Below are 115,926 nucleotides of genomic sequence, written 5' to 3' on the forward strand. Positions count from 1 at the left end.
CCTTTCTATAGCCTTGATCGTCCCAATTTCCCCCTCTTTGTATCCCCCCATTATACAACTCTGTCTTGCCCTCCACAACTTAAGTTTAACAATTGATAACAACATGCAACGTATTTTATATCTCTCTTTTTCTGTACCTTTAGTCCCAAAGAAGGTGATCTCTTCATAAGTCACCGTCCCCAAACCTTTATACTTCCCCTTTACCCCTTCCCATACCTTTTTTGCGTATTCGCATCCCCATAGTACATGTTCAATTGTTTCTTCTTTTACACAATTGTCCCTCGGACACTTTTTCTGTTTTCCCAAATTATGTGCGTACATAGTAACCCTCACGGGTAGCCTTTTATGTAAATGCATCCAATTAAAATCCTTTATGACATTTTTAAAACTCTTATCCTGTGTGAGTTTCCACACTTCTGGACTCACCGGTACCTGATTTTGGTTGGCTTTCCGTACCATTTTCTTGTATAGAAGTTTATGGTTTAATACTGTATCCACCTCTTTGCATTCCGGATGTTTCTTTCCCCATCCCACCATCCTCTGAAAATATTTTGGTCTAAACTCCGCCTTAGGTCCCTTATTTTCCCACCCTATCAAAAAACGGTATGGTATCGCCAACCAAAACCATAGCAATATTTGACATTTATGCACATAAGTCTGTTTCAATAATGTACACACATTTGTATAAAACATTGTATCTAACTTCAACGGGACATTTGGTACCCCTTTCCCACCATCTTCTATTTCTTGATACATTTGTAGTCTTTTTACATACTCGTAACCCCCCCATATGAATTTAAATATCCCCCTCATTATTTGTGCTCTATATATCTGTGGCATCGGGAACACGTAGGCCAAATGTAGTAATTTCGGCACTACCTCACTCTTTATAACCAAAACTTTCCCCGAGATTGATAATTTTCTTACTTTCCAAAGACCCAACTTCTTTTCCACCGCGTTCATCTTTTCTCTCCAATTACAAAGCTCATCGCCTTCCTTGTTTCCAAAGGAGATTCCTAAAATATCCATTGGACCTTCACACAAAGTAAAATCACAGATGTTATCTCTTCTTCCCTCCCATATCCCCAAATATTTATACTTTGTCTTCTCTTTATTTATCCTAGATCCCGTCGCTTTTTCATAAGCATTTAAAATTTCTATCACATCCCTTAGACTATCATCATCTGCCAAATATAATATCGTGTCGTCCGCATATTGTGATATTTTTAAACATTCCCCCCGTGGCATCATTATCCCTTTCACTCTTTGGCTTTCCCTTATTGCACAGGCCAAAGGTTCAACATAAAGTACATAAAGCACAACAGATAATGGACATCCTTGTCTCAAACCCCTTGTTTGATACACCTTTTCTGTAAGAAATCCATTTAATTTTATTTTCGAGTTTATGCCCTTATATAAATTCTTTACCCATTTTATAAAGGTCCCTCCCAGCCCCATATACTCCATTGCCCTCCACAAAAATTCGTGATCTACCCTATCAAAGGCCTTTTGCTGATCCAAGCTCACACATATTGCTGCCAAGTTTCTATCCCTCACATATGTAAGTATATCTCTGTGTAATTGCACATTCCAGGTAATTTGCCTCCCCCGTACCCCACACGTTTGATCCTTCTCCACTATGTGCGACATTACTCCTGCAAGTCTATTTGCAAATATCTTACTCAAGATCTTATAATCCACACTTCTGATAAGAACAGATTTTTTTTTTTTTTTTTTTTTAACAGATTTTTTTTCTTTTTTATTTTTACTTACAACACCATCTTACATTTCCATTTGCTCAACATTCCATTGAATACTTTTCATATTTCACAAAAACATCTTTTACATCATTCATAATAATCCTTCCACCTGTCCTTAATCGTGTCTATTCCCCATCTTTGTAATTCATGCCGATATATCCCCTCAAATTCCCTCTCTATATCCTTTATTGTTCCCATCTCTTTCCATTCATACCCCCCCCTTATATACCCCTGTCTTGCCCTCCATATCTTAAGTTTTGTAATTGATAACAACATACAACGTATTTTATTTTCCTCCTTCTTTTTATCCTTAGGCCTAAGATAAGTTATTTCCTCATATGTCAAAGCCTCTAGTCCCTTATACCTCCTCTTCATTCCAGCCCATACCTTTTTTGCATATTTGCACCCCCATAGGACGTGTTCAATCGTTTCTTCCTCTGTGCAATTATCCCTCGGACATTCTTTTAACTTCCCCAAATTATGTGCATACATCGTAGTCCTTACAGGTAATTTCCTATGTAGGTGCATCCAATTAAAATCTTTCAAAACATTCTTATAACTCTTATCCTGTGCGTATTCCCAAACTTCCGAACTCACTATCCCCTGGTTGTAGTTAGCATTCCTCACCAGTTTTTTATACAGAAGTTTATGATTTTGTATTGTATCCACCTCCCTGCACTCTATATGTCTCTTTCCCCACTTAACCATCCTCTGAAAGTATTCTGGTCTTGTCTCTGCCTTCGGCCCCTGATTTTCCCACCCAATTAAAAACCGGTATGGAATAGCTAACCAGAACCATAACAATATCTGACATTTATGAATATATGGCTTCTTTAACAGCGTACACACATTTGCATAAAAAATCGTATCTAACTTTAACGGAATGTTCGGTACCCCTTTTCCCCCATCGGCAACCTCCTGATACATTTGTACTCTCTTTACGTACTCGTAACCTCCCCATATAAAGTTAAATATTCCCCTCATTATTTGTGCTCTAAATACTTGTGGCATCGGGAACACATAGCCTAGATACAATAATTTCGGCACCACCTCACTCTTTATCACTAACACCTTCCCAGTAATTGTAAGCTTCCTCATTTTCCATAGTCGTAATTTCCTTTCCACCTCTGCCATCTTCCCCTTCCAGTTCCAAATAGCATCGCCCTCCTTATTCCCAAAAAAAATTCCTAGAATGTCCATAGGACCTTCACACAAAGTATAATCACAAATATTTTCCCTTCTACCTTCCCACGTCCCCAAATACTTATATTTTGTCTTTTCCTTATTTATTTTTGATCCTGTAACTTCTTCATATATTTTTAATATTTCCACTACTTCTCTTAAACTGTCGTCGTCCGCTAAATATAGTATAGTATCATCCGCATATTGAGATATTTTCAAACATTCCCCCCCCGGCATCATTATCCCCCTCACTCTTTTATTCTCCCGAATCGCACAAGCCAATGGTTCAACATATAATACATAGAGTACCACCGATAACGGGCACCCTTGTCTCAACCCCCTCGCTTGATGAACTTTTTCCGTGAGGAACCCGTTCAATTTGATTTTTGAATATATCTCTTTGTAAAGGATCCTCACCCACCTTATAAATTGTTTTCCCAAGCCCATCTTAGTCATTACCTCCCACAAAATTTCGTAATCTAGCCTATCAAATGCCTTTTGTTGGTCTAAACTTACACAGATTGCCGCCATTTTTCTATCCTTTACATATGCAAGTATGTCTCTATGTAATTGTATTTTCCATGAAATTTGTCTCCCCTTCACCCCACACGTTTGATCACTTCCCACTATATCCGACATTACCCCTACCAATCTATTTGCAATTATCTTACTTAAAATCTTATAATCTACACATAACATAGTGAGCGGTCTATAATTATCAAGTAAATGAGGATTCCCTTTCTTAAATAATAACGAAATCACACCCGTCCTCATACTCTCCGCCATCTCTTCCCCCTCTAATATTTCTTTAAAGACCTCCAATAAGAACAGATACTACACTTGATCTTAGCCAAAAGGCCGAGAAGCGATGGCCTCCCGCAGGTTCCTGGCTGAGCCGCCTTCTCGGGACACTTCTCGCTTGTGACGGTGCGCTCTTTCACTTGGCTCACAGGGAGGGAGCTGCTTCAAATCTCCGCCCACCTACAGTACCTCAGAGGCCTGCGGAGCTCCCTGGAACTGCGCGTGTAGCTGAGATATAATATACTGAGTGTGAACATTCTCAAAACTGTATTGTATATACTGTAGTTTATTTTTTATTGTGTAAATTTAATTTATGTAAAACTAAGGTTCCACATGTCACTGTTGAAGTGGGGCATTAATCAGTGTGACGCCACTTGTAAACATGTTGCGTGTGTGGGGTTTCCCAGCCAGAGCTGTACGGACTCCACACTGGTGAGGCACACTTTCTGTAGCTCCTCTCCCTGTACTAAATTATACATTTAAATTTGGTGTATTTTTCTTTGCTAAGTATTAGTTCTTCTGGCTAAAAGCTCCCAAAGTGTTTTTGATTGCTTTGAACGAGAAAAATAGTAATTGGAACTGCGTTTTATCTGTTAAACCATCGGTTTATGTGGTCCTTACTTGTGCTAAACAGGGATGAGGAGAGGCCTGCTGTTGCTGTGTGACACTGATTTTGCTGCTGCACTTTGTCTTTTAGGTATGTGTAAATGTATAGGTTATGTTTTATGTGTATAATGAGTTCATCACCTGAGGCTGCACACTGCATAGTATTTCCAGCCATGTTGAGAAAAGTTAGTTGTTTGAATATGTATTGTGTAATTGATCCATCTTAGTGGGGATTTAAATATTACAAGTTATTATTAGTGGCTTCATATTTGTCTCTGTTTTACCCCACTATAACATTTAACTTTAAAGTGGCTGTTGGGAGAATCGTTGTTTTGATAGATTGTATTTTCTTTTATATATTGTAAGCAGAGCTGCATGGACTCCACACTGGGATGAGGAGAGGCATGCTGTTGCTGTGTGACACTGATTTTGCTGCTGCACTTTGTCTTTTAGAAATAAATCAAATCCTTGTTTGAGGTGACCAAATACTTATTTTCCACCCTGATTTACGGATAAATTCTTTACAAATCCTACCATGTGGATTCATGGATTTTTTTTTTTTTCACATTCTGTCTCTCACAGTTGAAGTGTACCTCTGGTGCAAATTACTGACCTCTGTCATCATTTTAGGTGGGGGAACTTGCACAATCGGTGGCTGACTAAATACTTTTTTGCCCCACTGTACCTCTATCTTACCGAGCTTTGCTGCCAGTTTTAGAGGAGTCATGCCATCATTATTTTCAATCTCTACAAACTGGACTTTTTTGTCAAGCTTGTTCTGTTGAACAAGTATTTCATCATACATCTTTGCAATCATATCTGTGTTTTCTTTCGTGTTGTCTGCTATGACCACCAAGGTGTGCAAAACAGTGTTTCCTTGTGAGTCTCTGTCAGTCACGTCAGCTCTTCTGTAAGGGTTTTCCATGAGAAAGGACACAATATCAGGCTGGTTGGTGCAGGCAGCCAATGACAGAGGGAGCTCCCCTAATGGAAACACAAACAGATGAGCTTAGAGATAACACTCAGCCATAAACAACTGAGACAGAAAGTGTAGCTTGTTAACACCAATATGACATTACCCACCAGAATAAAAGCCCATTTCAGCATGACGCTGGAAAAACTTTCCATTTGCTTTGGCTTGCACATCAGCTCCTTTCTGGACTAGCAGCTTCACATGCTCAAAGCTCCGCCTCTCAATGGCAACATGCAAGGCTGTCTGACCTGTTACACGTAGGACTTTTGTTATAAGAAACAAGCTGAGGTTAGTCATCACAATTTTGTATGATCCATAATTTATCTTGAAAGGCTTGCCAGTACAACACAGAAACATCGATAGGTCTATTTTAAGATTGGCAGTTTTCCTTCACCCTACCTTTGTAGTAAGGATCTGTATACGATGCATTGATCAAATTTTCTAAATCTCCAGTTTTCTCTGCTATGTCAAGGATAACTTCAATTGTGTTGTTATTTCCACCTTTCAGGTTCAGCAAAGCCTTCAGTAGTGCCGTTTTCCCATTAGTTTCATCTGAGAGCGAAAATGATCACACACACACACAACCAAATCACCTCATTATATGTTCTCAGTTTGTTTTGCTTTTTACTTCAGCAACTAACAGGGTCTTTCACTGCACACCAGGTATTTCTGAGGACTCCCTGCAGACAAGTATGTTCACAGAGAACATTAGGACATAGTCAGTCATAAATAAGACAACAGCTTCCATGCTACTTGCCTGTGAATTCTGGGCTTGTAAGTCTTTTATCATGACATCGCAGGTAGTCAAGCAGGCCGTGAAGTTCTGTCGCGTCTCCCTTTAAATACTTTGTCCCTTTTGAATGTTTCACTGCAAGCGTGGTCAACACTGACACTAAACTGCCTGGAGAGCAGAAAAAAAAACAAAGTCCCAAAATACATTCTGTAGTATCAAATACAGTCATTTTTAAAAATCTCTGCATCATAGTCATTGTCAATTGTTGATTTGTTTCTGTTCTCATTGTATGACGTATTATGATGGCTGTTTGGTAGCCGTTCGCATACTGTGCATACTCTCTCTCTTCATATATGTGTGTGTGTACAACAGCTTTATGTTAATGTACAATCCTTAATATGTTTTGTCTGTGTGTGTGTGTGTGTGTGTGTGTGTGTGTGAGGGGGGGGGGGCGCCAGAGGGAGTGCTCGCCCAGGGCGCCAAACAGGCTAGGACCGCCACTGCCTGGGACACACCAACCCCTTCATCTCGATAAGGTAGCGATGCATGGAGGGGGAACAATATGGGGCGCCGTTTGTAAAGTGAACCATACTGAAATTAACGGCAAGTTTTTTCCTCAAAACCTTACAAAAACATGTTTTTTCGAGTCATTTTTTCACAACATTTAGTAAAATATTTGTAACTTTACATATTTAAAACACAATTTTAAATGTTAAATCTAAATATTAAACATTAAATCTAAATGGTAAACGAGCATGTCCAGCTATTTAGCTGTGCTGGGTCATACCGAGTTTAAAGCTTCTACCACAGCGAAATTTGATTGGTTAAAAGAGAGAGAGCGATATCAAAACAGCCACGAAAAGTCCCGCATATGTTGCATTGTTAACTTGTTTTTCACCGGAGCTAATAAAACACAATGGAATACAATTTTTGATTCTTTCTTGTAAGATTCTATTGTGACACCATCACTGATGATGTTTTGTGCTTGCTTGAGTATCCTCCAGTTTTCGTTTTGCCATGTTTTTCTTTTCTGCTGTTCTCACCACTCCTCGCAGTGCCTGTTTGTCTGTTACAGCAGCGGTCCCCAACCCCCGGGCCTCGGACCGGTACCGGTCCGTGAGTCGTTTGGTACTGGGCCAGGAGAGTTGAGCCTCAGGTGTGAAATGTATGGTTTTCAGGGTTTTTAATCGGTTTTCAGCGTTATTTTGTTATCGTTTTGATCGTTAACTCTGTTTTCCTGGGTCTTTTCACGTGTGTTATGAATAAATCGTATTTTTTTCGGTACCGGTACTAGTTTTATTTTATTGTATTTATCTGCGACACTTTAAAGGCCGGTCCGTGAAAATATTGTCCGTGGCACAAAAAAGGTTGGAGACCGCTGTGCTACAGAACAGCCTTGATACCACACTGGTAAGCAGTGCATTACAACAGACTCAACTGCAGCACGTTAGAAAGAGCTGAGCAGTTGTTCCTCCTAAATCTCCTCTGATGTGCCCTCTTTATTCTACCAAGACTGGAAATTTAAAATCACTTTCACACAAGTGTCTTTAATGAGGAAACATTCAGAAGGTCATTTACAGATGAACAAAATGTTTCTCCGCTCAGTCAGTTAAGATTTGCCTTAGTTAAATATTAGAGCAGGAGAAATATGAACCTGAATGAATTATTAAACACATAATGACATTAAAATACTGTCTAGTGTGGATACAGATATCAAGCTAGTAAATGTAATTTTGATTTATAAAATTGCTGTAAGAAAGGCCAGAGTGGAGGAGGAAAGAGGCACTTTCTGTATCTGAGCTTTGCCTCACTGGTGTTCAGAGTTTAGAGTATGTCTTAGTTTTGGGACTCTTCTTCTCGAGGGCTGCCTGAGCTGATTTCATCAGATCTTCAGTCTGAAGCATGCTCATGTTCCACGTGGCCTGGAGAAGGAGAAATTATGAATTTAAGTCAGTACTTTAAAAAGGGAACTTTATAAGTTCATATGCATTTAAGTGAGCATGCCACATCCCCTTTATGCTATCAAGTGTCATATAAAGGACACCAGGAAACTGAAATGGAGGGAATGAGGTAGCAATGCCAGATTCCTTCCGTAGAACTCTGAACACAAACCTTAAGAGTGACGTTGTGAAGCTGACAAAAATATGCACAGAAAACTTTGTCATATTATATTCATCCTTACAATGTAATCCAGTCCATCTGCTACGCTGTGGTTTCTGGCATAGATGAGGTTTATTTTGGTGCCCTGCACAGCAACTGGGCTGCGACCAGCAATCTCTCCAGCAATCTCCAGAGCTCCAGCCATCATCGCCTCCTTATCTGCAAACACTCGGCTGAAGAAGAAGGGAAGGGTTTCAAACTGTTAGAATGAATAAGTGCTTTTAATTTGGAAAAAGAGTGATGAGGGAACATTGTTTACCTGACCAGTCCGCTGCTCTTAGCTTCATCAGCATACATCTTTCTCGCTGTCAGAGCCAGTTCATTAACAAGACTGTTGAAAATAGAAATAGATTTTTTTTTAACCTACAAGCATTCAGTCACTTAACAGTGTCATGTCATAAATTTCTTTGAAACTTGTCCCAATTGTAAATCATGCTGCTGGCTCACCTTTGGCTGCCGATGACCTTCGGGAGTCTCTGGAGTGTTCCAACATCTGCTGCAAGTCCAATATCAACCTCCTATGGAGCCAAAGCAGAGGGCATCATCAATGCTACATTTAGCAAACAGAATCTCAAGATCTAGTGTGTAATCTCTGCTCAAAACCTTGCTGTAGGATATGACAGGTCAAAGAGATCAAGATCTGTGAAATTGTTTAACACAAATCTTCATAAGTTGGTCTTAATTGAATCAGCTATCTATTCCATGCTTTCCCAATTGTCCTCACCACAGTGATAAAATCAGATGATTATACCTTAACTTGGAACCAGGCGTCCTGGGTGCACAGGCGAATGTCACAGGCTGTAATCATGTCAACACCTGCCAGAGAAAACACCACCTACGGTTAACTCACCGAAGCTCCTTTCTCCACCAAACTCAATGCGTCAAACACCTCCACAACCAAGAAGCCTGTATCACAGCCTGTGGGTTTCCCTGGCTCCTGCTAGCATCATGTCCATGCAGTAAACTAACCAGTTATATATCAAAGCTTGAAAACATAGTATTTTCAAATGTCTTGTTGTCTTCTAGGGTCAAGTCGAAAGCAGCCATGGGGAAGAGGGGCATATGTATAGTTTCAGCCACCGCCTTCAGAACACAGCAAATCTCCTTGGGGAGATATTTCAATTCAAATTCATCCATACCACAAACACGTTGGACTGGTCCAGCTGAATGACTCAATTAGGAATTTTAGGGGATTTGAAGCTTTTCACACAGTGGCTACAGCTTCTTATATCTGCACACTTCTCAAAGCATCATCCTCCTAACTTCAAGTGTTAAAATGCATAAAACAAAGGCTTAAAAAACAAACGAACATTCATTTATTTCTTCTTGGCTGTAAATGCGTTTATTTCTGCTGTAAAGTTGGACATTTTAACACGAGACTCTTTGGGAATTCACTCCCTTTTGCAGCCAGACTCAAGCAGACATTCGAGGAACTTTAGTGTTTTTCTAACTCCTGTACCTTAAGATGATTCACTACAGCACTGTAATCTTTACAATGTCCTACCTGCTCCTACACAGGCTCCATGGATGGCCACCACAACAGGCTTCGGGCACTGCGAGAACACAATTCAAGAGGAAACGTACTTTAATGATAGTGAGGGAGAATTTGTAAGGAAGGGAAGCTTGGTGCACGCTGGGTCCTACTGCTCTTACACTACAGACATTAACAGTGTGACAGTGTATCTTGTATTGAGTTCTTACTGTTGTTTCATGCAGGTCACACAGATGAGCAATGCCAATGGAAAAAAATATAATTTCATTACAAAAACTGGAATTTTAAAGACAAAATAACCATAAAATAAATCCTATGTTTGTAACTTCTAATCTGTCCTAAGGCTTTCTTTGGCTGAAGTAAGATTTCCACCATTCATCATTTATCCAATTCATAGCCAGGGTTGGTGGGGGGATTAAGTCTATCCCAGCTGACCCATGGTAAAAACTGATGACTGAATTTTAAAAGATAGCAATACAACAGTGGACATGAATGCAAAATGAGCTTTCATGAACCCTAATATTGTTAATATAACTTATCTTGATTTAGAGAGGCAACATCTGAGCAAGAAGCACAGTTCAGGAACCTTCCTGATAAAATCTGATAATTCAGTCACACCTCATGTTTGTGACTGGTTCAGTCTTCTCACTCTTTACATTAATAATGCGCTCTGACCTTCTCTATGACGGAGAAGGTCTCTTGGAATTTCCTAATCTTTTTTTTTAACCCCCAGGAGATTCTGGCTGTGTCGTCTCCTTCTGGTTGAAGTACATTGTTCATCATGTCCATGAGATCGATACCTGCGCATTAACACAGATGAGATTTTACACACTGATTATACTCCACTGAGAGAAGAGAACAGAGGTTTTAATATTCTGTATACCCACCAGCTGTGAAGAGCTTCCCTGCTCCAGAAACTACCACTGCTCTGCACTCGGGGTCCTCAGAGAGCTCATTAAAGCAGGTCACCATCTCACTGGCAGAGAAACACAAGTTCAGATCAGTGTTCACCCAAATAATAATTTAGCTTTTAATTCCAGTGATTAGTTTGACTTTTTGAGCTCTTTTATGTCTGATAATTTAACACTTTTAGAGTTCCATGTATTAGCATTATATTTTTTATTCACACTAAATGATGCAATATTGATTCTCAACGATTCACGAAATAGTAATAGTCTGAATATTGTGTTCACTTGTTTGTAGGGAATGACTGTATTTATTTAAACTCTTGTATGTGCTTCTCTCCTGATCAGAGGACTGAATACGTTTGGGAGCTAGCCTACTTGCTGGTCTGTGCTGTTACACAACGAGGGTTGCAGGATGAATGAAAACAAAAACAAACTTATACAAGTGCTTTTCCCCCCCTCACACACTATACTCCCAGCATAAGTAAGAGAAGCCAGCTGAGGTAAATACATGCTGGGTATGATGAACCTTCTCTTTATTTTCACCAAGATAAATAAGGAATATGGACAATATGGACTTTCTAACTGAATATAAACTGTGAGACAGGTTCCAGCATCCAGGTATAATATATAGCATTTGTCATGCCTCTGACACTGTGTAAAATATGTATATATGTAATTCTGATTCCTGCCTCCAGAAAGCACTGTTCATGGCATTGCGTTTCTCAGGCCGGTGAAGTTCAACATGCGTGATGGACTCTGTAGGACGACTGATGGCCAGGGTTGTGTACGGAGGGGTGGCACCACCTGAAGATGACATGGCTCTGGCCACAGTTTGACTAGGAAACCGCAACCCCTTATCTAAGAAGAAAAAACAGAACAACATTAGACTGTGGCCGAGAAGCAAGAGTCGTGAAAGCTACAAGGCTACAATGGACTATTCATAGGCCTTTTCTCATCTTTACCATTTTGTATCTTACTTACATTCAAGGCCTCAACTCACCTGTACACCTCAGTATTGGTTCAGTCTACAGTGTTCTCAAGCCAGTATTATAGAACAGAGACACACACCGAATAAACAACAAATAAACAAAACAAGGGTATGCACAACATTGTCATCAGTGCCACAATTCCACAACTGACTGAAGTTGGCATGGATGTCCAGCCTTGGATGTCAATGAGATGACCACTGGTGATCTGAGTCGACATAGTGACACCCTGTGACTGTTTCAGCACAACAATGTCTGCACAGTCCAGCCAAGCATTTAGTCCCAGTACACCTCGCTGTGAAAATGTCTGGGACATGCTAAGTCGATGTGTTCAACACAAGCAGCCACAGTGACCATTTCACAGCTGCAGGCTGCACTTGTCCAGGAATGGAGAGCAATCAGGGCACTTGATTAGTCCGTGTACAGACTTCAGAGGAGACCACAACTCATTATTTGTAGATATGGTAAATGGACTGGTTTTATATAGCACTTTTCTACTCTGAGCACTGATTTGAACATTCTTCTTCTTCTTCTTCTATGTAAGTGCTTTCTTTGCACACATTCATACCTTGACAGACACATCAAAGATCAACCTGGGCTTAGTATCTTGCCCAAGAATATTTTGGTATTTATTCTGAGTGTGTCCATCCCTGTATGACCACAGTGTACCCATCCATGTTGCATGTTTCCAGCGCCTTGCTGAATCTGTGACATGAAGAATTAAGGTAGTTCTGAAGGCAAAAGGGGTCCAACCTGCACAAGGAACCTAATAAAGTGGCTGGTGAGTGTAAATAAAGGAAAAAGTAAATATATGATAAACAAAATTAAAACAAATATCTAATGGAGTCATAAATCACCACAACTCTAATTTAATCACTAAAATAGTAATTTTGTTTAAGAAAGTGAGCAGTCCACCACTATTGATCCATGTTTTTCCACAGTTAGTCTTTTCCCCTCACTTCTAACTCCTCAAATGCAGCTTTTGTTTGAAGAAAAAAAAAAGAAAAAGCATATTTATACGCAATTAAACTATATGCAGCTAAATGGACTACTCTCCACCGCTCATTCTTGCTGCTTGTCAGGTTGTGTTGAGTGGAAACACCCCTGTACTTTAATTGCAGGGTGGTGTCTGTCGGTATAAGGCCACACAGGCTTCATTTCCCCATTCATACAAAATACAGATGAAGTTACTGGAAACAGAGGAATAAGTAGCCGGGAGGAGACAATTATAAATAAAATAAGAACAGGTCATTGCTTTTTGAATGGCACACTTTTTAAGATAGTTAAACATCTAACTGTAGTTGGTGTAATGCTATGGAAATGACAGAACAAAGAAGTATATCAATCAAAGAAGACTCTGCGTCGGTCTTCTAAACAGCCGTTCACTGACAAATAAGGGGCCTCTCATCCAAGAGCTCCTATCTGACTGTAAGTTTGACTTTTTCTGTTTAACTGAAACCTGGCAACAACCTGATGACTTTTCTCAACTGAATGAATCCACTCCTCTGGGGTTTGTTTACTTTTCGAAACCTTGCTGCTCAGATCGTGGGGTTGGTCCCGCGATCATTTTTCGCCAGCACTTGAAAGTCCTGCCAGTTAATTTTGATCGATTTAGTTCTCTAGAGTGACTTTTAAGTGAGCTGACTGGACCTATTCCCACCATCATAGCTACTGTATACCGCCCCCCCAAACCTAACCTCAGTGACTTTGCGAACCTACTAACCCACCTTTCATCTCTCTCCCCAAATGTTACTTTGATAGGAGATGTCAACATTCATATCGAAAATAATAACCTTCTGCTCACCAGAGACATTTCCTCCTGTCTCAAGGGCTTTGAATTCAAACAGTTTGTCAACTTTCCCACTCACTAAAAAGGACACACCTTGGACTTGGTCTGCTGTTCTGGTCTTACTCCCTCGAATCTTTCTGCTGCTGAAATCCCCATAACTGACCACTTCCTCCTTTCATTTAACCTCACTCTCTGTTGCGCTTCTACCAAGCCAACCCGCCTAATTTCGTTCTGCAACATCAAGAACATTGATATGGACATTCTCGTTACCAGATTGGACAATATTCCCAATCCTGTCTTCTATTCTACCCCCGATGATCTGTTGTTATATAATAATAATTGTTTACTCATTGTCCTTGATTCTCTGGCTCCTGTAAAAACTCACTGTTTCCTTCGCTCGCTCTGCTGCCTAGTTTACCTCTGACCTCCGAGTTTTGAAGGCCAAAGCTCGGCAGCTAGAGCGTAGTTATAAGAAATCTGCTTTAACTGTTGACGCAGAAATCTATAAATATCATGTACTCCAATATAAAGACTCCATCAATCAGGCCAAACAAAGCTTCTACTCTGGTATTATCACTTCTTGTGAGAGTAGCTCCAGGACTATGTTTTCACTTCTCAAAAAACTTCTTCAGCCCCCCAACGCTTTACCACCACACTTCTATTCTTCTGAAATCTGTAACTCCTTGATGCTGTTCTTCACTACAAAAATGAATAACATTCATCCGGCAACTCAGTTCAAATGCTGTGTCTACCCCCTCTCCAGAACCTTTTCTCCATTTTCAGCCCCTTTCCACCTTTGATCTTCCTGATTTATCTGATATTTCTGAGTTTATATGTAAATCAAAGCCCGCCACATGTCATCTCTAGGAGAGGGCGATGGTTTTACAAAATCCAAAGGAAAAACAGGAGAAATGAGAAGCACAGGAAGGAACAGGGGAGAGGAGACAGTTATATCTCGACTTAGATTTGGACACACAGGTTTTAATAGCGCATTGTTTTTAATAGGAAAACACAGTACAGGGGAGTGTGACTGCAACAGAGAACAGGAAACAACAGAACAAGTTTTATTGCATTGTTAGAAATATGATGCAGAGAGAAGACAATTAATCAAAAAGCTTGGCTACATGAAAGTGGACTTGGTTGATTTATTTCGTAAGAACTTGAGAAGTGAATGTTATCAGGCCATATTTTGGTTTTTTAAGGCAGACTAGTTTGCTTGGGAAGCTTTGAATGGATTTTTATTTTTGGCATTTCGGTCCACACTCCACACCAGTAGGTGGCGGTAATGCAACATTTTGTTGTTTGTCAACCACCAATAAATAATCTGAAGAAGAAAAAGAATCAGAATAAGAGAAGCTTTCCCAATTTATTGCTCAATTTGTGAGTGAGGTATTAGACACTAATGTACTGTAACTATACTTTTCAGGCTGTACAGTTACAGAGTGGCCGTGTATTTATTTTCTGCCGTTTTGGAGAGGGCGGCTGCCCTTCTACCGGCAGGGATTTAATTGCTGCCCACTGTAGCCTGTTCGGCGGGCAGTGTTGATCGTTTCGGCCCAGTCAAGCTGAGGGAAACGTCTGCAGCAGCCGCCGTTTGGCCCCGTCCTTTAAGGAACTGCTGTCTTGTACCGTCTACAGTTTTGTGACACTGTTTATATTTGGTTTGACCACGTAGCCAGACTCTGGGGATCCTTTACGTTTCTGGTGTTTGTTTACAGTGACATTTGTACCTGCACATTTGATTTGTACCATTCGTCAGAGAGAGCGTCATTCCTTTTTGGAGTGCGCTGGGATCAAATATCGTCTGTGTTTTTATTATGTTGGGAGTACATTTTGTAGTTTCACTGTGAGCAATGCGTCTGATGTAGGGTTGCCAACCGTCCCTTAAAATACGGAATCGTCCCGTATTTAGAAACAAAAGCACACGTCCCGTATTGAGCTAATAAGGGACGCACTTTATCCCGTAATACAGTGAGAACCAAAAGTGGCCTATAACTTTTAATGGAATTAACGCTTTGTTTGAAAACATAATTCCCAGCCCCTCTCCTGCTTTGTGACCAATGAGCTGACAGCACACTTATGACAGTTCGAGTATGACAATTCAGATTACCGCTCATCTCATTGGTCGAGGAAAGGTCGCTTGCGGAGAAAATACCGGAAGACAACAGATGACCACAACAAGAAGCATGGCCAACAGGGAAACAAACGCCGACACTGCGGTGCAAGTCTCGGACGACAGTACACCTAAAGCTGGGCAGACACTGTGCGATTTTTTCAGTCGCGATATTCAGCTCCTGCTCAAACTGCACGATTGACTCGCAGGGGTTAGAAGTTGGTAGGTCACGATGTACTCTCACACTATACCGCCCGATGCTCTGATGCGACCTGAGAGCTCACACTGTGCCTCCATAAAATGAAGGTTATAACAGAAAATCTGTCGCGCTCTCTCTCTCTCTCTGTCTTTCACTCACACAGACACACCACCACCACCATCAACTTTGCTAAATTGCTAATGAAAAACATGATCAGGCAGCTGTGATTGAGCAGCAGTGTAAATCCAACTGTTTTCACGGTTGTTGTGGTCGTGATAATTTTGTGATGCCACATCGAAAAGGCTCGGATGAGCTTTCCAAAGTTCTACAGTTGTGCCTCCATCGCTTGTGTCCAGATCACACGCTGCACTGCCGTGCTGCGCCGTCTTTTTCACCGATGTTTACGTGTTTGCGCGTGAGCAGTGTGAGCGGCTGTGGTGAGATCCTCACGAGCGATTGATGATCGGGAGCTGGTCGTGAGGTGTTAATCACTTCTCGTTACCCCACGTATACTACACGACGCACGATGAAGGCCAAAATCGGTCCGATCACCAAAACGGTCGCACGACTCAAAAATCGTCTCAAAATGGGCCAAAAACCGCACAGTGTGAGCCCAGCATTAGAGCAGCAATGTTTGTTCCCCTCAGAGAAAGGGAAGAATGGGAAAAGGAAAACACCTGGCTGGAAAACGTTAATATGGGCATGTGCAGTGAATATCAGCGCTATGTGGCCAGAAGTATGATAATATAATTTATTTTGTGTAATAAACAACTGCAAGGATAGATGATTACAACAAATTGATGACTAATACATAAAAGTAATACATAGATGAATAATGATGATGAGTTAAGATGCGTAATCATGGGAACAAGCGGGTTTACAAACAGGAGCAGCTGATTAGCATTAGAAAAGCTGAAATAATACCTCAACTGAAGCCAATTGTACTAAATGCACTAAATGTGCACTGTTACAAGAATATTTTTCTTTCTATTATTTTCTATTATTTTAAGTTAAGCAGGACAAAGTTCTTTTAAAGAAAGATTTACTTATATTCTCAAAAGTTAAACATGACAGGCTTCTGTTTAAGAAAGAGACCTGTTTTATTGTGTTAATGTTGTCATTTTGAGCTAAAAATAAATGGCTAAATGATCACTTGTTTCACATGTGTTCATATCACAAAGAATAGAATATGCATGTACTTAAATCAACTTCAAGTCAAATGGTTAAAAAAAATAATTTCACACACAAAAAAAGAGCTAGAAAATTCACCACACTGGGAAGGGTGAAGACAACTGGGTCGCCCGGCCCTGGCCACGAGGTGTCCCTTATTTATTTTTCAGGGAGTTGGCAACCCTAGTCTGATGTTAAGTGCCCTATTGCCTATGACTTTTTTTTTTTTAATGCAGTGAATTGAGGATACTCAGTATCTGTGGGACCTTCGGTTGTGGGTCGTTTTCCACACTACTTTTGTTGTACGGCACCTGGGGTGTAGAGTTGGTTTGCACGTGTGATTTTCTTCTCTCATGGTCCTTAGCTACTGGCAAGTCCAGTTCAATGTATGGTGGTTTTATTTAATTTAGGATAGTATTACAGGATAGGACATGCCACAGTCAACTTTTATTGTGCTCTGTTCTTTTTTTTTTAAGTTTTTTTATTTTAACAAATGCAGTTAAAGGTATTTATTTAAATGTTTACTTTTTAATTATTTTACTTGCATTTTTAATCACTTTTATATTTAAATATATTTAAATGTTCATTTGCTATTTATCTAGGGATTGAGAGTAACGCAATTTCTATTCTCTGTATGTCCTGTACATGTGGCAGAATCGACAAATAAAGTTGACTTTGACTTTGACTTGACTTAATATTAGGACCAGCCTGCCTCAGTCGTGTATTCTCGAAGCTGTGTAATGTTTTCTGGTTGGTTTTTGAAAAGACTCTTTATATTTCATAGGGGTGAAATTAAAGAACACAAAGTGAGCCCTGCACCTTACGAAACACTGAAGCTGCAGTGACGACCTTTCACCCACTTATCTTTATAAAAGGTTTTGTTTCCAATTTTTGACTCCAGAACTTCAACACACGGCTCCGCGCTAAAACAGCGACAAACATTCAAAACATGCAGTGTATTTTCACACGATTTGATACGTTTTACTACTACTTAACACAACATCTAAAGTAAAATAATAAAATATAAACAAATTATAGACACTTACATCTAGTGACAGCTGACCTGAAAACCATCGCTAACATCGCCTTTTGAATCCTGCAGAGTCCAGACTGTTTAGTGAACACGGTCAAGTGAACCGTCATTTGTGATCTGCAGTGAAGCCAGCCGCCTCTTATCTGACGCATAAGTTTTCTTTCGCTTCTACACTAGGCTTTACGGCAGCGCCAGTGCTAACTTAGCTAGGGAATGTTCGAATTGTTTATAGTTCACATAGTGACGTCACGGGTTCATTTAATGAGCTGTGCGTTAACATTTGTTAAGTAAAGCCACGCTGTATGTCTGCTGTTTGTGCGAAGGATAACCGGTGAACTACCGATTAACTCACGTAAGATCCCTGCTGATAACTACTTAGCTTTAGCAAAGCTAACTGGCTAATGTCCAGAGGGCCAGGTGAATGATTGTTTCTGTATGCAGCCTCGCTAAACGGTCTGGACTCTGCACCGTTCAAAGGGCGATGTTGGCAGTGGTTTTCAGGTCAGCTGTCACCAAATGTAAGTGTCGGTGATTTGTTTGTATTTTTTTATTATTATTTTAACTTTGTTGTTAATTAGTAGGGAAACCCATCAAAGCGTGTGAAAATACACCGGATGTTCTGAATGTTTGTCGCTGTTTTAGCTCGGAGCCGTGTGTCGATGCACAAAACCTTTTATAGGGATAAGTGGGTGAAAGCTCGTCAGTGCAGCTTCAGTGGTTTGTAAGATCGCGGTCAAGTGACGGTCAAGCCGTCATTTGTGAGCCGCGGTGAAGCAGCCACCTCTTTTCCGCCGCCTAAATTTTCTTGCACTTTTGCACTAGGCTTTACTGCAGTAGTGATGGGTCGGTCGCGAACGAAATGGCTCTTAGAGCCGATTCTTTGACGTGAACGACGCGAGCCGGTGCCTTATCGCGAGCCATGGGGTTTTTTTTTCTTTCTCTCACCCTCTCTCTCTCTCTCGCACTTTTTTTTCCGCTTCACTCAGCATGCGAGCCTTGTGCTTTACGCTGGGCAGAGGAGGGAGGGGCGGTAGTTACATTCAGTAGCACAGGAACAGAGCGGGAGGGAGAGACAGAGAAAGAGCCAGGGACAACAACCTCACATTAGAAAGGAATAGTAATCATCCACAACTATTTTCAGTTGCAGATGATAAAGGATTCAGAAAGTTAGTCATGCAGGCCCATATGACAGAGAATATGAATGTTCTTTTTGTTTTCATATTATAATTTATATTTAATTGTGTTGTGGTTTGCAGTGTTTTGTGTTGTTTCACTTTAAATTTGTAAAAGGAAAAAGCTGAAAATTTAAATAGTTAAAAGTTGAAATGTGAATAGTTGATTTTTGTATTATATGATTTATTTATTACATTTTATGTGGAGTGAATAAATAAAAGTATATTTACGGTGGCCCCTACAGACAAAGCACATACAAACTTCAAATCATGTACGAACTCCGAAGCACGTAAAAACTCCAAAACACGTAAAAACTCAGAAGCACATAAAAACTCAAAACACGTATAAAATACAACCGAAGTGCTCCAGGATGCTAGGGGCAGTGTTGAGCTTTTGTTACCTAGTGGCTACACAAGCCAGCAAGTACCAATGACCGGATTTGGTGTGTGGTAGTAACAGGTAAATGAACTTTTTTTTTTTTTTTTTTTTTAATTATTTGACTATATATGAATGCTTGTGTATAAATACACAAACAATACACATATGCTTTCATGCTTTCAATTGTGTAATTTAAGTGATCTGGGTAGCTCTGTTTTGGAAGTTCAGTTCATGCTAGAAATGTGTTTTGGAGTTTGTACGTGTTTTGTCTCTAGAGGCCACCGCATATATTTCTATATAAATAAAACCACTTTTTTTTACATTGGTAATTCCTTTTGTGCATAATTTTATATTATTGTTAATAATAAATTAATTGAAGCAACAAAACAACCTGAAGAGCCGGTTTGGAACCGAAAGAGCCGGTTCTCTAAAAAGAGCCGGAAATCCCATCACTATACTGCAGCGCCCTTTCACCTTCATTGCTAATCGCAAACTCGCGCACACATACGAACAGATTTCATTTAGACAGTCTGATTGCATCATATTCAAAAATTCATTAAAAATCATCCTTGAAAGTTCACGTGAAACTTTCGACGCATTCTTTCTCTCGTCCAACGACTCAAACTACGTCTGGAAGTTTCATCTCTATCGTCTGCATATTCCACAAAAATGAAGGGAGGGAATTATGCTCTAGTTCAACACAATTACTCAAATATTGCATCATCTTTCCATCTGAGCATAACTGTTCTTTGCGATCAGCAATGAAGGAGAATAAGCGCTGCCGTAAAGTCCAGAGTAGAAGCGCAAGAAAATGTGTACTTTATACAGGTTATAGTAGTGATTTTAATTTGTCATAAATGTTGATTTTCTGCTCCATGTATTTTATATAGTTTAATAGTGTATAAATATGTTTTTTCTTTTTTCTTCAAACAATATCTGCATTTGAGTAGCTAGAAGTGAGAAAAGGGAGTTGACTGTGGAAAAACATGAATAAATAGTGGTGGACTGATCACTTGCTTAAACGAAATTACTATTTTAGCGGTTAAATTGACAGAGTTGCGGTGATTAATGACCCCATTATATATTTGTTTTAATTTTGTTAATCATATCTTGACTTTTTTCTTTATTTATACTCACCAGCTACTTTATTAGGTTCCTAGTGTAGGTTGGACTCCTTTTTACCTTCAGAACTACCTTAATTCTTCATGTCACAGATTCACCAAGGTACTGGAAACATGTGACATGGCTTGTTATCCTGCTGTACACAGCCATCACAGGATGGGTACACTGTGGTGATAAAGGGATGGACATGGTCAGCAACAACACTCAGATAGACGTAGTATTCAGAAGATGCTTAGTGAAACCACTGCTGCGAGGCAACATGTTCTTTGCACCAAGATCAGAATCGAGAATCAGGCCAGACAATATTTATTTTTTCTTCTATTGTCCAGTTGTTATAGGTCTGTGCTAGTTGTATCCTCTTCCTTTCAATAACTATTGCAATTACTGTAAAACTGTACCACTTTATTGTAAAACTGAACCAATACTGAGGTGTACAGGTGAGTTGAGGCCTTGAATGTAAGTAAGATACAAAATGGTAAAGATGAGAAAAGGCCTATGAATAGTCCATTGTAGCCTTGTAGCTTTCACGACTCTTGCTTCTCGGCCACAGTCTAATGTTGTTCTGTTTTTTCTTCTTAGATAAGGGGTTGCGGTTTCCTAGTCAAACTGTGGCCAGAGCCATGTCATCTTCAGGTGGTGCCACCCCTCCGTACACAACCCTGGCCATCAGTCGTCCTACAGAGTCCATCACGCATGTTGAACTTCACCGGCCTGAGAAACGCAATGCCATGAACAGTGCTTTCTGGAGGCAGGAATCAGAATTACATATATACATATTTTACACAGTGTCAGAGGCATGACAAATGCTATATATTATACCTGGATGCTGGAACCTGTCTCACAGTTTATATTCAGTTAGAAAGTCCATATTGTCCATATTCCTTATTTATCTTGGTGAAAATAAAGAGAAGGTTCATCATACCCAGCATGTATTTACCTCAGCTGGCTTCTCTTACTTATGCTGGGAGTATAGTGTGTGAGGGGGGGAAAAGCACTTGTATAAGTTTGTTTTTGTTTTCATTCATCCTGCAACCCTCGTTGTGTAACAGCACAGACCAGCAAGTAGGCTAGCTCCCAAACGTATTCAGTCCTCTGATCAGGAGAGAAGCACATACAAGAGTTTAAATAAATACAGTCATTCCCTACAAACAAGTGAACACAATATTCAGACTATTACTATTTCGTGAATCGTTGAGAATCAATATTGCATCATTTAGTGTGAATAAAAAATATAATGCTAATACATGGAACTCTAAAAGTGTTAAATTATCAGACATAAAAGAGCTCAAAAAGTCAAACTAATCACTGGAATTAAAAGCTAAATTATTATTTGGGTGAACACTGATCTGAACTTGTGTTTCTCTGCCAGTGAGATGGTGACCTGCTTTAATGAGCTCTCTGAGGACCCCGAGTGCAGAGCAGTGGTAGTTTCTGGAGCAGGGAAGCTCTTCACAGCTGGTGGGTATACAGAATATTAAAACCTCTGTTCTCTTCTCTCAGTGGAGTATAATCAGTGTGTAAAATCTCATCTGTGTTAATGCGCAGGTATCGATCTCATGGACATGATGAACAATGTACTTCAACCAGAAGGAGACGACACAGCCAGAATCTCCTGGGGGTTAAAAAAAAAGATTAGGAAATTCCAAGAGACCTTCTCCGTCATAGAGAAGGTCAGAGCGCATTATTAATGTAAAGAGTGAGAAGACTGAACCAGTCACAAACATGAGGTGTGACTGAATTATCAGATTTTATCAGGAAGGTTCCTGAACTGTGCTTCTTGCTCAGATGTTGCCTCTCTAAATCAAGATAAGTTATATTAACAATATTAGGGTTCATGAAAGCTCATTTTGCATTCATGTCCACTGTTGTATTGCTATCTTTTAAAATTCAGTCATCAGTTTTTACCATGGGTCAGCTGGGATAGACTTAATCCCCCCACCAACCCTGGCTATGAATTGGATAAATGATGAATGGTGGAAATCTTACTTCAGCCAAAGAAAGCCTTAGGACAGATTAGAAGTTACAAACATAGGATTTATTTTATGGTTATTTTGTCTTTAAAATTCCAGTTTTTGTAATGAAATTATATTTTTTTCCATTGGCATTGCTCATCTGTGTGACCTGCATGAAACAACAGTAAGAACTCAATACAAGATACACTGTCACACTGTTAATGTCTGTAGTGTAAGAGCAGTAGGACCCAGCGTGCACCAAGCTTCCCTTCCTTACAAATTCTCCCTCACTATCATTAAAGTACGTTTCCTCTTGAATTGTGTTCTCGCAGTGCCCGAAGCCTGTTGTGGTGGCCATCCATGGAGCCTGTGTAGGAGCAGGTAGGACATTGTAAAGATTACAGTGCTGTAGTGAATCATCTTAAGGTACAGGAGTTAGAAAAACACTAAAGTTCCTCGAATGTCTGCTTGAGTCTGGCTGCAAAAGGGAGTGAATTCCCAAAGAGTCTCGTGTTAAAATGTCCAACTTTACAGCAGAAATAAACGCATTTACAGCCAAGAAGAAATAAATGAATGTTCGTTTGTTTTTTAAGCCTTTGTTTTATGCATTTTAACACTTGAAGTTAGGAGGATGATGCTTTGAGAAGTGTGCAGATATAAGAAGCTGTAGCCACTGTGTGAAAAGCTTCAAATCCCCTAAAATTCCTAATTGAGTCATTCAGCTGGACCAGTCCAACGTGTTTGTGGTATGGATGAATTTGAATTGAAATATCTCCCCAAGGAGATTTGCTGTGTTCTGAAGGCGGTGGCTGAAACTATACATATGCCCCTCTTCCCCATGGCTGCTTTCGACTTGACCCTAGAAGACAACAAGACATTTGAAAATACTATGTTTTCAAGCTTTGATATATAACTGGTTAGTTTACTGCATGGACATGATGCTAGCAGGAGCCAGGGAAACCCACAGGCTGTGATACAGGCTTCTTGGTTGTGGAGGTGTTTGACGCATTGAGTTTGGTGGAGAAAGGAGCTTCGGTGAGTTAACCGTAGGTGGTGTTTTCTCTGGCAGGTGTTGACATGATTACAGCCTGTGACATTCGCCTGTGCACCCAGGACGCCTGGTTCCAAGTTAAGGTATAATCATCTGATTTTATCACTGTGGTGAGGACAATTGGGAAAGCATGGAATAGATAGCTGATTCAATTAAGACCAACTTATGAAGATTTGTGTTAAACAATTTCACAGATCTTGATCTCTTTGATCTGTCATATCCTACAGCAAGGTTTTGAGCAGAGATTACACACTAGATCTTGAGATTCTGTTTGCTAAATGTAGCATTGATGATGCCCTCTGCTTTGGCTCCATAGGAGGTTGATATTGGACTTGCAGCAGATGTTGGAACACTCCAGAGACTCCCGAAGGTCATCGGCAGCCAAAGGTGAGCCAGCAGCATGATTTACAATTGGGACAAGTTTCAAAGAAATTTATGACATGACACTGTTAAGTGACTGAATGCTTGTAGGTTAAAAAAAAATCTATTTCTATTTTCAACAGTCTTGTTAATGAACTGGCTCTGACAGCGAGAAAGATGTATGCTGATGAAGCTAAGAGCAGCGGACTGGTCAGGTAAACAATGTTCCCTCATCACTCTTTTTCCAAATTAAAAGCACTTATTCATTCTAACAGTTTGAAACCCTTCCCTTCTTCTTCAGCCGAGTGTTTGCAGATAAGGAGGCGATGATGGCTGGAGCTCTGGAGATTGCTGGAGAGATTGCTGGTCGCAGCCCAGTTGCTGTGCAGGGCACCAAAATAAACCTCATCTATGCCAGAAACCACAGCGTAGCAGATGGACTGGATTACATTGTAAGGATGAATATAATATGACAAAGTTTTCTGTGCATATTTTTGTCAGCTTCACAACGTCACTCTTAAGGTTTGTGTTCAGAGTTCTACGGAAGGAATCTGGCATTGCTACCTCATTCCCTCCATTTCAGTTTCCTGGTGTCCTTTATATGACACTTGATAGCATAAAGGGGATGTGGCATGCTCACTTAAATGCATATGAACTTATAAAGTTCCCTTTTTAAAGTACTGACTTAAATTCATAATTTCTCCTTCTCCAGGCCACGTGGAACATGAGCATGCTTCAGACTGAAGATCTGATGAAATCAGCTCAGGCAGCCCTCGAGAAGAAGAGTCCCAAAACTAAGACATACTCTAAACTCTGAACACCAGTGAGGCAAAGCTCAGATACAGAAAGTGCCTCTTTCCTCCTCCACTCCGGCCTTTCTTACAGCAATTTTATAAATCAAAATTACATTTACTAGCTTGATATCTGTATCCACACTAGACAGTATGTTAATGTCATTATGTGTTTAATAATTCATTCAGGTTCATATTTCTCCTGCTCTAATATTTAACTAAGGCAAATCTTAACTGACTGAGCTGAGAAACATTTTGTTCATCTGTAAACGATCTCCTGAATGTTTCCTCATTAAAGACACTCGTGTGAAAGTGATTTCAAATATTCAGTACTGTTATTTGCCAAAATATTTTTACTTTGCATAATTTTATCTGATAAATTTTCTGATTCAGTTTGAGTGCAAATAACTTAAAATGCTTTATTGATAAAACTATAAATAAAATTTTCAAAGTAAACTATGACACAATCAAAGTCGATCACTGTTGGGTCTGCTTGGCACGAAGCTTCTGTAAGGTTTTCTGTGAAGAGATGGGAGAAAAACATTCTTTTAACTTAAATTCAGGAAGTTCCTGCAGCTCCAAGAAGCCTATGTATGATTAAAGCGCTTCACCTTGTGGAACTCCTTAGCTTTCAGTCTGTTTTTTGCATAATCTTCCTGTCGACTCTTCGAGGCTTTCCGATGCTTCACCTCCTCCAGCTGCTCATACAGCCTGCGGAACAAAATTATTTTGATCTGGTAAATTACACTTCTGTTTAAACTACCTGAATAACTCCAAATATTATTTGACTACCTTTGAGTTCTCTGGTGCATCTTGGAAAGATTACGTCGCCTTTGCTCCAGCGTGCAGATCTTCATGTCATCCAGCTTCTTCTGTTCGGAATCACTCACTGAGAGAAAATAGCAAAATGTCATCGTTACACACCATCACAACATAATCAGACTCGATACAAGCAGTGAAGTGAGTAAAAAATAAATTAAAAAAATTATTTAGGGGACATTAGCCAATTCTAGCTAGTGACTGTTTCCATCAATTACCATCATCCCAGTCATTTAGTCAGCAAACTCATCCACTGGGCTTTCTCTGCACCAGATAAAGGACTCAGACCTTGAAACTTGGCCCACACACATTCTCATCCATTTCACTGAACACTGGAGCTCCTCAGGGTTATCTGCAGAGTCCCTTCCTTACCTACTGTACACCTCTGATTGCAGACCTGTTCATTTATCCAACATCATTATGTTGATGACACAGATGTTTCTGGGCTAATCTCAAGTGAAGAGGAGTCCGTATATGGAGACAGGTAGAGCGACAATCAGCACAGTGTTCAGTTTGCACCACTAAGACTATGGGGGGAAAGCAAAACAGACTCAGACCCACTGATGGAGAGTAAAGTCCTTCCAGAGAACCTGCCATAATAAAGTGGGCACATCAGAGGACATTTGGGAGGAACAACTGCTCATTTCTTTCTACAGTGCGACAGTTGAGTCTGTTGTAATGCACCGCTTACCAGTGTGGTATGCAGGCTGTTCTGTAGCAGACAAACAGGCACTGTGAGGAGTGGTGAGAACAGCAGAAAACAAAAAATATAAATGGCCCTACCTGGCGGATACTCAAACAAGCACAAAACATCAGGGAGTGCTCTCACCATCTGAACTGTTGCACTCTAGCAGAGGATAGAGATCAACCAAAACCCACACCTCAAGGCTCAGAGACCGGTCCTTTCCAAACACCATCTGTGTCACTTACATGCACCAATAAATGTCTGCACTGATAATTGACTCATGCTGCCATTTATAGCTTACTTGTTGTATTTTTTATTTATTATTGCTCTATTTGCAATGACAAAGCTATTTGGTTCTAAAGAATGCAGGTTTAACACATTTCCACATTAAATTTTTCAAACATAGAGGCTTCTTTAATATGCACTACATAAGCTGGTATAAACCTGCGTGCTGCCTCAAACCAGGCGCCTCATCTATAATAAAAAGACATACCATTGAAGATTAAGCTATCCAGCAGTGTATGAAATGATTAAAATGAGCCAGTAAAAACATCTGGAACTATTATCATTTGTGGATGATCCAGACCTCCTGCATGGCTTCCTGGACAGGCAGTGGAGCACCTTCTCTAACAGACTGATTCAGCTCCACTGTCATAAGGACAGGAAATATCTCACATGACATACCCTCACTCTCTATAATATAATTATCTCTCAGGCAGAAGCATCTGGCAGATTTCATGCAACCACTGTAATAAAATAATTTCCCTAATGCAGGATGAAGTAATTCTCATTTTTATTCTGGTGGTACCTGGTGGAAGAAGCTGGGGGGGTTTCTGCTGCTTGATGAAACCAGATTCCTCCATCTGTTGTGGGGCCTGTTCTCCCTTTGACTTTGTACTGGCCTTGTGTAGAGGTTCTGGTTTAGTTTTTGTGTTACAGGTCACTGGTTGACATGTGTTCGCTTTAGCTTGCTCACTTCCTTCTGGTAGCACTTGGAGCTCACGTTGAGTTTTAGCAAGAGCAACTTTGGCCTTGATTTCCTTCACCCTGTGGTTGGATCTCTGGAGCAGAGCTGCAAGTTTCTGCTGGTTGACATCTGGCTGGTCTCTGCACGGACCCCACTGAAACTCTAGGACTGTCACTGGAAAGAGGGAAGGAAGTAACGGTCAGGTTTATAAAGTTTTGGCTTAAAAATGATGTAATGTTAGGAGAGAAAATATGTATATCAGTCCCTTGACGTCTGTACTACAAAGCGATTCAAAGTACTACGGTATATTGCTTTTTGATGATTAACAAAAACTGTAGACCATCTTAGAGCCCCTTAATACCAGCACAATGAGGTCTGAGGGATCCTCCAGAAGGAATCATCCTGTGACATATTTGATCAGTAGTCCGTGATCTGTAATATCAATTATAACCTGATCTGGAGCACTTATCCTGCAGCATAAGTTACCATGGCGATGTACCCTAGTAAGACATGAACGACTTTACATTTAAAACTCAGAGTTTAACCTGAAGTTACCTCCCTGAGCTCAGAGTCCTGCTTCGTTGTTCAGGCCTATGGTTTTCCCACAATTCACCAGTTTGACTCTGTTATATTTCAGGCAGATATATTCCACTTGCTTTACCTGGATGTGTTTGGCTGTCGTACTCTGGAGTCTCCTCAGGTATCAACGTAGATTCTGCACCCTACAAGTAAATGTTAATGTTTAGAGATGAGAAAGTAACCTGAATGAAAACTCAGTCACGTCACTTCTGAACAGTCACCTCCATCTCTTGGCCTTTCTGCCCTTCCTCACCCCTTCCATCTGGATTCTTGATTACCCAAGCTCCCTCTTCCTCTGAGCTGGTGGACTCCTGGTCCTGCAGTGTAGAGTCTGTCAGGCTCACCAGTGTGATCTCAGACTGCTCCAGGATCCCCTTCTCTTTGGCTGCTTCCTAATAAACAACGAGTTATAAAAATAGGTAAAGCTAACTTAAAACGCCAGAAATAACAGTTTTTACTAAAATAACTGTGCTTTTTCAAAGTTGACCAAAGTAACAAATCACAGATTCATACCAGTATCTTATCAGAGACAGGAGAAACATTCCTCAGATTTGGACCGTGACCACACTTGATCTCTTCGGCACTGATTGAATCCGCGCCTCCAAGCCTTTCCTCTACCCGTGACACACCCAAAGCAGGTGTCTCATCACACATGGATAAATTTGACAGAATCTCAGCAGTTTGCTCAACATCTGCCCTCACGGTGGGAGATACTATCAGAACAGACTCCTGGGGATGGCATTGGGTGGTAATGAGCTGGGAGAAGGATTCATGTAAGGTGGAGGAAACTGCGGGGCTGCGGTTTGGCTCCTCCGTTCGAAGACGCTCTGGTGATGGCTCGGACTCCACAGAAGAAAGATCAGAGTGCGAAATGACCTCTACAGGTGTGGTAACACTGCATTCCCTGGTGGCTGGATGCACGTCAGGAAAATTGTGCACGCTGTGCTCAGGCTGGTGAAAGGTGATGGAGAGGTCTGCTGTTTCGTTTTGGGTGACCTCTGCCAAAAGGGGGTGGAATGAATCTGAACCTGCAAACTCTAAAAATGGTGAAAAACAATCTTTCATTAGGAGTAGCACCTTATCTCATGGAGTCTCACTTTAACTCCTCACATACTAACACCTGTTCATTGGAGTGATGATTTATTTCGCTGGGCACCCTTAAGCAAACCCAGACCAGGCCTTTTTCCTAAACCTGACTTCGGCCAGGTTTAGGAAAAAGCACAAGCATAAGAAGGGAGCTGCCACCTCACCTCCTTGCTTATGCACTTTTAACATAATTTTCAACTTTCTAATAACCAGTTAATAAATGGATTATCTTGATTGCTACTGTAAAGTGTCACCACAGATGACTGACCCCAGTAAAGTCTTACGTGAATATTTTGCACCACACCTTCAGCTCTGCCTGAGTCCATGTCTGTTGAACTGGTTTGATTCTGCGTTGTCGGATCCTGTGGATGTGGGCTCATAGCTGGGACAGAGGCACTGTGTGATGAGGCCTCGGGAGGCAGCGCTGGATATGATGGGACCCGGATGTCAGCTGAGACACCAAGAGTCACACGATTTCTTTTACCTGCAAACAAATGAATGACACGTCAAACTTCATGGTGGACATGCTTATGAAGACAGCTGGTTTGTATGAGACTGTTTATAGAAGATGAATTAAGTCCCATAATTTAATGGTCCTGTTTTTTAAGCCTCAAGTTGGCTGTTTTTCTACAAATCACCATCTCTGTGTTCTGAAACTGGGTGAGGGGTGGAGCTCACAGATACCAAGATGTGGCAGTGATCATCCAAAAGCATACTCTGCATTACTGTTGTTTCTGACTTTAATGGGGGCCATTATTTACAAAATGCTCGTGTTTAACTTCAACTGAAGTGGAAACTTGTAAATGAGACAAAAACTCACAATTGGAAGAATTCAAGCTAAAGTTGTTCAGCAAACTAATATTTGGTCATTTTCCCTGAAAAAGATTATTAAAAATCACATTTCTACGTAGTGTTTTTTTAAAAACTTACTTTCATGCCATAATTTTCAGGTTCTGAAAATAAATCATTGTAACCTGATGCCAGGTATTGATTGTACTAGTTCTCGTCCAGTTGGCTATTAGGGGCAATGACTGCAGTCACACAAGGGGAAAACCTTGATTTATGTTTTGCAAAAATACACCATTAGATCTAGAAACTAGGTCCATCTTTTATATACAGCATATTATATGAGCTCTACATATCCTGCTATAAAATTACTGATATATTTAGTTATTTTCACTGCACTGTAGCTAAGAATGTGATATTAGGTTTCACTCACTTTCCCTGATATTCAGCCATTAATTGATAAATTCAGTCAAATGATCATTTTACCTGAGCTTCCACTGTGCTGTTCTGCAGACTCGTCCAGCTCTCCTACCAGGGGTCTCATCTGGCTCTCATCGGGAGCTTCATCTAACCATGAGGTCGACTGCTGCGTCTCCATCCGACCCATCATATGACCTGCATAAAGGTCTCGCCCGCCGCTCAACCAGTGAGAGCTGGACTGATGGGAGAGCCGACCAATCATCCGACTCAGTGTGGAATCCCATCCATCTTGACCCACACTTGGGGAGAACAGCTGGCCCGGAGGGTGACCAAGCATTGATGAGTGAGCTGACGGATGACCAACAAGCTGCTCCAGGGCCGAATCCCTCTGCTCGGTAACGAGGCAGGATGACCGGTCTGCCAGCTGACCAATCAGAGGCCGGAAAGAATCCTGCTCATGATCGTCAACCAGTAATGAGGCTCCAGCAGAGAACTCGCCCACTTTGGGATCCACTTGATTGTGCACTTCCTGCAACGATAACAGGGGGAAAAAAAGAAAAAAAAAGAAGTCGTCAAATTCTTCTAAATCTACTTTCCACTTTTTTTTGCAATTTAGAGACTGGCTAGAACATAATAGAACAGAATAGCCCTATATTGTCATTGTAGATGTACAACTCCAATTCCAATCAAGTTGGGATGTTGTGTACTTTTTCAACCTATATTTAGTTGAATACACTACGAAGACAAGACATCAGGGGCCCGTTCTTCGTACCTCGCTAAGTAGGTTAGCTGGATTAGATTGTTGACGATTTCGCGTGATCCTGGATCGTTCGGTTCCCCGAAGCTCATCCGGGACTTGCTGTCATAGCAACAGAGCCGTAAGCGTAAACCTGCTCGGGAGCAGGTTTACTTTATGTAAACAGGATTAGATCGCGGCCACGCAGGTATGTCCGCTTCATTTATACGAAAGCAACAGCGATAAATAAATAACATCAATGTAACTGAAGATAATGCAGCACTTGATCCTTTTATTGATGTCACACAGATACATACAGGTCATTGCCTAAAAAAGGGAAATGTACTATTAACATTCTATTACATGTATGTGATTATTACAGATGTAATTCATATTTCAGAGTAGTAATTGTAAATTACTTCGTGTAATCAAGATGAGAGACCACGGCTATAAAAGCGAAGGTGGATTTGGGAAGCCTGTCGCAGCCATGTCCTGTCCGTTTACGCGAGCAACCCATTGCGGAAGGTGCAAGATTGATAAGGAGAGTCCTCAGAATTCAGCGTATATTGCGGGATAGACAGGATCCTTTAGCTCAGCGCGACAGTGTGCTCATTGAGAGATATCGATATTCCCGTGAGGGTATTATTCACTTAACCAACTTGTTGACGAGGGGGTGCAGGACCACCACCTGTCTTTTTTTGCTCTGCCCTTTTCTTGGTTGCTGTTATAAACAAACAAACAGATTATTTCAGGGTCTCTTTCCAAGAGACTAAAAGCAATATAAGTGATAAATATTACCATTCTGTAGAATATTCTTATATTTCACTTTTACTTGTTCCCATGTTCTAGTGGGTCCTGTTGTGGCTCTAATGTGAAAGGGGATATAATATAACAATATAATATAATGTAATATAATATTGGATAATATAGTGTGATATGATAAATCTACCCTACCGCCTACTGGTGTTGGCCAGAGGGGCCGATGGCGCGATATGGCAGCCTCGCTTCTGTCAGTCTGCCCCAGGGCAGCTGTGGCTACAACCGTAGCTGCCTCCACCAGTGTGTGAATGTGAGAGTGAATGAATAGTGGCATTGTAAAGCGCTTTGGGTGCCTTGAAAAGCGCTATATAAATCCAATATATTATTATTATTATTAAATTACTTACGAGTTTAATTTGTCAGCAACTTTCTGCCAGCCCTCTCTCCTTGCTTTTGCAGCCTTTGCAGTGTTCCCTTGCGTTCTGATTAAACTCTGAAACTCCTGAAATCCCTCACTCAGGAGTTCTTGCTCTGCTGCCGAAAAATACCGAGCCGAGCGCGCTCCTTCGACATTTTCGCCGACCAATCAGAGGGTTGCCGATCAATGTTTCTACTATCGATGCTTAGCCCCTTTTACGACACCCAGTGATGTCACATTACTGCGTCCAGCTGTAGTAATCGTCAACAGCAGGTGTGTTCGGGGAACCGGATTAGCGAGCTCACGGTTAGCGCGATGATTTGATCTTGGATGTGTCATTTGATCTTGGATGTAGTAAGCGACGTACGAAGAACGGGCCCCTGATGTTCAAACTGATAAACGTTATTGTTGTTTTGCAAATCTTCACTCATTTTGAATTTGATGCCTGCAACACGTTCAAAGAAGCTAGGACAGGGGCAGCAAAAGACTGGGAAAGTTGAGGAATGTTCAAAAAACACTTGTTTTGAAGAGGTTAATTGGAAACGGGTGTTTGTCATGATTGGGTACAAAAAAAGAGCATACCCAAAAGGTTCTGTCGCTCACAAGCAAGGATGGGGCGAGGTTCACCGCTTTGTGAACAAATGCATGGGCAAATAGTCCAGCAGTTTAAGAACAATGTTTCTCAATGTACAATTGCAAGGAATCTGGGGGTTTCATCATCTACTGTCTACAATATCATCAAAGATACAGAAAACCTGGAGAAAACTCTGCACATAAGGCCAAATACCAACACTGAATGCCCGTGACCTTTGATCCCTCGGGCAGCACTGCATTAAAAACCAACATCATTCTGTAAAGGATATTACCACATGGCCTCAGGAATACTTCAGAAAACCATTGTCAGTTAACACAGTTTGTAGCTTCATCTACAAGTACAAGTTAAAACTCTACTAATTCAACTCTAAAATCTGATTGATATAGTCTGCTGCTACAAGTAACACTGAAGCTCCAAACTACAAAGCTAGTGGGTGATGTTACTGGATATGTCCGTCCTTTGTCCAGTCTGTTTACTACCAGAGGAGTCTGAGCCCAACGGGCCATTACAAGCAAGACATTTAGCTGGTTTTGAGGTACTTCCCGTTTCAAGTGCAGAGTCTATGTTTATCTTTTATATACAGCTTAATACTCATAATTTGTGTTTGGGTTGCAACATGTGCATGCCCACAGACTCACTGAGCTCAGTTCAAGTGTAGAAGCCATCATGAAATGTACTTTAACTTAGTTCACTTCAGGTTCATTATGTTTACATCATCACTCAGGGTATTCAAATATCGATAACAGTTGTTACAAAGAGCTTCAAAGGACTCTAGTATAACAGCTTAAAACTGAATCACTGACCAGGCCTCTCGTCTCCGTTCCTGCTGCGTCTGAGAGAAGAGACTGGCGTCGTGCAGAGCTTTCATCCTCCCCTCTTCTCTCCAAGACTCGAAACAAAGACTGCTGAGAGACCGAAGCGCTGTGTTCTTCCACATGTGAGCCTTCACTGTCTAAAGATCAACAAAGGAATAAAACACTGTGCTATCAGACAGCCTTTGTCACATCTCAGCATCTTATCACACCATGTCTTAACACTCCTACCTAAACTATCAAGGTGAAGACAGAGCATCGCCTTCAAATAAACATGTCCATTTTGTACCTGTTTTCCCAGCAGAGCTGAGGGAGAGGTCAAGTTCCCGTGTATATTTGTCTATAATTTGTTGGATACTGCTGTCACTGAACATCGAGTCCACAGACAGACCAGGAGGGCCTGTCGCTGAGTTTTCCTTAACACAGAAGCTCTCACCAGACAGACAGGAGACGTGTTGTAAATCTGCTCCACCTTCTTGTTGATCAGTGCGTTTATGGAGGACAGATTTATCTAAAGAAGAAGAAGAAGAACCAGGTCAGCACATTAGAAGTATAGCAAAGTCAGAAACACAATGCAAAATAAGAAATAAAAATACAGTGAAATGAATCTAAACCAAGTACTTTTGAAATTCCTAAACCTACCCAAGTAAGTTTTCTGCCAAAACCTTTTATTAATCTCATGATTAATAATAAAAATTAAAATGAACATTTCTTGTGTGTCAATAACCTTACTCTGTCCCTGCTTCCCCGTTTCCCCCTGCTTTTCTTTCACTAAAGCACCAAAATGCCCCAGTTTAGATGTGTAAACCTGCCCCATCAGAGACTCATGCTGTGGCTTCTGATGTGAGCAGCCAAAAAAATGAAATGATTCAGACCATGGCAAAGTCCTCCACACTACAATCACAGACTTCTCCAGCCCTTAAAAATATTATTAATATTTTAATAATAATAAAATGTGAAAAATAATCATTTGGGTACGTGGACATGAATCAAAGCTGCAGCTATAACAAGAACTGCTGTGAGACTGTGATGGTCAGTTGTAACAAAGTCGTCTTATTAGGCCATTTTAAAGAAGGAGAAGTTTAAACGGCTTCTTTCAGACAGAAAATGAAATTATGAGCTGCACAAAGACCCAGAATCATGCAAAGTTACTTTAAAATCCAAGAATAGTCATCTGGAAGTGGGAATGAGCAGAACAGGTTCACTTTAAAGTTTAAGGCATAAGTCCATGCAAATGCACAGCAGCACACAGCTGTAACATATAAACAACATGCTCCCTTATAATCCTTACAGTTTAACCATATTATCCGTTTAATCATGAAGAACTACCCCAGTATCTGCTGGATCATCTGATTTAAAGCTGCACAGACATGTCACCTACACACCTGGCTGTTCCTCACCGGTGTTTACATTCTGCTCTGGGTCAGTAGTTATGTAGCTTCCGGTGGAGATGGTAGTAGAAGAGAAGCTGTCAGACCCAGGAGGCCTGTTTGGAGACTGACACAAAATAAACTGTCATGGCATCTTATCTTGTTATAGAGATAAACACACTCTGGACACACATTCATACAGTTGAACATATTGAGGCATTTTGAAATGAAAGCACACACAAACTTATGTTTTGAATATTTAATGCATTTGTATATATGAGCATCCTGACCAGCAGTGATGTACTCAACAAAAGACCAAACCCCTGAAGAATCACTTACTTTAACAGGAAACCCCACCTAAACACTAACACTGAAGCTCCAAAATACAAAGTTAGGGGGAAATGTTACTGTGGGGATGTCCGTCTTTTGTCCATCTGTTTACTACCAGAGGAGTCTCCCCCTACTGGCCATTACAGAAAGACACTGAGGTACTTCATGTTTCAAGTTCAGAATCTTTTTATCTTTTATATACAGGATAACACTCATACAAATGGACAGTGAAGACCTCTTTCCATTTGTAGAGAGACAACTTAAATTTGTGTTTGGGTTATAACATGTACCGACTCATACATAGACCTGGTGTTACGCAGACTCACTGAGCTCAGTTCAAGTGTAGAAACCATCATGAAATGTATTTTAATTTAATACAATTCAGGTTTATTATGTTTACATCATCGCTCAGTGGAAGGAAGGAAAGAAGAAAGACAAACACAAACCATTCACTCATCACAGGCAGACGAACACACACACACACACGCACACACACACACACACACACACACACGCACACACACACGCACACACACACACACACACACACACGCACGCACACACACACACGCAGCTTCTCAAACATAATCACAGGCTGAGGCAGATGCTGCCCAAGCACTCAGATTTGGCTATTTTTCATCATTGATCCACATCATCATGTGAACCTCAGAGGGTATTAAAATATACATAACAGTATTAATATGCACTGACATTTACTTCCTGCATATTAAAACTGCTCCTTCCCTTGTAGCTTTCTAACCCACTATTGGCTACATGAGCTTTCCAGGGGAGGAAAGAGCAGTGATAAACACTATATGAACACTGGGAAAATTGTCACTGGACTGGTTACCTCTGTGGGGGATCTGTAGCTCGTCACTGCAGGACCAGAGAAATCTGCTCCTCTCCCAGAGTCTGAGGAAAGGGGGGACTTTTTTCTTGGGACTGAATCTAGAAAACAGTGTTTCCACGTCAAGAAATCTTTAATTTCCCTGAATTCAGTGGTACCATTTTTTCCCTATGTTAAATCTTCTCTACCCACCAGAGATGGAGGATTCTGGAGATGCTCCTGCCTCTGTCAGTAGCAGTCTCTCTCTCCAGAGGCTGGATCTCCCTGAACTTGTCCCTGAGCTGGATAATCTTTCAGAGATCTTCTGTCCACTGCTGAACTCCGAGGTTGTCTGCAGAGTCCTGTCAGAAGCCATAGAGGAGTCGTACTCCTCCTGCTGATCCCAGCGTTCAATGTGTGAAGGAACTGTCACACCATTGTCTGGGCCTACAGCTAAAACAAATAAATAAGTCGGTGTTATACATGCAGGAGATGAAACTGCCCGATATTCACGTCTTACTGCAGCTGAGCAGACCTGCGAGTTGGCTGGCATCGACCGGAGTCTCCACCTCTTGAATAGCACTGAGCTCGTGCTGTTCAGTCATCATCTCCAAGAAGCCCAGCCTGAGGCGTGTCACAGGGGGCTTTGCTGCTCGTGGAGGGTGGAGGTGTCCTGAGTGGAGGACTGATGTCAGGCCAGGTCCGGCAGCAGCATCACTCTGAACTTTAAAGCACAAGAGAAACAACCAGTCAGAAATATGGACAAAAAAAAATGTGTACTGTTTCATTTTTAAAAACAATGCATTACTCTACATTTTATTTGTGACATCGCTCTGCAACTTTACATGCTCACACTTGAGTTCATGTTATCCCTAAACACTACCACTTTGCAATAAAAGCACTTACAATTGATTGTGGAATATCTAGGAGAGGAATTTTCACAAACTGACTTGCTGTAATCCCATTACAGTAGACTGCATGGCTAGGTACTTGTTTTTATTGAAGCCCAGGTTTATTAGGACAGTTTTAAAGTTGAGAAACAACAATGACAACATTCAAAAAACACAAAGCCTGAATTTAAAGATGAAGATATAGTGTCCCGTCCTGGACTCTAACGAAGATAGACAAGACAAGATTCCACTTTTACTTTTGCAGAAAAGCTGGAAAACGCTTTTGGGAAAACGTTCTCGTGCCCAAAATGTTCTTTGAGCACCAGACACAAATTTAAAATATGAGTAGAAAGTGATATTTTTGACTGTAAAAACCACAAGCATGTTTAAGGAATAATTTTCATAACTTGAAATGCAAATAGAAACTGTACATTCTTAAAAAATATGCACAAGTTTTGCAAACAAAGTTATATGGTACTATTTACCTAAAAATGCAGCCAAGGCTCAGGCGTTTTTCATATAACCATTTCAAACTATTTACAGAACAATCAGGTGCTCTGCGTCAAATAAGGCGGCACACAAATTATTTATGCAACTCCAAAAAATAGTTTGTGTCCACTATAACACAGATGAGAACAGCACAGGGATAAACCTGCAGGTCTGACAGCAGGTGTGTCACTCAGCGTTTACACTGCAATCTGCCTTTAGTGTTTTTTTTGCAGCAACTGTGACATTAACTAGTAGAACTAACACACAAAACAACAACCACACACTAACTACACAAGACAACACACTAACTTGAGACTCCAAACACGGTAAACGTCACAAATCTCTCACGTATCAAAACTCTCTCTCTCTCGCCGGTCACTCCTAAAACTTCCCCCTCTTCCCAAACGATCAAATGCCACATGTTGCCATATCATTTTTTGATTGGTCGACATGGTACATTTTTCCACCAATAGGGAAGGAGTGTTTTTTTCTTTTTTCACTCACAAGCTTTCACTTGAGTAAATTAACTCACATTACTGCCAAGTAATGTTAGCCAAGTTCACAGCATATACCATAATAGCGCTGCCACACTGCATCACTCTCAGTGCATTTCAATCATTTCTCCAGCGAGTTTGATAGCTAGCAAAATAATAATAATAATAATTTTTAAAAATTGCATGTGTAACGTACACGTACTGGAAAATTATTTACTAGGATTCACCTATCATGCGACTGGAGAGTGCCAACTCCGCCATTGTCGTTTTCCATCAAACACTCATTACAACAGCAACCTACAGGTATGTTAGCGCACTCATCCCCGACTGTTAGAGGGAGGGGCGGGGTCACACGTCGAAACAGACGCAAGGCAGCCAGGCGGGGAAATTTTGCTTTTACATTTTGCGACTCATTTTATTTCTCTATCTGATAAGAAAACTATTCAATCAGATAGTTATTTGTTGTGAATGAAATACAGTTACACTTTCAAGCACTTTTAAGCACCACATCTGAAATTCAAGCACTTTTCAAACCTTGAAAAAGACAACATTAAAATTCAAGTATTTTCAAGGAGTTCAAGCACCCGTACGAACCCTTTAAGGAATAAAGATCAGTGGTTTGTAATAGTGCTTGTTAACTTAAGAACGATCGTTATTATTGTTTACTTCATTCAGTCATGTGCATTTGTCCCAGAAATCATTTTGACAAAAATATCTCCATTCTCAACATGTCAGCTACCTGTTTGACTGCTGTTGGATGGATGTTGTTCAGAGGAGCTGTCGCGATCTTGAGGGTCCTCTAGGTGTGATAAAGTTCCTCCATTAGACTCCTCTATGGCCTTGAGCAGGGATGCAAGTAACTGGAGGCGATTCTGATTAATGTTCTCCGAAACCGCAGTTTCACCATCAGGCCGAGAAACTGGCTGTAGGTGAGAAAAAGTCATCAGGATGGTTCATTTCTCACATGTTCTTTCACTCTTAAACATTTAAGCTGATGGTGTTTTTTGGCACTCTGCTTTTCAGTCTTTGTTTCTACGCAATCCTTTCTTAAAACTATGATTTTTTTTTACTGCAAAATAACTGCTTTAACAGTCCTCTCACTTACTTGTGCATCGGTATTAATCAGAGCCTGCAATGTCTCCTTTTGTCTCCTCATCTGCACCATCTCCAAGTCCTGTCTCCGCCTCTCCTCTTCCTGTTGCCTTTGCTGCAGCATCAGTGCCTCCCTCTGCTCTAGTACTCGCCTCTGGGCCTCCTGCAACTCTTGTCTTTGTCTCTCCATGTTGTCCTCTCCAACGCTCAGGGATCCAGTGCTCCGAGAGGCCTCTGCCTCAGCCAGAGCATAACCTGAAAGTGGAGCTGTAACCTCTGCGATGGTCGATTTCATGACTTTGAAGGGTTCAGAGGATGGCTGCACTGGGATGCTGCTAGAGTGATGTTCTGTGAATCGTTTACAAGGCAGCTTCTCTTTGGTGACTGACAGCGGTCTCATTCTCTCTGGAAGGTGCTCTGTTACTTTCTCCATTATGCTGTCAGTCAGCCAAGACGTGTCATTTAGTCTCTGGTATCTCAGACTGTCTGAGTCAGATTCAACATCATCTGGCAGCGGTTTGGAAGCCAGACTAAAACCAGATAGGCTCGGAGGGGACGTTAATGTGTCAGATTCTTCTGTGGAAACATCCTCAGAGGTTTGTGGCAATTCATGATTATACACAGGCACTGCATGAGCCTGGAGAGGAGCCTGGGGAGGAGCCTGGAGAGGAGCCTGGGGAGGAGCCTGGAGAGGAGCCTGGGGAGGAGCCTGGGGAGGAGCCTGGGGAGGAGCCTGGGGAGTCTGCAGAGGGGGGTGGAGAGGAGCATGGGAAGTATTCAGCGGGGGATGGAGATGAGCCTGCAAAGGGCCCCAGGGAGCGTGGAGAGGAGCATGGAGAGGAGCCGGCGCAGCTTGCAGACGACCTGGATGACGAACACACTGTGTACTGTTTGGAGGTGGATGAGCAAGGCCTGGAGGCACAACAGGAGGTAGTAATGAAGTGGCAGTCATGTTGTAACGAATCTGTAGAGCTTGTTGGTATTCCTCCAGGCGCTGGCGAGCCACTTTCACTCTTTGGTGGATTCTAAAATTTAAAAAAAACAAAACAACAACAACATCAAAGGCATTAAAGTTATGTAAACTCAGAATCACAAACTGGCCCAAACAGATTTATTCATCACACCTGTTTTGCTCTAACAACCGCTGCTGGTATTCTCTGATCCTTTTGCTATGGTCGTCCTTATCTGCAGGAGGAACTACCTGTGAAGATCAAACACAAAGGAAGGGATTACTCATACAGCCTGGAAAACCCCTCACAGAAGACAATGGTGGAGGACAAAACCTTGAATTTCCACAGTTCACATTACTAGTTTTTGACCAGTCCCTCCCAAGTGTGTGTGAATCTGTTAGATTTATTTTCTCAACTTAATTTTTCTCTTCTTATCTGGAAAATATCCCATCTAAGCTGTATTTGATTCTCTGTCCTGGATTGTCATAAATCATCACTAATATAATCTTCTCAGGCTCTGGCTATGACGGGGTGGGCAACTGGTAATGAACTAATCATTTGATTCAGGTGTGTTGACCCAGGGTGATATCTAAAACCTGCAGGACACCGGCCCTTGAGGCCTGGAGTTCCCCCGCCCCTGGGCTATGAGCACAGAAGCTCCACCTACATGTTAATCAAACCTGTTTGTGAGAGGCAGCCAATCAGAAGAATTGCTCAAATGAGGAGGAACTAAAGTAGCTTGCTTCAAAGTCAGGATGTCATGAGGGAAAACACATACAACAATGTGAAGATTATTTTGAACTGTAAATCAGGCAAGAGCAAATTATACATAATACGTTGGTCAACTTTAAGCAAAAAACAACAAATAACAACTGAACATGTTTCTCAGACTAAAGTAATATTAGACCCAAGGAGGTTAAGCATCAGAAGATGTTAACCGCATGTATAACATCCATGACATATTTTGCATCTTCGCTATTATGAGCATGTCAAGATTAATCCAATAAATAGAATTTTCAATAGCCATTAAAAAAACCTGATAACAGGAAAATTGAATGGAGGTTTGACAGTTGGATTAGAGACCTACCTCATTGGCTAAATTAGGGGTGATAGAGATGACATCGTGGTCATGGACTGGCACTTCTGGTTGGTTAATGGTTTCTTCCTGGGTCACGGCAGCCTTCAGTCGTTCTTTCTCCTGCTGAGCTTCAAGCAGCATCTGCTCCAACTTGGCCTTCTGGTCTTCCAGCTCCTGCAGCAAAAACATCTGCTGCTGCTTCTCCCTTTCAAGCTCCGCTTCCTGGGCAGGAAAAAAAAAAAAAGAGGCTTAAAAAGTGATGCTACTAGATGCAAACTCAGATTTGAGCTACGTTTTAGTTTAGAAGATAAAATTTTAGCTGCATCAGGTGTGTTACTGTTAATTCAAAGCTAGTCCCTGGTAAAATCTTTATCACCTCCTCTCCAAAAATCACCAGCAGGAATTCACAACAAGCCCACAATGAGTTTCTCAGCAAAACCTGGTTCTAACCAGTCAGTGAACTGGTGATGAAGTACTGGGACAACAATGAAACAAGTGCTTACAATATAGAGAAGATCTGTTCGATCAACAATGGTCTGCTGCAGTGTCAAAATTCTGGGACAGAATAGAGAAGGGGGGCACAGAAAATCAAACAAGAGGGGGGCACAGAGCAGTAGTCTCGCATACTTTGTACACCGCCTCCATCTGACTACAGAGCTCCCTGCAGGCATGCTCGGATTTTAGCGGACAGTGAACGTGCCATCTCTGCAGGACTAGAAAACCAGCTCCCAACCATCGCGGGACACAGAGTACAGACATTTAAGTTTTTTACTCTCAATATTAACTCCTCCCATCTAAGTGAAAAGTCTCACAGAAATTAAAATGAACACGTACCCGTTTCTTTCGCTCTTCTTCAAACTCTTGGATTCTATTGGCCAGAGCAGCAGGAAACTGAGTATCTGAAGCTGATGATGGCAGCGGCGTTTTCTCTGATGCTGGTTGAGTTCAGAAAAAAATCCACAAGATTATAACCTTGTAATAAACATTTGTACTTTTTTAAACTGTTAAAATAATATTAATAGTTTTATTAATATTTATGTAGATTGTTCTTACAGCTGATCACAGTCACTGATTACCTGGTGGAGACCGGTCAGCCTCCTGGGGCTCGGTGGGGGTCCATTCGTCTTTTCCTCCGCTGATCAGAGAGCCTGTTTCGATCGTCATGTCACGCTCTGGGATCTGATCTCGGATGATCGTTGGGGAATCAGCAGCAGAGCTGCGACTGCTGTGGTCAATCCACTGGTTCCTTTGGCTCCTGATACGATCCAGGAGCCTCTTCAATGCCCGTTGAGGAGCAGGTTTCTGGGAAACCACTGCAAACAAAGAAAAACTCAAGGAAATTACATCAAGGTTTCAACATTCATGCTACATTCTGGGCCAGAAGGTTTTTTATTTCTCAGAATTTGACATAATTCATACAATACACTTCAGTAAGCTATTATCTGACAACTGATCTTATTATAAACTGCACAAGAATGACTTGAGTTTTTAAATCTGGTGCTTCTGGTCACCTTCAGCTGATGTTTCCTGCTCAGTGCTTCCAGGTTCCTGCTCTGTGTCATGTTGTGCATTTTCTGTTTCAGGTGTTGTGATTTCATCCACTGTGACATCCAGCTCTTGATCTTGGCTGGTTGTGGAGTGGGCTGGAAGAGGCTCAGGTGCCAGCTGGACCACCAGGTCACCTTTAACCCCTGTAACAATTAACAAAGTTTAAAGAGGCTTCAGAGCAACTTCAGTGCCCATTTCTGGCCAACGTTGTTTCTCTGGTTTTAAGAACATGTATGAATACTGAAAACCCGGATTTGCTACAAAATACACGATGAAGAGTCCTTACTCCTCTCTCCAGTGTACATGTCCTCAAAGGCGAACTCCATCTCCCTCTGGAAGTCTTCTCTCATTTCCTGTCTCTTATAGAGAGGCTGGAAGATCTGAGGAGGCATCTGCGACACCTGCTGCCTCCTCCTGAGCAGATCTGTCTGCTGCATGTGTTCCAGTTCAACCAACAAACGCTCATGATCCTAAAGGAGGCCATTAAACACCGATCAGGCACTTCATATGACCAAAAAGTAAACAGTTCTCATCTCTTCTTACAGCTAAACAAGTTAAATGCAAGCCTATCAAACATGTTAAAGTACTACATTTTTTAAACATGTAATGAAAGTGCAACCTCCACAAGAATTTCTTTATTCTGGCATGTAAGTGACTAGGTTAATTAGTCGCCAGGTTAACAGGCAAGTTGTACCTGCATGAGCTGTTCCTTCCTCAGAGCCTGCCTCCCTCTGAGACGAGCCTTCTCCAGCTGCTCTTCTCTCCTCCTCATTTCCTCTGTCTCCAAGTCCTGCTGTCTTTTCGCATGTAGCTCAGCTTCCTCGTGGGCATTTGGCTGATTAGGCAGATCGATTAGATAACTCTGACAAATCGCGCTGGTAAATACAAACAAAAATCAGAGGGTGTTTTACCTGGTTTATGTCCACCTCTCTGTCCACTGTACTCTTGGCCATGTGGTAATGTGTGGTAGCGAAAGCACTCACATCCGATCTCCTTACGAAACGTGGCTTTTTGGGACTGATGTTCTGCTTCAAGGAGAGAAGACAAGGTTACCTTGACTTTCATTTAGCTTTACTTTCATTTGATATTCAGGATTTGGAAACGTTCAGGAAATTATTATCACTGTTTGGGAAAATCACCTGAACAGGGTTTGGGAGAGGCAGTGGAAGGCTAGCCACCTTTGCTGATCTTTCCTTTTCTGCCAGTAATGCCTTCTTCCTGGCATTGACAACTCTACAGAACAGTGAAGCCACAGGTTTAATGATCAGTTCATTCTGATTAAATTTAAACACATAAACATCTGAAAATTCTTGTGATGACGCTCACTGGTTTTGCTTCTCATGGTCTTTAAGCCTCTGTGATTTGAGCTCCTTCAGCGCTTCTCGATAACGCTCCTCTGCTTTGACGTGATTCTCCTCCTCCCTCTGAGCTATGGCTGCCAAGTCGGGTTCCTTGAACAACAAGTTTAGCCACGAAAAATAAATATCATATGGACAAGGGTTAACAAGAATCAAATATCAACATGGTGCAGTGTATTCTGCCATTTCTAAACAATTCAAATACTACTAAAGTGTCCTAGTGCAAAAGACTGAAGCACGCTAGACTACTATTACTCTGCTTCTTCCTTAAGCAGATTGAACATTAATATTTTGTTTTCTCACAGAGTGAAAAAACCCAACCTAAGTTGGAGCTCTAGCTCGGGGACATAATTTATTTGACAAAAGTCATTCAAAGTTTAAACTTTTAGTAACATAATCAGTCTTTCAATAGCTTCTATGTTTTTTTCCCAAAGTTTAAATTTAGCTTTTATTAAAAGTTGACATTTCTCCTTCATTCTGCAGACACGATAGGATGACATCACTAACTGCTGATTTCCGTTCTAGTCTTTAAAAAAAAAATAGTTTCATGCACAGGTCTTATCCTTTCAGCGTACAAATGATAAAACATACCAAACTTTTTGTCCACTTTCAACTGAGAAGACACATTGTAAAATTTCAGTTGAGAATTGGAAATGCAGGATGTCTCTCTCTCTCTCTCTCCTGCAATTACTTCCATATAATAAAGACTAAGGTTGTGAAAAATTAGTATGTGGTCAAGCAGCTGGTGCAATGATACACTCAAAATGTCTTAGTTGGATACACAACAACTAGAACGTAGCAAAGAGTATTCGGTGGAGGTTTTTTCCCCAAAGGATGACAAAATATTTTTCTTTGGATTTTGGACTGTCACTGTTACTTTGATCTGTGGATTTCAGTATTCATGACAACTTAAAAATATTTTTATAAATTAAATAATTAAAATAATAGCAAATATATATAATTATATATTTATATGAAGCTTGCTTTACATGATTTATCTAACTGTCTTAAACAGATGAATCTTCTCGGGAAGTTTAAGACATTTTCTAACTAATTTCAGACATTTTAATGACCCACAGAAACCCTGTGGACACTGCACTGATGTGGCTCAAAATTTGGTTTCATACATTCTTTTTATTCTTTCATAATCCCCGTTTTAGTGTCTCTAATTTTAACTATTTTAGCCTTACGTTTTCTTTTGCATTCCTGTGCCCCTGGCCGAGCAGCTGGAGACTCTCCTGGTATAACCTCTGCAGCCTCTGGAGCTTTTCCCTCTGCTGTTGCTCCCACTCCTTCCTCAGCTCCCGCTCAAGTTGTTGCAGCTCATACTGTCGCCTCTGCTCAACATCTTGGCGGATCTGCTGTGCAATGTACCGGTGCTGCTCCCGCACCTGTGTGTCAACACAAAACACACACTCAGTGTGCATATATCACGCAGAACTATGCACATGGCATAGTGACAGTAGGTTACAGTGATGACCAACTTAATTATCTTCATCACGTCATCTGTCAACAGAAAAAAATGGATGCAATACAAAAGATAAATCTTGGCCACTAATACCAGCAAATCTAATCTTATTTGAAAAAATAAATAAATAAATAAAAATGTGTCAGCAAACTTCATAGCAGAATACTTTGTGAACTTTAGGTCCTTCACTGGTTAGTTACATACGAGACTTTACAGCTTCATCATGCTAAAAGAAATACTACGCGAATACCCTGAAACTGTCTGCCTTTGTTTATTCATGTGTCAAAGCAACTTTCGGAGACAGAACAGACCGATCAGACTTCAAAAAAATGACTGTACGCACATAAAAAGACAGATCTTTTACACATGCAAGTAAAATTTAATGTAGGCTGAAGTTATGAACTCATGTGAGCCTTAATATAGTGTTTATCAGACAGAAACAGGGGTTCAAGTAAGCACTGGCGCTTCATCGGAAAACATCCCACAGGTGCTGGAAATCAGGGACCTAAAGTGAAGCAGAAAGCCATAACACCGCCTTATTACCTGCTGTATCCGCAGTTTTCTCCTCCTTTCCTGCTCCTCTCGTATCATCCGAGCCTCTTCGTTGGGACTCGGTCTTAATCTGGACACTTTTCTCTTCATTTTGGAGCACTTCACTGGCGGACATTTCCCCCCAAAAAGCAAACAGCAGGTTGCGGTTCAGCTAGCGGCGACGGCTAATGTTTGCACGCTTCACTTTGTTCGCCGGCATAAAGGTTCCGTAGGACAACTTAAACTTGAAACAAGTGTTTACTATACAAGCAATTACCAGGCAGGACGCTTAAAGTGCTGTTTATTATCCGAAATCCATGCCAACCCAAAAAACGGACGTTTTTGTTTTTTTCTTTGTCCTAAACGTCACATCCGGTAGTTTAAACTGCCCGCCGTGTCTTTGCCGTCCACATGAAATATTAGTTCCTAGTCATTATATCTGCATAAAAAACATTTTATGCATTTAAACATAAAATACATAAAAAAAATACATCAATAATATATATATACAAGCATTAAATACGTAAATAGTGCTAAAGTGACACAAAGCGTTTGAAACAGCTTCCAGCCTCAGCGTTCATCACAATCGCGGTGGGAGGGGGACCGTGCAGGAGTTACACTCGTTCCTGTATTGATGAGCCTTTCACCGCTACTGGAACATTTAATGCAATACCCGAGTATTCCTCGATACCTCCAACACTAGTGAACGCCAGAGGTAAGATTTACAGGAGTAAAATAGTATTTGGTGTTTTAAGCTGTTCTCTTGAGCTTTCGAGTCTCCTTTTATGCTATGAGCTAAGCAAAGAGCTAACACTAGCTAGTGTTGCTAACTAGTAAAACGTTACAAAGTGACTAAAAGAGCTGAATTATTATCATCCAAAGTTGTTGAGGAGCAGTTTCTAATTCTCGTTTTTCACTTTAACATTTGGAAGTGAAGTATTTTAGTGTTCTGGTTATTAAACAACCTATATTAAATGTTTGATTCAGAGGTTTTCTGGTCTCCCCTGTGTCTGTGTTTGATGACTAACCCTTTCTGCCTGTCCACTCCACTTCTCAGCCAAGTCTGTCATCATGTCTGGTGGTCCAGCGGTGAGGATCAGCATCGAGTCTTCCTGTGAGAAGCAGGTGCAGGAAGTGGCACTGGATGGGACCGAGACCTATGTCCCTCCTCTATCCATGTCCCAGAACTTGGCAAAGTTGGCACAAAGAATTGACTTCAGCCAGGGATCCGACTCAGAGGAGGATGTTGAGGGAGAACCCAAGGACCGAGAATGGGGCAAGCAGGATGGAGAGGAGGAAGAAGGTAAAATGCTTAAATAAAGCAAGGAGCTAGAGCTACACGAGCCATCACACATTCCTTGGTATAATCAGCTGCTGTGTGCCTTAGGCCAACATAAAATATCAAGCTGAACTTCATTCATCATAGGTTAAACATTTCAGTTCAGAACTTCACTTAGATGGTGAATAATTACTAATAAATATATAATTTTCATGCCAAATATCCTTGGACAAGATACTAGAAGTTGATCAAAGTATGAAAGCATGTGAATGTTACATATAAAGAGAATAGAAAAAAAGTGATTGTGGGAATGGGTGAATGAGGCAAGTTGCGTAAAGTGCTTTGAGGGCTCAGAGTAGAAAAGTGCTGTATAAGAAACAATCTATTTACCATTTAAATCACAATGGAGCCTGTCATGTTTTGAGGCTGCAAGGTGTTGGAGGCCTTGTGAAAACTGATGGAATTATGAATTCTGTCAATCCTAAGAGTACACCCGCTGCTCCAATAAATAAATAAAATGGATTTCAGGAGTAATGAGATCCAGCTAAATAAAGTTAAACTTTATTTACAATTTACTCCTGACTCTGATGAAGAAAGGAGGACCACCAAGTAGACTCCACAAATGAATTGAAAACAGAACATAAGGTTTTTTATCACTTGTTGGAATCGAGCCCAATTTTCTGTTTTCTTGCATAGGCACAGTAAAATTTCAGCCGTCTCTTTGGCCCTGGGATTCGGTGCGTAACAACCTCCGCAGCGCCCTCACAGAGATGTGTGTACTCTATGATGTGCTCAGTGTGGTGAAGGAGAAGAAGTACATGGCTTTAGACCCCGTGTCTCAGGATCCAGCAGCTGGAAAGGTAAATTAAACATGTCACTTAAACTGATTTTTTTTAAGGGTTTTTTAAGGGTTCTACAAAAATATCTCTAAATGTCAGCAAAGCACTCTTAGGTTTGTCCACAAAGAGATCTTTTGCTCCTTCTCCAACTCCTGCAGACACCACAAGTTTTCCAGCTGATCAGTAAAAAGAAATCATTGGCCACAGCAGCTATGATCCTTCAAAAGGGCGCAGAGAAGCTCAGTAAATCAGTCACAGAGAACCAGGAGAACAGGAGGCAAAGGGATTTCAACTCTGAGCTGCTGCGGCTGCGCTCACAGTGGAAACTACGCAAAGTTGGAGACAAGATCCTGGGAGACCTCAGCTACCGCAGTGCAGGTGATAAGAGAGGAAAACACCTCACTCAGTCAGTGCTGCTGCATCCTACAGATTAACATTAAGACACTTTAAACCTGTTTTCTAACTTCCGTGTTTGCCCGTGCAGGCTCCCTTTTCCCCCATCATGGCACATTTGAAGTGATCAAAAATACTGACATTGATCTGGACAAAAAAATCCCAGAGGATTACTGCCCACTGGACGTCCAGATCCCCAGTGACCTGGAGGGGTCTGCTTACATCAAGGTCAGAGGGAAATGACATGTATAATATGTTTTTATTCATCTTTTCTCATTCCTTGTTCATTCTTTGATTTTAGATAATTACCAGATATATTAGGTGTAATAGAAAGATACTGTTTGTATCTTCAGGTGTCCATTCAGAAACAAGCTCCTGACATTGGTGATCTGGGAACCGTCAGCCTTTTCAGACAACAGCAAAAGAACAAAGCTGGTATGGTTCAGCACATATACACATTAAAAGTTGTTCAGTAACACAGAGGCTCTTTTCTTCCACGTTTTTTTTTTTTTTTTTTTTTTTTTAGAAGGGCATTTTATGAAAATACTAAATTATTACATTCTGTGTGAGAAAGCGCTCTTTAGGCTTTGGCAAAGGATGACTGAGCCCACTCTAAATTGTAAGAGTAAATCCCACAAACAAAACTCTTGGTCTTTTCTTTTGTCTCTGCTCAGGTACGCAGCAATGGCACGTGAAACTGGAGGCGGCTCAGAATGTTTTGCTCTGTAAGGAGATCTTCGCCCAGCTGTCCAGGGAGGCAGTTCAGATCAAATCCCAGATCCCTCACATTGTTGTGAAAAACCAGATCATCTCACAGCCATTCCCAGGTGAGAATATGACACAAATGGGGTCCTGGTTCAGTGTTTCTCACACTTATGTATGTGCTTATGTGTGTCATACGGAAGCATATGCCTTGCCTTGAGAGAATAACTGACCCAGTGCTTGAGCACAAGGACCAGTTCTCCACTTGCTGCAGGTTAGGGGGACCCTCCAGCTCACAGCAGGTCTTCAGAGCAGAACTAGGACTGCAGTCCAAAAATGGTGGAAATGTAGTTTGTCTCACCGTGGGTTGAGACTGCCGCAACAGAGTAAACTTTCAAAATAAGAGCACGGGAGGTTGTCCACTTGTCAAGTGATTGTGGATGGCATTAAAGAGATGAAAACATTTTTAAAAAATGCTACAATATCGATGCATTAGTCTATGTCTACCATGACAACACAGTGGTTTTGTTCGATATTATCATGGGAATATCTTGTTGTAATTTAATAGAACTTAGAACCAAAATGTAGACTCACAGCCATCGTACAAAAAATACCTGTGTGGTATTTTTCTCTAAAACTTGAAATATACATTATGGGGATTCGTTGAGACTCGAGTTAACGCGTCTTAATGTGAAATAATATGGGACCTATAGGTATTAACAAATGGTGAAAGATCCAAATAAGAACAGGTGGGAATGGAGGAAGACAGACAATCTGATAAAGAAAGGCAAGAAGTGATATTATATATATATACACACACACACACACACACACACACACACACACACACACACACACACACACAAAGAGTTGTTTACAAAACAAGACACATGTGGGAACAGTGAGGGGAAAGGAAAACAAAAGACCAAAAAATAGGAGGTAAAACCAAAATAAGACACGATAAAAACAACCTTTGGAAGTAAAACAGGAAGTGACCAAAAGACAAAGCAGAGAGGCATGAATACGAACATGAAGCGCTCTGACAGCTAGAATAACATTTAACATAATGACTGACTAATGTGGGCTTTTTTTTTCTTTCTTTCTTTTTTAGTGCTCTTTTACTGGAGGTTAAGTAACAGGTGCTACCTGCTGCATTCCTCTTTTTATCTATAAAACAAACACCATATTAATGTTCTGAGTAATATTCTTAATGTTACGTACGAGCAGCCGTCATCAAGTCAAGGTATTCAGCTTTCACATTTGTCAAGAGTGTAAAGAATGTTCTTTCACTTTTAGTGAACACTCAAATCAAATCACTTTTATTGTCACGTACTGCAGTATCCGGTCCAGGTTCGGGACCGGATACTGCAGTACCTTGTTCAGTACTTACTGTTCAAATTGTAAAGTAGTTTGAACAGTTTATGGCTGGGGTGACTGGAGTCTTTGATGATCCTCCTGCCCTAATTCATCCAAAGTGTCATTCTCCCCTCCAAACACACCTGTGATTTTTCTCTCCCTAGGTCTGCAGCTGTCAATCTCACTGTGCCACTCTACGGGAGAGAAGAAAAACAACCGGGCATCTCCAGAGAAACCCAAACCGGACGACCACCTTTACGTACTAGAACACAATCTGCATCAGATGATGAGAGAGGTGAGAAGTGAGATTCCTGTAGAGCGCAATCTATTAACCACCTCTGGAGGAAACCTACCAGATATGATCTGAAATGCGTTAAATATTTTTAAGCTTTGCCTTTTTTTCTCTTTTTCCTTTAACTTTTAACTATATATCCTCAAAAAATCCATCTCAGTTAGGGAATACTGGTCAGGTCTCAGTGTGCTTAGAATGCAAGATAAAGACCGTAGAGAATTAAAGAGAAAACTGCAATAGTCCCCTGCAGTATTACTTGGTGATGGTGGGGAGGAAGAACTCCCTTTTAACAGGGAGAGAGCACCGGCTGAATTGCACTCAGGAAGAGACAGTCATTTCTGAGCAGAGGGTGCTTACAAGAAAAATACAGCTACAAAGTGAAGGAATCTATGAGGGGGTTTTTTCTTGTAAATTTAAAGTTTTAATGTTGGATTTTTTTTTTAGATATTAAGATATATTTGTGTTCTTCTACCTACAACAACCCTGGAAACCTGTCGTCTTGTACTCTGCCAGGAGACACTTCTGTTGTTATTAATTTAAATTTCATTGTCTCAGTGCACATTTCATTGGCAGCATTTGTTTCTTTTATAGTTTCACAAGCAGCAGCTGAGCTCTGTGGTGATACCGCACCCTTCTAGCGCTCCCTTTGCGCACAAACGTCTGCGTTTGGCAGGGCCACTGGCCTATGACAAGGCAGAAATCTCCAGTTGGCAGCAGACTGAGGGGCTGCTGGAGAAGATGATCAAACAGGCCAAACACATCTTCCTACGTCGCAGGTAAAATATCCTGATGTAATTTTACAAATACAGAAACAGTTACCAGCAGCAATATTGAATTTTACTGCAAATTTAGGAGCTCCAGAAACTTTAGCAGCCCAAAAAAGCAGCGTTTGCCTACATTTGGCTAGCAGATGGCTCACATTGTCTTTGTTGTTTCATCAGAATCAGAATACTTTATTAATCCCAAACTGATTATGGAAATTAAATTATGTCCTTTTATCTTAAAATATTTAATCTTTTAACAGAAGAATTGTTGTTAGCTACTTTTTGTTGGCTGTATAATGCTTAGCAATACTCTTCACGGGTACCACGGTGTTTGTGGTCAACAGGACGGCACGTACCATCGATAGTCTGGCCAGTCGGATTGAAGACCCGCAGATCCAGGCTCACTGGTCCAACATTAATGACGTATACGAGTCCAGTGTCAAGGTGCTCATCACTTCACAAGGCTACGAGCAGATCTGCAAGTAAGTGGAGTGCAGAGGAGTTTATTTTACTCATTATTTTAAATATCAATATTTATTTTTTTATTTGTACATTTTATTTTTACTATATTTTTTATTATCACAGATTTACAGATTTTAAATATTTACTAAATATTCACTATTCATTTTGTACTATTGTTATTTTAATTTAAAATACTTTTTTTTTTAATTATTAGAATGAATAAATTTTGTATTTTGTAATCGAAAAACTCAACAATTGAAAAAATCCTTGACACAAAGTTTTTGCTTTGCTGATTTGTTTAATGCTCGGCTCTGCAGCGCTCAGTGGCCGCCATGTAAATGCAAATGTTTTACCTACATTTGCAACTAAAAACAAACCTGCAATAGAAATGTATCTAGGATCTATTCTATATCTATTTCCTGTTTTTTTTGGGGGGGGGTTTTGATAACCTGTGGGGTTTTTTTTGTTTGTTTGTTTTGGTTTGGGTTTTTTTCTCTTTTAAGTATTTATTATAAGGCAGATGTATTTCTTATCCAGTTACTTGAATAATCAATAGGATACTTGATTACTAAAATATTCAATAGCTGCAGCTTTTATTATTTAATAGTCTCAGGGCTCGCAAAATCGCTATCCCGACGTCCCGGGGCTAGCAGTTTTTTCCGGTCGGGCTACCAAAATCCATCCCAGCCCTGCCCATCAGGCTATCATAGGAAGAAAAAATATATGTCAATACTTTTGCATCCTTTCGCAAACGTAGCTGGGTAATGTTGTCATTGGCATCGAAGAGCCACTGTCAGTATGTAACATAATGAAATCGCGTTTAAATTTGCGCTTTTTTTTTTTGTTTTTGTTTTTTTGCTTCACGTTCACTTTGCCATTGCCCAAACTGTGAATAGAGAGCGGCAGTACTGATTGGTGAGTGACAGATTAATTCCTCTCCAATTCCTTATCACTCGTTAGCTTACTATGCAAATATGACAAGTGAAATCTTCCGCAGCAAGCTTAAACATGTCATAGAGGTTGATTGTGCAGAGAATTGCTGATCATTATGCAAGTGCCTGTGTAAAAGCAGATGGATTTACGCAGGTATTTTAGTTCTGCAGAGCCAAATAAGACAGGTCAGGGTGAAGAGGGGACAGCCAAAGAAAAGCCGACCACAAAATGGAAAAGTTATGACAAATCAGACTATGAGGCAAAAAGAAAGTGCAGCTTTTTTGGTTTCATGGACAAAAGAATTTCTGTGGCTGCAATATGACGAGCTAAATAACATAAAGTTCTGCCGGGTGTGTCATTAGTTTCACTCGATTTCTGAGTCGACAAGTGCCTTTGTTACTGGGACCAGTAATTTTAAGAAAGACCCCATCAGAACCCTTGAGAAATGCAAGAAATGCATTATTGCTCAGTCTACAGTATCTTTCCCTGAACAAACGCCAATTGCAAAAAACATATGAAAAATAAACTAAGCACAACAAGAAGTCCTGAAAAATCTGTTTAGAACAGCGTTCTGTTTTGCAAAGAGTGAACTACCTTTGGCAAAATTTAGCAGTCTTTGCAAACAAAGCAAACAAAGCAAATGGCCTAGATCTTGGTTCCACTTACCTCTTACCATTATATTTTTCTATTTTCGTTCACTGCTGTTGTGAACTATATAAATAAATGGATGTGAAAAAAGCTTTTCTCTCCTCATATATGGATGTTTACATGACTCTGGACCAGCGTGTTTGATCCTCTGAAATGAGGCTCACTGTGTTTTATTTGGTGTGTTTAGGTCCATCCAGCTGCAGCTGAACATCGGTGTGGAGCAGATCAGGGTGGTGCACAGAGATGGACGTGTGGTCACGCTGTCACACCAGGAACAGGAGCTGCAAGACTTTCTCCTCTCACAGGTAACACCAGTAACTTCCACAGTTATTGGAGGAGGCTGAATTTACTAGAAGCATGGCTGCACACTGTTGACTGTAATGCTTCAGTATTTAGTTCTGCGTATGCCTGCCTTCTTTTCACAGATGTCGCAGCATCAGGTACATGCAGTTCAGCAGCTGGCTAAGGTGATGGGCTGGCACGTCCTGAGCTTCAGTAACCATGTAGGTCTGGGCCCAGTGGAGAGCATCGGAAATGCCTCCGCGGTCACTGTTGCCTCTCCCAACGGAGAGTACGCCATCTCAGGTGAGACTGATGGCTCTCGGATCCTCAGGTTTCTCTGTAGTAGGAAGACCATATTAGCAGCAGCAACTCAGTACTACTCATGCCTCTATGCATGAGACATTCAGGCTCTCCCTTAGCTAACCTCCCCCCAATAAAGGCTAAAATGTTAAAAAAAAAAAAAAAAAAAATTATAATTTTATTTTATTTATTTATTTTTTTTTTAAAGAAAAGGCAGAAACTAATGTAATAAATCAAGACGACGCCCAGTCTGTCAGTTCATGGAAAATTACTCAGGATTAAGCAGACAGGTTGATACAAGTTGGGGAATCTTTGGGAAACTTCCTCTCTTCAAACATCATTGAAATGCATCATGAACCGGTTTCCATGCAACACTCATACTGAATATCTGTAAACACTGAAGAATAATGTGTGGCGAGACAAGAGAGAAACTTTATTGTCATTGTTTAAAAACAACAAAAGTCTGCTCAGCAGCTCTTTATCATTATGCAGCAAAGTAAATAACTGTCAGTGGTTTTTCATCAAAGTTTCTTTTCTCTTCAGTACGTAACGGCCCAGAGAGCGGCTGCAAAGTTTTGGTGCAGTTCCCTCGCAGCCAGATCAAAGAGCTGCCAAAGAGCGACGTCATCCAGGACGCCAAGTGGAGCCACCTCAGAGGGCCGTACAAAGAGGTCCATTGGAGCAAGATGGAGGGCCGAAACTTTGTCTACAAGATGGAGCTCCTCATGGCGGCGCTGACTCCCTGTCCTTAGGTGCTGACTCTGTCTGCTGACTCCTCCCACACACAAAATAACAGTTTATTTAAAGAGGACAATCTTCCTTCATAGACTCTCTTCCTCACATTTGAAAGAATCGACAGCACTTTCATTTATTTTATTTTTTAACCAACTTGTGGACCGCCGTAAAGTCTGTCCACACAAGTGTCCTCTGCCTGTTGCTTATAGTGTAAGGTGTGGACTGTGTGTATATACCTCAAACAGTTTGATACAAAATAAAAAGCAGTCTGTCTATATATATTTGTCCTTTTTCTTAAGAATACAGCTGTGGATCAAAGAGACACTGTTTATAAAACTGAACTTAGGGATTTGCCGGTTCAAACTTTAAATTTGACCACATTAAGTTCAATGTTGTCTTAGGACTGTGTGTGTGTGTGTGTGTGTGTGTGTGTGTGTGTGTGTGTGTGTGTGTGTGTGTGTGTCAGAGTAGATGGGTGCAGTTTTAATACCACTCCATTTGTCTGATGTGACAACATTTTAGATAAACTAACTTTGAGTCTGGACTCTGCACTTTCAGGTGGGGAACCTGAAGTTCCTGTGTAGGCACGAGGGAGGAGAGAGTTCGTTAAGAAAGAAATCACAAAATCATTTGCACTGTGAACCGGATATTTTTTCTTTAGGTAATAAAAGAAAAACAATTATTTTCTTTTGTTTCTACATTCATTCATTCTTTATTCCTGCATTCCTTCCTTTCTTCCTTTTCCGGGCCGTGATCAGCTGACCTGTGTTACTGCAGCTTCATGGCTCCGTGTGGATTTAGCAAACTGCAATTACTACTTGACTGCTTTGGACACAACTTTATTTACATTACTTTCTGATTTGCTGAGCCAGTATCATCAAGGCCTCAGCTGAAACTATCACCAGCCTGCAGCACACAAAAGCGAAACTCGTTTTTTGTTATCATGAAATAATCTGATTTAATTGCTTATTAATGAAACCAGCCCAGTTTAACCTTTGGTCATGAGTAAAATAAAGTCACACAGTTTCTTTGCTTAGAGAATAAATACAAGATTTATTGTGTTCCTGTATCATCGGTGGTATATTCACTCATTCAGTGACAGTCATCTGTAAATATCAATATCAGTACAAAATATCAACACAGTGCAGGTGTTCATAACTGACTGGTCATGCTTTGAGCTGTAAGTAACTAGAGTATATAAAGAGGACAGTTTGATGTACAAAACATTCCACCTTCAAAAGTATGTCCTCATGTTGTATCACTGACAGCTTTGATTGGCCATTTCAGGTGAGTCATCACTCAGACGTTCATTATCTGCAGCTCAGTCACATCGTTTTCTGCAAAAAAAAAAAGGGATTAAAGTGTCAATACATGATTAAGACAACAAACAAAGCTATAATAGGTCTTCACAGACCTTTGCACTCAAACACGCCCTTACTGTGATACAATGATGAGACATAGTCAACCATCACACCCTTCAACATATATTTATTCTCCACACAATCATGCAGTGGTAAGAAGAACACATTTTAACTTTAGATAAAACAACACGCTCACAAACGTTTTTATGCGGAAAATTGTCTTCTTTATTATTTCACCCATTACCTAAAAAAGCAGCCACACTTCAGACACTGTATCAGGTTTTATTTGCCTCCTATATGAAACCAGTTTGTAACTTATTTAGTAGTAGCCTTCAGGAATAGTTCTCCTATGGCTATTCTTTGGATTTGGCTGCTTCGTGTTCTGTTCTCTCTGAAGATGATCCCACACTGCTTCAATAATATTGTGTCAGGACTCTGAGGAGGCCAGTCCATGACTGATGGTGTTCCACTGTGTGTTTTTCTATCCAGGTGTGCATTTACTGTGCTAGCAGTGTGTTTGGGATCATTGTCATGCTGAAAAATTAAGCTGCTGTAAGTTTCCAGATGGTATAGCACAGGGGTAGGCAACTCCAGGCCTCGAGTGCTGGTGTCCTGCAGGTTTTAGATCGCACCCTGGGTTAACACACCTGAATCAAATGATTAGTTCATTACCAGGCCTCTGGAGAACTTCAAGAAATGCTGAGGAGTCATTTAGCCCATTAAATCAGCTGTGATGGAGCATGGACACATCTAAAACCTCCAGGACACCGGCACTCGAGGCCTGGAGTTGCCTACCCCTGGTATAGCATGATGGATCAGAATCTGATGGCACTCTTTCTGTGTTCAAAATTTCTGCCCCAAACTTCTGCATGACAGAACTTTATGACTAAACCTGCACCAAGAGTTCATCCTCAGCACCAGGGAGAGTTTTGGGGAAACTGGCCTGCAAATGTGCCCTGAAATCCCTGAAAGCAGCAGGTCTGCCATGGACTACCTGTTAAACTGCATGTAGTTCAGACTATGCCTGTTTAGTGCAGACAATAAAGTATTGCATGAATGTGTATAAAGGTGTCCTGTAGTGTTTCCATTATCATTGCCACAAAAATGTAATAAATTCTGTAAAACACTGGATATTTGCAGGAGAAACAGACACACAAATCTTTTTATCTTTTTGTTTTTATTTGTTTTGGTTACATAGTTGTCCTCCATGTAGAGTGACCTATTTTGGTTATGAACGTTTTCAGCACGTATCCATACAAGAAATCAGGGAAGAATATGTTTGAGCAATGCCAGCAATCCAAAATCTTCTGAATGGGTATTCACAAGACATTTCCAAGTTGCAAACCTGTTTTTCTGGCATCACCTGAATGCACAATCATTGACACCATTAGAGGATATTCACTGAGATGGATTCTGCTGTTTACACATGGCTTTACCTGGCATCTCTCTCCTGCGCTTGCATGCCATTATCTTCTTGTAGGCCTTGTCCAGGAGCCACATGGTGAGCATAAGAAGGCTGGCCAAGCAGGCCAGGGCCAAAAAAGAGACAGTAAGGTACTGAAGGTCCTCATACAGAACCTCTGTAGGACAGAAACACAGGAGCCACATCTTATTTACTGCAAACTGAACTGCAAATAGGGCTGATCTGTTTATTAAAGATACTTTTTCATCATGTTCACTTGTTAAAAAAAAGACTTCCCCTCTTTGGTCAATCCATATGTTCTTCCTTCCTGCATTCATTCCTCCCTAAAATTATCACAGCACATGTGCCATTCTTCATTCTTCATTTTCATAGTTTATTTGCTTTAGAGTTACTCTGTCTGGTGTGGGAAACAGTTCTGAGCCTGCCTCTAATAACCACAGACGCCATGTTTGGGAAATCTGGGCAGGGCGTTTGTCGTCTTTAAATCCAAACAACTGTTACCACAATGCCAGTCAGACTACGTCAAACTGAAGCCGAGGGCTTTTGTTGATGCTCTAATCACGATTAGTGCTGCTTTTTTAAATCCTGTGAAGAAATTCTTTGTACAGGTATGACAGAAGTGCTGTTAATTACCTTAAGCTTTAAAAACTGAGCTGTTCTGCCAGGACTGTTTCTTTCTTTTATGCTCTTTTTCCCTCGTTGTGTGTTAGTTTTCTGTTTTGTTTTTTAATGTAAAGACTCTCACCATTTACTTTTAGGACGAAACCAAAATCCTTGCTGCTCCCAGTTGATTCTGTGATGGTGACCACGTAAAATCCACCATCCTGCAGCCGCAGGTCTGACAGGCCCATCGAACCGTTGTCATAGGCCTGCACTCGGCTGCTGTAGTCCTCCGTTATGTTGGTGTACCCCCCCGGCTGCCAGGCCCCTATCGTCCGGCTCACCAATCCTGACATAAAAGTCCATTGTATGTTTGGGATCCCGCTACAGGTGAAATTCACTGAGAAGATCACATCGTCCTGCACTGAGCGGATCAGGCTCCTCTGAGGAGAGTATATGGAGATGGCTCCAGCTAAACAAACACATGAACATACATGCATACATTAGTCTGTATTCTCTGGGTTATTCTAGAATCAGCTGAATGTAAGTAAGTCAAAGGGAAATTCTGCTTTGCATCAGAAGAAAATTAACACAGCAGCAAATTGCAAAAAGAGCCTCAGTGATCCAGACTCTCCTAAAGTCCTAAAGTTGTTTGAGTAAAGTGGTACTTCCAAACTATTATACAGGACGTGAACACCAGTGTTGTTTCTTCCTTCAACAGCCATAAGCTGCGTTCACAGGTGGTTAAATTACAACATGTCGAACTGATTCTGGTATCAAAATACATGTAAAGGGAGACCTTTCCTGTGCTATAACTTGTTTTATCCAGCCACCTATCCTGCAAGGTGATATGACCTTTAAAGGTTTACCCAAAATGCATTTTTTAAACTTTTCTCGAATTAATGATCAGAAAACAGATCAAACATCCAGGACACCAATACATGTGTCATAACATGGCAGAGAGAGGACCCAAGCATCGGGCACGTAGGCAGATTCAAATGATAATGAGCCTTTACTTGGCTGAGACAGGACTACATACTGGGCAATATCTGGGGATTCGAAAGTCAATACATACAGGAAGTAAGAAGTGGAAACAAGACACATGAGAAAAGTGTCTATCAAAGTAAAACAAGAAATAAACACACAAACAACAGTACTCAGAATAAACAGGATCATAGAAACAGACGACTCAGCTGGAGGAACAAACACTAACATGACAACTGAACCAGAGCCCAGTGATATCACTTCACAAAATCTAAAGTCAGAGTTACTAGAAGCAGAATTCATAGAAAACACTAGAGTACAGATGAAAACAGCTCAAAACTGCAAGAGCATGACAAATATTTCTGTTACTCTTTAGCTTTAGAATTAAATTAATGTGGCTCATACCGTGTACATTATAACATACCATAATAGACCCATTTCTGTAATATACTCACATATCTATATTATTGCTAATATATATTGTAATATATCTATATCACTAAAGCACTTCTGGATGGATGCAAACTGCATTTCGTTGCCCTGTACCTGTGCATGTGCAATGACAATAAAGTTGAATTCTATTCTATTCTATTCTATTCTCTGCTGTTGAAAGTAAGACATATGTCACGATATCTTATGTTAAGGTGGTTATGAAAAAGAAACAAAAGCAAGATCTTGGCTTTAGATTACAATGTTCCAACCTTTGTATTTCAACGGACTGTAACGCAAAAAATATTCAAACTATGAGGATAACATTTTTATCATTAGATATACGGATGTTATTTTAAAGAAAAATCTGTTGATTCTCAGTGGTGGGGGGAGAGACTTGAGTCACAGTGATAGCAATTAGAGTAGAAACATGCTGGTGTGTGACACAATCGAGCGCCATAAAAAGGACTCATTCCACCATGACACGGTTAGCTGCTGTTCCTGACAAACACTGTGGCATGTCTCCTGCTCTGCCTCGGCTCTGTCTGATCCCCCACCCCCATCCTCTTTTCCCCAGAGGATTAAAACTAGTCAAACTAGCTGGGAGGTATCAGAATGAATATAAGAGGCAGTGTGTTTAGGCCAAGCTTTAATGCATATTTTCACGTGCGTGTCAGGGAGAGATCTGGTTCTGCTGGTGGTGTGTTTGTTTAATGAAGCAAGAATTTAAAATGAAAAATACTAGCGCTGACTGAGAAGCAAGTCAGTATGGGAGAGATCTTTTTGTCTGGGCTCCCCCCCCCCCAAAAAAAACCTTTTACCAACAAACCCCGACTGACTCTTTCCTTATTTTTCTGTTAAGAAATCACATAAATACTTTTTAAAGCAGCCCTGATGTCTTCTTTTGACTGTTTCCTGCACCCTGGTTCGCTTTTAATTTTGCTACTTTTGTTTTGTGTTTCCTGAGATTTGGTTTAGATTCAGATTTTTTTGGAAACAACACTTCTGGGCATTCGGATGTTATTTCTAGGATCGTTATGTCGGTAGGACACAGCTTTATAGGTTCTGAAGCCTTGAGTGGTTGCAGTTTTATAGTTCAGATAAGGTACTTTGCAATCTTCAGCTTTCTGACTGTCACGTGGTTGCAGACACGATACAGCCAGAGAAAGAGAGAATGGGCTCATCGTGTTATAGAGCGGGGGCTTGACTCCTCGGGACCTCAACAATAGAAACAGATCAGACGCTACGTAATAAAATCCCTATCATGCTTCAGCACGGTTTCATGGCTACATGCCTGAGCTCTGCTTAGATAATATTAGGGAATATTGACCTTTTTACTTCCCACTTCTGCCATGATCGCCTATATTTACTTTCTACTGACAGGACCGAAACTTCATCCAACATTTCAAGTGTTAAACAAACATAGGTAGGTCGTACCACAAAGATAAAGCAGCAGAATTAGGAATGTGTTGAGCTTACCTAGGTGGCACATATATAACATGATGCTGAGAAAAACAGCAACATCTTGTATTTCCCAGAGCCTGAAATGCCACATTAGGATTCCAGACCCATCTGTCGAACTGCTGCAGAAGAAGCTTCCCGGGTTTATTTTACATTTTGTAGCATTCTCCTCGCCTTTCACCTTTTCCCATGGTTTCTTCTTCTTCTGTTTGTCTTCCTGGAGTTTCTGAGAGTTGTTCTTCTATTGCTTTCCTTCTGCTTTTCAGGAATGCAAAAGCTTCCCTCCTCTCTCTCAAGACTGTGTTGGATTTGACTTCATATCTGCGCAAGTCACTGCCAGCCAGCCCACACCTATCAGACAGGTTGAGCCAGAGATTACTGAGCAAACATGTAGTCCTTGTGTGGCAGTGCTCTCTCGCACACTCACACACAACTGAAGGCTGAAAGCCGTTGAGCAGTATATTCTAATTTACCTATTGCAACCACTTACTTGTCTATCTACAGACACACTGTCACAAAATGAAAGTGGGACAGGTGGAATCAAGTAGCGACACACCTGGCAAAACATGTCAAACAGGAAGTACTGTATTCACATGTATGCACCTAAAAAAACACACACAGTGACAGTCAAATGAAACTTCCCTTTAGGAGGCATATTAAAGCTGACTGTCTGTAGGTAACCCAGGTCTTATTTCTCGCTGTTACTTAGTTTATAATCATTTTAGACTCTAAGGGTGTTTTTTTAATGAATTTATGCGCTTACCAAGACCAGTGTTAGACAAGGCAATAAAAATCCAACATATATAAATGAAAGGAATATTAAAAACAAAACAAAAGAACAAGTTGGATACCAATTTAAACCCATACAAGACTGAGTTACAACATCAAAATTAAATAAAATAAAACAAACATTTGGCTCCAAGGTCGAGAATAAATTACATTAACCCAAGAATAAAATTTCAAAAGTAGGAAATAAAATACAATGTGGCCACGTAGACATGTATCAGTTTAGTGATAATATAATTATATTGCTGATATTTATATATAAATTATAATGATTTATAAAAACTACTTGCAAACCAATTTACAAGTAGAGCCCATGTGATACTCAATTGCAACACTGCAATAAAATAAAAGACTCCTCCATTCCCTAGTTAAGAATGAATAAAAATGAATAAAAATAAAATGTACAGTATGATTAAAGATAAACTAAATACCCATTGTTACAAAATGTGACGTAACACATAAGTAACAAAGAAAGCACTGGCATCAAACATGTTACATCATAGAATAACAAACAAAAAACACTCAGAGTATTTGTACATGGATGAACAGAGAGTTGGTTGTAGCTCAGTTAAATGGATGGCATCTGTTAAAGCATGAGGTGCTCTGTGAAGAATTCCATTACCATAAAAGCCAGAACACTTGGTAGATTTATGGTTAGAGATGAATGAAGTTAAAGAAATAAGCTTCAAAATCCTAAATGAGATATAATAAGGTCTTACTTGGATGTGAGTGACTGTGTATTGTGTGGGAATAATGTATTTGTTTTTGTGAATTACTGCAGTCTGCCTCGAACAATATTTGCAGCTCACTACAAGACAAGAAATCTGAATTAAAATAAAAAGATCAGATCAGATATACTTTGTTAATATTAATACTAATACTAGAAAAACTAATGTTACTGATAATTATAATAACAGTACCTCCAGCAACAACAGTAATCACTATAATAAATAAAAATAATACTGATTGTAAAATAAGAGCCGTGCATAACATACAAAAAATAAATGTTAAACTTAAAGAGCACGTGACTAATCAAATTTAGAGCATGACTTTGTTTTAATGTGAAATAAATTTAAGACACATAAATTCGTACGTGTTAAAATGAAACCATTCGTAAACTGATGGTTGAAGGAGTGTAACCGCCAGCTGTAGGAGTCTTTCTTTACTCAATTTTTGTAAGTGTGACCCTTTTTATTTCCGTGGCAAAGACTATCATTAATTATTTTTTCATTTTATTTATTTATTTTTATTATTTTCTGTGTCTACAATTTATTTTTGTATTTTCGCATGTCCGTTAATTGATTTATTAATTAAAAACAAAAAGTTCCGGTTACTAGCGTCCAAGCTCACGACCTCTGCGCATGTTCGAACTTCACGCGCTCGCGCTTTTGCACATGAGAAACCCTTGAAGCTCTGAAGGTGACTTCTGGTAAGTTCATTTTTACTAAGTGGCATTTTGTTTATCTAATCCGACGTTGCTGTTATGTTCTGATAAAAGTTACCAAGCGGTAAATTATGGTCGTGCATTTCTTGTCTTCGACCAAATTTCTTTGTGACGCAGCACGAATGTGGGGATTAGCTAAAATAGCGAGCTAGCGTGCCTAAATTAAGCCGTTCTGAGTTTGTAATAAAACTTCAAATTTTTGTGTTTTTGGTGAATTAATACGTGTCCCCACATGAAATTGCTCCAAGTGCGCTAAAGGCATATTTACTTATTATTACTTTGTTTTTTTTTCGTCCCCTAATCACCTTTCTCAGCGATTTCGCCATGTCGCTTCCACGTGTACTACAGTGCCCGTGCTCACGTGCATTGTAGCAGTCACAAACTGAGTGGACGCTTTTATAAGTTGTCAGTTTGATTTGACACAGCTGTGTGAGAGTGGAGGAGTTGAGATAAAGTTAATTTAACCCTAACATGTGTTTTTGTTAAATCTGTGGACACTTTTATGGAGGGTCTGTGCTCGTGTTATTTGTTAATTCACTCTGCCTTATTTTACAAACTGTACACGTAAAAAAAAGTGACCGGAGTTTACCCTTTATCTGTAGTCAGACCTATTCGCCGTCACCTGCTGCTTTAACCTGCAAATTTCTTTGCTGGGTTTTGATTTGGGGCATGAAGAGTGCAATTAACCCTCCGCGCCACCAGAGGCCGCTAGTGAAGCGCCGTAATATATGTATTCTAACTTGAATCATTAAAACAATAATTTACATAAGCAGATGGGCTTGTTCCGTTTTGTTAAGTTAAAATAACACTCACTTGGCGTATTGGGTCTAGGTTGCGGCGTTAATGTGCTTAAAAATGCAGTTTATTTCTTGTTTTGCGCTTTCGTTTCCCATTGGAGTGACGCGTACCACGTGTACCGGAAGGCAAGATATTATTTATTTGCGAACGTCAGTAGACATAAATAAAACCGGATTCAACATAACACTGGTTATACCTAATCTGATGACCTTATGGCTACCGTTTTATGTCTTGAAATATGTCTTGAAATTTTTCCGAACCGTCAGTGAGGGAGACTGTGCGGGGAGTGACTCCGTCTGCTCCGACGTATTCCCGGTATCGCTTCTCGGCCTTTTGGCTAAGATCAAGTGTAGTATCTGTTCTTATCAGTTTAATATCTGATACGTCCCCTACCCGGGGACCATATATTAAATTGATTTTTGGAACAGGGAGATGGAATAGGGGCTTGCTCCGTCCACTCCACGCATCGACCTGGTATTGCAGTATCTCCAGGAACGGTGCACCCCCCTAAACATGTGGAAAAATATTGAAAGTTTGTCCAGGTGGTCACAGCACCAGAATAACTGAGACCCCTTATGGTTTCTTGTTGCTGATTACCAATTTGGAATGTTAGATTCCAAATTATTATATTAAGTTGCAACACAACAATGATGCAAACACATAGTTGCTGCAGACAAAGCAGCACACAAAAAAATTGTATCTTGGTAGATTTTAAAAAAATGTATTTAATGAGATTTTCCAATGCCTGACTAAAGCTGGCAAGGAAACAAATTGTCTGCAGTTCGTGGAAAATTGTTTATTTATCCATCTACAGTGGGAAACAAAACCACATCTACATTTATTGTCTTTAAGTCTTCTATTGATCATTTTCCAATATCCGTTTCTATATATTGGCACATTTATTTCAGTAGAAACAGAAAGCAGCTTGTGATTTAGAGCTATTTCTCATATTTTGTAGGCTTTGTAATATATTATTTAATTAGTTCAGTCTGTTACTGTTATCCTCCTGGAGCAACTGTAACCCACACAATTTCCTTAAGGATTATTAAAGTATTCTGATTAGAGAAGAAAAAGGTGCAGTGCTGGTGGATAATATTTTTATTTTTCTTGCAGTAAATATTTTTAATTTATTTAACCTTCATTTATACAGCTAGTTCCAGTGAGACTAAATGTCTTATTTACAGTAGTCCAGTCTGCTTCTTAACCATCTATTATTTTCTCAAGTAGAACCTGGGTCGTCTTTATGTGTTTCACTGAATGTGCCTGAGAGAGAAAATGTTAGACCCTAGTACGTGTCTGCCTGTGTCCAGTGACGTATAACAATCTCTTGCTATGAAAACTGTTCTGTTGTTCATGAAATAAGTGGCTGTGTCACCCAGCAGCTCTCTGTGGGCTGTGGGTTTGGTCTTTATGTATATGTTTATTATCCAAAGCGCTTTTCTCTTAAAGTTGGCTCATTCCTTGGTAATCTGACTATGACTATATCAGCTGCATCTATTGGGTTATTTTGGTAATAGATTGATCTATTGATGTTTTTTTTTTTTACCCATCATCTGTTTCATTTTTCTAAAAAGACCCCCAAACCTTTTGTATTTACGTGACATCTGAAATTGTAATTTTTTAAAGAAAATATTTTCTTAGCTGCCAAAATATATAAATGCGCTCAAGTAAAGTCAAAGCCAAATAAAGTAAGATAAATATGCAATCTAAAATAAGATATAAAAAATGAATCTTTACTGTCTTCGTGGAAGGCTTTGAGATTTTGTTCATGCGTCTGCTTGTTTAAGTGTGCAGTGAATTTCTGTCTGTAAGCCTTTAAAGGAGAATGTGGTGCCTGCAATGCAGCGATGCGAGTATATCAGCAGTCTGAAGTTTGCCTTTGATGCAAAGTTTTTATGCTGCTGCAAACAAGATGTTATGATGGTGTAGACATTAATTAATATTAATAATAATTTAGTGTCCAACGTAACGTCACTGTTGCTGTGGTGATGTCAGTGCTTCTTTTCAAAACTGGGCCCTGTGTTTGCTTAATATTGTCAGACTTTTTATTCACACGCTGCTCCTAAATCCCTTTGTATCGCAGGTCTGCTTTTAGTCGCAAATGCATGTGAAATGCACGCGTTTACATCCTTGAACACATCGGCAGGCTACAGAGCTGGGCATTAAATGAAGCAGCGAAGCAAAGACTGTGTTGAGGATTGTTTATAATCCAATTTTTCAAAATACTTGATGAATCGCTGCAGCCCTATTTCGCTGTAAGAAGTGTAATTCTTGCAAAATGCATGCATTGAAGTAACATTTAAAGTAAGAAAAGGCTTCGGCTCTTCTGTAATAGGTTTTGTATTTGATTTTGGATCTGGACAGTTACTGAGGGTCGCCTGTGAGACGAGGGAGAATAGTAGGAAATATTGATCCAGCTATCACCCCCTCATCGTCTTGTTTCCTGTCACTGCAAAAGTGGACAGGAATGCTGCTCTGCAGAATGTCCGATGTAGTTCCAGATATCTGGCTGATAGCAGCATCTCATCTTGACCATTTGGTGCCATTTGTTTTTCTCTGCAGCTGTCGTGTATTTCACCAAGCATGACATTTATATTTGTTAGTTCAGGTGTACCACATACTTCTCTTCCGCTGGCTGGGATGTCCTCTCTAAGAAGGAGAAGCATACTTCTGCAGTCATGGCAGTCCAGGCTTTGTTATGTGCAGAAGGGCCTAAACTCAACTCCAGCTGCAGCATTTGTTCTTGGTCCCTGTGAGCTGCAGGGAGCTCATGCGGTGGACTCGTCCTTAATCTGTGTTTTCTGATAGGTCAGTCGATCTTGTCTTTCTCACTGTTATCACTGGTCAAGGTGAACATTCAGGGTACGGCAAACTTACAACCCAGAGAGGAAATGCCCAAAGTATGTGACTGGCTGCAGACTTTTAAAAATGGAATCGCATTGAGTAATCAGATGGCAAGAGCGAGCGTCAGCCAAGAGCAATTAGAAATTGAATGCAGACAGATGTGAATGAATCTCCAATAAAAGCAGTGACAGGTTCAAATACTTTTGTTTGACCTATTGAGTCAAACAATGAGAGTCAAATATTGAGAGGAGTCTGAAGCTGCAGAATGTAGTTTGAAATCATTTAAGTGAGTGTTCCTACTCCGGGACAGTAGGGGGCAGCAGCAGGAGCAGAGTGAACTGTTCAGCAGCACATAACAAAGGAACAGGAAGTGGTTGTGCTGTTAGCAGAAAACGTGTGCGCTTTATGCGTTTTTTCCTTTTTTCTAAACATCAGACGTGAATCAAACAGTTTTCAGCTGCAGTTTGATTCAACTTGGAGTTACTTGAACTTCCTGTTGGTTTGTTGGTGGATTTAAGGAGGTTAAATGGATGAAAAAAGGTGATCTTTCAGTTAGCTTTTGTTGTGCAGATGCAGCAATGCATGATGGGAAAGACTCCCCGTATATTTTAAACTCAACCTGATGTGGCTCTGTTGGAAGCTCCTTCCTGTGTATATAAATAGTGTGTAGTCCCAGCCTCCTGCAGGCTGTGTTTGTGTTGATTGTGAGATTGTGAGCACCGTGAGTGTGCAGGATTTGTGTGTGAAAGAGTGCCCCATGTGTGAGGTGAACAACTCATACTTACCTGGCAGGGGAGATACCATGATCAAGAAGGTGGTTCACCCAGGGCGAGGCTCAGCCATTGCACTCCGGTTGTGCTGACCCCTGCGAATTCCCCAAATGTGGGAATCTCGACTGCATAATTTCTGGTAGTGGGGGACTGCGTTCGCGCTCTCCCCTGATCACATGTTCAAAGAAAACAGAGGAAGCAGATACTGAGGCAGTGTCCTGCGTTTATTAAGGCTCAGAAATCTCCGTTGTTGTGTTATTTGAGGAAGATGTTAGTGAAAGCTTTGTGCTGCACAGTCTTTTCACTGAAGTCCTTTGTGCACTCTGGAGCACACTGTCACCTCCCGAGTGTTCATCCACTTAACAAACAGCAGCTTCTTTTCTAATCCAGGGCAGCTCGTCCCTCTCAGTCGTGTTAGGAAAGTCATTTTTGTCCATGTGCAGAAAGACAGCCTGTTTTTTCCCTTTTCTTTCCTCTAATGGTTCCACAGCAGCCAGCATGTGTGTTATGCAGATTGTGGAAGAGGGCAGGGCTGGTAGAACAGTTAGCCAAAGTGTAGCCACCACCGAGCAAAGAAAATGGTTTAAAGATCTATGACAGACGAGCAGCTCAGACCATAACTTATGTTGACCTCACTCTTTCCTGTGTACACAAAAAACTGTCACATGTGACCCGGTGCCCAATCAGCTTGAACAAACCGTTTGTATTCACACTTTGTGGGCTTGTCCCTCATATACGACTTCATGCCACTGGTAGCCTTACATGCCACCATCCTCTAATCTGTGCAGATGTTTCTACAAGGCTGAAATGAGCTTTGCAGGTAGTGTAATGTGATGATAGAGTGGATGTTCAGTCTGATCATGACAGAAACTCATCTTATTCCTTCTTTGCTGTTGTTTACACACAAGGAAGCTCTTAGAATATGTGTGTGCAATAAACAGTGTTGTTCCTGCTCCGGGACAGTAGGGGGCAGCAGCAGGAGGAGAGTGAACTGTTCAGCAGCACATAACAAAGGAACAGGAAGTGGTTGTGCTGTTAGCAGAAAACGTGTGCGCTTTATGCGTTTTTTCCTTTTTTCTAAACATCAGACGTGAATCAAACAGTTTTCAGCTGCAGTTTGATTCAACTTGGAGTTACTTGAACTTCCTGTTGGTTTGTTGGTGGATTTAAGGAGGTTAAATGGATGAAAAAAGGTGATCTTTCAGTTAGCTTTTGTTGTGCAGATGCAGCAATGCATGATGGGGAAGACTCCCCGTATAGTTTAAACTCAATAACCTGATGTGGCTCTGTTGGAAGCTCCTTCCTGTGTATATAAATAGTGTGTAGTCCCAGCCTCCTGCAGGCTGTGTTTGTGTTGATTGTGAGATTGTGAGCACCGTGAGTGTGCAGGGTTTGTGTGTGAAAGAGTCCCCCATGTGTGAAGTGAACAACTCATACTTACCTGGCAGGGGAGATACCATGATCAAGAAGGTGGTTCACCCAGGGCGAGGCTCAGCCATTGCACTCCGGTTGTGCTGACCCCTGCGAATTCCCCAAATGTGGGAATCTCGACTGCATAATTTCTGGTAGTGGGGGACTGCGTTCGCGCTCTCCCCTGATCACATGTTCAAAGGAAATAGAAGAAACAGAAACAGATGGTGTTTATCAAGTCTCTGAAAGCTCTGTTATTAGAGAAAAGGTTACTGAATGAATGAAGACTTTGTAGTAAAGTACTACAGTAAACAGGACTTTCTGTTGTTCAGAATAATCTTCCCACAGTATAAAGTTCCCACTAATCTCCACTAGAGGCTGATAGAGTTCTGTTAGGTGGTGTGTGGTTTGTCTCTGGACTGGAGGGAAGTGTTCACACTTTGTGCTTGTCACTACCCGATCCGTACAACGCATGTGCGAAAGGCCACTACTTCCGCTCAAAGCATTTTACGATAGTTACGGTCAGAGTATCTGTTAAGATGTTAGCAATGATAAGTATCTCTTAAAATGTTTGCAGTAATGAAACATTTCAATATAATGTAGACAAAAAAAACGAAAAAGAACAACAGTCACAGTTCAGGGGATCAGATCTACCCGATCCCCCTACCTCTGTACCGTGCATGTGCAGATGGTCTCTGCTTCTGTTTCGTTTAATTCCAGTTTACTCCCCAGCAGTGTTGCCAATAGGGCTGCCACGATTAGTCCACTAGTCACGATTACGTCCACTATCAAAATCGTTTGAAGCTTTCTAAGATCATAAAAGACGCAGGAATAAGTAGCAGGATTTAAGAGTGTAATAACGGACTGAAACAGAAGATGGCAGCACTGCATGTACAAGCATGCCAGATGTCGTTAAACCCCGAAGAAGAAGAAGCTGTGTCCCAGAATTCATAGCGCAGCCCAGCTCAGTTTCCAACGATGGCGGCAGCTAGTTAGTTTTAATATTACTCTTATTATTTTTTCTGGGTCACAAAATAAACGTTTAACATATTTTCAGGCGAGAATGTAGCTGTGTAAACCTCAAATATCTGCTCAGTTTATCAAGACACCGCATATTTTCAAAAGCGCTCCGACGTTTTCGGAGACGTCTGTTACCCACTAGCTCGATAGCTAGCCGGGGGCTAGGCTCACTAGAGCCGTGAGAACACCGGACTCCCGGCAAATCGTTTTCAAACCCACCGCCATCTTTCGCTACTCAGGTTAAACATATATAAGTCACTTAGATAACTTCAAAATGTTATTGTTTGGCTTTTTTTTTAGTATTTTATTTGTTCCTGAGTAAATCGGTTTGGCTGAGATCAAAGTTATAGTTTTTACACAGCTGAATAAACGTCAAGCAGACAGCTGATTATCAGAAGTGTGAGATGCTGGAGAATATACTCCGGTGTCCTGTTATATTTTAGATAGCAAGGAGTTTATTAAACTTCACCGAAACAATCTGCAAATTTAATAAACTATCATCTTGTCTTTATTTTTAGTTAGCACATACCTTAAACACTTAAAGCTGTAAGCTAATGATAGTCATATAAGAGCAGATGCTGCTGGTGCAATAAGCTGTACGTTTTACGTCCAATGGATGCATGATCTGATTAGTCAACTAATCGCAAAAATAATCGGTGACCAGTCGACTATCAAAATAATTGTTTGTGGCAGCCCTAAGTCTGATTATGACAGAAACTCATCTTATTCCTTCTTTGCTGTTGTTTACACACAAGGAAGCTCTTAGAATATGTGTGTGCAATAAACAGTGTTGTTCCTACTCCGGGACAGTAGGGGGCAGCAGCAGGAGCAGAGTGAACTGTTCAGCAGCACATAACAAAGGAACAGGAAGTGGTTGTGCTGTTAGCAGAAAACGTGTGTGCTTTATGCGTTTTTTTCCTTTTTTCTAAACATCAGACGTGAATCAAACAGTTTTCAGCTGCAGTTTGATTCAACTTGGAGTTACTTGAACTTCCTGTTGGTTTGTTGGTGGATTTAAGGAGGTTAAATGGATGAAAAAAGGTGATCTTTCAGTTAGCTTTTGTTGTGCAGATGCAGCAATGCATGATGGGAAAGACTCCCCGTATTTTATTAAAACGAAATAACCTGATGTGGCTCTGTTGGAAGCTCCTTCCTGTGTATATAAATAGTGTGTAGTCCCAGCCTCCTGCAGGCTGTGTTTGTGTTGATTGTGAGATTGTGAGCACCGTGAGTGTGCAGGGTTTGTGTGTGAAAGAGTCCCCCATGTGTGAGGTGAACAACTCATACTTACCTGGCAGGGGAGATACCATGATCAAGAAGGTGGTTCACCCAGGGCGAGGCTCAGCCATTGCACTCCGGTTGTACTGACCCCTGCGAATTCCCCAAATGTGGGAATCTCGACTGCATAATTTCTGGTAGTGGGGGACTGCGTTCGCGCTCTCCCCTGATCACATGTTCAAAGAAAATAGACCCCTAAACTCAGTTACTCAGTCAGATTCAGAGATTTGCTTCTTATTGAGTATCTCAGGGAGATGTGAGTGATGTCAGGACTGGCTGCTGTGGCTCATTTGTTGAGTGCAATTTGTAGTTCTCCCTGTTCGCCACTAAAGGAAGACAGAGCTTTGCAAGTTGGTCTGCTCTTTGTCTCGGAACTTTTATTACTGAAGGAATTTGCTCATTCTGTGTCCTGTATTGATTAAAAATCAACACATGGATAAAAATAAATATCCTCTCATCTTTGATTTTGCAGATTAAAATGTGCATTTTTATTATTTTATTTATTGTGACTTGAACACGATTTTTGCTTACATAGCTGAAAGTGCACTAATCTAACACTCATAAGGTTTTACTATATCAGATTGACAAACGTTTACCAACGCCCTGTAGGTACTGTTCTTTACAGCCTCTCCAACCCCGGTATTTTTACCATAAAAACGGTAACCTGACCAAAAAAACAGCCACAAAACAATTACAATTGTTAAAAAAACAGTGTTCAGTATTTTGCAATAATTTTTTGTGGACTGATTTAATAACTTCAGTAAAGGCATCTCCACCAATAAACCCATATTCAAAACCACCTACCTACAACTAAGGAAGGAGCCAAAGTGTAAGAAGTTCCAGTCTGAGGGGTGTACAAGTTCAGCTTAGCCAGCTCTTTGTGTTAGCAGATTTGATCAACACTAAAACTAAGAAATGACCATGGTGCTTACAGAGGCTTTCATTGTTGGACTGTGTGTGTGTGTGCGCAGCTAAAGAGAGTGTTTGATAAATCATCAGCCAACACTGATGCTGCAGGCGAGTCGGTAGAGTAGTGTTGTAGTTGGTAATCATGTGAATTTAAAAAATTTGTATTTTTTTAGTGCTATCAGCGTTAATCTTGTTAAAATGACGAGCTGACCGCGTCGACGCCGTGCAGCCCCACGCACGGGGCGATCCGCGCTAACTCGCTAACAGAGATTTGTCACATTAATGCGGTTATGGCGTTAACGTCATTTTAACAAGATTAAGGCTGACGGTATTTTTCCAGTTGGTGCTGCAGTGTTGTGGCAATTACACATTAAGGAGTGTCTGAACAAAAAGCAATTCGCTTCTGGCGCATTTCTTTATAATGATGACATTTGCAGGCGGGCATTCAGGCTGTGGTTGCCTAGGAAACTATCCCGGGTTATTAATACCTCTGTCATTTGTGGGCCAGTGACAACCTTTGCTCGTGTTGTTTGTGTGTAGCTTTGTTTTGGAGTTAGATTAAGAGAAAACAGAGAGGACTAACCAAACTTGGTATCATACCAAAAAACAGGATTGTGAGTTGGGGATTATTAAATTTTGCATATTCCTCCACTTTACATTGTCAGGTTCTCTTGGCATACATTCTTTATGTAGTCCAGTCTTTGGTGTTCGCACTCAAAAGCAAGATAGTGTAGTTCATTTCTTAAGCCACCAGTTTGCTAATACTCTTCAATAGCACTATAAATATCTTGGCCGTGTTTCTCACATTTATCCCTGTTGTATTTAAAAATTTCACAAGCTTGCTCAGGGCACCGTGAACCTGGCAGTGTGACAGCGGTGTAGTCATGGGCAGACTCGTATGTAGGGAAGTTTTTCAGCTGGCTTTTTGAGTTTAAGATTAAGTAACATTCAGCACTGGTGCACCTAACTTTTTTTTTTTTTTTAAGGCGCACCAGCACAAAAGTTAGGCGACCCAAATTTTTCAACCACATCGCTTAACACCGCAGTTTTACGTGTGCACTTTTTGGGGGGGAAATTGCTGTCCGTTAGGGCTGCTTTGGCACTCTTTGGTACGTTTCTGAAACATCCACGTTGTCGTAAAACGATTGCTTCGCAGTATTTCACACTTGGAGGATAAATCAGGCTCATTAAAACTGACCTGCTCATGTTGTTGAGGCTTACTTGCTGTAATGACCTCTTTCCAGTGGATTTCTGCTTCACAGAGGAAAAAAAGCACAAGCTCCCACCTGCCTGATCATAGCATGATCAGGCAGGTGGGAGCTTGTGCTTTTTTTCTCAATAAGCAGCGGTATCTCTGAATCAATCGGCATCTTTGTTATGCACTCGTCTTTATTTCATGTTTGTCTTGTAAAGGTCCTTTACAAGACAAACAGTGGCATGTACTGCGCTGACTGCTAGCTGAAGTGAATAGTCTAAAATTTGTGTTGCGTTTGCCTCTGTGTGCTGCCTGTATGTCTTTTTTTGTTCTTGCTCTACGTGGACTACATACACCTGCTCCCTGTCACTTCAAAACATGCATCTCTAATCAGTGAGAGCGCCTTGGCACTATCCCTACTAGTGAAGACTATGTTGTTTCAACAGTGCTTTCCTCTCGGGTTCGTTGAACTCGGACATGCATAGAATCAACTTTTCCATGTTTTTGTTCATAGTGTGTTTGATCTTGGCGTGACTGTAGGCGCAAGAAGTAGAAAAGGATGGGTTTCAGAGCGAAGTGCTACTTTCTATGTAAAAGGGCCTTAACAGTGTGCTGTTTATCTTACATCCTTCTCTGGTAAAAGGTTTACCTTTACACAACTGCATTCTTATGCTTAAAGTAGCCAGATATATTTCTTGTACAAACTGTGGAAAGAACAAATAGTTTGTGTCCCTAGCAAAACCGTTATCAGCACAGGAAAGCCTGGTTTTGAAATATCTACAAGGCTCATTGAATGAATGAATGAATGCAGAATTGTCTACAGTGACCGTAGACTCCGGACCAATCACAACGCAGAACTGTCTGCTTTAAGGATGCACTAATTTGACTTGTCTCAGATATGATACTGATGTCTCGGCTTCAAGATGTCATGTTGTTATTCATATAATTTATTTATTCATATAATTTATTTAGAGTAGCTTCATTTAAAGGCTGCTCAATGAGTTGTTGCACTGAACTAACGTCCTTCTAGCTTTCTGGCTTGTGAGACTTTCCTCTGACTGGACATAATGAAAGAAACCAAAGCTTCGTCTGACTTGGGCTGGATATTTAAGGCAACACACTATCCACCGACAGCGCTAAAGTGGAAACACGAAAGAGATTAAAGTGAACAGAAGAGAGATTCTGCTGCTGTTTGATTCTTGTGTGTCATTGATTCTGTGTCTTGTCTGCCTTTCTGCAGGTTTTTCTGGCTCCTCAGTTTCCTGAGGGTTTGTTATATTATTTGTCCTCTCCCAAAACCCGAGTCCAAACCAGCCGGCTTACCACACGAAAAACAAAGCACATCTGCGTGCAGTGTCTTCTTTCTGTTTGGCCTGGATGCTTTGCCAATTTCCAGATAAGGTGGATGGGAAGTGGAGATGAGGCAGATGAGATGGTGTGAGAAGACAATAGCAAATCGGAGGGGAGAAAGAGAACATTTATAAACCCAGACAACAGATGGTGAGTGAAAAAGAAACACTTGGTCCATCATGGGAAGCCCCCAGCAGCCTTGGCCTATTGCAGCATAACTAAGGGAGGATTCAGGGTCACCTGATCCAACCCTATAAGCTTTCAAAGCATAGAAAGTGCAAAGCCTAATCTTAAAAGTACAGTGTGCTTCTGATAAAACACATGAGGAATACACTATGAAATAAGTTCTTACCTTAAGGTTTTTAATTAAATAGGCTACACAGAACAGCTGTTTTTGTGTGAAGGTCCTTCGTTTCATTATTTTGGCTGCTGTAGAGCTGGAATGTACCAGCTTGTGGGATAAAGTGTGTTTTCTCTTCCCCACAGCCTGCGATGTTGCCGCGGCAGCATCAGACAGTTGGAAAGAAACAGACTCCATGTGGACGGAGGGCAGATGTCCTTCTGCCCAGCTAGAGAACACCAGGATGAATTCCTCAGACTCGGTATCTGACCTTGTGCTAGCGTGGCGGGCCCCGAGTTCCTTCTGATGCTGAACAGTGTCCGGCCTTATATGACCACAACGTGTAGGTGACAGACTCCCTCGTGTTCCTCAGATCTGGATCACTGGCATCTTTTTTTTTTTTTTAAGCATATCTTAGTGCTGTTTAAGTTTTGTTCATGCACATTTCAAGGTATTTTACTTACCTCTTGGTATTTTAATGTTATTCTAGGAATACTGCCTCGGTATCTTACTAAATATAATAATGCGACTTTTTCTTCATAATTGAGCGGTGCCTACTTCAATAAAGTGCGTTGTCAAGAATAGGTTATCTATATAAAAACCAGTGCTACAAATAAGATCTGGGTCTGACTCGCTCCCTGATGGAGACAACTTAGAATTATGTTGCCAAATAAAACTGATTTTGATTGAATATTCTCATTCTTGTTGATTCTGTTGGCTTTTATATGACCTACTTTATCCTGGTTTAACCTTAAAGCTCATCCATTTCTGCAGTACACCGCTCCACTCTGAGCTGCATTAAAAATGAGGGTCACGTTTACACTCAAGACACCGAAGAGTGAACGGTGAAGTCAGAATGATGGAACAATAAAGTTTGAATTCAAGTTTGTTTTTTTATTTTCTAAGAACAAAATTCTCTGCGCACCAGACACGAAGACGCAGACCTAAACAGACAAATTAAAATAACAAAAAAAAAAAAAAAAAAAAATTTGATAAAAGTTGCAAAAGACAGCTTTTACAAAACCATGTTGTCCACTGCCACTGAACAACCCGAGCTTAGAACAATCTTTAAAATGTTCTATGTCAGGTTCCTGTATGATACAAAAAAGTAAAAAGGACAACTTAATATTGAAGACACACAAAAACTGATACTCTAATGCCAACTTGTTCTCACTCTCAGGGTTACAAATACAGCTGTTATGTCAGAAGATAAGCGTCCAATGACATCTTGAGGCTTCTAACAAAAACGGCAGTAATTGAGGGGCTGGGGTGAAAACATGTTGATGCCACACATCTGGGGGATAAATATCAAAAGTTTAAATGCTTGTTAGCATTAGTTAAGCTTAATATATCAAATACACAGAATCACAACTGCATTGTGAGAGGTTACAATACATGACTGTTGAAAATCTGTTTCTCCCCCGTGGTGTGTCGCAAGCAGTTATGGTCTAAGTACACGTGAACATGGGAATGCAGGACCAATCTTCAGCTTCCTCGATACAAAAGAGCGCTCAGTTGGCGTGCTGAACAGTGGAGAAGCACAGTTTGAGGGTGTACGGGTAGGGACCGGCTACAGAGAGAGGAGAGAGTCAGCGTTAGCTCAACCCAAAGAAACAAAAACAAACCATATACAAAATTCCTGCAATGAGCCAAATGAACTGAATGTGTGCTTTAACAAGTGTGTAGGTGAAGCACGGTCAGCTCCTTAGAGTTAACTAACTCTTAACCTGACAACTGCTTACTGTGTATAATTTTAAAAAGGATACTTGAGAGCATCATTGAAAACTTACTTGGATTTTTCATTTGGTAGTGGTTTATCATGGCCAGAGCTTCCATAGCATCGTTGATCGACTCCCACTCTAACAGACCTGAAGCACTGCGATCACTGGGAGCTGCTCCGCCTGGTGGGCACAGATGCAGAAATGTGATGAGACGTTAGATTTTATTCAGATTCAGTCATCGTTTTAAATATTTATCGGGTGCATCTGCCAGTCTTCTTAAAGCTCACTGGCATAACTCAAATACACGTCAAGAGGAGGCGGGTGTAAAGCAGCGTACTTTTTCCTGTGAACATTTTGACATTAACAGGAGCCTTGACACCGATCTCGTCACAAATCTGTAAGAAGACAAACATCGTTAGGGTCTGCAGGTGCAACACTTGTGATAGTCACAGTTTGAATCCTTGGGCTGCATGTGCACAGTTCCTCCTAAAGACCTGAGAGAAGATCTCCGGCGTGGCTTCTGGCTGAGCGTTGAAGAAGTGCAGCACGTTGCTCGGGTGCTGGATGCGGTTTTTAGCTGCTTGTTCTGGGGAGGTGAACCGGTTGTTCCTGGAGCCATGGAATTCCTTGAAGCTGCTTGTGCCATCTTCCAGCTCGTAGCATTGACCAGGAACGATGGCTTGCTGCTTGGATACGCTGCAGGGAATAGGAGGGGGGAGGGGGATCAGCCTTTTAAAATCTTTTATGGCTCTTACTATTTAAGTCTCCAAAACTCAGCAGCTTCAGAAGCTCAGGCATAAACCAGTGGGTGATGTGTCCATGTTTTGTGATGACATTTCCACAGCCTTTACTTTGGACTAAAACAGTGTGTCAGCCTTTGTGTGATTCAAGTCTTTAAAGTGAAACTAACATCAGCCACTCTGCTGCCCGTAGACTTCTTGTTTGTGATTGGTCAGATGTTTTCAACTCCAACTGCTATCCAGATGATCGATTAGAGAATCCGGGGCAAACGGCTATCAGTTAACACTGGGGCGAGTGAAACTGTTGTGCGTGACTAGAAGCTGCTTTGTTCGGGCTCAGATGGTCCTGGAGCGATTTCGTCAGTCTGACACTTGTAGATTAAACTGTTCAAGTTTAACTCACCACACATTCAGTTTCTGTCCAAACAGGAAGTTGTTGTTGAGGTGAGTGATTGCACGGTCCACAGCGTAGCAGTCTCCCATCTCCACCATGGCTGCTCCGGGCTTACTCTTCATGAACTTCACCTGGAAGGGTTCAAAGACAAGATTGACTGGTGCTCTGCTATTTGCCTTTTGCTTTGACTTAAACACAGAATCAATTTGCTCTCTTGACTTGTGTGCGTGCTGATGAACTGGAACACAAGTGTGGCATTGTTGAGGTGGAAAATATTGACTCCGTTTCAGCCATGATAACACTTCCTGCTTACATTCCTTTGTTTCACTCTCAGTGTGAAATTTTGCTTGCTGGTAACTTCATCCTGCTCGCTGAGCTTTTATATCCAAACAGGAGTTAGAAAAACAAATGTGAGACACCTCCTGGGTCATTGTTAAATGTTCATGTCAGTGCATTTACTTCTGAAGGAATATACATTAACTGCATAAAAAGATTGAGACCGTTATGCAAGTTTAAGTAGCAAATCTGGACACAGCACCTGTACCAGTTACCATTTAAAATCATGAGCCTGTGCTGGTCCGACGCAGGATTTACATTTTCCTGTGTTCATTATTTTAAATGTTTGCATTAACTTAATGTTCACCTAAGTAATCTCACTTCAGGTTTTACTGTTCAAAGGTGCCATATTAGGTTTAAGTCATAATATAGAGTTACAGGGTTTTGTAAGTTCATATTAATTACTACAGCACACATGAAGACCCACAGGCACGACATCCCAGGGACTTAGACACGCACCAAAATCATCTTTTATTAGACCTGTGTTCTTTCTAATGGTCAGCAGAGGTCTGACTGCTGAAGACTTCTGGTCCTAAACCATAGGTGTCAAACTCTGGCCCGCGGGCCAAATTTGGCCCGCAGCGTAATTACATTTGGCCCGCGAAGCCATACCAAATTACTATCAGAGCTGGCCTACTGGTATTATACAGCTAATATATATATTGTTTAGTATTAAGCTTTGCTTGTTCCATATTCAGTTTTTCAGCAAAACGTGTTTGAATCCATAAGAAAAGATTCATTCAATAAATATTAACGTTAGCCCGTGACTTTGGTCCAGTTTTGAAATTTGGCCAACTGTGTATTTGAGTTTGACACCCCTGTCCTAAACAATAAGAAAACATCCATCAGCTCCGAACTCTGACATCATCCACCGATGTCGTTAAAATAAAGACCATAGCCTGATATAAAAGACTGATGTCTTTTATAAAAGACCCACCTTCATCTTAGCTCTTTCAAACCAGGACAGTTCTGACCAACTGTGGGAGCGTGAACATACCCATGATTATCAATACAGTACTTAGAACTCATGATTTAACCCACAGTATAAACAGGAAAGTGTTTACTGAGCTCAAGGGAGATGAAGGATGTTTTCACATACACCAAACACAATCAATGATTGATGATTTACAATGCAGCAGCTCAACCATCAGCTTCGCAGCTAAAAAACAGGCACTGACCCGCTCTACGTTCCCATAGAGACAGAAGATGTTGAAGACGCGGTCGGCATTCATCTTGACAGGGTCCAACCCGTACACCATGACAACCGGCGAATCAGCATGTGCGCCGTACTCGCCAGGAGGAGGGGGAGGAGGTCCGTAGCCTGGACCGTAGCTTCTCCCTCCACGCCCTCTCATTGGTGGACCCATACGACGACCTTCGTAGGGCGGGGATCCGTAGCTTTCATCGTAACCATGGTAACCGCCTCCTGAAGAACGAGGCAGAAATCAGGAAAGTGAGAAAATGTGAAAATAACCCCAGTAATCAAGCAGGGTGAGGTAAATATTGAAATCTGTAGAGCCAATTACATAGGACACAGCACCACCTCACTGCCACTGTGTGGAGGACCCAATTTACACAATCGTCTTAACTTGAACGTACCAAGTTTAAAATGACTGTTGACTCATATTGGATGTAGATAGTTTGGATTATTAAAGTTTAAACCTCAGTTTCCCCAGTTTAGGGCTAATAAACCTAGTCTTAAACTAGATCTCGACTGAATCCTTCTTTCAGTCTGGGACTAGGATTAATCCACATACAGAGGAGATTAGCTCAGCATTTTGCATGTTGTGTTTCAGTGGGTTCTCTTGTTCCCCAGGGGCGTGAGAGCCTTACCGTACTCTGGAGGGTGGTCGCCCAGCAGAGCAGGCTGTCTCTGGCGCTTGTTAGGGTTGGCATTCACATCGTCTATAAGAACAGGAAGACAAAAGGAAAGAAGAAAAGGATAGAGAAAGAAAAAAAAAAAAAAAAAGGTGATAAATATAACAAGAAAAGTCTGGAAACAGAACTGTAATCTCTACATGACAATGGGATGCTTGAGCACAAAATATGTATTATGGTAAACTGACATTTTGATGCCAAAGGTGCATCAGAGTGCACACCAAAGCGTCTAAATAATCTGTCAGAGGAACAATTACAAAAACAAAAAAAGAAACTAATCAGAGTACTTAAGAGAAACGCATGCATTTAAAGATTGATGCATCTGGCTCTCACAGGCCAGATGCATCGGGCCTGCGAGAGCCGCTCAGATTACAGATTACACTCCAAACATCTCAACCATCTCAGCAACTGCCCCTTTTGGTCTTGAGTGATTGTAAAGGAATGGTGGGGGAGGGCAAGGACGTGTAATGAATGACAAAGACAGCATTAGGGTCTAAGGAAATAACCCCAAAACCCCTTTAACTCAAAAACATCCACAATGCTAAACCCCTTAGCATGTAAAGTGGAACAGGAGTAAATGGCAAGGGTGAGGTGGATGCTGATGATCTCAGAGGTGAAGAGGGTAAGGGTATCAAACAAAGTCAGTCTGGATAAGTATGACAAATGGCTAAATTTAAAAAAAAAAAAAAAAAAATTTGTACGCTCACACACACCTGCATTGCTCCCATTGCCATCTGCATCACCATCTGTACAGGTACACAATAATCATACACAATCAGAAGGGAAGCCAGGTTAATCATGGTTACATCTTAACTCAAGTGAAGTTACCCGAGGTAAGTGTGGAGAGTGCATTAAGACCACTCGTAAATGATAAGGCTTTCTGTCCTCAGTGGGGAAGAGTTTTATAAGAAATGCAAGCTTGGTACCTTTGCAGGTGACAAATTTAGACTCTCCTAGCTTTACCAGGTGTGTGCCGCTTTGTAATTAGCAGGGTTGGTCACAGACACAGACTAAATAAAAGAAGGACGTAACCACCATTGGTTTGCGAAGCCTTGTTAGGAAGTTTCAGGATGAGTTCTGAAACCACACGAAACGAGAGAACCCGAAGGGCACCGCTCACTCTTTGGCTAACAACTTGTGACTCACAAGCAAATAGCCAATAGGACACCCTGGAAAACCTTATTGTGTCCATAGTTTATTTGGTAAACTTAATGCGTTACTCGGTGAGAACATAAACCAATCAGGAAAGTGTTAAATGAGGTCACAGAATGGAGCTAAGGACCAGTTTTCCATAGACGTCTACACAGCTGCAAGTCTTTTTGCCCCCTACCGCCCATTTAGAAGAAACTTTTCAGCGTTGGTAGCTACGCCCATCTTTTATGCCATCTGTTGTCAAGCACATCCGACACGAGCCCATTAAGTTCACACCCAAACTCCAGATTAAAACATGATTTATTTCCCAAAGAAACTAGCACAGCTCCAGGGAAGATGGATGAGATTACTGATGGCTGTAAACTGCCAACAGAGGGAGCAACAACACAGCTTACAGACATACAGAGAGCAGGTTTGACATTAGAAAACAGAACCACAGCCTCCTCCAGAAAGAGAGATTAAGCCTGTGTGAGGGGAAGGAAAAAAATAATTTAAAAAGAATGGAGTCATGTCTGTCTTGTGTGGCGATGTTGGTAGCTGGGCTTTGGGGTCATGTGGTGCTGTGCAGTTATGTTCCTTGAGAACAGGTCTCGATTTACTTACTGCAAGTTTACAAACAGTGGGAGGAAGACATTTGCTGCGGCAGTTCCACCACTCTCCACTCAACTCATTTCATCCCAAACTCTTATCCATTTCCTCTTTTTGGGGAGGGGGGGGCAAGTCTCCACCTCAGGATCGATTTCCTGGTTTAGCAAGCTGAAACGCCCACTGGTAGGTGGGGAGCTTGGTTGGCGTTTCCATCCTTTTTGTTGCGTTTTGGAAAGGTAGGACTTGAAGCTGCCATAGAGCACATTTCAGTGGGGGGGAAGCTGGCTCCTCTTAGCCGCAAATTGCCAAACCTGCATCACATGGAAGGTGTTACACAGGTTCTAGAGACTTAAATATATTTAAAGAAAAAAAAGGAGAAAGAAGCTAAACAGGGATGCAAGTAGTAAGAAAATCAGAGGGAGAAAGAGGAGAAAGAGCGAGAGAGAAAAGCTGAACTCCATGTGAGGGAGGGACACAGTGGATGGTCTGACTGGACTCTGAGTGTGCTGATGGTGTTGTCAGCAGTGTCTTGTCTTCATCAGTTGTCTTGTGTTGACTCCAATGTGAGTGGAAATGTCTTGATTCGAGGGTGTGAGGTGGATCAGTCGGTACGGCATCAGTGTGCTGCGTTCGTGTCGCAAAGCGTGACGAGCAGTTTAGCTCGAGGCTTTAAAAAAAATGTGATCTTGACTGATTGTTATCAGTATGCATCGTCTGCTGTGGTGAAAGATGCCTGTCACTAGCTTCTGACTGGGTGGGTGGTGCTGTGTCTTCTCTGGTGTCAGTCTTCGTTTGGTGTAGACAATGGGAGCACTGTAGCTGCTTGTGTCTCAAAGTGACGAAGAAGGGGGAAAACGGAGGGGAGGGACCGAGTGTAGCTCAGTACCAAAACTCCCCACACTCTACAAATGTCTCCATGGATCTTGTGCAAGAATGCAGAGATGACGATTGAGTGGTGTATCAGTCCTACATCGGCGTGTTGGATGGATGGTATCTCAGAGGACATTTGGCCCTCTGTGTGATAGTGGTAGTGTCCTCCCTGAAGAAGTGGATGCTTGAGATGGTGGTCGCTGAGTGTTGATGTCAGCGTGTATCTGCACAAAGCTTCTGTGCATAGTTGGTTTTTTTTGAAAGTCACCCATTACAGAGAGCCAGTGAACTGATGCTGGTCCAACACCTCTGTTCTCAGCCAAAATTAAATGTAATAAAATACAGAAGCAAACTTCAACTGAAGCACATTTGGCTTTTTACACCCGACTACCGACCCCCCCCCAAAAAAACATGTTTTGTCAACCGAAATGTAAATTTTAAGGTGTAATTAAAAACAGTGGGAAAGACCAGCATTAGTCTTGGTGGCAAACACATGTTTTTCAGTTAAGTGACTTTAAAGGTACCTTTTGTAATTGCCCTCTGCAGGCAGGAGGGCAACACTTAAAAACTTCAGATGCTTAACCTTAATTAGAAAAAAACAAAAAAAAAAAAACCAAGCTTTTTTTAAAAAGTACAATTGTAAATAACTGTTCGCCTGGTTTAACAATGGTTAGGTTAAGTCACTGTACCTCGGGGTAGAAAGTGGCATTACACAAGAGTACAGCCCAACCATAGACCAACTTCAGTTGTACAAAAAAGTACCTTTAAAGTCAAAGTTTAACCACACTTTGAGAAAAAAAAAAAAAAAAAGTAATAGTACTAACAGATATCCAAAAACAATCCTGCAAAAATGTGCCATGAGAAGGGCAGGAACAGCAAATGCCAGCAGAAAGAAAATGTGCACATAGCAGGTTAGCTTCTCTGTGACTGAACTGATTCAAGAGGACATTTAATGAGAAATAATAGAGCAGCCAATGCTCAGTCAGTGTGACCATACAGACATCTGTCTCAAAACTGGGACTGGGAAAAATAAACCTTAATCTTCTCTACTTTAAGTTACATGAAGAATATCAAAATGTCTTATTTAAATTTTTAAAAAATAAATACAAATAACAGTATAAAGGAGTAAATACTGTTGCTTCCAGTCAGTCACACTGCTGTAATGTGAAGAAAAGGCTGTAAGACATTTCGACCTTTTCTGCAGCAGAAAACAAAAACGCACTTTAACTGTCCAAGTTTGATTTAGACTTCTGCGGGAAATAGACGTCCTAACCTGTCACCTCTACCTTCCACGCCATTCAAGTCATTACATTTATCAGGACGCACACATCAGGTTACGAAGTAAGGTTAAAAGGATTTTCCATTTCCTGTTAAGCTTTGAGGCAGATTTGCTGCTGAAGCCTATTTCAGGCATTAGACTGGTCCCTGCAAACCAAGTAATTTTAACATCTTTACACAAGAAGCTAGCATAATCTTTAAGACTGAATACTAGATTTGTTTATATTATTGGTCTGAAACTGCAAAATGATTACCAACTTGAGCTTTAAAAATAATAGTAGTGGAGCAAATATTGCGCATTAGCTCTAATTTAGATTAGATTTAGTTTTAATCAAGCAAGAGAAACGCCTCCACCTCCCTGCTTTTTCCCCAGCCTTATTGTTTCTGTAATGTTATAGACTTCCTTTAACGTAAAACAGCTACAAGGAAAAGAAAGAAAGAAAAACAATGTTTAACGGTGGGTTCGCTTTGCAGGTGAACTGACTGGTATATATACACCATCACTGGCCTGGCTGTTTTTAACCCTTTATGCATTTTGTTGTTTTGCAGTATTATTTATTATAAGACACCCAACTTTAGAAAAATCAACCCATTTATTTAAATCACTCTTTGTGGAGGAGGACATATTGTTAATGTGCTGTCCCAGCATTAGGCAAACAGTCTCTCTACTGCTTTGGGGAAAAGAAAGCTGCTCTATTCTTGAAACAGTGAAAACTACTTCCTGACAGTAACTTCCGCCCGAGGTGAACTGACTTAATGAGCTGCTGGGAAACACAAACTAGGTTAGACAGGTGCCGAAGCAGGATCTACAGTCACAAGCACCACAATTTACTCATCTTAAGAGTCTGAAGGGAGGGTCACGTAACAAGTAAAGTACACAAGTAAACCAGAACAACAAGATGCCACAGAAAATATTAGCCTCGCTATGTTATCTTTCTCTCTGTCTGTTCCTGCCAGTCTCTCCACTTAGCGATATGCTGGTTTGTAAAAAATAAAAAATTACAAGTTCTGCTTTTTTTTGTTTTTACTTAATGAACCTGAAAACCCAGAGAAATGTAAAGACCCAAAGTAACGCTTCAGTCATAATGCCACATTGGTTTGTTTCAAAATATGCCACATACACTTAAAAAAAAAAAAAAAAAATGGATCCATGTTGTAGCATTATCAGTGAAGAGTGCTGCCTCCATCTGCCCAGTAGCATGCTTGCTGCAAGTCCCCACAGTGGCAGTAAGGGTGCTGAACAGTATCAGGCTTCTCAGCTACAGAGCATATGTAGCACTAAGCAAATGTCTGGGGGTGTGTGTCTGCTGCTTGAGGTTTTACCTGGGCCTCCCAGATTGGGGTTTGTGTAGTCCCAAGTGTCCTGGTCATTCTTGAACACATTCAAACGAGTTGGCTGGAATAAAATGAAGAAAAAAAAAATTATATGAATAAACAAATCCGACTTTTAACCTGTCAAATGAAAATAAATTTTAACTGACTGGACCGGGGTTCTAAACCGGTGGCTCTTTCCCTCCAATCTACTGTGGCTTTGGCTAAAAAACTATCTAGAATCAGTTTTACTTATAACTAGCTTTCATTACATGTCATTAACTCAGAAACATTCACTTTCTAACAAAGAATTTTATTTGCAGGTGTTACCTTTGCATACTCGATCTTCAGGGTGCAGCAGCCAGAGTAGATATCTGCTCCATTGAGTGACGCCTTGGCCCTCTGGGCACTTTGAACGGAGTCAAACGTGATGGCATGGTTAAGGGCACAAGGTGTGTATTTGGACTTTTTAAATGCCACTAAAGAATGAAAAAGAAGACAGCAGACAAAAAACAAAACAAAAAAACCCCCACATGCTGTTAGGCACTGTGGGTAAATTTTAAGCAACTGTAAAAACTTTTCTGATCTCCACCCTGTTTCTTATATGTTTATAAAGATACCAGCTTTCCTTTGTTTCTCACAGTTAACAAATAAGATAGCAGCCAATGAGGACTTGAAAGGATATTCAACCATTGCCTGGACGCCGTTTTTCCTGAAGATAACGATTCTCTGGACCGGCCCACAGTTGTTGCAGATAGTGTAGAGGACGTCCTGAGAACATGAAACAAAACACGTTTTATGATTAGATTTGTTATTCAAAACAATCTTAATGCAAGTTTTGACCCCCCCTTAAAAGTTTCATACTATTTAGTTTGTTTTTTTTTAAATAATCAGTTTTCTTGAAACTCCCAGATTTCCCCCCAATCTGAGCACCACCTTCTGTACAGTCTGAGAATCTGAGTTACAAAATTCTAACTGTGCAATTACCCAAAGCAGCATTAAAGTGCAACCAGCAGGTGTGAAGTCAATTCCTGAGTGTACTCCCATTCAAAAGGTTTACAACTGTAATCATAAGCTAGGTGGAGTGCAGCGATTCCCAAATGGTGGCGTTCAGAACTTACTGATGCTGTTGGTGTGTCATTAACTATATAAAAGATCCATGTTAAATTTTAAAAATTGATTAAATATGTCAATCTGAGGATGTGAACTTCTTCAGTAGGGTGCACCATATAAAGTGGATTAACATAACGCTACTCATTGTGTATTAGGGCTGGGGGTTATGGCCTAAAATCCATATCACGGTATAATTTGAAGCATGTGCGGTGACGATATATATATCGCAATATTTTCTTTTCTTCTGTATAACGTATTTTACACACTATAAGGCACACTTAAAATCCTTTAATTTTCTCAAAAATCGAGAGTGTGCCTTATGTATGTATGTATGTATGTATAACATTAGCACAGTGAAGCTGAAGGATGAACGCTAACTTTTTCCACTCGATAAAAGTTAACGTGAGGGTTTCTGGTGGTTGGGGACAAATGCAATTGCATGGCAGGATGCTATAAATGGACCAAACTTCAGTCAGGAGAACAACTGAGATAATCCATCCACAATATGAGGTTAGTCATTAATATACTGCAACTACATGGGAATAGAGCAGCTGTGAGAGAATTTGGCATTAAAGAATCAAAGGTAGGGAAGTGGAGGAAGCGCAGTTTTTGGCTTTCCTCATATTCCAAAAGTGCTTCGTCTCTTTGCTATTACTGTCGCCCGGCATAATTTGCAGAGGTTGTTTGCAGCCGCTGCAATGCTTTCGACCAAAACGGGCGCAGCTTCATGTCACCATCAACATGCGCTATCGCGGTAGAGTGGTATAGTCAAAATCTCTGGCCAAATTTATATGGTTTCTACCGTATACCGTTTATACCGCCCACCCCTATTGTGTATGTGTATACACTTTCACTGACAGGACGTCTACAGGCTGGTACAAGCCTGGGGCTGTATGGTGTCCATGAATGATCTAAGCAGGGATGTCTTTCTACCGTTACATCGCCAGTACCGCCACTCAATTTTCAGAGAAAAGCAGCACATTCCAACAAATGGCAAAGACACTCTGTATTTGTATGGGTTGTAGCATTTGTGGTCTCTGCTTCCCTTTTATTTCAGCCACCGACACATAACTGACATTGTTCCAAACTACCAGAGCGGCAGCCAACTTTAAAACTTTTCCTGCAGTGCATAACTACTAACAACCGTTTGTGGTAAAACAACAGCACTGACATTTAAGGACACCCGTCAGCTGGTACACAAAACAGTCCCAGGCAAAGTAATGACACAAATCGTTGCACTCACCGTTGTAATAGGGTAGATGGGGTTCATGATAGTGAACAGAAGAACATTGTTAACGGTTCTCGAGTCATCAGAGTCTCCGGGCCTGGATATCTTCTGGCTGGTGGAGTAGTTGATGAACGCTGGGTGGCCGGCGATGTATACCTGGTTGTCTGCAGCATAAGTCACAGCTGTGGATGATCCGTTCATGTCCTCGTACTCTACCAGCGCCTGACGCTTATTGGGCATCACCACCACATAGCTAAGACAAACAGAACACATTAGCTGGGAGTTGATAACTTTATTTATATCGCACCTTAAAAAAAAAAAATCTTCAAAGCATGCCAAACTAAGACAATACACAAACTAAAAGCTGATAAATGAATGACATGTAAAAACCATCCTGTTGGATCTGACGAAGTAATCTGAAGGAAGTCATGAAGCGTCGAGCCTTGGTGAGGTTGTTCCAAAGTCTTCAGATATAAGCACTGACTTAAGGACCCTACCTGAGGGTCTAAAGGGATCAGCATTTCTCTATGTAGTTGAAGGCCAGAGTTGGGTTTGGTTTATAAGCAATCATTAAAAGTCTAAAAGTCACTCAGCTGCTGCTTGCGGAAAACTTTATTCCAAGTTTTTACCTGATTGCTCCAAATTCTTGCAAGGCTTCCACGAGGTCAGCTTCTGTAACACCATCCACCAGCCCCCGGACATGGACCACCACGGATGGAAGGGTCTTGTGCGGATCTTCGTATCCCTATTAAAAACACAATTTAAAAATCAAAACAAAAAAACAACTAACTGTAGACTTCTTCTTTATGAAGGTTTTTTTCCTGGCTCATAACGAGCATCCGTACAGTGAGAGACTTTGTAATTATGCAACTGTATAAGGACCACAAAACAATCGAGATGCGATTCTATTCAGACTTTTAGCTTTAATTCAGGATTTCAAGAAATTGAACTATATTTATACAGCGCCAAATCACAACAGCAGTTACCTTGAAGAAGAAAGACAAGAAATTAACTGGATTATTCTGCATTTAAAAAAAAATGAAATACAATACTTGGAATTTTCCTTTTATTGGGCACCAAAATATTTGACAATCAATGAAGGAAAGTCGAAACATGTCCAGTTACTTGTGCAACCTGCGGACATCGGGTCATCTATTTAAGGATTCTGACACGCTTAACGAATTTATCCTGCAGAAATAATTGCGAGTGGAAGGTAAATTCCCATATGTGCATTTTTGCGGGGGGGTTTTTTTGTGTTAAACCGTCCCACAAAAGATAAAATATATTTTAATACTGTAACACGCTCTCTTCCACATGGTCTAATAAAATTACACCTAGCTACACCAACAAGCTACTCAGTGAGACACTCAGGATTTCCAGTTTGTTGCACTTCTGTGCGTCCTTCTCGGACTGAATACTGGTCACTATCCCGTTTGAGTTTTGAGCAGTTGGGGGGGGAAGGGGTGCTAATCAGGCCCACGGTTCTAATAACGTGCTTTCAATTGCATAGTTATACAGTTCTGTATAAACGTAAATAATAATAATAATTGGCTTGCTCAAAGTATGGACTAATGGTCAATGATCTCTACAATAAAAAGCGGGTTATTTCGTGGGGGACTAATAGCTAGCACGTTGCTAACGTTACCGGCACTAGAACAAAGCCGAGCTACGGCAAGGCCGAGGCGGAGAAACCGCCCTCCGACAGCTCCATTCAGAGGGCAAGGCACGGGCACAATACTATTTACGCCCAGAGACACATCCCGAGCAGCTGCAATCGAAACTACACAGCGTTTAAATGGAAAAACATTGTAAAACGCCCAGTTTTGTTGGACAACTATCTTCCCGGGCATGGATTTAATAACCTGCGGCGCGTCGTGACACATTTTTTCCAGCTCACATCTGAATGAATCAAACTGCACCGAGAAATGAGTTACCGAGCTGCGTATATTCACACTGTACGCTAAATTAATTCCCATTCTTCCTGAGACCAACGTACCGTGGCCATTCCGTCGGTTTTCTGTCTTTTCGTTGCCCTGCCGTCTTCGCTGTAGTAACGGTTAGCTGCAGTAGCCATGTTGTCCCGGTTAAAAAGGATGGTGGTAGTGACGACGAAGTGAAATGGACGGAAAAGTCAAGAAAAACGAGGCTTGCGTATCCACGCCCACTTTCAATACATAACGCGATATGATAGGCCCAGGCAGCTGTCAACCAGCTTGTAACTTGAGTAAGAACCAATCGGAAAAAAGAAGCGTTTAAGTCATTATTTTGAAGTTAAACGCAGCATATACCAATACAAGGCTGGTTATTTTCAAGTGACCTCAGATTATGTACTTTTACCGAACAGGCGCAATATTATTCAGGTTTAGCATTTACAATAAAACCGTATTACTAATGATCAGATCTGATCTGAGGAGCCTCAGGTGCTACCATCTTTATGCGGTCTGAAATCATCGTTGGCTGAGTGTTACTGGTCAAAATAATGACAACTCAAAGTTTCAGAACAGAGCAACATTTTAAAGAAGCCATCCCTGTGAGGTTAGTGTTGCAGGTAATTGGTGCATACCAGGGAGTAGTTTTTTGTAGCCTTTGACCCGGTTCTTGTTTTCATAAACAGGAAACATGTTTATATAACATGTGTCAATACATTTGCACTTTGGGTCTCTGCCGGACAGCCGACAAACAAAACTAGTCTGGTTTTAATATCGTACACATGGAAGGATTACTGAGATAACAGGAGCCAAATACTTAGCATCGACCCATACTAATGCTGGCACAGAGGTGGTGTAAACCTTTGCTGAAACATCTTTACTTTAGACACATTTCACTCTTTATTAGTATTAGTCAAATGTACGAAAATAAACTGGACACTGATGTTTGTCGAAGAGATTTATTGAAAAATAAAACTGCCACTGTCACCATATAAGCCAGGAAGAGCAGAAACTGTTGAAGGAGCCCTGTCAGAAATCCACCTGAACAACTGCATTTGTTTTAAAATCAAGTGATGGGGACAAAGCAGAGGAGGAAACTCCCGCTGCACAGTGATGCTGATCTGATTTTATCACAAAGGATGTGCAACAACAACAAAAAAAAAAAAACCAACTAAAAAATAAAAAGCAAAAACAACAGGAATGTTGCATCATATTTAAAGGCATGCAAGCTGGCAATTATCTCCCTCTGCCATCATAATCAGGAACTAAACAGATCAACCCAGGCATCGAACAACAACATTTACAAATTTTCAATGGGGAACCTTTTTTTTTTCCCCTTTCCCAAGAAGAAATGGCTTCTTGGTTCTCAGAAATTCATCCATTTACTCCACGGAGATCCTCAAATTACTGCTAAAAGTAATCTTCAACATTACCTTCTTACAAATCAGTGTTGGGGAAAAAAAGGAAAAGAAATATGGCCTACACAGCAACAGCAACATTTAAAACAATCTGTATCTAGTGGAAAATTTGTTTTTATCTGCTGTACTGATTACATCTCAAACAAGGATGCACATAGACTACAGCCCTGGGGAGAAAAACCGCACGAAACCGGGACAAGACAGACAAATTCAAAAACAACAAGAAAAAAAAGAAGTTGCTGCCAGGGTGTAAAAGCAGAGAGGGTGCAGGGGTTAAGGGTTTGTCTTAGGGACAGTGGTGGAGGGAAAGGGGGGGGGGGGGGGGCAAATTGTCGCCTTCGCTCAGTCGTCTGCTGGAGTAGGGCTTCGGTTTGGAGTTGCCGAACGGGAACGACTGAAACAGAAAGGAAGAGGAATTAGCCCGCCGCAGGGGAGGGGTGGAAGAAAGTTCGGACAGGTGTTAACATTCTTAACAACAACCCTTGACCTCTCAGGTACACTTCATGTCATCTGCCTCTAATCTTTTCAGAAATAGCTATCTATGTTCAAAAGCTAAATTCATAATTGAACCCCCAGAGCAAACGCTCATTGAAATAAATGGCAGGTCTTTGATTGACACTGTCTCATGTTTTGCTTCTAGAGCTGCTGGTTAGCAGCATTTGTGCTCTAAGAAATGCAGAACTCAATCCTCCCCTTACCTACAAACACAGACAAGTTGCTTCAAATGGTAACGATGAGGCAACAAGTGAGACACAGTGAGAAAAACGTATCAGACACATCATCCCACTAATATTCATGGTGCCTGTTTGTCTTTCACTCACTCGCCCAAGCGCTCTCACATGCAGACACACACTTACGTACTATGAGCATGCTTGTTAAAAAGGATCAACTTTAACTTCTACAAAACACCTTTTTTTTTTTCAGACTACATCAAGCCTGCAAATGTTTCTTTTCACCATCAACATGAGCTTGTCAGGGGGTTTGATTTTTGGTTACCTTTGGAGACAGTGGCAGAAACAACAAGTACAGAGAAGCGAAGGATGAAAGGACTGAAGGACGGATGACTACAACTTGGAGATACACTGCGCTGGGAGGCTCTTGAAGACTGATCTCTCGTCAGCTCTCTCACTTTCAGAAGCTAAGACAGAGGCGAAGAACTCTGGTAGGTAGGTAGGGGGTCTGGTAGGTAGGTAATGGATTTAAAAATGCCGAACTGTGATCTGTGTGGGTCAGCCCTCTGGTACATCTGAAGGCTGGCTGGCTGGGTGACTCTAGTTGAGCAACTGTATGTGTGCACGGGCTGATCTCGTCTGAGCGTGTGCGTCGGTTGGAACAGACACCCATTCACTGTGGGGAGGGTTCGGTCGGTAGGTCGACCTCTTTCTCGCTGTCTAACACCAGATGCAGGCGAAGGCTGATCTCAGGTCAGCGCTTAGTCAACCTCCCGCAGGACGTACACACCGCCAGCTGGCAGACCCTGGGCCTGGGATCAGCTGCGGTGTCAGTGCAGTGCTCAGCTCCCACCACACGCTTTAAAGAAAATATGAAAAATAAACAAACTGTGCTGCAAAGATGCTTACCGCAAGTCACACCTACGGCGTCGCTTTGTCTGATCTCTGCTAGTAGCTGTTTTTACTTTTTTCCTCTTTTGATAGAGCCAGATTCAGTAAATTTTAAGAAAGAATAAAAACATTAAATTCTTTGTTTAACACTTGTCAATCCAGTAAATTTTTAAAAAGTAATAATTCTGTCAGCTTAAGATAAATTTAGACCAAGGTACATCAGTGAGGAAAATATCAAAGGAAGGCAAGAGCAGAGGTAGTCTTTCATGTGCTTTCTTTTCAGGGTAAAGGCCTGATTAAGAGCCAAGCTGCAAAGCGCTGACAATACAGAGCCATCAAGAGCTGAAAAAGAGAGCACAGGAAAGAGATCCAGTCATTCCTCTAGGTATACCTCCCTAGACCAGACAGAGGGCCGGGATCCCTGTCCTAAACCCCACCCACTCCACTGCTGGCAGCGGAGGCAGAAGATCTCTCTGTGCTGAAGAGGCTGACGGATCTCGGAGGTCGTCCATCTCGTCATCCCGCCATCCCGTGGTGGTCGGCTGACAGCAGCATGCCGCTTCCAGTTGGAAGGAGGGTCTATTTAATTCCCTGCCTTACTCTGGCTAAGGTGGAAAAACTTAACTGACCCTCAGCAGGAACGCAAGATATCTAAAATCTGTTATTCTTGATCTAAAACTTAGATTATGTTTTGGTTTAAAGAAGAAAAAAAAAAGACTAAGCATCAGAAACTCAAACTGTCTACACCCTGTCCAAGTGAGAGAGAACATCTAGACCGAGGGCTTACCTGTTCCTCTTGTGGTTAGCAGACTGAGAACGTGACCGGGATCTGGACACAGAGCGCCCTCTGGGAGCAGAACCGGACCGAGAACGAGACCTGGAACGACTGATTAAAGACAGAAAATATTTTAGACACCTTCAGATGATAAAGACGATCTTATATCTGCAGACACGTGTAAATGTGTCTGCAGAGCTGCATTTCCCTGCTCAGCTGAATTCTGTTAAACACTTCAAGAAGTTCAACTCATCTTGCAAGCCTGTTATAATTAAGGATAGGCATCTGTCAAACCAGAACACTATTCGATCCTCACTCTAAACCATTCCTCTAGTCTTTGAAGATCGCTCCCACCTAACGGCCATTAAATTTCTGCCCAGTCGTGGCACACCCGAGACATGCTCCCTTTACCTGGCAGAGTCTTTACTGAGCCTCACCTTCGTTTCTCACTCACACACATACCTTTGAAGGTTTTTCCTGCTGCATGCCATTCTTAATTGCTCCTTGGGTCTTTCTGATTCTGATCTAAACTCACCACCTGTTACACACCTGGGCTGCAGTCAATTAGTTCTTAGGAAAGTTGGTAATTGAGAGAAGTGACCCTGAAGTATGTGCAGCCAAAACACCAGAGTGTCAAGTTCTCTAAATACTAAGGAAGGATGGAGGATGCTTGAAGACTTGTCCAATGTCATTTATTTATTTAGATATTACAGCCGCATTACTGCCACCTTTTGGCAGTAGTAGTGTGTTCCACTGTAACAGTAGCCAGTAAGCATCGACCAAGTCAACCATTTTTTAAATAATGTATTACTGAAGTGGCCATCACCATTAATAATGCTTGTTCATCATCACTACACCATCCATACATTAACATGAAAAGCACAGCGAGTCCATGTTACCACTGAAAAGTGATTTACAGGGAAGAACCGAGTGATATACAAATGTAATTTCTCATGTAGCAGCGGTCAGAGCACAGCATCAGAGCAACAAACAAATTCACTGCGTCTCTCTAACAGTGAGTTTGGGATAAGAATAGCTGTGGACAACTCACCTTCTGGCTGGAGTCCTGGACTTTGAGCGGGCAGGGGATCCAGACCTGATGTCACAAAACAAAAAGCAGCGATTTCAATAAAACTTTGGAGAACAGCAGGAACACCCAGTAATTACTCTCCAACTTGTTTCTTAAAGAGGTTTCAGTATCACAGACAAATGTCCATATGCTACAATAACCACACTTTGTAACCAGTTTTAACGACACACCCGTCATCAGTGTTTGATGTAAGATGGTCATAAAACTTTGTGTTTAACACTTTTAGAAGTGTTTTTAAATTTCCTCAGGTTTAAAATGTTTGAGAAACAAACAGCCAAAACATAACAGGATGTTAAGCACGATTACAGAAGACGTTTGGCTCAACTCTCTGTGGACTACCTGTGTTTTGTGCATGGTGACCAAGGAAACCCTGTAATGTGATCTGCTTTCAGTGATGCACACCACTCGCCCTACAACTGCGCAGGTCTCCTGAGGCTGCTGCCTGCGGCTCTCCTCACTGCGGCACTTTTTTCCTGCAGCAGAGGCAGACCCAGGCTACTCGGGTCTAACACCTAGTTCATGCTGGCTGCTGCCGTTTTGTCTCTTGCAAAGGGTGTTGTGTTTTGGTGTCGTTTTGCTTGCTTATGCACCTCATGATCTTTGTAACCTGGTGCATGAGGTGTGGCCAGGTTGATGACATGAATGTCACCTCCATTTCAATATCAGTCCAAGGGCTCAGATCAGCAAATTATACAAAGTGTGAGCTGGAAAAGTTGAGACTTTCTAGAGAAAACTGATGCTCAATCAGAGAGTGAAGAAAACTTTGTCATTTCAAATTATTTACTCCTTTACCAGCTCTGATTCTGAGTTGTTTAGGATGTTTTCCTTATTGGAGTACCAACAGCTACAAGAGACCTCAAGTGCCAGTATCTACAGCGACACGGCTACAGTCCTGTTACAGTTGGTGCATGCCCGTAAAACCAGCTTGTCCTGTCTCACACGTCTTTTTAATTGTTTTTATTGAGTCTTTACCTTTACATTTAAAGATTAAGTAAATGCCATGCTAAAAGACTTGTTTAGAAATGTAAGAAATACATGTTTAAGTTTTTTAAGGTAAGTTGGGCTAGAATATTAAGATTTCAATAATGACCAAAAGAGTTTTATTTTAAATAATTGAAGGCTTAACAGTTGACACAACTTTAGTTGCATAGTAGGCATCTGTTGTTATAGACCAACTTTAAGTCAGTTTCAGCCTCTGAGAAACTGAATTAGCAGCAGCTACTCATCTTCACTCATCATAGGAAACTGTATTCTTACCTGCTCCTGCGTCTGGAATAGGATGGCGATCTGCGTCGGCTCCTAAAAAACATAAATAAATAAAAGTTTGCACAACAGAGTTGGCAGAATAAACACCAGAAAAATTACACAGCTTAAGAGATTGCAATAACCACACGCCGACACAGTGATGAGCACATTTAGTCGTTGGCCTTTCCAAATCTACCACAACCAGATTTTCTTGTTGACATATCACAAGGTGTGTCTGTGCGTCAGTGTCGGCATACCTGCTGCGGCTGCGGGAGCGGGAGCGAGAGCGGTAGCGGCGCCCGCGGGACCTTGATCTGGAGCGGGATCGCGATCGAGAGCGAGACCTGCAATGAAAAATAAGAAACGAGTCCATCCGCATTAGTCATCCATAACATGGCACTGGTTTTATAATGGTACAAAATGGCAAACGAGCTACATGAGCCTTCAAATGAAACATGCTTTCACTTCACCTGCTGCGACGGCCTCGCTTGCTAAAGCGGTAGCAGTCATAGGCGTAGTGACCCCTGTCCCCGCACTGGTAACACCGATCGTTGGGGTCGAACTGGCGACGGCTTGGCCGCCCACGGCCCTTTCTGGAGAGGCCTGTTGACATCTCCACACGAACACGGGAACCACAGAGGATCCTGAGCAGAACAATTCAGTTTTTCACTGTTAAGCACAGAATAATTAAAGAAAAAAAAGAAAGAAAAGAAACACCCTGTACGTGAGACACACGAGACCAGTCCAAGGAAAACATTTACTCACTTTCCGTCCATGCCTTTGACAGCATCTTCTGCATCTCTGGGATCCTCAAACTCCACAAAGGCAAACCCAGGAGGGTTCCTGGCCACCCACACACTTCTCAGTGGGCCGTAATAACTGAAGGCTCGCTCCAGCTCCCCCTTTGCAGCGCCATTGCCCAGGTCACCGACGTACACTTTACAGTCAGTGGCCCGAGACGAGCTACGGGAGGATGAGTAGTAGGACATTTTTTCCTCACCTGCAGGGAGATGGTAAATATATTTAAGACGGGGATCATAGTGAGAAGAATACAAAAACGTCCCTCTACATTTGGGAAATAAGATTAAATGGAGTAAACTGTTGTGTCCCATCAAATTTACTCAGATTTAACTTTTTAAAAATTTTATATAGGAAAGGTTGAAATTTCTAGAATATGCTTGTTTTCTGCCAGATGTTACAGTTAGTGCATGACTGCTGCGTGGAAGTGTGTCAGAATCTTTCTTTCTTTTAAACGTCAGGTTACTCAGAGCAGCCGGAGCACAATAGCTCAACTTTTCATTGACAAATTGTATGTAATTTGTATAGTATTTTTTCTCTCTCTTATTTTCTTTTCTAAATGTACTTGTATATTGTTCACATGTTGAAATAAATTACCAATCAATCAATCGAAGTCAATGAAATTGAAGGACTTAATGGCAGATTTTCAACAACCGTATTCATGTGAGTGACACAAGGTGAAATATCCCTTTGTGTTTCATGTGAATGCATCATTAAATCCTCAGGTGTGGTCCTCCTGCCCTTTCCAAAAATTTACACTTAAATCTAAAGGTGAGCTTTTACCACTGGCTTTATAAGTACCTACATGTAGAGATCAGGTTTCCTGAATTAGCGACCGTGTTTTGTGTCTCCTACTATCTGGGTTGTACCTAATGCTTATCTAGTTTGGTTAATATTGCATACATTAAGACAGTTGGAAAAGTGATTATAAACCCATGACCCTTACAGCGAGGGGGACCTGGTAGCTCTGGTATATTTTGCTGGCATGGTTTGGAACTATAGAAAGACTCCCTGCAGATACTTGAATCAACCAGCTGTATATAAACTGGGGGGACGACGACTATATTGCAGAACACCAAGGCTGTTTGAAGGAACAGTGAGATGTTAAAGTGCCATAATTGATCTGCAATCTTACAGCGTGCCAGAAACATCCTACACCTTTAAACAAAGATCTAGGGCTGTGCGATATGACCAAAATCTCATATCCCGATACAAGACATCTATCGTCCGATAACGATATAATATTAAAAGAAAAAAAAAAAAAATTATATATATATAAATCACAAAAATTTTACATTTTCTGTACATTCTGAGAATCGCGGGCAGCTCGACTTGCGTAAAGTGTTTCCAGCTGGGCGTCGTGCACCTGGAGTCGACCGAAGCATGAAACGACACATTTTTAGACATAAGTTGTAACAGCCGCCGTTTTCTTTGTGAGTATTTATTACACGGCGTGCTGCGGGGCAAGGCCTGTTCTAACGTTTGAGTCTAAGGTCTATTTTTTAGCACCTGGCGGCTCTTTTTTGCTTCTCATTCGTAAACACTCTGCATACTCTTTTATGTGATTAGGTGTATTTTGAAAGGTCTCAACAGGATCTTGAGCTTTATTGTGAAAGGTTTATGTAGAAGATAAACAAGCGGAGGTTTTACCGTTGCTGTTGCTAACGACAACGCATAAAAACAGTCACTTGTCTGTCTGTAGTGTGGTTGTATTAAATATAAGAGAAAGAGAGAACTTTAAGAAATGAATATAGCCACTACAGTGACCATCAAAACCATGAAAAAATATTGCTGTAAACAGTTTATTTTGCGACACCACGAAAGAAACGATAGCGTAAAATGAAACAATAGATGTTTTTATATCGTTATCCGATATATATCGTTATATCGAACAGCCCTACAAAGATCAATCACCTCCTTTTAATTTTAAAGTCAAATTCAGCCATTTCTGATTCAAACATATTCCTGGTGTATCCTGTAACCCTGGCAACTGACCACATGTGTGAAATTAAACTTGTCATCAAGCTCTGCAGAAGTACTTCCCACATCACCATTTTTAAAAATGTTTAATGCAGTAGGACCTCATGTGGTTGGCCTGACACTGTTCCACCTATTTTAAACATGCCATTGTTCCACCCTGGCTGAAAACAAATGTAGCCAGGACCAATCTTTACTGCCTTATTTCCCACAGATTTTAGAAAAGGTTAGAGCTGAGCAGGATTTTCCTTTTCTGGAAAGGCAGAAAAAGTCAGTGACACTTTGATGGGCTCAGGAGCAAATTATACAAGTTTTGATACTGTACAAGTAGGTAATATCAAGTGGTCGGTGTGTTCAATTGGTGTCCTGCAGACAGTTATCTTGTCATCATTTCTTGGAGAAAAGGCTGCCTTATCCTGTGGCGATCCAGAAGGATCTACACCTCTTGGACAGATAATTGCTCATTTTAAAAACATTTGCCATCTATATCCAGTGACATGCATCTGTCCTGTTCTTGCTGACCTAAGGAGCTCTCCACACTTGGTTAAACGCCAATTTCCTAAAGTTAAATTCTAACAAAACAGAAACTCTTATCACTGCTCCAGATATTTCCACCCCAAGAATCGTAGCCTTGGTTTCCAGGTGCTTGTGTTCTAATCTACAACTACTACTCGTTAAGATGTGTTATTTTTAAGATGGAAATGATGCAAACTGTTAATGCTTTTACATTTTTTGTAAATTTTAAAGCTTTGAAAAGCAAAGCACCCAGTATATTAATGCCTCTTACTCGTTTAAAAACGCAGAGATAAGAAATTTGGCATACTGGCTACATAAAGGCTTTCTTTTATTGATTCCGAGGTGGGTTAAAAACCGCTTAAAAAAATCCTATTGACACAGCCATTGGGGTGATTGTGTGTCCGACTTGGGTTGATCATGTCCGTTTCATTGTTTCGTTTCGTCTTCTTTTGTATCAGGTACTTAAAAGATAACCTTTATCCATCAATGCTTTTACAAAGGTCATCTTTCACACGCAGGTACGACGCTCGTCATTTATTAACCGGACCAGTAGCTTTTTGAAGTTCACTACATCTATATATCTGATAACGGCCAGGCCCCGAGGCCCTCCGATCTGGTTGGATTAAACTATATTCGCTGATCGATCTGTGTAATTCACCGGCGTCTTATACAATACGATCGTTTGTCTCCCGCGTATTTTTAAGCGAACACCGCTGGGTATCCGTTCAGGAAACCGGCGCTAACCTCCGTGTGCGTCTCACAGACGGAAGGCCACGCCACTTCCAGTTCAACACCACACTTTTAAACACCAACTTTATGCACGCAAATAAGCTAATCGGCTACAAGTAAAACAGAAACAGCAGCTCTTGTTGAGTTTGCTGCATACGCGCGAGCAGTTATTTTCGGAATTACTCGAGGCCTTGGTCCGCGCTTGCCTATAAACAATGGCGGTAGCACGCGTTAGCCCGATCTTACCTTCGTCCGATGATTTCTGATTCCGCTCCTAAGACGAACTTCAGCCGCGTCAAACTGAAGCCAGACGTCGTATCGTCACAGTTCAATTTGATTTCTGCGATTTAAACTGTTTACAAAGCCGAACAGACGATCATCAGGGACGCTTCCACATGGCTCTGCCGCAAGATGAGCGGCTACAAAAGCAAAAGAAACCAACCACCACTGCAAAGCGACTACCGCAGCTGCGCACTGTGACTTCAACAGCGAAGCCGGAAACGTCCGGTGAATATTTTCAAAATAAAACGACCAAAATGAAGAATTACCACAGCAAGAACTTCCCACTTTAAGTCCCAAAGCAGAAAAGCTGATGTGCTTATAACTGCTACATTTCTTAATGACTACAACAATTGGCTCCACATTAGCTAAGCACGTGTATGGTTTCACAAGTAGTCAGTATATCTCTAATATGATCTTGTAGTTTTGCTTGCACTTCCTTGATTTAGTTTAATTTTAACCCTGAATTTTCCAAAAAGCCCGCTGATGCAAACCTCTGGACTCACAGATCGTTTGTCTACTTTAAACAAACACACAAACAAAAATTTTAAAATGTACTGCTGATATAATATGAGGATATGCCATATCCTTATTTATACCTACTGTCAAATTTTTGGAAACAAATTGTTTTAAAGATTATGAATAATAACATTGACAGTAACTAAATCTCTCCATATTAAATTTAACTCACAGTTAATCTTAATGGTAGAGCACGACACTAAAAACAGTAGGCTCATCAAAAGCATGATAAAGCTTTCTTTTTGAAATTTAAACATAAAACCTCCTGTTGAGACAAACAAAAACAATGTTGTAAATTGATGTTTGTTTTTTAATGTCCCCTTGTGCTGATGTAACAGATCAACTTTAATAGACAAGCTGTGCAGATACTGTCTTTATTGTATCAGTAAATGCATCCCTGATATAAAAGACATGTTCATTTCCTAACCATGTGGTGGAAACTCAAGAGATTTCAAACTTATTTTACATTGTGGGCCATTTACAGCCAATGTTGGTCTTAAGTAAGCTGGACCATTGAAACTAGCCTGTGACTCAGAAGCTTAACTGCACATTCAATCTTCAGGATATCTTCATCTAAGAAAAAAAAAGTGCAATTTCCACACTGTGCTCATTTTTTCTGCATTATGAAGAAATGCTGGTGCAGTTATTGAAAATCATTCAGCAACTCTTTGGTCTTAAATTGTCAGAAATAAATGTATGAATTATATTATTCTGGTAGCTCACTGACCAAACTCACTGAATTAAATTAAGCTCCTAGGACCTGGCATCCACATTTGGGCACATCACATTTTAGGTTGTCTAGACAACAATACAAAATTTTGCTCTTTCAAATGGCTTTCAAATAAGCCATATTGCTCAAAGGGGCACAATTGTTTTTATACTCAGGAAAAAATGTTGCTGTGTTCGAGTTTTGCACATCATTACTCAATTGTGGCTTTATAGGGTTCTATCGAACCCTATAAAGCCAAACAGCAAAGAGAAATTAAAATTGCATGTCATGAAACAGTTTAGGCCATAGGATTTTAAATAAGCGTTACTTTTTCCTACTCCGTTTTTCAACACGTTATTTATTAATAATAATGGATTGCATTTATATAGCGCTTTTTGGGGCCCTCAAAGCGCTTTACAATTCCACTATTCATTCACTCACTGGTGGAGGCAGCTACAGTTGTAGCCACAGCTGCCCTGGGGCAGACTGACAGAAGCAAGGCTGCCATATCGCGCCATCGGCCCCTCTGGCCAACACCAGTAGGCGGCAGGTGAAGTGTCTTGCCCAAGGACACAACGACAGACTGTCTGAGCTGGGGCTCGAACCGGCAACGTTCCGGTTACAAGACGAACTGCCAACTCTTTGAGCCACGATCGCCCCTGTGACTATGATTATGATTATTCTGTTTATAATGTGAGTCATCACAAGAGCCAAGGTGTTAAAGGTGCGAGTCATTTTTAATCCTGGGGTCAACAGGTGAAACACAGCCTCAGATAGCTTCAATAGCTATCTGAGGTAAGGTGTGAATGGGGGTTGAAGTGCCTGGGAAGGATTGAGAGGACTGCCTTGTAGGTGGCTGATAGCTGGTGTTGTAAACCACCCGCCCTCAGTTCAATAATGGTCGTTCACTTTTCTCTCGAACGGCCTGTCTTCTTTGTATAGCTGAGTATTGTCCTATCGAAGTGGCTCTTCTATGTTGTGTCTTACATTTATGAAGTGACTGCTTTGTTCCTCCAATTTAGAACTCAGGACTCCTCGCTGCACTGCACAGCAGTTTTGTTGGGAGTTTTGTCCATGGCATGAATCAGTTTTTGTGCAAGTGTGTGGCTAGGGTCTGTGGTGCACTGGGATGTCATGCTTGGTGAAAAAGTTCCTGAATTTCTCTGAAAAACCTGCTACATAAGGGATGAGAAAATTGTTCCACCTGTTACTGTGTTTCTACCTAGATGGTGTCTGACCTTTTTTCCTGTGCAGCTTCCCAAATTTGATGAAGGCCCAGTTGGGATAACCACATTTTAAGAGCTTTCTTTCTGTGTGTGTTCCTTTCCTTTACCTTTTGCTTTTTGTAACGTTTCCTGCCGGTCGATAATATCAAACAGTTCGTCCAGTGCCCATGTGGTTTCAGCGTGGGGGGGGGGGGGATAATATATCTGCAATCACGCCTCGCTGGCTTAAAAGCCTGGATTTTGAGTTAACGTTGTTGTTGTTATGTTGAGCTGGCAGCGGGACAGCTGCAGCTGTGTGTGTCCAGCAACCGTCATTAAAGAAGTAAAAATTATCACAACGCCACTGGGTCTGTCGTGCATGTTTACAACGTCTAACAGGATACTGATTGGAGGTAAAGCTAGTCCTGTCGTGTGAGGAGTTGACTCCCTCTAATCGTTTTCGGACTGCATCTGCACTGGCTCAATTGTAGGCTTACAACTGTGAGATGACATCAAAGGATGCTATGGTTTCATGTAGAGTAAGCTTACACACCTTATTGGTGAAGTCTGAGTCTTTGATGTGGGGCATGTGTAGTCAAGATGGTGACGAGGTGTTTGGTGGTTTTTATTATTAAAAGTAGGACTCCTCCTGTCAGGAATCGCTGTGCGGCAGGCAGGAGTAGGACCCAAAATGCAGGACTCACAGGCACGAGGGAATGAACTCAAAACTCAGCTTTATTTGCTGGCCGAACAAACATACAAACTAAACTAAACTGGGAAACCACAAACTAAGAACTCACAGAGAGACACAGGGAGATCCACACAGCATGAGGGACGACGTCACGCTGAACAGAGGGAGACGCAGACAGAAATACACAGAGGGTTAACGAGGAAAGTGGGAACACACGGGGAACACAGGTGACACTGATAATCATAACGAGACAGGGCGGGGTGAACTGAACATGACATGTACGGGCGTGAGAGTCACAAAGTAAACAGGAAGTGCACAGAGGTTCAGACAGGAGGAGAGAGAGCACGGGGAAAACACAGACATAACGGGCTGGGGAAACATGAAACAACCACAAAGGGAGACGAGGGCTCATAATTACATAGAGGGCACACAGGGGGAAGAGAGAGCACGGGGAGAACTTAGACATAATGGGCAGGGGAAGCATGGAATAAAACATAAGGAGAGACGAGGGCTCACAGATACACAGAGGGGCACACAGGGGGTAAAAGCCATGAAGGGAAAACACTTAGGGAACAACACAACGGGGCAACTCAGAAAACATGGCCTAAGCAAGGAACAAAATACAAACATACAAGGAAACTAAGAACACTGGGCCAACATGGCCCAGGACCATGACACCTCCTTTGTGGATCAGTGCACTCAGATATATGGACTTTGAGTATCTCCAGAATAAAGGCGGTGGTATGTTGGGTGGTAAAGGGCTTATTCGCTTAGAGGTTGTTAATGACTTTTGCAATTAATTACTTTGTAGCTGCTTGTGAGGTCTCCCTTAAGACCTCATAAATGTTGCTGGGACTGAGGAATTATGCACCTTTCCAGTCAGCTGGTAGTACGTCGATGTTTTGGCCTTTACTCAGGGATGTGATGGGCTTTTCTTTAATGTTGAGGTTGGACAAAGGAATTCTTGCACTGTAGAGGGCCTCTTTAACAGTTTTCCCAATTTGCTTTGCTTCAGATAGTGTTCATTTATTAATCTTTATTACTGTTTCTGTAGCGGTGTTGAGATAAACTATGGAAGGCTGCTGTGGAGATATGAGAAACATGAGTCTTCTGAGTAGCACATCCTTTTCCGGTTTTCTGTTTGAGGTCCCCATCTAATAAGTTCATCGCCTACTTATTCTGGCTGGCTTTAGTTAGCCATCCTCCTGTTCTTTTCCAGATGGTCTGGATATTGACTTGAAGTGATACGTTTGTGTTTTTGGTTTACAAAGTTGTCTTTCTTTGTTTTTCATGAGTTGTGCCAACTGTGTCTTGTCCACAAACTTTTAAGATGGAGAAATGTAAGAGTGCTGCGAGTTCCTGCAGGGTCTGGTTTACTCTCGCTTTATAGCAAGAGTAAACCACCTATATTGAAATTAACCCATCTTATCCCTTCACTCATGAACTGTTTCTGTGCTTCCCATAAGATGTCTCTTGACTGTAAACCCAAGTCTGGATTGTCTGCATCTCAGACCATGTCCACACTAATACGTTTTTGTTTGTAAACGCATCTTTTTCTCTCCATTTTGGCCTTCCGTCCACACTGAGACGGCATTTTTGGTCAAGGAAAACTGAGTTTTTTGAAAACGCTCTCGAAAGTGGATAAATTTGAAATCACTGTTTTTGTGTCACAGTGTGGACTGTGAAAACGGAGGCTTTCGAAAACGATGTCATACGATGCAGTCATGTGACCAAGTCAACTAAGATGGTGGACTGAATTCTACAGCAGTTGTTTTGTTTGCTCTCAATTTTGACAGCCCTATTAAAGATTCATATCAGTTTGTACATGCTCCAGATAAAACTTGGCACTTTTCCTCAACATTTTGCAGCAACTTTTCAAAGAGCCGGAAAGTAAATAAACGGCAGATGGAAATGACGCAGCTCAATCATATTACTTTTCACGCATGCACAGTACAGGAATGTAGCGTTTTCAGTGTGGATGTGGAGCGTTTGTAGACGAAAACACAGTTTTCCAATTTATCTGGGTTAGTGTAGACGTAGTCTCAGGTTAAAGCAGAGGTGGTTCTGATACGTTTCCTAGAGGATAACAGAGTTCACAATGTCGAATAAACTTTTTCCTACTCCACTACTAACCGCCTGCTAACAACTAGAAATCTCACTCAATCCTAGTCTATGTGCATTGTTCTGCACAAAAATAAACTAAAACAAACCATTTTATACCAACCTTTTTAACCATCTACAAACACTGTTTCATCAACAAATGTTCAGCAAACACAAACCAGTCCGCAAAGTATGGCTACTTACTCACATTACCAATAAATGGCTAACAGAGGATTTAAGCTTTTCCAAAACAAATGATAGAACTTTGACAATGACAATGACAGCAACCTAGTGTTTGTAACCAGCAACAACAACAGGGACAAAACCCCATTTCGTTAAATGTGGCTCCAGCTTACAGCAAAGAGTCCAATTGAGCATTAATTTGTTTATAAAATAAAAAATAAAAAGTTTCTCAGTTTATAGTGTGTGCTTGGACTTTATATATCGAATCCAAGCACACATTAAAGCTTTCTTTTTACATTAAAAGTTTAACTGCAGACAACACCTGTCAAAAAACAAATAACTAAACCTTTTATGTGCTTAGCTATCAGCAAGGTGTTTAATTTAACCGGTCAGGTAAAGTTAGGACCAAGTTCTCTGTTCAGATGCATATTTTGATGTTGCCTTACTTCTGTAGCTTTACTGCAGATTTCCTTCTGTGTAACACAATTGGCGCTGGATGAAGCAGCTAAAAGAGTTCACTTTTCTTAATGTTGGATTTTGTTGATCAGGTGCTTTGATGAAAGACGCCTGCTAGTTTCTTCCCAGTAATGGTTTTACTGGTGATTATTGGAACAGCGCTGCTGTTTTGGACGCCAGAAAAGTGGTCTTTTACTCAACTGACTTCACCGTCCCAGTAACAGCTCCATCTCTTTGCAGCGACTCCAGCTCCAAGTTAAAGTGGGCCACTAACACAACAGTCACTGCTGCTGTTGTGTTATCAGTGTTTTGGTTTAAAACTGGGCCCTGTGTTTGCTTAATGTTGTCAAACTTTTTATTCACATGCTGCTCCTTAATATGTTTGTATTGCAGGTCAGTTTCTAGTCGCAAATGTGTGTGAAATGCTTGCATTTACATCATTTAACACATTGGCAGGCTACAGAGCCGGGCACTGAAAGAAGCATCGAAGCAAATACTGTTATAATCGAATCATCAACGTACTCGATGAATTGCTGCAGTCCTAATTTAAAACTACAATAAGATTTTTTTTCCATATCAGCAAGTCCTCTGTGAAATACAGTGATTCCTCACAACACTGAATTTTTGTGGTTTCATTCCCATTGAAAACAGTCACAGATGTACCAGGTCACACAGTTCTCACAGTTCTATGTTAGCCCAAGCATTTTTCTGTTGTGTGTCTAGTAAAGCTGCACACTTAAGTTGGCAAACTTAAAGCTTCTTCTTATGGTAATTTTCATTCAACACGTTGGCGTGATAACATCCGCTCATGTGGTTCGGCACATGAGCCACATGAAGCTCAAGTTGAAATCCTGAGACTTAATGAATACCATAAACCTGACTGCCTGGGTATGTATTTTTCTCTGTTTTCTTTGAACATGTGATCAGGGGAGAGCGCGAACGCAGTCCCCCACTACCAGAAATTATGCAGTCGAGATTCCCACATTTGGGGAATTCGCAGGGGTCAGCACAACCGGAGTGCAATGGCTGAGCCTCGCCCTGGGTGAACCAATTCAATTCAATTTTCAATTTTCAAAGGATTTTATTGTTCAGAAAAAAAATTACATCAATTCACTTTATAAATAAACCATCAAGATACAAAGGGGCCCAAATGGGGAAACCCACAAAGTGAAAAACAGAACAAAGGGGGAAAAAATACTTTCACATTAGTTCTACATACAGATACTCAAATATTTTCTTGGCACTTTCCATATCTTTCTCTTGTTCTCTTCATTTTCTCCAAATAGATTTCTTATAATATAATCTTTTAACAGACAAACCATAAAATTGATCACAACTCTTTCGGGTATTTCATATCTTTTAAACACACAAATATTTCTCGCCCTCCATAATGCATCTTTGACACAGTTCACTATTATCCACCAACACTTTCCCCCCTCCCCCAACTCACTTTCAGAAACCCATACATTATGCTTTTGTATGTCAACTCTTCTTTACACAAATCATTCAACCAATGACCTAATAAACTCCATACATTTTTAGTGAAGGGGCATTCCCAAAACAAATGTCTAACCGTCTCATCTTCCCCACACCACCTTCTTGGACACTGCGCACTCCTCGTGCACTCCCCTTTTTCCAAAAACGCTCTTGTAGGTAAACATTCCTGAACAGCTTGCCATGCTAAATCCTTATGGGAATTTAACAGTAACTTGTTATTAACATTGCCCCAAGCTATTTTGCTATGGATTTCACGGAGTTTCCCTATCAGAGACATACTGACTGTCGGGAATAATATCTCCTCTAAGTTGGCACGAGTTATCTCCCAAGGTGTAATCTGAGTCGAGAACTGTTTCAACGATTGAATCACCACATCATAAACTGCGGGGTATTGTTCAGAGAAGGGCACACTAAGGGGGAGGCGCACACCCCATGCCTGCAACACTCTCCAACCCACCCAAAACCTTGTAAAATATGGCCAAATCTTATCTTTAGGGTCACTGAAGCATGCCTTAAGCACTGGAGCGATAAACATCGCATTAAGCTTAGACGCAATTTCTGGGACTGCTCTCCCCCCTTTTTCTACCGGTCTGTACATAGTTTCTCTCTTCAATCTCTCATGTTGGCCTCCCCAAAGGAAATGAAACATAGCCTTCCTCAGTGAGGTTAATATTTTGTACGGGATTGGTAGTGTAGTTTCCAGGAACGCTATAGACGCAATTACTTCAGCCTTTAACACCAAAACCATACCTATAAAGGAAAGCTCCCTGTCTTTCCAATTCATCAGCTTCCCTTGTATTTTCTGTAGTTTTGAATTCCAATTCTTAGTTTGCATATTTTCTCCTATTTCCACCCCTAAAATTTTCAGCGTTTCAAATTTTTCTTTCAATCCCCAATTCTCCTTAATCTCCCGCCACTTAAAATGAATCACCTCACTCTTACCCTTATTGATTCTCATCCCTGAAGCTGCCGTAAAGGCTTCACAAACTGCCAGGTTTGCATCTATTGACTTGTTATCCGTAAGCAATAAAGTCATGTCATCCATGTACATAGAAAATTTAACTTCCAACCCCCCACTACCTGGTGGGGTCAGCCCTTTAATTGACTCATTTAATCTTAATGCGCATGCCAGTGGCTCCATCACCAATATAAACAAAATAGGGGACAAGGGACATCCCTGCCTTACTCCAGATTTCACTGGGACCGTAGCGGTCTGTGCCCCATTCACAACCACAACACTACTACAACCAGTATATAACACCCGGATCCATCTCCTAAAACCTTCCCCAAATCCTAAACTATCAAGAACTTTCATCAGAAAGACGTGACTGACGTTGTCAAAGGCCTTTTCTAAATCCAGGCCTAACACACAAAGGGGGATATTCCACTCTAGGCTATAAAGGTAACTGTCCCTTATAACCGCTAAACTATCTGTCATCCTACGCCCTTGTATCCCGCATGTTTGTTCCACTCCAATTAACTTAGGCACTACTGCCTGCAACCGGAAAAAAAAAAAAGGGGCTTTAGCTAAAATCTTGATGTCTACACCTAACAATGTCAGGGGTCTCCAATTTCTTAAATCTTTTTTAGAGCCCTTTTTCCACAACAAGGAAATCACCCCTGTATTCATGGACACCGACCATACGCCTTTATCCCACACTTCTTTATAGACAGAGCACAACGAAGGACTGAGTTGTTCCCAAAAGGCCTGATAATATTCCTTAGGCAAGCCATCCAAACCTGGCGTCTTGTTATCTTGCATACTTATCATAGCTCTTGTGATTTCATCTAGCATTATATCTTCATCTAACACTGTTCTGTCATCTGAATCTAATCTTTGTGTTAACTTGGAGATAAAGGATTCCACAATCACTTCATCAATACTTTGCTCTTTGTACAAACTGGCGTAAAAGGAGTGTGTTGCCTCTAGAATTTCTTGGGTGCTTTCCACTTCTTTCCCTCCCCCATTAATCAGGCAGTCCATAACGGGTTTAGATTTGTACAATTTCCTAAAAAAATATCTTGTGCAATTTTCATTTTCTTCCATATGTTTAACCCTACTCCTTATTAATACTCCTTTGCTTTTCTCATTTAACACTACCATCATTTCCTTTTTCAGGTTCATAATCTCCTCACTTACATCAAAACCTAGATTAAGGAGGTTGTAATACCTTTGTAATTTTCCCTGCTTTCTTAATAGCCATTGTCTACTCGTCTTTGCCCGCTTTGTTCCTTCTAAACTGAAAAATACTGGAGTCCTAGTCTTTATACTCTCCCACCACTCACCTACCGAATCGTATAGCGGTTGTAAAGAGGCCCATTGTTGCAATTTGAGTTTATATCTTCCCACCACTTTCCCTTCCATTAATAAATTCAGGTTTAATTTCCATGGCCCCGGACACGGTTGAAAGGGAGTTTGAATGCTAAATCTACACGTTACCTTATGGTGATCGGAAAAGGGTACTGGTTCCACCTTACATGACAGAGGCGTTACGCCTTTGCTGGCAAACAAAAAATCCGTGAAGCGGTCTTCTTATTGGACCAGGTGTGTCCTGGGTCTGTAGGGTTAAGAGATCTAAACACATCTTTCAGATTACCATCATTGATCAAATTTTCTAATGCACAAGTACTTGAGTCTTTCTTAACTGTTGAACTCGCCCCCTGGCTTGCACTCGTTTCCGGTGTACAGTTAAAATCCCCGCCCATTACTATCTGTCGTCTATTACAAAGAAAGGGTTGTAATGTTTGAAATAATGCAGTCCGTTCTTTCATATCTGTATGTCCATAAACATTAATAATCCTAAATTTACTCCCGTTTTTCTCTACGTCAATAAGTAAAGCTCTCCCATCCACCACAACTTCCACATTTTCTATGTTGATGGTTTTATTATTAAACAAAAACCCCACACCAGACATTCGATTTTGGTTATCCCCTGACCAAAAGGATTGTCCATATGTCCATCGTTTTGCGAACTTCGCGTAATTGTCCATAAAGGGTAGGGCACATTCTTGGAGAAGACAAATGTCCCCACCCGTTTCATGTAATACACTAAAAACAGATTGGCATTTCACTGCATCATTCAACCCTCTTGTATTAATCGTAGATCCGTGAAATGTATTTATGTTGGTTCTAAAGGGGGGTGGTCATTGTACTCTGAAAAACTTTATTATTGAGAGTTCTACTATAGCTTTACCTTCTTTTTCTTCTTCCGTGGAAACCACACCGAAGTCGGTGCTCTCTCATCGTTGCTTTCCTCCTGTTTTCCTGAGCAGCTCCCTGGGTAGGTGTCGGGACTTGTTCTTCAAGCGGGGGTATTGGCGAGGGGTCTGTATAGCCCTGAATTTCCAAATCAAGGTTTCCAGTAGAAGACTCTGTTGAGGTATTTATCTGTCGTTTATGTGAGGTCGGCGCTGCACAAAGGCCTACTTGTAGCGACAATTCAGAGGGGGTAGTTGTGTTATCTTCGATGTCACAAGGAGGTAACGAAAAACCTCCCTCTTCTAGGGTGATAATGTGTTTGGACTGAACCGTTGAAAGATCAGGGAACATGAGATCAAGCAGGTCTCTGCACTCTTTGGATGTTGACGGCCGCGTAAGAATTTGGGTGCCTTAGAGAGATGCCATTCCCTCCTGAATCTTGGTTTCCATTTCTAATTGAGATACATGCACGTCAGGATTAGTCGTAGGCACTCTTTGCGTCTTTAATAGTTGTTCATTCCCGTCCGTTAACCCTGTGGTCTTCCCTGTCACCACTGTCGTTGAATCCTCGTGTGTAGTTACTTGAGAGGGCTGGTCATCTACTCATTCCCCACCCCAGCTGTAGGTCGTTTGGCCCTCAACCACTTCCTGCTGGAGCTCGTTGGCTTGGTCGTTACTTACATCTTCATCAACTTGCGGACCTCCTCCAGTTAGCATTGGTATCTCCTCTAATTGCTGCAGCTGTGGTCTTTTCACCCTGTTTGCATAGGATTGGGGACATGCCCTAAAGGTATGTCCTTCTCCCCTGCAAAGGTTACATTTCCTTGGGAAGGGGCATTCCCTTGCAATGTGCTCGTCACTGTTACAGTTTTTACAAACCACACTGTCGCACTCTGCGGCTAGATGGTCGTTGCTGCCACATTTACGACATGTCTTGGGTTGCCTGGGGTAGAAAACATATCCTCTGATTGCCCCTAATTGGGGGAGGTGAGTTCTCATCTCTATGCAGGTGAACATAGAAACGATATGCTCCGGTTCGGATACCATCTTCGTCTTTTAAGTACAAACCTCTCGTCACCGCACATTTAAAGGACAACCAGGTCTTAATATCTTCCACTCTCACATATTCCGAATGCATGATCACTGTCACAGCTTTGGGTTCTCTGCCTGATAACGGTGTCATCTTAATATTCTCCAGCTGAGGTCTTGATTGTTTAAGTCTATTAAACTTGTCAATACATGATTCAAAGAACGTATTGGTGGCAAACATCACCTCATAACTTTTCTTTCAAGGCAAGCCGAAAATGTAGTTGATCTCCGTTGGAGAAAATCCCAATTCCTTCTGGATGACAATCCTGCTGAACTGCATCTATTATTTAGATGCTGCATTTATTATTACTCCATAATAAAGACTTTAACTGATCAAGCACACACATCCATACATATGCAATAATACTAAGTGCAATAATCCTTTCTGTCATCGTTGTATTTTTACTCAGTTGTATATAGTATTTGTATTTGTATTCTATTTTTATCTTATTGTATATTTATTTTATTTTATTCTACTGTATATAGTATTTTATTTTATTCTATTCTGTACAGTTGTGTACTGTATTTATTCTTATTGTATTCTAATTTTTGCCTCATAACTTTTGCACTGTCCACTTCCTGCTGTGACAAAACAAATTTCCCACGTGTGGGACTAATAAAGGTGATCTTATCTTATCTTATCTCAAAACGCACAGCATTCCTCCTGGAACCTGTCATATTAGCAGTCGATGTCGCCATTGTGGGTCTCGGTGAACCACCGTCGTGATCATGGTATCTCCCCTGCCAGGTAAGTATACTGTAAGTAAGCTTTCAGAGACTTGATAAACACCAGGACACTATTATATCTGTTTCTTCTATTTCCTTTGAACATGTGATCAGGGGAGAGCGCGAACGCAGTCCCCCACTACCAGAAATTATGCAGTCGAGATTCCCACATTTGGGGAATTCGCAGGGGTCAGCACAACCGGAGTGCAATGGCTGAGCCTCGCCCTGGGTGAACCACCTTCTTGATCATGGTATCTCCCCTGCCAGGTAAGTATGAGTTGTTCACCTCACACATGGGGGACTCTTTCACACACAAACCCTGCACACTCACGGTGCTCACAATCTCACAATCAACACAAACACAGCCTGCAGGAGGCTGGGACTACACACTATTTATATACACAGGAAGGAGCTTCCAACAGAGCCACATCAGGTTATTGAGTTTAAAATATACGGGGAGTCTTTCCCATCATGCATTGCTGCATCTGCACAACAAAAGCTAACTGAAAGATCACCTTTTTTCATCCATTTAACCTCCTTAAATCCACCAACAAACCAACAGGAAGTTCAAGTAACTCCAAGTTAAATCAAACTGCAGCTGAAAACTGTTTGATTCATGTCTGATGTTTAGAAAAAAGGAAAAAACGCATAAAGCGCACACGTTTTCTGCTAACAGCACAACCACTTCCTGTTCCTTTGTTATGTGCTGCTGAACAGTTCACTCTCCTCCTGCTGCTGCCCCCTACTGTCCCGGAGCAGGAACAACACTGTTTATTGCACACACATATTCTAAGAGCTTCCTTGTGTGTAAACAACAGCAAAGAAGGAATAAGATGAGTTTCTGTCATGATCAGACTGAACATCCACTCTATCATCACATTACACTACCTGCAAAGCTCATTTCAGCCTTGTAGAAACATCTGCACAGATTAGAGGATGGTGGCATGTAAGGCTACCAGTGGCATGAAGTCGTATATGAGGGACAAGCCCACAAAGTGTGAATACAAACGGTTTGTTCGAGCTGATTGGGCACCGGGTCACATGTGACAGTTTTTTGTGTACACAGGAAAGCGTGAGGTCAACATAAGTTATGGTCTGAGCTGCTCGTCTGTCATAGATCTTTAAACCATTTTCTTTGCTCGGTGGTGGCTACACTTTGGCTAACTGTTCTACCAGCCCTGCCCTCTTCCACAATCTGCATAACACACATGCTGGCTGCTGTGGAACCATTAGAGGAAAGAAAAGGGAAAAAACAGGCTGTCTTTCTGCACATGGACAAAAATGACTTTCCTAACACGACTGAGAGGGACGAGCTGCCCTGGATTAGAAAAGAAGCTGCTGTTTGTTAAGTGGATGAACACTCGGGAGGTGACAGTGTGCTCCACAGTGCACAAAGGACTTCAGTGAAAAGACTGTGCAGCACAAAGCTTTCACTAACATCTTCCTCAAATAACACAACGGAGACTTCTGAGCCTTAATAAACAGCAGGACACTGCCGCAGTATCTGCTTCCTCTGTTTTCTTAGAACATGTGATCAGGGGAGAGCGCGAACGCAGTCCCCCACTACCAGAAATTATGCAGTCGAGATTCCCACATTTGGGGAATTCGCAGGGGTCAGCACAACCGGAGTGCAATGGCTGAGCCTCGCCCTGGGTGAACCACCTTCTTGATCATGGTATCTCCCCTGCCAGGTAAGTATGAGTTGTTCACCTCACACATGGGGGACTCTTTCACACACAAACCCTGCACACTCACGGTGCTCACAATCTCACAATCAACACAAACACAGCCTGCAGGAGGCTGGGACTACACACTATTTATATACACAGGAAGGAGCTTCCAACAGAGCCACATCAGGTTATTGAGTTTAAAATATACGGGGAGTCTTTCCCATCATGCATTGCTGCATCTGCACAACAAAAGCTAACTGAAAGATCACCTTTTTTCATCCATTTAACCTCCTTAAATCCACCAACAAACCAACAGGAAGTTCAAGTAACTCCAAGTTAAATCAAACTGCAGCTGAAAACTGTTTGATTCACGTCTGATGTTTAGAAAAAAGGAAAAAACGCATAAAGCGCACACGTTTTCTGCTAACAGCACAACCACTTCCTGTTCCTTTGCTCTCTGCTGCTGAACAGTTCACTCTGCTCCTGCTGCTGCCCCCTACTGTCCCGGAGTAGGAACACTCACTTTAATGATTTCAAACTACATTCTGCAGCTTCAGACTCCTCTCAATATTTGACTCAATATTTGTTTGACTCAATAGGTCAAACAAAAGTATTTGAACCTGTCACTGCTTTTATTGGAGATTCATTCACATCTGTCTGCATTCAATTTCTAATTGCTCTTGGCTGACGCTCGCTCTTGCCATCTGATTACTCAATGCGATTCCATTTTTAAAAGTCTGCAGCCAGTCACATACTTTGGGCATTTCCTCTCTGGGTTGTAAGTTTGCCGTACCCTGAATGTTCACCTTGACCAGTGATAACAGTGAGAAAGACAAGATCGACTGACCTATCAGAAAACACAGATTAAGGACGAGTCCACCGCATGAGCTCCCTGCAGCTCACAGGGACCAAGAACAAATGCTGCAGCTGGAGTTGAGTTTAGGCCCTTCTGCACATAACAAAGCCTGGACTGCCATGACTGCAGAAGTATGCTTCTCCTTCTTAGAGAGGACATCCCAGCCAGTGGAAGAGAAGTATGTGGTACACCTGAACTAACAAATATAAATGTCATGCTTGGTGAAATACACGACAGCTGCAGAGAAAAACAAATGGCACCAAATGGTCAAGATGAGATGCTGCTATCAGCCAGATATCTGGAACTACATCGGACATTCTGCAGAGCAGCATTCCTGTCCACTTTTGCAGTGACAGGAAACAAGACGATGAGGGGGTGATAGCTGGATCAATATTTCCTACTATTCTCCCTCGTCTCACAGGCGACCCTCAGTAACTGTCCAGATCCAAAATCAAATACAAAACCTATTACAGAAGAGCCGAAGCCTTTTCTTACTTTAAATGTTACTTCAATGCATGCATTTTGCAAGAATTACACTTCTTACAGCGAAATAGGGCTGCAGCGATTCATCAAGTATTTTGAAAAATTGGATTATAAACAATCCTCAACACAGTCTTTGCTTCGCTGCTTCATTTAATGCCCAGCTCTGTAGCCTGCCGATGTGTTCAAGGATGTAAACGCGTGCATTTCACATGCATTTGCGACTAAAAGCAGACCTGCGATACAAAGGGATTTAGGAGCAGCGTGTGAATAAAAAGTCTGACAATATTAAGCAAACACAGGGCCCAGTTTTGAAAAGAAGCACTGACATCACCACAGCAACAGTGACGTTACGTTGGACACTAAATTATTATTAATATTAATTAATGTCTACACCATCATAACATCTTGTTTG

At 41.2% G+C, this 115,926-nt stretch overlaps 8 protein-coding genes, 1 long non-coding RNA gene, 6 other non-coding genes and 2 pseudogenes across 29 annotated transcripts; 7 read left to right on the forward strand and 10 right to left on the reverse strand.

Moving 5' to 3' along the window:
• Positions 1–3,651: 3,651 nt before the first annotated feature.
• Positions 3,652–3,812, reverse strand: LOC146694616 (U2 spliceosomal RNA; annotated as a pseudogene).
• An 875-nt stretch (positions 3,813–4,687) lies between these two features.
• On the reverse strand, positions 4,688–6,396 carry LOC146694617 (transient receptor potential cation channel subfamily V member 4-like). 2 transcript variants are annotated; one of them, XM_085430885.1, is made up of 4 exons: positions 6,080–6,396; positions 5,722–5,874; positions 5,433–5,570; positions 4,688–5,333 (listed from the first exon to the last, which is right to left on the reverse strand). In XM_085430885.1, the coding sequence occupies exons 1-4, from the start codon at positions 6,339–6,341 to the stop codon at positions 4,912–4,914; spliced, it is 975 nt and encodes a 324-aa protein (XP_085287011.1). In that variant the 5' UTR covers positions 6,342–6,396; the 3' UTR covers positions 4,688–4,911. The 2 variants fall into 2 exon arrangements, with proteins under 2 accessions (XP_085287011.1, XP_085287010.1); XM_085430884.1 differs by having other exon boundaries at positions 5,433–5,585.
• Positions 6,397–6,927: 531 nt separating this feature from the next.
• Positions 6,928–18,072, reverse strand: LOC146694618 (delta(3,5)-Delta(2,4)-dienoyl-CoA isomerase, mitochondrial-like). Its single transcript, XM_085430881.1, has 10 exons — positions 17,919–18,072; positions 11,305–11,473; positions 10,595–10,683; positions 10,383–10,507; positions 9,720–9,768; positions 8,967–9,031; positions 8,663–8,733; positions 8,475–8,546; positions 8,238–8,388; positions 6,928–7,977 (listed from the first exon to the last, which is right to left on the reverse strand). The coding sequence occupies exons 1-10, from the start codon at positions 18,055–18,057 to the stop codon at positions 7,873–7,875; spliced, it is 1,035 nt and encodes a 344-aa protein (XP_085287007.1). The 5' UTR covers positions 18,058–18,072; the 3' UTR covers positions 6,928–7,872.
• Positions 18,071–25,048, forward strand: ech1 (enoyl CoA hydratase 1, peroxisomal). Of its 2 annotated transcripts, XM_085430883.1 has the most exons (11): positions 18,072–18,257; positions 18,347–18,423; positions 21,158–21,326; positions 21,948–22,036; positions 22,124–22,248; positions 22,863–22,911; positions 23,600–23,664; positions 23,898–23,968; positions 24,085–24,156; positions 24,243–24,393; positions 24,654–25,048. In XM_085430883.1, the coding sequence occupies exons 2-11, from the start codon at positions 18,387–18,389 to the stop codon at positions 24,756–24,758; spliced, it is 933 nt and encodes a 310-aa protein (XP_085287009.1). In that variant the 5' UTR covers positions 18,072–18,257; positions 18,347–18,386; the 3' UTR covers positions 24,759–25,048. The 2 variants fall into 2 exon arrangements, with proteins under 2 accessions (XP_085287008.1, XP_085287009.1); XM_085430882.1 differs by having other exon boundaries at positions 18,071–18,423.
• Positions 25,049–25,131: 83 nt separating this feature from the next.
• Positions 25,132–46,166, reverse strand: cep295 (centrosomal protein 295). Of its 7 annotated transcripts, XM_085430872.1 has the most exons (29): positions 45,831–46,159; positions 45,010–45,210; positions 43,788–43,912; positions 43,601–43,694; positions 43,373–43,489; positions 43,156–43,296; positions 42,748–42,931; positions 42,425–42,604; positions 41,990–42,226; positions 41,748–41,848; positions 40,919–41,135; positions 40,010–40,082; positions 38,899–39,910; positions 38,533–38,716; positions 36,456–36,644; positions 36,134–36,373; positions 35,945–36,042; positions 34,780–34,891; positions 33,684–33,905; positions 33,386–33,534; positions 30,141–30,603; positions 29,173–29,352; positions 28,296–28,819; positions 28,004–28,174; positions 27,865–27,925; positions 27,045–27,377; positions 25,525–25,621; positions 25,344–25,443; positions 25,132–25,251 (listed from the first exon to the last, which is right to left on the reverse strand). In XM_085430872.1, exons 1-29 carry the CDS (start codon positions 45,927–45,929, stop codon positions 25,210–25,212), a joined length of 5,946 nt encoding a protein of 1,981 aa, XP_085286998.1. In that variant the 5' UTR covers positions 45,930–46,159; the 3' UTR covers positions 25,132–25,209. The 7 variants fall into 7 exon arrangements, with proteins under 7 accessions (XP_085286998.1, XP_085287003.1, XP_085286999.1 ...); XM_085430877.1 differs by lacking the exons at positions 25,132–25,251; positions 25,344–25,443 and adding an exon at positions 26,243–26,283 and having other exon boundaries at positions 25,596–25,621; positions 45,831–46,161; XM_085430873.1 differs by lacking the exons at positions 25,132–25,251; positions 25,344–25,443; positions 25,525–25,621 and adding exons at positions 25,924–26,072; positions 26,243–26,283 and having other exon boundaries at positions 45,831–46,161.
• Positions 46,167–46,409: 243 nt separating this feature from the next.
• On the forward strand, positions 46,410–55,080 carry med17 (mediator complex subunit 17). Its single transcript, XM_085430880.1, has 13 exons — positions 46,410–46,533; positions 46,876–47,121; positions 47,794–47,957; positions 48,095–48,314; positions 48,421–48,557; positions 48,683–48,764; positions 49,004–49,156; positions 50,552–50,682; positions 51,271–51,455; positions 51,788–51,925; positions 53,674–53,791; positions 53,912–54,071; positions 54,612–55,080. Exons 2-13 carry the CDS (start codon positions 46,890–46,892, stop codon positions 54,818–54,820), a joined length of 1,929 nt encoding a protein of 642 aa, XP_085287006.1. The 5' UTR covers positions 46,410–46,533; positions 46,876–46,889; the 3' UTR covers positions 54,821–55,080.
• Positions 55,081–55,479: 399 nt separating this feature from the next.
• On the reverse strand, positions 55,480–61,585 carry vstm5 (V-set and transmembrane domain containing 5). Of its 2 annotated transcripts, none has more exons than XM_085430887.1 (4): positions 61,080–61,584; positions 58,333–58,659; positions 57,601–57,744; positions 55,480–56,140 (listed from the first exon to the last, which is right to left on the reverse strand). In XM_085430887.1, the coding sequence occupies exons 1-4, from the start codon at positions 61,153–61,155 to the stop codon at positions 56,103–56,105; spliced, it is 585 nt and encodes a 194-aa protein (XP_085287013.1). In that variant the 5' UTR covers positions 61,156–61,584; the 3' UTR covers positions 55,480–56,102. The 2 variants fall into 2 exon arrangements, with proteins under 2 accessions (XP_085287013.1, XP_085287012.1); XM_085430886.1 differs by lacking the exon at positions 55,480–56,140 and adding an exon at positions 57,068–57,527 and having other exon boundaries at positions 61,080–61,585.
• Positions 61,586–63,196: 1,611 nt separating this feature from the next.
• On the forward strand, positions 63,197–75,896 carry LOC146694623 (uncharacterized). Its single transcript, XR_014914918.1, has 3 exons — positions 63,197–63,276; positions 74,756–75,015; positions 75,352–75,896. It is a non-coding gene; the product is annotated as an uncharacterized LOC146694623 (long non-coding RNA).
• On the forward strand, positions 64,407–64,597 carry LOC146694624 (U2 spliceosomal RNA). Its single transcript, XR_014914986.1, has one exon. It is a non-coding gene; the product is annotated as a U2 spliceosomal RNA (small nuclear RNA).
• LOC146694625 (U1 spliceosomal RNA) lies at positions 67,711–67,874 on the forward strand. The gene has a single exon (XR_014914952.1). It is a non-coding gene; the product is annotated as a U1 spliceosomal RNA (small nuclear RNA).
• On the forward strand, positions 69,137–69,300 carry LOC146694626 (U1 spliceosomal RNA). Its single transcript, XR_014914979.1, has one exon. It is a non-coding gene; the product is annotated as a U1 spliceosomal RNA (small nuclear RNA).
• On the forward strand, positions 71,417–71,580 carry LOC146694627 (U1 spliceosomal RNA). Its single transcript, XR_014914964.1, has one exon. It is a non-coding gene; the product is annotated as a U1 spliceosomal RNA (small nuclear RNA).
• A 182-nt stretch (positions 75,897–76,078) lies between the features above and the next one.
• Positions 76,079–89,957, reverse strand: LOC146694628 (heterogeneous nuclear ribonucleoprotein L-like). Of its 3 annotated transcripts, XM_085430888.1 has the most exons (14): positions 89,811–89,957; positions 88,444–88,559; positions 87,830–88,067; positions 86,159–86,244; positions 85,804–85,900; positions 85,486–85,558; positions 80,988–81,020; positions 80,230–80,301; positions 79,575–79,822; positions 78,070–78,191; positions 77,421–77,622; positions 77,264–77,321; positions 76,996–77,106; positions 76,079–76,775 (listed from the first exon to the last, which is right to left on the reverse strand). In XM_085430888.1, exons 1-14 carry the CDS (start codon positions 89,886–89,888, stop codon positions 76,717–76,719), a joined length of 1,593 nt encoding a protein of 530 aa, XP_085287014.1. In that variant the 5' UTR covers positions 89,889–89,957; the 3' UTR covers positions 76,079–76,716. The 3 variants fall into 3 exon arrangements, with proteins under 3 accessions (XP_085287014.1, XP_085287016.1, XP_085287017.1); XM_085430890.1 differs by lacking the exon at positions 80,988–81,020 and having other exon boundaries at positions 89,811–89,956; XM_085430891.1 differs by lacking the exons at positions 80,230–80,301; positions 80,988–81,020.
• Positions 89,958–90,685: 728 nt separating this feature from the next.
• Positions 90,686–100,333, reverse strand: srsf7a (serine and arginine rich splicing factor 7a). Of its 4 annotated transcripts, XR_014914917.1 has the most exons (9): positions 100,099–100,333; positions 96,598–96,832; positions 96,303–96,476; positions 96,090–96,176; positions 95,845–95,886; positions 94,549–94,593; positions 93,510–93,608; positions 92,157–92,690; positions 91,492–91,554 (listed from the first exon to the last, which is right to left on the reverse strand). XR_014914917.1 is itself a non-coding variant. In XM_085430894.1 (8 exons), exons 2-8 carry the CDS (start codon positions 96,819–96,821, stop codon positions 91,503–91,505), a joined length of 723 nt encoding a protein of 240 aa, XP_085287020.1. In that variant the 5' UTR covers positions 96,822–96,832; positions 100,099–100,332; the 3' UTR covers positions 91,435–91,502. The 4 variants fall into 4 exon arrangements, 3 of the variants coding, with proteins under 3 accessions (XP_085287019.1, XP_085287020.1, XP_085287018.1); XM_085430894.1 differs by lacking the exon at positions 92,157–92,690 and having other exon boundaries at positions 91,435–91,554; positions 100,099–100,332; XM_085430892.1 differs by having other exon boundaries at positions 91,487–92,690.
• A 6,585-nt stretch (positions 100,334–106,918) lies between these two features.
• Positions 106,919–107,059, reverse strand: LOC146694630 (U1 spliceosomal RNA; annotated as a pseudogene).
• Positions 107,060–112,616: 5,557 nt separating this feature from the next.
• Positions 112,617–112,780, reverse strand: LOC146694631 (U1 spliceosomal RNA). The gene has a single exon (XR_014914990.1). It is a non-coding gene; the product is annotated as a U1 spliceosomal RNA (small nuclear RNA).
• A 1,260-nt stretch (positions 112,781–114,040) lies between these two features.
• Positions 114,041–114,204, reverse strand: LOC146694632 (U1 spliceosomal RNA). The gene has a single exon (XR_014914996.1). It is a non-coding gene; the product is annotated as a U1 spliceosomal RNA (small nuclear RNA).
• Between the last annotated feature and the right edge of the window lie 1,722 nt (positions 114,205–115,926).

The sequence above is a fragment of the Copadichromis virginalis genome, linkage group LG14 (genome assembly GCF_057382275.1).
Source record: "Copadichromis virginalis isolate Kocher_CV1m ecotype Utaka linkage group LG14, C_Virginalis_male_GT1.1, whole genome shotgun sequence".
Lineage (NCBI taxonomy): Eukaryota > Metazoa > Chordata > Actinopteri > Cichliformes > Cichlidae > Copadichromis > Copadichromis virginalis.

What these genes read in the sequence shown, in the direction of transcription:
- vstm5 (XM_085430886.1), bottom strand. Translation starts at nt 61,155, where the DNA reads ATGTGGCATTTCAGGCTCTGGGAAATACAAGATGTTGCTGTTTTTCTC. An exon ending in GTTATATATGTGCCACCTAG is followed by an intron (nt 58,660 to 61,079) that starts GTAAGCTCAACA and finishes GTGTTTGTTTAG; the next exon opens with CTGGAGCCATCTCCATATAC. An exon ending in TTTCGTCCTAAAAGTAAATG is followed by an intron (nt 57,745 to 58,332) that starts GTGAGAGTCTTT and finishes TCTGTCCTACAG; the next exon opens with AGGTTCTGTATGAGGACCTT.
- LOC146694618 (XM_085430881.1), bottom strand. Translation starts at nt 18,057, where the DNA reads ATGCGTCAGATAAGAGGCGGCTGGCTTCACTGCAGATCACAAATGACG. An exon ending in CAGGTCAGCTGTCACTAGAT is followed by an intron (nt 11,474 to 17,918) that starts GTAAGTGTCTAT and finishes TTTTCTTCTTAG; the next exon opens with ATAAGGGGTTGCGGTTTCCT. An exon ending in AGGGAAGCTCTTCACAGCTG is followed by an intron (nt 10,508 to 10,594) that starts GTGGGTATACAG and finishes GTTAATGCGCAG; the next exon opens with GTATCGATCTCATGGACATG.
- srsf7a (XM_085430892.1), bottom strand. Translation starts at nt 96,821, where the DNA reads ATGTCCTACTACTCATCCTCCCGTAGCTCGTCTCGGGCCACTGACTGT. An exon ending in CGCTCCCGCAGCCGCAGCAG is followed by an intron (nt 95,887 to 96,089) that starts GTATGCCGACAC and finishes TATGTTTTTTAG; the next exon opens with GAGCCGACGCAGATCGCCAT. An exon ending in GCTAACCACAAGAGGAACAG is followed by an intron (nt 92,691 to 93,509) that starts GTAAGCCCTCGG and finishes TTTTCTTTAAAG; the next exon opens with CGTGTGGTGGGAGCTGAGCA.
- LOC146694628 (XM_085430888.1), bottom strand. Translation starts at nt 89,888, where the DNA reads ATGGCTACTGCAGCTAACCGTTACTACAGCGAAGACGGCAGGGCAACG. An exon ending in AAACCGACGGAATGGCCACG is followed by an intron (nt 88,560 to 89,810) that starts GTACGTTGGTCT and finishes TGTTTTTAATAG; the next exon opens with GGATACGAAGATCCGCACAA. An exon ending in CCATCTACCCTATTACAACG is followed by an intron (nt 86,245 to 87,829) that starts GTGAGTGCAACG and finishes TCATGTTCTCAG; the next exon opens with GACGTCCTCTACACTATCTG.
- cep295 (XM_085430872.1), bottom strand. Translation starts at nt 45,929, where the DNA reads ATGAAGAGAAAAGTGTCCAGATTAAGACCGAGTCCCAACGAAGAGGCT. An exon ending in TAATTTAGCCAATGAGGTAG is followed by an intron (nt 40,083 to 40,918) that starts GTCTCTAATCCA and finishes CTTCACAGGTAG; the next exon opens with TTCCTCCTGCAGATAAGGAC. An exon ending in CAGCTCTGCTGGGAAAACAG is followed by an intron (nt 33,535 to 33,683) that starts GTACAAAATGGA and finishes GTTGATCTTTAG; the next exon opens with ACAGTGAAGGCTCACATGTG.
- LOC146694617 (XM_085430884.1), bottom strand. Translation starts at nt 6,341, where the DNA reads ATGAGAACAGAAACAAATCAACAATTGACAATGACTATGATGCAGAGA. An exon ending in TACAAGCCCAGAATTCACAG is followed by an intron (nt 5,875 to 6,079) that starts GCAAGTAGCATG and finishes TTTCGCTCTCAG; the next exon opens with ATGAAACTAATGGGAAAACG. An exon ending in TGAAATGGGCTTTTATTCTG is followed by an intron (nt 5,334 to 5,432) that starts GTGGGTAATGTC and finishes TGTTTCCATTAG; the next exon opens with GGGAGCTCCCTCTGTCATTG.
- ech1 (XM_085430882.1), top strand. Translation starts at nt 18,327, where the DNA reads ATGATTGTTTCTGTATGCAGCCTCGCTAAACGGTCTGGACTCTGCACC. An exon ending in ATGAACAGTGCTTTCTGGAG is followed by an intron (nt 21,327 to 21,947) that starts GCAGGAATCAGA and finishes TTTCTCTGCCAG; the next exon opens with TGAGATGGTGACCTGCTTTA. An exon ending in CCTTCTCCGTCATAGAGAAG is followed by an intron (nt 22,249 to 22,862) that starts GTCAGAGCGCAT and finishes GTGTTCTCGCAG; the next exon opens with TGCCCGAAGCCTGTTGTGGT.
- med17 (XM_085430880.1), top strand. Translation starts at nt 46,890, where the DNA reads ATGTCTGGTGGTCCAGCGGTGAGGATCAGCATCGAGTCTTCCTGTGAG. An exon ending in AGGATCCAGCAGCTGGAAAG is followed by an intron (nt 47,958 to 48,094) that starts GTAAATTAAACA and finishes CAACTCCTGCAG; the next exon opens with ACACCACAAGTTTTCCAGCT. An exon ending in AGGGGTCTGCTTACATCAAG is followed by an intron (nt 48,558 to 48,682) that starts GTCAGAGGGAAA and finishes TTGTATCTTCAG; the next exon opens with GTGTCCATTCAGAAACAAGC.